This window comes from Loxodonta africana, chromosome 10, assembly GCF_030014295.1.
Source record: "Loxodonta africana isolate mLoxAfr1 chromosome 10, mLoxAfr1.hap2, whole genome shotgun sequence".
NCBI lineage: Eukaryota > Metazoa > Chordata > Mammalia > Proboscidea > Elephantidae > Loxodonta > Loxodonta africana.
In genome coordinates this window covers 10,464,711-10,608,889 of record NC_087351.1, presented here as the reverse complement: position 1 = coordinate 10,608,889, position 144,179 = coordinate 10,464,711, and the positions used below count along the sequence as shown (strand labels likewise).

Genomic DNA, 144,179 nt, shown 5'->3' with positions numbered 1-144,179 from the left:
CACAGTGGTTAAAAGTGTTTGGCTGCTAATCAAAAGGTCAGCAGATCAAGTCCACCAGCCACTCCTTGGAAACACTAAGGGGCGGTTCTATTCTGTCCTGTCGGGTCCTTATGACTTGGAATCAACTGATGACAATGTGTTTTTAGTATACGTCATGTACTAGGAATACTTGACCTAATTCTTACTTTTAGAACACTGTACCCAATCGTAGAATACATGTTCTTTTCAAGTGTACACAGGACATTCTTCAAGATGCGTTATTTTCTGGGCTATGAGTCTCACTAAATATAAAAGGATTGAAATAGTGCAAAATATGCTATCTGTCCACAAAAAAAGTTAAGCAAGGAATCAATATCAGAAATATATCTGGACTTCAAAGGTCAGTGGAGCAAGGGTGGGGGTTTGGGGACTATGGCTTAAGAGGACTTCTAAGTCAATTGGCAAAATAATTGTATTATGAAAACATTCTGCTTCCCACTTTGAAATGTGGCATCTGGGGTCTTAAATGCTAATAAGCAGCCATCTAAGATGCATCAATTGGTCTCAACCCACCTGGATCAAAGGAGAATGAAGATCACCAAGGTCACACGATAACTATGAGCCCAAGAGACAGAAAAGGCCACATGAACCAGAGACTTACATCATCCTAAGACCAAAAGAACTAGATGGTGCCCAGCCACAACCGATGACTGCCCTGACAGGGAGCACAACAGAGAACCCCCGAGGGAGCAGGACAATAGTGGGATGCAGACCCCAAATTCTCATAAAAAGACCAGACTTAATGGTCTGACTGAGACTAGAGGAATCCCGGTGGTCATGGTCCCCAAACCTTCTGTTGACCCAGGACAGGAACCATTCCCGAAGACAACTCATCAGACATGGAAGGGACTGGACAATGGGTTGGAGAGAGATGCTGATGAAGAATGAGCTACTTGTATCAGGTGGGCACTTGAGACTGTGTTGGCATCTCCTGTGTGGAGGGGAGATAGGAGGGTAGAGAGGGTTAGAAACTGGCAAAATTGTCACGAAAGGAGAGACTGGAAGGGCTGACTCCTTAGGGGGAGAGTAAGTGGGAGTATGGAGTAAGGTGTATATAAGCTTATATGTGACAGACTGACTTGATTTGTAAACGTTCACTTAAAGCTCAATAAAAATTATTTAAAAAAAAAGAAATATATCTGGAAAAAATACCAAATATTTAAAAATTAAACATCACACTTCAAAATAACCCATAGCTGAAAGAAAAAGATCGTAAGGACCATTAAAAAATATTTTCAGTTGAATTAAAATGACAATACAACATATTAAAATCTGTGGTATAAGATAAAGCAGTGTTTAGAGGGATACTTGTAGTATTAAATTACATAGTTATATAATTTAATACTCATTCTAAAAGACAAAAAGTCTCAAAAAGACACTCTTGGGAAATAAAAATATGCAAGCAGAAATTTAAATTTCAGTAGAAATAGAAGATAAAGTTAAAAAAAATAAAAAAGTCCAGAAAGCAGGACGAAAAGCCAAGGAGATGGAAAATAAGAGCAAAGGTGAATAAATTAGAAGACTTATACAGGAAATATAATATCTACACAATGGAGTTCCTAAAAGAGAGAACAGAAAACTCTGGAGAGAAAATTGTTAGGAAATAATTTAAAAATATTTCACGGAGCTGAAGGACATGAATTTTCCAATTTGAAAGAACCCACTGAGAACTCAGCACAATGGATCAAATAAAGTTTCACATCAAAGCACATCATTATGAAATTTCAGAATACTGGAGACAAAGAACCTAAGAGTTCCAGAAAGGAAAATGAAATCACCACAGAGGGTAGAAAATCAGAACAGTATCTTACTTTTCAATAGCAATACTTGTAGTACAGCAACATTTTCAAAACTCTGAGGGAAAATTATTTTCAACCTAAAATGCATTTAAAAAATTACATTTTATATGGATTGAAACGAGCTGCACAAAATAACAGCAATACTTTCTGTATTATGCCCAAACCACAAAACACTTACTTTTGTAAGTTTTCCAGGTTTTTGCTTATAAATCAAGACAAAGATGTAGATATAGTCATGGAAAAAAGAAGAAAATAGACAATATCCATAACTTCTGATTCTGTCTTGATCATGAAACAGAAGTGGTCGACATATACCTGATAAGAAGCTTATGACACAGGAAGATAAGGGCTCAACAATCAGACTTGGAACAGCAATTCGTCTGTTAAGTCTTTATAACTTATTCCTTTATGTTCATGCGATGAAGACAAAACCAGTGCTAACTCCCTTGTTTGGTGAGCTTACAGTAATGCTCTTGACTGTTCGTTACAAATTTTAATAATGTATTTAGAACTCCTACTAGTCAGAGATCAATTATGAGATTTGTTGTAACATTTTATAAAAGGTATCCCTTCCTCCTATAAAATTTATTTCCCCAAACTTAGTCCTTCAAAGAATTGATCACTCAATACAATTGGATCCATGCTGGTACTTAAATGCTATGTTTAAAATGACTTAACTAAAACAATTACAGAGTGCCAGTACCAAAGATCATGCAGAAATGAAACATGGCACTTTCGATGCTATCTTTTGGAAGACAGATCTTCATAACATGAGCTTCAGAGAGTTGCTGTTTAAAAAAAATGCAATATCAAAATAGTTGCCATTGAGTCAATTCCAACTTGTGGTGACCCCATGTGTGTTAGAGTAGAACTGTGCTCCATAGGGTTTTCAGTGGCTGATTTTTTTGGAAGTAGATCACCAAGCCTGTCTCCTGAGGTGCCTCTGGGTAGATTTGAACCTCCAACCTTTCGGTTAGCACCACCCAGGGACTTGAGTTGCTGTTTAAGTAGGTAGATGATCAATGACTAATGTATTCAATGGAAACCCTGGTAGTGTAGTGGTTAAGGGCTACGGCTGCTAACCAAAAGGTCGGCAGTTAAAATCCACCAGGCACTCCTTGGAAAATCTGCGGGGCAGTTCTACTCTGTCCTGTAGGGTTGCTATGAGTTGGAATTGACTCAATGGCAATGGGTTTGTTTTGTTTTGTTTTTAATGTATTTAACGAGAGGCCCACAGGCAGATATATTTAGTGATTAAGGCCTGGATGCAACTTACAGCTTTACCTCAAATATCAACTACAGGAAAAAAACTTAAAAAAACTTCTCTTAGGTATTTTCAATGGTTTTGAATTACTGGTAGGAAGCTCTGACTTAGTTGTACATAGTTTGGTTTTTGTGTCTACCATTAAATCCAGATCATGTTTGATATCAAAATTTATGTTAAGCAAAACCAAGTTACTTGATCTTTGGTTTGTCAAAATGTTCTTCGGGTATGCTTTGAGATACATTTGTCCATTTTCACAATGCTCATTCTCAACCGTCGTCACAGGAAGAATACACAGGACCTTCAGCAATGCATAAACATTGGGGAAAAGCTTGAAGTCAGATGGAGGAATTCATAAATGGTGAATGGAAGCTCTATCTCTTTCTCTCTGTTTCCACCTGATTCTCCAACAATGAAGCTTGACTAGAGCATGTCAGGATTGGCTAAGTCCCTTCTGTAGTCAGCTTGGTGTTCCTGTGACGGCTTAAATTGAGCCATCCCGCGACAGAGGGCACTAGAGATAAGCATTTATGAGCTTTGAGGCACTGTTCAGAGACTATACCTTTCAGTTCCTGAAAAACGTGCTGTGCTGTTTGGAATACTTAGGGTTTCTTCTTAGTAACTCTCAGAGGTTAGTTGAGATTCTAGGTTACCTTGCTGAGCCCTGCAGAATTTTCCAGGAAGTTTCACTTGAATATCAAGTTTAGTTACCAAACTTGTGGCTTCCTTGAACCAAAATTCATGATAAACTTCAAATTTTTCCTTCACATTTAGCGACTGTAGCACTGCAGTCAAGCTGATGGCTGCAAAGAAAACGCTAGAGATTTGCCCCTGGGGATTTTCCAAAGGCTCCTGTAGAAGATAAGACTTTTTAAAGAACAACAGTGGAAACAATGAACTCATAATCCGTTAATGCAGTACGGAGTACACATACTTGGCTGGCTGTATAGTTATTCTCGTAAATATTTATGTCACTATTTATACAATCTAAACATAGCACAAGTGCTTGCAGGAGACCCACTGAAATTTCAGAATCATCCTGCTTGCCTCACCACTGAGAAAGACAGATTTCCTTTAGTTCATTACCCTTTTCTTCATTATACTGAAAAAGGACCGAAACCACACTATCAAGTTCTAAAAGCAGTTGTGGTGATTTGTGAATAAAAGAGCAAACACCATCGATTATTCCCACGGGAACAGATGCTCCCATGACAGGCACTGATTTTGCCAATCACATATTTAAGGTGCAGGAAGTTCGGCAGGGTATGTAGATAGCTTGGGGATGTTTCTCTAAAAGTCTTGAAGTAGCAACTTTCATTTTGGAAAAATGGACACAACATAAGCCAGGCCACTGCAGGACAGTACTCCACATTTAATCCCCACTTCTCAGTTATCCTAACATGAAATTACACAGCCAAAATTTCTTCATCAGCTTTCTTGTGTATAAAACAGGGAGCCCACAATTCTTCTTTCAGGTCATGAGACTCATTGACAAACCCCACCCACAGGCAGATGCTCTTCACCTGAGTGTTGATGGTGTCCTTGTCACTGAAAATGAAAAAGCGAGTCTTCCACTTCCCTGAGGGTTTCTTCCAGAATGCAGCTCTTGCATACCTCTAGCATCTGTTTCCTAACAAAACAATGTGTTAACTGCTGTTGTCTCAAAGGCTCTCTCAGGACTGCTTCATCAGAACTTACCCCGCACTCCAGCAGTGCCTGAAAGTTATCCAGAGTAAAGAGACCGTTGGGAATTTTATCAGTTCATCCAGAGACATTATTTCAAAGAAATATCCTATAAGGACTTGTTCAATAGATCCTAGAGATCTCAGTGTTTGGCACATATAACCAGTAATGTTTATTTACCTCATCAGATGTTTTATCTTCTAAGTCTGCTGTTCTACAATTCTCCACCCACTTCTGGCATCTGACCAGGTCCCTCAGGAACCTGAAGAAGGCCAGCGGCAACTGCATGCTTGTCCGTGCACAGTTTGGGGGCCTGCACAGAGGTGAGGTATCCTCACCCACAGATCCAGTCTTCCCACCCCTAGTCTTCTCAAGGCAGCCCACCTGCAGATAGGACTGGGAAGGAGAGCCAGCCCAGTGCCTTCAACCTGGAATTCTTTGCCCAAACTATCAATTAAATATGAAAAATAGAAAGAAGACCTTTTTAGACATGAAAGCATTAAAAAATTTAACCTCCCTTGCACCATGGAGCAGACAGGCTTCTTAGGTGGCTCCCGATGATCCCACCTCCAAATGCACGTTGACTTTAGTGATTTGCTTCTAATGAATAAAAAAAAAAAGAATAGAGTGTGGCAAATGTGACAAGATATCACTTCCAAGGTTAGGTTACAGAAGACCGACTCTGTCAGTCTTGTACTCTCTTTCCCTTCTTGCTTGTTCCTTCTGATGAAGTCACCTACTGTGTGCTACTCTATGAAAAGGCAAGAACAGAGGGAGGCCTCCAGCCATTTGGTTCTGAGGAAATAAGGATCTATTGCAACAACCCACGAGGAACTGAATCCTGCCAACAATCACTTGAGTGAGTTTGGACGTGGATCCAAGTTATTAAGATGACTGACACTTTGGTCAGCAATTTGATTGCAGCCTTGTAAGAGACCCAGGGCCAGAAGCTACATCTAAGTCATGCCCAGATTCCTGACCCACAGGAACTGTGAGATAATAAATGTTGTTACAAGTCATTTGTTATGTAATAATAGGTATTTGTTTTCTCAAAAAGTTACTGGAGGACAGACTGCAGCGGCATAAACCAAGAAGAAGAATTGGCATCCAGAAACAAGAGGATCCAATAATGGTGAAAGGCCTGCGGACTGTGGAGAAGAGAGGTCTCAGTATCACAGGGGTACAGCAGGCCTACAAAGCAGTCCAGACTGAAACAGAGGACATAGGACTCCAAGAGGAATGTCCAAAAAACAGAAACAAAAATTGAAAAAATAAGTTACAAACATATTGAGAGAGTTTAGGGATAAATTCACAATAGGTTTTAAATAACCAAGGCAACAAAAATGAAGCAATCACTAATCCCAGGGTTAACAAAAACTAGTATAAGACAGGAAATGTAATCATGGTACAAATGTGTGGCTTCGCCGTGAACAGTATTTACATAGCCTTAATACTATATACACAGCATTAATTTAACCAAAAATTCTGATATACCTATTTTGGGAGGATGGGGAAAGGGAACTGTGTGTGTGTGTTGGGGTGGTAGTGTCAGAGAACTAAATCTGCTCCTGTAATTGGAATTCAATAGGTGATGTCTAAAATAGAAAACAAACAAGAAACAGCGATATAATCATGTTACTAGACATGTGGTGGGTGCACATATGGGTTATTCTTATTCTTGATAGAATTAAATTTAAACATTTATTTAAAATTTAAGGGCAATTACTAGAAAAATAGAAATATGATTCCTAACTTTGAAACTACTAGAGAGAAAAAACAGGAGCTCCTTCTATTTAGCTAAGGCAGAGCGGTGGCTAAAGATCACTTTGGCGTAATGAGGAAAATGGACCTTCAGGGAGCAGTTGCTGATGAGGGAGAATGGGGGCCTGTACCGGGTTAGTAGCAGTGCCAGTGAGGAAAAGCAGGTGGATTTAGAAGAGATTCAGTAGGTAAACTCTGCAAGACTTAGATGTGGAAAGTGAAGGAAATCATGATGAGTAAGTTGAGGACAGTGACTTAGATTTCTGGCTTGGGCAGCTGCATAAGTAGTGATGCCACTAACTGAGATAGAAAATGTGGGGAAAGGAGGAAGTTTTGGTGAGGAAAATTGTTTTCATTTTGGACATGTTAAATTTTAGGTATCCGAAGGACATCCAAGTAGAGATACATAAGTAATTGTATACATGAATGTGGAAACCCTGGTGACCTAGTGGTTAGGTACTACAGCTGCTAACCAACAGGCCGGCAGTTCAAATCTGCCAGGCGCTCCTTGGAAACTCTATGAGGCAGTTCTACTCTGTCCTACAGGGTTGCTGTGAGTCGGAATCCACTCGATGGCAGTAGGTTTGGTTTGGGTTTGGGTTATATATGAGTGTAAACCCCAGGAAAAATATCTGGGCTGGAGATGCAGGATTGATAGTCATCAGTGTTTAAGTGATAGTTAAAAACTTAAGGATAAAACAAAACAAACAAACAACAACAACAACAAACCCTTAAAAACTCTGGAGAAAGAGAAGCACACAAAAGGCAGAGAAGTGAACGGTCAGAGTTGAGAAGGCACAGAGGAGGTGGTATACAGGAACCTAAGGATCTGAGTTTGAAAAGGGAGCGGTCAACGTGTCCCCAGCAGCATTTCCAATAAGTTGCACACATTTACGAAATCAAAATATCTTTGTTTCTACCTCTATTAACTTCAGGTGGTTGATGATAATCAGGGCAAATAAGCCTTATAAAGACTGATGACGCCAGTGAATATTTGTCATTCTCAGATTCCTTCCTCTATATTTTTTTCCCTGAAATATGGCAATCTTCCCTCCCTCTCAGGAACTTGGAACCCTTGTATCAAACAGTTTATCATAAAAACATTTATACTTACTCATAGAACTACACACACACACAAGACATACACACACACACACACAAATTAGTGTACGTAAAAAAAAAAAATACAAATCATTGCCATCAAGTTGATTCTGACTCACAGCGACACTAAAGGACAGAGCAGAGCTGCTCCACAGGGTTTCCAAGGCTGAAGGCTGCCACATCTTTCTCCCACTGAGTGTATGACCGGTGAAATCTGAGTAAGGGCAGAGGATTGTACCAGGTGTGAATTTCTTGGTTGTGATAGTGTACTATGGTTATGCAAGATGTTACCATTGGAAGAAACTGGTGAAGGGTTTAAGGGATCTCCATTATTTCTTAAAATTGCATGGGAATCTACAATTGTCTCAAAGTAAAAAGTTAAAAAAATGTATACATGACTGATACTCTAGTGATGCTCCTGTATCAGGAGAGGTATGGTGAATACCTTTTCACCTAGAGTGCATCCCTATGCCTCAAGATTCTACTTCTGAGAACCAAGTTTCCCACAACAACCAAAAAATCTACCTAATCTAATTTGTATATTTTCTTAAAATTGTTCCTCTCTTCTCTCACTGAAGGGGTAGACATTGGAGTATCGTGAGTAGTCTTCATATGGCACATTTTGATTCCAAAATGTTTCAGTGTCTATATATGACATTTAACGAGCGAGCAAGAGTGGCATTTTTCAGATATGGTGTTGAGTCTAATCAGTGCTCCCAGACTATGAAGCAATTCTGGCTCACGTTTTCTAACTTTCAGTCAACTTAGGGATCATTGTGGGGAGCAAAAGTCCAGATCAGGTGGGTTTATTGAAACCTGACTTTGGAATTGGGCTTGATAGGTGCCGTTGAGTCAATTCGACTCATGGTGATTCATTCCGTATGAGGGTAGAACTGCTCCATACAGTTTTTAAGGCTGTGATCTTGCAGAAGCAGATCACCAGGCCTGTCTTCTGAGGCACTTCTGGGTGGGTTCAAACTGCCAACCTTTTGGATATAGTTGAGTGCTTATTTGCACCACCCAGAGATTCCTGGAATTGAGCTAACCCCTACTATTTCCAGATCTCTGATGACCTTTCAGGAATGTGTGTCACTTTCAGGTCAGTGCACTGAAAGAGTGCTTTGGAGACCCCAACAGAGCCAGAATCTTCTGAGATCTCCCCTTGGATGTGTCTGTGGAAACCTGGAACAAAACCCATCCACTTGATGACAGCTGACCTTGGAGCTGGCTCCTCAGAGTAGTTGTGGACATGTATTTCAGGGTCCAGTGGGATGCATACTCTAATACTGGGCCAGGATGCAGGGGGTGTCCAAGTCAGTAATCAGGCCCATAACAGGAAACATTTTAAGTGTTTTATGAACAAGAATAGCCACTACGCCCTGAGGAGCAGCTTCCTAATACGTCTTCTAAGAGAGGAAGACGTAAACATCACATTAATAATTCCATTTCTAGCCTAGAGGTTCTCAATTGGAGGTGATTTTGCCCCCAAGGGACATTTGGCAGTGTCTGGAGACATTTTTGATTGTCATGACTGGGGATGGGGTGGGGCTGTACCAACATCCAGTGAATAGAGGCCAGGGATGCTACCAGACATCCTACAGTGCAGCCTCCCACAACAAAGAATTGTCTTATCGCAAATGTCAATAGTGCCAAAGTTGTGAGAAACCTGATGAAGCCTGTAGTATTTGTCATCCTCAGACAAATGAGTTTATCTAACCTATTAGTCTGATACTCTAACTTGTGGTTGATATCCCAGCTACGTGGAATTTGCCTATCTACTTTTGCTTGGTAAGGCTGATAATGATGTAGAATATTGCTAGATAACAACTAGTTGCAAGAATTTAGCTACAGGAAGCTAATAAGGGAACTGGGCATGCCACCTGTCAGCTACGGCAGTGAGTGCAAGTGCAATTTCAGGAAGCAGTGTCTTTCTAATGGCTTCCTTCCCGAGATAAAGTCCCTGCAGTTATGCTCCTGTAACTCCTGAAATAGCTCCAAAATTTTTTAGCCTCTCTTCCCAATGCTTGTTCTATGTTAATGGCTTAAGATTGAACTTTGTCTCATGCCTGGTTTCTGTCTCTTCTGTGCCCAATCTTTATTTATTTGTACCTCTGAATGAGACTTTTAAATTTTCTTCAGCCCAAACTCTGTATCTCTTAGGCCAATCCTGACACAGTCCCAGATTCAGTGCAGCCTCCCAGAACCCCAGTGCAGGTAGACAGTCCTGGCGGGAAGTTTAGGCACGACCTCATCCACTGTCTTGGTTATCTAGTGCTGCTCTAACAGAAATACCACAAGTGGATGGAGGTTTATTCCCTCACAGTCTACGAGGCTAGAAGTCCAGAGTCAGGGTGCCAGCTTCAGGGGAAGTCTTTCTCTCTCTGCTGGCTCTGCGGGAAGGTCCTTGTCATCAATCTTCCCGGGTCTAGGAGCTTCTCCGTGCAGGCACCCTGGGTCCAAAAGAGGTGCTCTGCTCCCGGCACTGCTTTCTTGGTGGTATGAAGTCCCCTGTCTCTCTGCTTGCTTCTCTCTTTTATATCTCAGGAGAGATTGGCTTAAAACAAAACATAATCTTGTTATAGATTGAATCCTACTTTGTTAACGTAACTGCCACTAATCCCATTTCATTAACATCACAGAGACAGAATTTACGATACATAGGAAAATCACATCAGATGACAAAATGATAGGAATCACACAATACTGGGAATCATGGCCTCTCCAAATTGATACACATATTTTTGGGGGACACAATTCCATCTATGACATCCATATATTCCTCAAGTTCACGATTAGTGAATCTTTATTAGATTAAATTTTATAATAATTTAAATGTAACTAATAGCATAGACCGTACTACTTAAAGTTAGAAAGCTTTTGGGCTAGCTTTGTAAATTTTATTTTAGTATTGCTTACAGAATATCTGAAACCATAGCATAGTCGAACAGGCAACATTCTACACACACACAGAAACTGGTTTGGCCAGTTGGCATAAATTAGTTGATCAATAATTGTTTACTATTTTCAATGAAATAAATATTTAATGCCTACATTTTTTTTTTTTTTAGTTGATAACTAGTCCCAAATTTGTCATATGAAAACATCCATGAAGCCATTGTCATAGAACAATCCCAAATTGATTAGTAAGTAATGTTTTATGTATTACACTGGAGTTTTTCTGTTATGAATATAAATGAGATATTATAAGTTCCTAAATTTATGACTTATGAGAAAAGCATAAATTATTTTATTGCATAAATATTTTTTAACTGAGTTCTTTAACTGTGAATTTCTTTTCTGAAATTTTTAGTCTTCCACATATGCTCTTAGTTGTTTTTTTTTTTTAAATTAGCCCCTGTTCTAGTTATCTATTGGTGCATAACACATGACTACAAAACCTAATGACATAAAAACAACAACAATTTTATAATCTTCATAGATTCCGTCAGTACAGAACTCAGATAGGGCACAGTGGGCATGTTGTCTTTCTGCTCCATGATGTCCAGGGCCCCAGCTGGAGAGACTTAAGTGCTGAGGGGTAACTCAAAAGGCTGGAACCTGGAATCATTTGGAGGTGTCACTCACATGTCTGACACCTGAGCTGGGATGACATGAAGGCCAGGCTCAGCTAGGGCTGTTGACCAGAGCACCTACATGTGGCCTCTGTATGGCGTGGACTTCTGAAGGGTAGTTAAATTCCAACTTGGAGCTCCTGAGAGCTCTCAGAAGTCACATAGCAGTAATTCTTCCGTATTCTATTGCAAGGAAGAACAAACTGTAGCTCGAGAGCCAAATTCAGCCTGCCACCTGTTTTTGCAAAAAAATTTTGCGGGGGTAAAAACAGCCACATCCATTCATTTATGTATTGCCTAGGGCCATTTTCATGCTCCAACAGCAGAGCTGAGTAGTTGAAAGAGAGGCCAAATGGTCTGCAAAACCTAAGGTATTTACCGTCTGGCTCTTTACAGAACCGTTTCTCTACTGATTAAAGCAAGTGCAAGCCTGCCCAGAGTCAGGGGGAGGGAACGGGCCCCACCTCTTTGTGGAAGGCTTCTCAGGTAACCTGCAGGCATTTAACAAAGCCACCACAGCACCCTGTTTGCCTCCTAGATGGTGATCTTTGTTTGGGCCTTAATTCTGTAAGCCACTTAAAACAGCTCTTCTGTTTGAATGTATGCTAATGTTTCCTCTGTTCAAGAAAGTTAAAAAGTGGAAGTCAACTACGTTATTTCAAGTTATATTCTTTCGAAACTTGCCAGTGTCATTTCCTTTGGATTAATATTTGGCTTATAATTCCCAGAAGGATAGGTTAGAAAGGCTAACTCATGTTCACAGAGTTAGTATCAAGGACAAAGAAGACCTTTGGTTCCTAGGAAAAAGGTAAAACGGTAAACTTTTGTCTAAACAGTTAAGCCTTACTTGATCAATAAGTTGCAGATTTTAGAAATTATTATTTATGAACATCTTGAACTAGATGGAAACCCTGGAGGCATAGTGGTTAAGAGCTACGGCTGCTACCAAAAGGTCAGCAGTTCAAATCCACCATGTGTTCCTTCGAAACCCTATGGGGCAGTTCCACTCTGTCCTGTTAGTCAGAAGTGAGTCAACGGCAATGTTTTTTTTTTAACTCATATGTATTATATTGGTACCTTTATAAGTAAACCCCGAATTTCCTCAACTTTAGAATGAAGAGGTTGACGGTCAGTGGTTCTGAACGCTGGCCACATATTCAAATCCTGGGTAGCCGGACCCCATCTCAGATAATGAAGTGAGTCTCTCTGGAGGTGGTGCACCCAAAGGTTTGAAAAGCCAGGTTAGAGAAATATGTGGTGAGGTGATTGCGAGGCTCCTAGGAGTTCATAAAATTCTGCAGTTCTGTGATTGTAAAAGGAATGTGAAAATAGGAATCTTTTTCGGTGTTTTCCACTGTGCTATGGAGAAAGTGGAAACCCTGGCGGCATAGTGGTTAAGTGCTACGGCTGCTAACCAAAGGGTCGGCATTTCAAATCCGCCAGGCGCTCCTTGGAAACTCTATGGGGCAGTTCTAGTCTGTCTTACAGGGTCGCTAAGTGTGGGAATAGACTCGATGGCAGTGGGTTTCGTTTTTTGGTTTTTTATGGAGAAAGTTATTTGGAATGAAAGTTTGTACGTCTTTATATAATGGCCACCATGACTTTAATATCTCATGCTCATTTGAACAGCTGATTTAGCAAGAAGCTAAGTCAAATGTTTTGATTTTCATAGACGTTTTGATCTAATTCCTTCTCTCTGTCAGCCCACACTATATACATTTCCTCTGAAGCAGACGCTGTGTTTTTTGTTGTTGTTAATGAGCACGCTACTATGACACCCTTTTTCAGAACGATGTTGACACACACTCCTGCAAATATGTCTTAACATAATGTTTCTCACACTTTAATGCCTACACGAATCATTCAGGGGATGTTGTTGAAATGCAGATTCTGATTCAGTAGGTCCGGGTGCTACCTAAGATTCTGCATTTCTGGCAAGCTCCCGGATGATGTCCACGTTATCCTTGAGGAGAGAGGTATTAACATACCCATCAGACTGACTAGTTTAAGCCAGAACTGCCAGCTCAGTCTTGGTACTAATTGAGAAAAAGAATGGGGTCATAGGAAAAAGAAGAGGGGTGCTGGACTGATTTAAAAATATATTCTGCTGTACATAATGGCTTCTTTTGTTCTGTTGCTTTTTTTTTTTTTTTCCTCTTTAAGAACTAACTCACTGAGAAAACTGTAGAACTTTGTTGCTGGTTCTCCCACCTTTTACCAATAATTATTTTCTTCGACTGTGTAGTGTGTCCTCTACAGCATAGGCTTCATGCAGTAGCCAATCCGGAAGGTAGGTTTAGCAGTTGAGTGTATCTCATTAGAGACAGTGTGGTATAGTAGGAAGATGCACTGGACTGGATGCAGGACGTTAGAAGACCTGGATCTTGTCTTTAGCACCTTTGGACTGTGTGACCTTAAGCCACTACCACCACCCACTCCGTTGAGTTGATTCTGACTCATAGCGACCCCATACAGTTTCCAAGGCTATAGATCTCTACGGAAACAGACTGCCACATCTTTCTCGCACAGAGCTGCTGGTGGTTTCGAACAGCCGACCTTTCACTTAGCAGTCGGTCGCTTTAACCATTGTGTCACCGGGGCTCCTTGTGGCCTGGAGCAGGTCACTTAATCTCGTCGAGCTTGTCTCATCTTTATATCTGGACCAATACTCCTTGTCTACCACACACGGTATTAAGAAGAGCAAATAAGATAGCTATGAACATGCTTTGTAAATTGCAAAGTGATTTATATGTGTAAGTTATTATTGTCCATAGAGTATTTTTAACTGTAGGCCCACCCACATCCAAGAACACATTAGTTTTTGATGCTGTTACCCTGTAACTATTTTCACTAGTAGAAAGAGCACTAAAACCCACCAACCCTAACAAGAATTAAATTGGTGAATAGTCTCCCTGGAGTCTTTCTCTGTCTCAGAAGCGCTGGATTCAAAGGATAAAAAGACGGAGCCTTACGAAAGCCAGGAAAGCAAATCTGAGGAAAGAATCCTGGGGGGAAATGGTGGTGAATTCAGACTCTAGCATTCATCATCTTAGATACTTGACTGCTGTCCCCTTCTCAATTCCTTGTCTGGCACTGGGAACCATAGCAGCATACAAAGTCATATCCAAACCAACCTGTGTTCGGAGTAAATATGAAAGAGAATTCTATAATCCTTTTTAGCGTATTGGGCTTAGCATAGAGACAAACACTGAGCTGCTGCTTATAAAAGAAGACACATCTCATGGTTTCCTTCTGCCCTGATATTTCTGAAGGCCGTGTTGTGAAAAATTAGCTTTCTTAGTTAGTGTCTTTATTACTATTGTTACCACTCTCTCATTAAAGTTGCTTGTTTTTAAAAAGTCCTATTATTCCACAAAAAATATGAGACTATTTTATAACAAATATAGAAGTTACAGTAAATCTATAAAACTACCTGGTCTATCCTAACTATAAATTGTAAGTAAGTACAAATAAAAAAGGATTTGTGGGAATCAAGAAGATGGAATATCACAGATGACAAACCAGTTATTTGACTTCATGGACAAGACTGATCAAGACTGATAGTGGATTTGTACTATAGGCAATAACTTTATTCCTCCATGTTAAATATTTTAGCAAAGCTGCTATAAAGAGAAAAATCAACTAGTTTGAATTTTAATCCTTTTCCTTGGTTCGGCCTCTGCTGGAGGTGCTAACGAGCACTAAAATTTCTGTAAGTCAAGAGAAGGAGAAAGAAAAATAAAGACATAGCTACAGACTTGATATCCAGCCCTTTAGAACTGATAATATATTCCTTCCTTATATAATCCCCTCCCCCCAGAATTCGGGGTTTTATTGGCTCCAAAAAAGTCACATAATATTTTTCAAATCCGTAGTGTAAAGAAGGCTAGTTTCCCTAGTCTGCCACTAAAGCATAGAGTAGTTATTCTTACCTCTGTGCTTTCCTTAAGATTTGTTTTTTGCACATAATTAGGATGATGTGAAGACCTCTGGCGGGAGGAACGTAACTTTTCACGTGTAAAATAAAAAAAAAAATTTTTTTTTTTTTTTTTTTTTAGGTAAGAGCAGAAGCCATCACAACATTCGCCTTTTGTGGGTTTTCCAATCTGGGTTCCACTGGACCGTGTTAGAAGGCCTACCTGAAAGAGTGTAGTAGAAAACCCCCACTTCACTTTTCTCCTGTTAAACCTCTGTAGGATTACAGATGATTTTAGAAACTGGTTTACTTAAAAAAAAAAAAAGTGAAGACCTTGGGAGGAAGTTTATTCCGATAGAATGAAAAGCATAAATACTAAATTTATAATCATCAGCAGGAACCAGGGGCATAGAAATGGAAACAATAATAATTCCCCACATGTCTGATAAATAGACGAATTCATGTTCAGACTGGTAATGGCAGGTAGAACAAAAGGAAGTTTCTTAAGAATATGTGTTTTTCCTCACTGAAATTTTTTAAGTTGTAGAAGATGGATAATCAGAAGGAGAAAACAAGTTATTCAGAAAGAGTAGGCACTAGACGTTCATTAAAAAAATATATCAAAAAAACAAGTTTGGACTTTTGCTATCTTATGATAGGTTTCGTCTCAAGTTTGCAAAGCTAGCATTCCAAAAGCTGCTTTTTTCCGCCTAACTATTGACTAAGCTACCGTAACTGCCTTCTCACAGCCAATGCCTGAGTCCAAGACTGGTAAGCTTTTGGTTCATTTTTAGTAGCGCTTTGCCAAAGGAGCTAAACATAAATCACTCCCAGAATTATCACAAAGTTTAAAGAGTTATACACAATCAGTAGAGGTTTCAAAGAATAAACACTTAGGTATAATTAATTATAGCCATACTCATTTTGTGATATTATCAGTCATTGCTAATTCCAGTGTTATCTTTCTTACTTCATTTTATCCAATCCTTGAGAAGAACAAATTTTTCAAATTCACCCTCAACCCTTCTTGAATTCCGGGACCTTCAGCCACTTTATCAAGTATCAAAACCTACTTTTTTCCCTTGAGGCTTTTATGGTGGTAGTGAAAGACTCTCTCCAAGTCTGGTGTCTGCTAGTCTGGAATGAGCTCTGGGTGGCCTTTCCCGGTGTACCCGGTCATGCCTCGGAGAACTCTGAGTGCTGTTCCTTCCTCAGCCAAAGAAGAAACAGAGGATGAACTCTCCTTTTTGGCTCTTTTTCCAATAAGAAAGTTATTCCTCTATCTTCAAGCTCTCCTACTTCTAGAATTTTCTTTGAAGCTAAAATTTGAGCTCCTAATTTGCATCAAATATTTGCATCGATTTGTAAACATTTCTTCACAAGTTCATGAGTTTCCTTAGTAATAACTCTAACATGTTTCTATTGCACGGCTTCTGACTTTTTTTTTTGGAAGGACCTTATTGTTTTATCTTTTTTAGAAAAGGATATTTCAGAGTTACAGTCAATAGAAAGTAGTGTTAAAACATAAATACAAAGTGATTTCTCCATGTTTCTTTGTCACAATACTTTTCAGGTCAAGTTTCTAAAACAAATGTTAAGTCCTGAAGGAAACCTATTAGAAAATGCCTATTTCCTTTTGTTAGAACATAGTTAACTATGTTTGAGAGATTACGGTAAGGGAAGAAGAGAATATTTGAATGAATTTAAGGTATAAAAACTGCAAAGACTGATAGTAAGACTGACGACAGAGTGAAAATATCAATTTGCAAAGAAGGTAGAGATGTTAGTAGTGTTAAATGAAGAATCCTTTCAGGACTTCTCCTTATAAATTGGTAGCATATAGAACATACGGATGTCTTAAGTTCCTTTCTCCTAACCCTCTGTCCTCCTCTCCCCTATCCCCCACTGATGAGCAACATTTTTTGAGTACCCATTGTATGCAAAGCACCTTACTCAGGCTCACTGGAAAAAAAAGTAGAAAACACGCCTCAGATCTTCAAAGAACCTATAGAGGTGCTGGTTTATAAAAAGGAGAAGGCACACTGCACCAAGGCACTTCAGCAGTGATGGTCTTGGCACTCTCTAGAGAAACAGAACCGGTGATATGTATGTGTACAGAGAGGTTTACTTTAAGGGACTGGCTCGCATGTGGTGGGGGCTGGCAAGTCCAAGGCCACGGGTCAGAGGATCAGACAGCAGGCTGGAGACTCCTTCAGGCTCCTGGGATTGTGGGGGCTGGCAAGTCCAAGGCCACGGGTCAGAGGATCAGACAGCAGGCTGGAGACTCCTTCAGGCTCCTGGGATTGTGGGGGCTGGCAAGTCCAAGGCCACGGGTCAGAGGATCAGACAGCAGGCTGGAGACTCCTTCAGGCTCCTGGGATTGTGGGGGCTGGCAAGTCCAAGGCCACGGGTCAGAGGATCAGACAGCAGGCTGGAGACTCCTTCAGGCTCCTGGGATTGTGGGGGCTGGCAAGTCCAAGGCCACGGGTCAGAGGATCAGACAGCAGGCTGGAGACTCCTTCAGGCTCCTGGGATTGTGGGGGCTGGCAAGTCCAAAATCTGTCGGTCAGGCCAGTGGTGTCACTAGAGTTGGTGTCACCACCCCCATGGACCTCCTCCTGTACCAACCCTACAGAATCTTTTGTAAAATTTTTTGTTCTAATGTTACTGATAAATCGTAATTCCCGTATATCACTTCTTCTTTTCCTTTAATTACTGCTTTATTCTCAAAAAAGGTATTGATACAGGTTCACAAATACTAATCACCACAATACCGTAGCTAAAACACCGGAAAATTTGACAAAATCAGAGACTACAGAAACACCGCAGCAACAAAAACAACCGCGAGTGCTTGCAGCGCCTGCGGCTGAAACCAGGGATTCGAACCGTCGCTGTGATTGGGTAGTAACGACAGCTCGGCCCGAGTGCGTCAGGAGGTCCAAAACGTAAGGTAGCAGAGGTTTAGCCTTGTAGGTATGTTGATACGTGTTGGCCTGGCTTACAAAAAATGTTTTTGTTGTTATAGCTAACTACAGGGGTATTTTTACAGACAGTCATTTTGGTGTCACCCCCTTTGACAGTATCAGCTGGTACAGTTTGCACCTGCTGCACCTGCCAAGTGACACCACTGGGTCAGGCAGGAGGCTACAGACTTCTGCAGGCTTATGTCCCAAGAACCCAAGGTCAGGCAACGAGAAGAGGGCAGAGGAGAGAGAGAATGCTAGCTACCAAAATATCTATTTATACAGTCTGTGGGCAGGCCGCACCCTAAGGAAACTCCCCTTTCAACTGACTGATTAATTAGATTACATTATGGAATGTGATTATATTACATTATGGAACTAGGTTAGAGTTTGGCCAAACCCCGGGGAATCATAGCCTAGCCAAGTTGACACATAAAGTAACCATCACAGGAACTAAACTCTAAATTCCACCTGTGGCACAGTTTTTCCCATTATAACAATTTCTCAGGACTCCTCTACACTCCCAGAGGAGTTGAAGCCAACTATGTTTCTTTCTTCAGTACAAGCATCACCAACAGCAACTGTGAGAACTATGTGTGCTGCAAGACCTTCTCCAGAGATAAGTGTTCCTTCTTAGCACTTTATGGGGGAAGTTAAATGTTGGTGAGTAGAGAGAATAAAGAATAAAGGAAACTTTTGTGAAAGTATTTGGAAGTGTAGAAGTGTCATATGTGAAGTGGCTGTGTTTTTCCTTATTTGTGCTTACTAGAACCAGTTTGAGCATTTGTCACCCAGTTAGTAAGAGCAGCTGTAGGTATGAATAGATACTTCCTTGTCTATCAGAATGGTGATAGTAACTAGCGGTTGGGAGTTGTGTTTTCAGAGAAGAAAAGATGGCAGCAGCCCTTTGCAACTTTTTTTTTTCATTAACTTTTATTGAGCTTCAAGTGAACGTTTACAAATCAAGTCAGACTGTCACATATAAGTTTATATACACCTTACTCCATACTCCCACCTGCTCTCCCCCAATGAGTCAGCCCTTCTAGTCTCTCCTTTCGTGACAATTTTGCCAGCTTCCAACTCTCTCTATCCTCCCATCCCCCCTCCAGACAGGAGATGCCAACACAGTCTCAAGTGTCCACCTGATATAATTAGCTCACTCTTCATCAGCATCTCTCTCCTACCCACTGTCCAGTCCCTGTCATGTCTGATGAGTTGTCTTCGGGAATGGTTCCCCTCCTGGGCCAACAGGTTTGGGGACCGTGACCGCCGGGATTCCTCTAGTCTCAGTCAAACCATTAAGTATGGTCTTTTTGTGAGAATTTGGGGTCTGCATCCCACTGATCTCCTGCTCCCTCAGGGGTTCTCTGTTGTGCTACCTGTCAGGGCAGTCATCGATTGTGGCCGGGCACCAACTAGTTCTTCTGGTCTCAGGATGATGTAGGTCTCTGGTTCATGTGGCCCTTTCTGTCTCCTGGGCTCTTAGTTATCGTGTGACCTTGGTGTTCTTCATTTTCCTTTGATCCAGGTGGGTTGAGACCAATTGATGCATCTTAGATGGCCACTTGTTAGCATTTAAGACCCCAGACGCCACATATCAAAGTGGGATGCAGAATGTTTTCATAATAGAATTATTTCCTTTGCAACTTTTAAACAGTGGTGAAAATTCTGGACCTTTGTTTCTAAGCATTGTAATTCTGGCCCTTTGTTTTCTAAGCATTGTATTAAGTGGACTCTGACTTTGTTTTCTCACTTATTTATATATTCAATCACTATTTATTGAATATGTGTTATATGCCAGTGACTAGGTTCTGGGGACATAGCAATGAACAAAACTGACAAAAAATCCCTGCCTTCATGTATTCACATTCTAGCGGAAGAAGGCTGAGAGTAAGCAAAATAAGTAATAACTGGTGATAAATGCGGTGGAGATATATCATGGAAGATGGATCAGGAGTGTTAGGTGGTGGGTGGAACTTGCAATTTTAAATAGCAGGGTTAGGGAAGGACTCACAGTTAAGCAAAGAACTGAAGGAATTGAGGGCACAAGCTGTGTTGATACCTGGGGATAAGCCTTCCAGAAGAAGAAAAGCAAGAGAAAAAGTCCTATGATGAGAATATGTCTGGGGTGTTCTGGGAATAGCAAAGGGGCCAACAGGGCTGGAGTGAAGTGAGGAAGGGGTAAGGGGGAGATGACGCTAGGAGGTAATGAGTCAGGGCGGGGAAACTTCTGTAGAAACATTGACTTCTGCTTTGAGTGAGTTGGGAGTTAGAGGCATGGCACAATTTTCATTTTAATAGGATTATTCTAGTTGCTGAGTTGAGAGTAACCTGAAAGGGGCATGGGCAGAAGCAGGGAGGCTAGTTAGGAGACTTTTTCAATTACCCACTTGAGGGATGATGATTGTTGTTTGGACCAGGACGGTAGCCAGAAGGGAGTGAGAAGTGGTTGGACGCTGGATGTATTTCAAAGGTAGAATAGTTTGCTGGTGGATTAGATGTGAAGTGTAAGAGAGGGGAGTGAAGGATGAGGAACAATTAGAAGAATGGAATTACCTTGACCAAATGGGGGAAGACTCAGGGAGAAGCAGGTTTTGGGGGAAAGATCAGGAATTCAGTTTGGGGCATGTGAAGACTGAGGTGACTACTGGACATCCGCTAGAGGTGCTGAGTGGGCAGCTGAATACAAGTGTGGACAAGGCTGGAAACACGCACGGCGATGGAGACAGGAGACTGGGTGACACACAACGGGGAGCACACACACGGCGATGGAGACAGGAGACTGGGTGCTGAGATCCCCAAGGGAAACACGAAACGGGGAGCACACACACGGCGATGGAGACAGGAGACTGGGTGCTGAGATCCCCAAGGGAAACACGAAACGGGGAACACACACACGGCGATGGAGACAGGAGACTGGGTGCTGAGATCCCCAAGGGAAACACGAAACGGGGAACACACACACGGCGATGGAGACAGGAGACTGGGTGAGATCCCCAAGGGAGAGAAGGTGCACAGAGGAGATTAGAGCCCAAAGCTGAGCCCCGGAGCTCCCTGGGTTTAAATCAGAGAGACAGGAGGAAAAGCAAAGAAAAGCAAGTAGCTGCTACCAAGGAAAGAAGAAAGCCAGAGGAAGAAACCGTTTTCAAGGAAAAGAAGGGATCAACTGTCAAACGCCACTTACGGTCAAGGGAGGATAAGGAATGAGATATGACTTGGATTTTGCAACGTGGGGGACATTGGTAACTTTAAAAAGGGCAGTTTGTGGAGAGGTGCAGGGAAGCCTGAGTGAGGGGGTACAGGAGTGAATGGGAGGAGAGGAATTGGACACTGGGAAAATAGATGATGATTATTATTTTTTTATTGTGCTTCAAGTGAAAGTTTACAATTCAAGTCAGTTTTTCATACAAAATCTTATACACGTACTGTTATGTGACCCTAGTTGCTCTGCTTACAATGTGACAGCACACTCCTTCTCTCCACTCTGTATTTCCTGTGTTCATTTATCCAGCTCCTGTCCCCCTCTGCGTTCTCATCTTGCCTCCAGACAGGAGCTGCCCACATAGTCCCACGTGTCTACTTGAGCCAAGAAGCACACGCCTCACCAGTATCATTCTATATTTTATAGTCCAGTCTAATCTTTGTCTGAAGAGTTGGCTTTGGGAATGGCTTTAGTTTTGGGCTAACAGAGAGTCCTGGGGCCACGTCCTCTGGGGTCCCACCAGTCTTGGTCAGACCATTAAGTCTGGTCTTTTTACTAGAATTTGAGTTCTGCATCCCACTTTTCTCCTGCTCCATTAGGGATTCTCTGTTGTGTTCCCTGTCAGGACAGTCATTGGTGGTAGCCAGATACCACCTAGTTCTTCTGGTGTCAGGCTGATGGAGTCTCTGCTTTATGTGGCCCTTTCCATTTCTTGGGCTCATGTTTTCCTTGTGTCTTTAGTGTTCTTTCATAGGTGATTATTTTGAGTTTTTCTGCAGAAGGGCCAGAAATGTAGCAGGGGGCAGAGAAGTGGGGTTGAGGCTTCTTTTTTCTTTTTTTTTTAAATGGGAGAAACAAACCCATATTTGTATGCTAATAGAAATGTCTAGTAGAGAGAAGAAATATGTTGATGTATCAGAGATAAGGGAAAATCACTGGAATAATTTTCTGCTTAGAATATCTCACAGACCTGAAGACATTCTCACTTTGTGCAAAAGTTTCTTCTCATCCTATGCACACTGAAATGCTAGCAGCCTGGCTATGAAAAGATTTCCTGTAGGGACACAAGTGGAAAGAATCTGTCAGGTCATAATCTCTGTATTCTGGAGCCCAAGGACAGGCTGTGTGGATGAAAATGTTGACCTCAGTGTCTCAACTTTCACCGGGGGATCAATTTTCCTAATATCCACAAAAATACCACACAACCTTTCTGTACAATGTAGACCTCACTAAAACAGATTTTACATTTGTGATAATTTTAAGGGATTGTCTTAGTTTTCTAGTGCTGCTATAACAGAAATACCACAAATTCGTGGTATTTTATTTTCTCACAGTTCTGGAGGCTAGAAATCTAAATTCAGGGTGCTGGCTCTAGGAGAAGGCTTTCCCTCTTTGTTGGCTCAGGAGGAAGGTCTTTGTCTCTTTTGAAATTCTGCTCCTGGACAATCTTCATGTGACTTGGCATCTCTCTTCTCCCATCTCTGCTTGCTTCTCTATGCCTAATCTGTTTTGTTTTGTTTTGTTTAATATCTCAAAAGTGATTGGTTTAAAACACACTCTACACTGATGTGACCTCTTAGTATAACAAAGAAAACCCATTCCCAAATGAGATTACAATCACAGGTATAAAACACTTTGCTGTGGAATCTATTCCGACTCATAGTGAGCCTATAAGATAGAGCATAGGCACCCCTAGGGTGTCCAAGGAGCAGCTGGTGGATTGGAACTGCTGACTTTTTTGTTAGCAGCCGAACACTTAACCACTGTGCCACTGGGGGTGTTGGATTTACAAGACATATTTTTTGGGGAACACAATTCAATCCGTAATAGAGACCAAACCAAAGTTTCCTCTTCTACCTCAGAGATAACTGTTTTTGTAGAAAATTAAGGCTGTTTACAAAATTATGTGGAAAATTTTACTTAGTTCTTAAAAAAGTTTCAGGCAGTATCTTCAGTGTATATGCAAATAATAATTCTAGTATAAGTAGAGACCCAGGGCAAACTCATTGGTATTATTTATTGATATCAGCGAGATTATTTGCACCTTGTCTCAATGAGTCCCCCAGAGGGATCTGCTAGTTGCACAGCAAGACTATTCCTACATGATCAAGAGCTTAGAAAAACCCTGATTGAAATTCCATTTTGGGCTTCTTGGTTTTGAGGTGCTCTACGCATGTATCAGTGGTTCCTACTCTGAGAAAATATGCCTATATGGTTTTCACAGAAGGAGAGCAAGTGGAGCTAATACCTAGTTGCTTGGGACTCCTTACTGTGAGGCAGTCTTAGGTGGTATTGTGTATCCTTCCTGTATTGCTGTTGCTATACTATGTCCTTTTTCTTCAACACACTGTGGATTAGTAAGCATTCTCCTTTTGGATCTTATGAGTCCTCTTTAACAATTAAAACCTGTTTAACTGTCACTGTTAGCTGGTGATGGGAATCCGGATGTTTTTTATATTATTCTAATTTTTCAAAAATGATCCTATGGGTGCAAAAAGTTGACCAAAAGAACTGAGGTAATATATTTCCACATTCTCCTGAACTATGGGGTAGGATTTCTATGTGACTACAAGATGACACACTATAGTGGTCAGGTCTATGAGCTTTACTTTAAAAAGGCTGTTGTTGAGCACCTTGATTATTACTAGGAATTAGACCTGCCCTACAACAGCAATATTAGATATTTTTATTTGAAATTAAATGCTTTTTTACTGAAAATAGGTTATGTCTTAATATACATAGCTGCTTCCTGTAGATAGTGAGTTACAAACAGGCTTGGTGTACCCTAAACCCAAGAAAACCTGTTGCTGTCGAGTCAGTTCCGACTCATAGTGTACCCTAGGAAGAGTGATAATCCCAAATTTTTGGTGTGTGATTGGGAAACCTGACATTGGTAGTGGCAGACGGTGGCCCATCTGCCTGCTAAAGATCACAGAGAAGACACTGGGCTGCAGGAGCAGCGGATGATGAATAGAAAGGGAAACCTGATAGCAATTGTGTCATGGAAGCTAGGCTGCTTCTGTTTTCTTCCACAGCCCTAAACCATACCCAAAAAGCAGTGGTCATAGGATTTAAAGATAGAAATTTTACTAAATCATCCCATTGAGCTACCTTTGTTGAAATAGTTATTTAATAACTAAGTAAAAGCCCAATGGAAGGAACAAGATGAGGAAGAGGGAAGAATCCTGAATAGCTTGGCTGATTGAATTGTGATAATTGTGTTGAGTCTGTGATGCCTTCGTACTTCCAGATAATGCCCACAGTCAGTTGGAAACAGGACCTGGAGCTCAGAATAGAGGTCTACACTGGAAAGGTCTGCGTATGGGGCCTCCTTTCCCACATACCCACTGGAAGCTATTAGCAGGTGTGTGGGAAGGGAAGACCAGTGCGTAGAGGAGATTATCCAGAGTATCTAGAAGAGGAGAAAAGACCCAAGGACAGAATCCTGGGAATGTCCAACTCTTAAGGGCAAGAAGAAGACAATGCAGTGAAGGATCTTGAAAATTAAAAAGAAGAGAAGGGAGAAAGTGGTATCATAGAAACCCAAAAGAAGAGAGACATTCAAAGGACTCAAAGGATACTGACCTTCTCCATGTAGTAGTGTCATACACAGAAAATAGATTAAATAAGGCCTGAAGATTTCTGGATATAACACTTAAAAGGTGAGGATATCATTAGTACATTTCAGTGAGTGGTAAGGTAGAAATCAGATAGGAGATTGAGGAGTAAATAAAAAGTGAGAAAGTGGAAATAGTAAAAGTATTCTTTCTGGAAGCTTAGCTAAGGGAAAAGAAACCACACATACATACAGAGGCTAAAGTTACAAGAAAGATGATAATCGATGTAGGAATTCCTTGGAAGAGAAGAGAAAGTTTAGACTCAAAGGACAAATGTGTGGATTAGACTTGGTCAGAAGATTCACCTCGTTTTCTGAAGCAGTGAGAGAAGTATCCTTTTATAGTGGGTTGAAAGTAAATGCAATTGATGAGGTGAAGGCATGACTTTTTTCTCTAGATGCTTAGCTATTTAAGGGAAAGAGAGAGGGACCCTTAACCAGAGGATGCAAATGGAGATAAATCTACAGTGATTGGAGCAGAAAAGCTGAGGGAGTTAACACCTGATGACCTTTGTTTTCTCTGTGATTTGCTCAGAGAACATAGTAAAAAGGTTTGGAATAGCGACTGAGAATGGGAGAAGCCTGTGTAATAGAATTGCAGAGTGGTATTTAGGGTTGCTATGAGTTGGAATTGACTTGACAGCAGTGGTTTTAGTGGGATTTAGGTCTGGGAGTGTCTTAGTTATCTAGTGCTGCTATAACAGAAATACCACAAGTGGGTGGCTTTAACAAAGAGAAATTTATTCTCTCACAATCTAGTAGGCTAGAAGTCCAAATTCAGGGCGCCAGCTCCAGGGAAGACTTTCTCTGTCAGCTCTAGAGGAAGGTCCTGGTTATCAATCTTCCCCTGGTCTAGGAGCTTCTCTACACAGAGACTCCGGGTTCAAAGGATGTGCTCTTCTCCTGGCACTACGTTCTTGGTGATATAAGGTCTCCCCATCTTTCTGCTAGATTCTCTCTTTTATATCTCAAAAGAGATTAGCTTAAAATGCAACCTAATCTTGTAGATTGAGTCCTGCCCCATTAACATAACTGCTGCTAATCCCACCTCATTAACATCATAAAAGTAGGATTTACAACACACAGGAAAATCTCATCAGATGACAAAATGATGGACAGTCACACAATACTGGGAATCATGGCCTAGCCAAGTTGACAGGTATTTTTGGGAGACAAAATTAAATCCACAACAGGGAGTATATTTATAGTGTGCACCAATCCACACAACTGTATAAATTTCTTAAATAGGATTCAGTCCAAGTGTAGGATTGACAGTTGTTTCCCTGGTGGGTGAAAAAGGACACAAAGTAGTTAAGTGTATTAGCAAGGGAGTGGTTGAAATCTATAACCCATTTCAAAGTACACATTCTACCCAGATTTTCCAGGAGTCAAAACATTCAGCAATTTGAGAACAGTGATTATCTTTTTCCTTCTGGGGCCTAGGGATAGTCCCTCATACTCAGAAGATATTAAAATATTTTTGAATGAATGAATTAATAAACTAAAATGTCACTGCTAAATATTTCTGAATACAAGTATTAGGTTTGAATTTTTATCTCCTAGGGATGAAGATGTTATCTCAGAGTATTAGCATTTTGTCCCAAGAAATACATACCTAAAATGTGCTTACACTTAAAATAATTAGACTGATGACAAGCACTAATAAAATCCAGTGCAGAACACAAAAGTGTTTATTAGGATAAAAATACACATATAATTTTTTTTTTTTATTAAAATTACTTCACATCACATGTAGGTTTTCTCTTCATTAGTTTTTTTTAATGCATTTTATAGTCTATGCTTTAAATAATTTGCACATCTGTAAACAAATCTTAGATTACCAAAGACACAATGTACTTATGAGATATTGTCATGGATTGAATTGTGTCCCCCAAAATTATGTGTATCAGTTTGGCTAGGTCATGATTCCCAGTATCGTGTGATTGACCACCATTATGTCATCTGTTGTGATTTTCCTATACGTTGTAAATCCTACCTCTATGATGTTAATGAGGTGGGATAGGTGACAGTTATGTTAATGAGGTAGGACTCAATCTACAAGATCGGATTGTGTCTTGAGCCAATCTCTTTTGAGATATAAAAGAGAGAAGCAAGCGGAGAGACAGGAGAACCTCATACCTCAAGAAAGCAACGCTGGGAGCAGAGTGCGTTCTTTGGACCAGAGGTCCCTGTACTGAGAAGTTACCAGACCAAGGGAAGATTGATGACAACAACCTTCCTCCAGAACCAACAGAGAGAGAAAGCCTTCCCTGGAGCTGGTGCCCTAAATTTGGACTTGTAGCCTATTAGACTGTGAGAAAATAAATTTCTCTTTGTTAAAGCCACCCACTTGTGGTATTTCTGTTACAGCAGCACTAGGTGACTAAGTCAGATATTGAACATCAAAATTTAGAAATGGGAACTGTGATGGTTAAGGTTGTGTGTCAGCTTGTCTGGGCCATGATTCTCAGTGGTTTGGCAGTTATGTAAATATGTAGTTTGGTAGTTACGTAATGATGAAGTTATGCTCCATTTTGTGATATAATGTAATTACCTCCATGATGTGATCCGATGTGATCATCCAATCAGTTGTAAGTTGTGTTTCCTCAGGGGTGTGGCCTGCATCCAATATGTATGGATGTTCTGGCAAAGCTTGCTGGATTTTGCTCACTCTGGATCCTGCACCCAGCTCATCATCATCTGACCTCTGGTTCTTAGAACTTGAGCCAGCAGCCTGCCATATTGCCTGCTGATCTTGGGATTCATTGGCTTCCTCAGTTTGTGAGCCAGCAGCTTGCCATTTTACCTGCCAGTCTTGGGTTCCTCAGTCCCTGCAACTATGTGAATCAGAAGAAACCTCCAGCCTGATGCCTGACCCAAGGACTTGGGACTTGCCAGCGTCTACAACCTTGAGATAAATCTCTCTCTCTATATATATATATACATATACAGGAGCCTTGGTGGGGCAGCGGTTAAGAGTTTGTCCGCTAACCAAAAGGTGGCAGTTCAAATCCGCCAGCTACTCCTTGGAAACCCTATGGAGCAGTTCTGTTGTGTCCTATAGGGTCCCTATGAGTCAGAATTGACTTGACGGCAATGGGTTTTATATATATGTATATATGTATATATATTTCCCCCCACTGGTTTTGCTTTCTAGAGAACTCACCATAAGACATTTGGTACTGAGAGTGATTCTAGAGAAACAAAATTGTAAGGATAAGTGTTCTAAGTTGGTTCTGAGGTCTAATTAGTCTTAAAGATGTTGTTGACTCTGTTTCCAGTAGTAAAGAGGGCACTACTAATACATGGTGTGAGGTGACAATAGAAATACACAAAATATCACCACCAATATATCAAGTATAGGTGAGAGACGAGGCTCTCAGTGAATGTCTGATACTTTTCTACAATTTTGTCAGAATGAGAAGTATAAGGAAGCTAGTTGGTTGGTCCTACTTTTGATAGACAGTGGTGAAAGAAAGAAATAAACTCAGGGTTTCAGAGTCACAGCTCAAGTGCTGCATAAATGACCCCAAAGTTTCCACTTGTGTCCTGAAAGAAAGCTTTATTTCTTGTAGTAACAAAGCTGATATTGCCAAAATAATAAGAGTGCCTGAATTACAACACCAGTTGAATTCCCAACCTTGAATGATGTCTGAAGTTAAAGTGAGGGCGCTGATTGGGAAGAAATGGGATCCTGAAATTTGAGATTGGGTCATATGGGCAGATAATCAGGAAGCTGGGAATAATGAGCCCATAAATTCCATTGAATCACTCCTGCCAGGAAAACCAGCCCTCTCACTCCCATCTGAAGAGATTTCTCCATCTTTGTCTGCTACAGCAGACGTCCCCAGCTACAGCAGACGTCCCCAGTAAAACCATTAGCCCCTCCACTCCCATCTGATGAGATTAACTCAGGTGTGTCTGAACAGCCTTTGTCTGAGATATCACCTGGGGTAGCATCTGAGTCATTGCCTGCCAACACACCTTTTACCACAATGGTAAGGAACAAATTTGTGAAGGGACCTCCAGCATCTTTGAAGACTGTTGTAACTGTTATCTTATGTAAGTCAGATTTGACAGTGGAAACTTCCCTAACTGAATTAAGTCACCTAAATGCAATGGGGCTGTGTCTTAGTCAGCCAGTGCTGCTATAACAAAAATACTACAAGTGGATGGCTTTAACAAAGAGAAATTTGTTTTCTCACAGTCTAGTAGAAGTCCAAAACCAGGGCATCAGCTCCAGGGGAAAGCTTTCTCTGTTGGCTCTGGAGGAAGGTCCTCATCATCAATCTTCCCCTGGACTAGGAGCTTCTCTGCACAGGAACACTGGGTCCAAAGGACACACCCTACTTCCGGCACTCTTTTCTTGGTGGTATGAAGTCTCAACACTGCTTGCTTCCCTTTCCTTTTATCTCTTGTGGGTAAGATAAAAGGTGGTGCAGGCTACACCCCAGGGAAGCTTCCTTTACATTGGATCAGGGATGTGACCTAAGCTAGGGTGTTACATCCCACTCTAATCCTCTTTAGCCACACACAGAGATTATGATTTATAACACATAGGAAAATCACAAAATGGAGGAGAAACACACAATACTGGGAATCATGGCCTAACCAAGTTTACACATATTTTTGGGGGACACAACTAAATCCATGACAGGCTGATCCGACCCCATAGTGGTAGAGGCCAAGTGTTGGCACTCCGTGGACAAAGACAAGGTGGGTGTGGTTACTGTAATGAACAGCAGAGTCAAAGCAGTAATCAGAATAGTCTGACTTTTATGGCATTGTATGGTGTTGGCTACTAGTCCTCGTGGCCCTAGGAGTGAAATAGATGGGAAATCTACTAGTGACTTGATCTTTACAAGCAGCAGAATTCTAGGTCAGGTGAATGGCGTTCTAATTCGAATCACCAGAATGGAGAGTCACGGCCCCTCAATCGATTCCCAGACGTGAGCAAGTTTAAAGACCCGTAACCCTTTGAATGACAGAGAGGCCAAGTCCTCTCCAGGAAGGACACCCTACACTGCCAAAAATTTATACCGTTAATCTTTCTCCCAGCCTTCCCCAAAAAGACCTACAGCCTTTTATGAGAGTGAATGTTCATTGGGGAAAATGAAATAATCACACTTTGGGGGGATTACTAGACACTGCCTCTGAGCTGACACTAATTCCAGGAAACCCAAAACATCACCATGGCCCACCAGAGTGGAGGCATATGGAGGTCTGGTCATTAATGGAGTCTTAGCTCAAGTTCATCCCACAGTGGGTCTATAGTGGGTCCCCAGACATCCTGTAGTGATTTCCCTAGTTCCAGAATGCATAATTGGAATAGATATACTCAGCAACTGGCAGAATCCCCACAGTTGATCCCTGACAAGTGCAGTAAGGGCATTATGGCAGGAAAGGCCAACTGGAAGCCATTAGAATAGCCCCTACCTAGGAAAATAGCCAAAAGCAATACTGCATTTCTGAAGGGATTGCAGAGATTACTGCCTGATGGGGAACAGGCTTTGCGAGGCCAAACATGGGCATGCTTATGTGGTCTGCTAGTTCACTACAGTTTGCTAACTCATCCTTATGTAAGTCCCTAGCATGTAGCCACTATTGTCTGCTGCCACTATAAAACCTCTGCCCTCCCACTGTGGGGTACGGAGACCTGCTTTGGTCCTGTAGCCGACCAGGACTGGCTTTGTATATGTCTCCCTAATAAACTCCTCTGCCAACATGCTAGAGTTGACCACCTCTTTCTTTGGTCTCTTGGCATTCTCCATTTTTGGAGACAAATTTCACGTTACTGGTCCATGTCTGGACAGTTGGTGAGCCAGCCAGGAGACTGAGGAAATGGTGATTGGGAATGAGGTCTCTGTGGGGGAAATCCTGGGTTAGCCAGTAACCTCCATGTGGAGAAGTCTGGCCGTATGCTTTTCTGTGGGTGAAATCTCGGGTTGGCCAGCGACCTCCATGTGGGGAGGTCTGACCCGTATGATTTTCTGCTTGTGGACTGCCACAAGAGTACAGGGATGCCCCAAAACACCAAGCGACCTAGCCCTGTTGTGGGCAGACACGTGTCTTCATAAGTGTGGAAAAGAAGCTAGGAGAGCAGTAGCAGTCATGGGACGGCCGCTGCTCTGGGCTGTTTGGCTGACCACGGAAGCCCAGCTAGCTGCTGAAGAGGGCATACGAGCTTTGCAGGAAGAGTTACAGTTGGAAAGGGATGTGTGGCAGTTATATGTGGCCACAACTGACCTACTGAGCAGCTGCATCGTGAACAGGATGAGCAACCAGCAACGCTGGCCTGCAGGTTTATAAAGACGACGGACTCAAGGGCAAGGGGAACAACCTCCTGGCCATTGCTCAAAGGCCTCCAACAATGGGACCAGAGATAGTTGGAGGGGCTCAGCAGGTCTCTGGTGCTGAATACACCCTGAAACACCAAGAGCAAAGCAAGAGTTAAAACATCAGAAACAAAGGCGTAAAAAGCCCTTTGAGATAGCTCGTGTTGTGTGACCTTGAAGAGACCTTAGAGGCCCTCTCTGGAATTCTCTGATAACTGGCCCTGCCAAAATAATCGGGCAGCAACATAGTCACAGCTGCAAGAGTAACGGGAAAACTAAAATAGGAGGAACTGCCTCCATGTTACCAGGCAGCTGGGCTGAACCTATGCTTGCTCTTGTGTGGTGGAGGTGTGGTCTACAAATGACAGAGGGCTCTGCCAGCTTTGCCCAGATCTTCTGACTTTCAGAAATAATTAGGACTGAGAATTAAGCCTGGGTCCCTCTGTCACCAGTGGGGACCAAAGGCCTTGTTAAAGTTCAATGAGGAAATGAAAAGAATTGTATGTCTTGGGTTTTTAGACACCTGGCATCAAAATGAGGAAAACTTTTAGGTCTGAGATCACCTTCGTTGAGGCTGTTGCCCAAGCCTGACTATGGATAAGCCCCTTTGGGGCTCCTACAAATCCCTATTGTATGTATTGATGATATTGATGGATTAATGTACACCACTGTAAACTTTGGCTCCAAGCCCTGACGGGAATTGCTGCCATTAGGGCCATTTTTAGTAGGGCACACAGAAACTGTGTCTTGGGCTATAGCTAGTAGTGTGGCCATTCAATCTGGCCACTGTCAACCCTCAGACGGAGATGTAAAGCAAGCCACTATGGGGATGAGACAATTGGACCAAAAACAAACAAAAAAACCAATTCTGCTCCTGATAAGCTTTTGTCACTCGTTACCGGAAAGACCTCTACGCTGAGAAGGGAAAACAACCAAAGAGCAGACCACTTTCGCCAACTGACTACAGAGGCTGAAGCATCAGAGCAAAGAGATGAGCAACTGACCACCTTCTGGATTTAAGAGAGGATGGCCCATGGAGATTCACATGCCATCCTGGACTGGGCTTACAGACATGGACTGTCACTGTCATCAGAAAACGGACAGCATAGAGAAGCTGACCTGCCCACGAGACCTTGTCCAAGGCTAAAACTTGCCCAAGGACAGATTCCTGGGCCTATAGGTAAATCTTCTTGGCAGGCGAAACATATCGGGGCCTCCACTGGAGGCCTCCACTGGACCTTGAATGAACTCTTCATATGCTATATCACCCCCAGGTCGTAGGGGCAATTGAGCACTTCGATGGACAGGCTTAAATGGCTGATGGGAGGAGATAAGACAACCCTAGCCTGAACTGTACATCTCAGGCAAGCAATCTGGGGTCTCAATGCAGCAGTTGCCTGCAAGGACATTTCTCATTTGTGCCATGTTTGATCAAACTGTCTGTTCTATAAAATGTGTTTCTTTTGTATACAACTGTTCTTCACAAAAGATCTGGGTTCCCACAGAAGTCACTGCCTCAAGACTAGGACAGACAGCCTGGGTGACTATACCCAGGCAACCCTTACCTCAAGTCCCATGGGAGATAGAGAAGGGGAGAGGGGAATTGTCTATTTTTCTTCTGAGATTATCTCACAATGATGGACAGGCCTCTCATCCATGGGCCCCAGTGATAGAGGCTTTTGATAGACCTACCAATCAGACCAACTGTTGGCTCTGTCAACATTTGAACCAAGATGATGAGTCATCTCCCTACATGGTTCCAGCTGATCTGTCAACAAGGAGGGCACTTTGTGTACCAACTGAATGTGTAACTTGTACTGAGATCATGTGGTAAATGAACACAGTCAACTCCACTACTCGTGTAAAACGTCTTTTGAAATATGACAGTTGCTGTGGGGAGCGCTCCAACTTTAGAAGGAAATTTCTCTCTGCGTGTTAAAATGTAAATGGCACGGGACTAGATGGTTTGACTCTGAGAACGGTACTTTTAAGACTGAGTTTTGCATTACTCTGGACACGGAGAACTTCCAGAATATGACCAGGTGATCTGATGTACATTGACTGACTAACCAAGTCTGAATTAGTCTTGTCTGGCAATGGTAATACCTTGTCCAATTGTGCTGAGAAAGGGAGCTTTTGTGTTACTTGTACTGTTCATATAATGTACCATGTTAAGAGAAATATGCTGTTTTTACATAAATGAATCAGGACATGTTACATATACGTCTAAGATTGGACAAATGCAGCCCTTCCATCTATTCAGTTGGCTTAGATGCCCTGCTGGGGACAGTCCTACTTGTAACCCTCATTAAATGCTGCCTCAAGTGATGCACAGATATAATATCCACCAGAGTTAGGCACCAAAGCATGGACATGCAGCTCAATAGCCAAAATAGGTGATGGACATACCAGGGCTCGGTACTGCTTTGCTTCTTTTTCTGGCAACCTGATGGGAGTCAGAGGGTGGACTATTGGGGGCAATGGTCTCCCTCTATTTCTCCCTTTCAGGCTGCCTAAGTAAAGGCCTTAGCCCAGAGCATCTCTGACAAGGATTGAGTTGCTTAGAACTGAGTTGCCTTCTCTCTTCCAGCTCCTTTTCCTTGTCACAGAAGTCTTCTGTTCTGGGCACACAGTAGCTTTGTCTCTTGCACATGCACAGGCACCACATGGCACCCGGCCAACCCCACTTCTATAGCTGTTCCTGGCGGGGAGGAAAGAGGGTCTATCATACTATGGCACAACAGGGGAAACATGCTAGATTGTAAGAGCCATTCTCAGAGGGTAGTCTGAAGGGGAAACAGGCTTTGTGAGGCTGAACATGAATGCCCTCATGTGGTCTGCTAGTTCAGTACAGTTTACTAAGTCATCCTTATATAAATCCCTGGCACGTAGCCACTACTGTCCACTACCACTATAAAACTTCTGCCCTCCCATTGAAGGACATGGAGATCTGTTTTGGTTCTGTGGCCACCCAAGACTGGCCTTGTATGTAAGTCTTCCTAATAACTCCTTCACTGCCCCCCTGGAGTTGCCCGCTTCTTTTTTCAGTCTCTCGGCACCCTCCATTTTTGGAGGCAAGTTTCATATTGCTGGTCCATACCTGGACACTGTCACCATCAAGGTTTTGAGCATGCAGGGGTGGTGACTCCCACCACATCCTCTTTCAACTCACTTATTTGGCCTGTGCAGAAAAAAACAGATGAATCTTAGAGAATGAAAGTGGATTATTTTAAACTTGACAAGATGGTGACTCCAACTGCAGCTACTGTTCCAAATACGGTTTCTTTGCTTGAGCACATTAATCCATCTCCTGGTACCTGGCATGCAGCTATTGATCTGGCCAATGCCTTTTTCTCCAGTCTGGTTTTAAAGGAACACCAGAAGCAGTTTGTCTTCATCTGGCAAGGCCAGAAATACACTTCCATTGCCCTACCTCAGGGCTACATCAACTCTCCAGCCCTATGTCATAATATAGTCCGCAGGGACCTTAATCACCTTTCCCTTCCACAAGATGTCACACTGGTCCATTACATTGAGGACATTATGCTGATTGGACCTTGGATGGAAGAGGTGTCAATGACTCTGGACTTACTGGTAAAACACATGCTAGAAGGTGGAAAATTAACAAAAATTCAGGTGCCTATCACCTCAGTGAAATTTCTAGGGGTCCAGTGGTGTGATGCTTGTTGAGAAATTCCTTCTAAACTGATGGATAAAAGTCATTACATCTGGCCCCTCCCACAAACAAAAAGAAGGCACATTGCCTGGTGGGCCTCTTTGGATTTTGGGGGCAACATATCCCTCATTTGGGTGTGGTACTCTGGCCTATTTATCCAGTGACTTGAAAGCTGCTAGTTTTGAGTGGGGCCCAGAATGAGAAGGCTCTGCAACAGGTTCAGGCTGTGGTGCAAGCTGCTCCATCACTTGGGCCGTATGATCCCCCAATCCAGCTGTGCGTGACGTGTCAGTGGCAGATAGAGACATTGTTTAGTCTTTGGCAGGCCTCTACTGGTGAGTCACATTGCAGATCCTTAGGATTTTGGAGCAAAGCCCTGCCATCCTCTGCAGATAATTATTCTCCTTTTGAGAAACAGCTTCTGGCTTGTTACTGGGCCTTGGTAGGGACTGAATGTTTAACCATGGGCCACCAAGTCACCACGTGGCCTGAGCTGCCCATTATGAACTGAATGTTGTCTGACTCACAAAACCATAAAGTTGGACCTGCCCAGCAGCACTCCATCATTAAATACAAGTGGTATATACGAGATGTGGCCGGGCCCAAGCAGGACCTGATGACACAAGTAAGTTGTATGAGGAAGTGGCCCAAATGCCCATGGTCTCCACTCCTATCACATTACCTTTTGTCTCCCAGTCTGCACCTATGGCCTCATGAGTTCCTTATGATCAGTTGACTGGGAAAGAGAAAACTTGTGCTTGGTTTACAAATGGTTCTGCATGACTTGCAGGAACCACTCAAGTGGACAGTGGCAGCACTGCAGCCCCTTTCTGGGAACTCCCTGAAGGACAGTAGTGAAGGGAAATTTTCCCAACGGGCAGAACTTTGAGCAGGAGAAATGGCCAAAAATGTGACTGTATTCATGGGCTGTGGCCAATGGTTTGGCTGGATAGTTAAGGACTTGGAAGGAACACAACTGGAAAATTAGCGACAAGGAGGTATGGGAAAGAGGTATGTGCATAGCTCTCTCTGAATAGGCCAAAGAAGTGAAGACACTTGTGTCTCATGTGAACGCTCACCAAAGGGTGACCTCAGCAGAGGAGAATTTTAACAATCAAGTGGATAGGATGACAAGTCTGTGGAAACTAGTCGTCATCTTTCACCAGTCCTGTCATTGCCCACTGGGCTTATAAGCGAAGTAGCCACGGTAGCACAGATGGAGGTTATGCATAAGCTAAGTAACATGGACTTCCACTCACCAAGGCCAACTTGGCTACGGCCACTGCGGAGTGCCCCATCGGCCAGCAGCAGAGACCAACGCCGAGTCCCCAGTGTGGCACGGTTCCTCACGGTGACCAGCCAGCAACCTGCTGGCCGGTTATTCCACTGGACCACTTCTATCATGGAAAGGGCAGCGTTTTGTTCTTACTGTAATAGACATTACCCTGGATACAATTTGCCTTCCCTGCACACAACATGTGGAGCCCTGGTGATGCAGTGGTTAAAGCGCTCAGCTAACTGAAATGTTGGTGGTTTGAAACCATCAGTGGCTCCATGGGAGAAAGATGTAGTAGTCTGCTTCTATAAAAATTCAGACTTAGAAACCCTACAAGGCAGTTATACTGTGTCCTGTAGGGTGGCTATGAGTTAGAATCAACTCACGACAGTGGTTTTTGTGGTATACAACGCTTCTGCCACAAGTATCACCCATGGACTTACAGAACGCCTTATCCACTGTCATGGTATCCCACACACCATCACCTCAGATCAAGGGACACACTTCACAGCAAATGAAGTGTAGCAGTGGCCCATGCTCACAGAATTCACTGGTCTTACCGTATTCCCCGTTATCCTGAAGCAGCTGGCTTGATAAACAGAAAGGCCTTCTAAAGACACAATTATGGTGATAGCTAGGTGGCAGTAATTTGCAGAGCTGGGGTAATGTTCTCCAGGAGGCAGTGTATGCTCTAGACCAGTGTACACTATATGGTGCTGTTTCTCATAGCCAAGATTCATGGGCCCAGGAATCAAGGGGCGGAAACCGGACTGGCACCACTCACTATTACCCCTTGTGACCCACTCACAAAATTTCTGCTTCCTGTCCTGGCAGCCCTATGCTCTGCAGATCTGGAGATCTTAGTTCCAAAGGGAAGAATGCTCCCACAAGGATTTCACTGAACTGGAAAGTTAAGAATGCCATCCAACCACTTGGGCTCCTCGTGTTTCTGGATCAACAGGCAAAGAAGGGAGTTACCATATTGGCTGATACCACTGACTACCAAGGGGAAACTGGACTGATGTTGCATAACAGAGGTAAAAAAGAGTATGTCTGGAATACAGGAGATCGCCTGGTGCATCTCTTAGTACTACCACGTTCTATGGTTAAAGTCAATGGAAAACTAGAGCAACCCAATTCTGATATGACTACTAATGGCCCAGACCCTTCAGGAATGAAGGTTTGGGTCACTGCACAAGGCAAAGGGTCACGGCCTGCTGAGGTGGTTTGTTGAGAGCAAAGGGAATATGGAATGGGTGGGGGAAGAAGGTAGTTCTAAATACCTTTTATGACCAGGTGACCAGTTCCAGAAACAAAGACTGTAATTATTATGAGTATTCCCTCCTTAAATGTGTACATCAAATATTTTTGTTTTCTTCACTTATATAAGATATAAGCAGGGCTAATGCATTTCTGTTGTGCACACATTAGCTGTACCATGTTAGGCACAAGTATGAGTTTGTAATTGTCTTTATTTAGAGATTATGTATGCTTTAAGGATACGTGTCCAGGAGCCAGGTTGGCAAGGGTTAGACTGTAATGGTTTAGGTTGTATGTCAACTTGGCTGGGCCATGATTCTCAGTAATTTGGCAGTTATGTTTTTAATGATGTAGTCTGGCAGTTATGTAAAGATGTAGTTATACTCCATTTTGTAATATAATCACCTCCACGATGTGATCTTATGTGACCAGCCAATCAGCTGTAAGGGGAGTTTCCTTGGGGATGTGGTCTGCATCAAATAATATATGGACATTCTGGCAAAGCTCACTGGCTTTTGCTCTGGATCCTGCACCTGGTTCGTCATCATCTGACCTCCAGTTCTTGGAACTTGAGCCAGCGGCCTGCCATACTGCCTGCTGGTCTTGGGATGCATTGGTCTCCACAGCCTGTGAGCCAGCAGCCTGCCATCTTACCTGCCAATCTTGGATTTGTCAGCCTCCGCAGCCCATGAGCCAGCAGCCTGCCTCTGACCTGCCAATCTTGGGTTCGTCGGCCCCTGCAGCTATGTGAGTCAGGAGAAGCCTCCAGCCTGACCCACAGACTTGGGACGTGCCAGCCTCTACAACCATGTGAGCCATTTCCTTAAATTTCCATTTTATGATTTCCTAAATTTCTCTCTCTCTCTATACACATATACATACTTCACTTATTACTTATTTTGCTTATCTGGAGAACCCAGCCCAAGACAGGAACTGACATTTATATCCTATTGCACTAAACATTTCTATAGAATTTTGTAAAGAGAAAAAAATAGGTTAAAATAATTCACGTGAAATGAGTTAAGTTGTATGAAAATGTTTTTAGTAGCAAATATCACCAACGCTGAGATGAGCATATTAAAAACATTCATGGAAAATTCACTTAAACGTTTGCATCGTCTACGTTATTTTTTTGTTTTAAAAACAAAAAACTAAAAATTACCAAAATTTCTTATTAGAAAAGGAGACAATTACCTGATTCCACTTAAGATCTGTGTACGTTCTAAGTCTTTGTCTCATTTAGAAAAAAGAAGCGCTACAGAACATTCACAATCTACCAAACAGGAAGAAGAAAATTAAGATTAGGACCAACATTTCAAGCTGCCTCTGGAAAAAAAATTAAAAACAGAGGTAGATGGTTAAATATTAGTGGCCAAGTTACTCAGGTGACTAATTTTTGCTTTGGTACACATCCATCAAAGTTTTACACTTGAAGCCAAGTAGTAAGTGACTTTAGAAGTAGAGAGTAAGACCTAACACAAGTTATTTTCCTTATATCAAAGAAAAGTTAACAAAAATAAACCAGGCTTAAGACCCCTGTTATGGATATGATTGTATAAAGCACTAAAGTTAATGCACTTTTTAAAGCAGGAGAGTCAACCTTGCCCCTAAGCTTCCTGGTTTGAGACCAAGCCATAAGCTCCCTCTGGCCTGTCAGTCAAAGTAGGACTGCAGGGTGCCTCGGCGGCGGACATCGCAGGTCCAGCAGTGGAAGCCTCCTCCCAGGGAGTTGGCGTGACGAATGTTAACCTTAATGGTGCTGATACCTGCATTGAAGGAGAAGACGTGGTGACTTAGACGGGCTGACATGCAATTTCTCCTATACAGTAAGCCTAAAGAATTCTACCATTCCAGTCCTGAAGTCTGCCCCAACCCTGGACAGCCTTTTCTCATTCAATTTTATTTTCACCAATTATATTTCATCTCATCTATTCCACTGCTAATATAAAATCTTCACCAAGAATTCAACAGATTCCGATGTGTTCTACTGACTATTCAAAAGTCAGTAAGATGATGAGCAGATATACCTACCAAATGTTCAAAAATGATACAGTATTAAAGTTTCAAGCCTTTTAGAGTTATGCTTTAAGTCTACAGACTTTCTAATTTTACTGTTAATCTAGCTGGGAAAGTATAATTGAGCCAGCCTCGAAAGGTGACTTTATGTACTCATATATAAGCAGAGTTTTCTGACAGAGATTAACTTTACCAGGCCACTGTAAGGGAACAACAGAGCAGACCTAGCATCTTAATGGCATGTTGCGATCTGCATGGCCCAGTCAACCAATGGTATTTAGGAAGAATTGCTTGTGTCAGGAATGAAAAAAACAAAAAATCTGGCCATCGAGTCCATATGTGTCAACGCAGCACAGCGCTCCACAGGGTCTTCAATGGCTGTCATCTTACAGGAGGAGACCTTCAGGCCTTCCTCCTTGGGTGCCACTGAGTGGATTCAAATCACCCATCTTTTGGTTGGTAGCCAAATGTAAACTGTTTGCACCACCAGGGACCTGTGTCAGACATGCTGTTGTTGTGTGTCACTGAGTTGATTCTGACCTAAAGAACAGGCCAGAACTAGCCCATAGGGTTTCCTAGGCTGTAATCTTTATGGAAGCAGATCACCAGATCTTTTCTCCCACAGAGCAGCTGGTTGGTTTGAACCACCAACCTTTTGGTTAGCAGCCAAGTACTCAACCATTGCCAAGCTAGGCATAATGAGTTTAAAAAAGGAAAGCCCACTCCCCTCCCTCAGCCAGTCCTGGCTGCCATGGAATCAACTCTAGTTCATGACAACCCCATGTGTACCAGGGTAGAATTGTGCGCCATAGGGTTTCCGATGACCGATTTTTCTGAAGTAGATAACCAGGCCTTTCTTCCAAAGTACTTCTAATCTTTTGGTTAGCAGCCGTGCTCATTAACTGTTTGCACAACCCAGGGACTCCTCCTTCTCACAAGGAATTCGTTATTTTTAGGGGGAAGATACACCACAGAGGAAATAAAGGGTCCATGGTTTATAGTCGGGGGAGGGAGAGAAGGGATGAGTCACTGGTGAAAGACTTTTCTGAGAACGTAAGACTGAACAGGGCTCTGAAGGGTGAGAGCAGGGCTTGGATGGGGGCAAGGAGGGGGACTGGGATAATGAGTGGACTTTTAAACACAAGCGTGTGTTTCCTGATAGGGAGACTGCCATCTTACGCAGATGACTAGCGCCGTATTAATCCTGAATTGGAGGGAATTCAGTATGCTTTATCAAGTTCTCTGTGCCAAAAGACTTTAATTATTTAAGATAAAATTATAAACTATACTTGGCATCTTACAATATTTTAAGTTGAGAAACAACACAGTCTTAACAGATAAAGAAATTGAACCCTAGTATTTGGGTTATTTAATGAAAGCCAGAAAAAACGTGACACAGCATTAGGGGTCAAATCATTAGACTGAGCACGATCTAAAATTGAAAGGCCAGTAAGAGGGGATGTGTCCAAGTGGCAAAAAAATTGTCTTGAGTATTACACCTGAAATATAAGTCATAAATTTAAAAAAATACTTAAATTTCAATAAGTATACTGATTGGTTTTATTTAACTGACACGCAGGATATGTCAAATACATTAAGAGTGATCAATATACGTATATGTACTCTATATAATAGATCATATGAAATCCTTTTCCTTCAACATTTTTTTCAATAATATTAGAGTCGTTGCTCTGAATTTTTGAGTATCAGGATAAGCAAACTCCCACCAAGTAAAAACCAGCTCTGCTCTTCAGTTCAGACATGGACTGTCAAAATGGAGTGATCTGCTAACACCCTCTACTGCGTCTGATTCCTTCATCCATCGTGCTTACCACGCGTGTACGTCACTTCTGTACTGGTACCCTTGCTGCAGCTACTACGGCTGAGTCGGCCCTGCCTCACGGTGACCCCAGGTACAGAGGAACAAAATGCTACCTGGTCCTACGCCATCCCCGGATGGGTTGCGGACTGGACTGTTGTGATCAACAGGGTTTTTACTGGCTGATTTTTGGAATCGGCAGCCAGGCCTTTCTTCCTAGTCTGTCCGAGTCCAGAAGCTCTGCTGAAATCTGTTCAGCATCATAGCAACACACAAAGCCTCCACTGACAGAGGGGTGGTGGCTGTGTACAAGGCGTCCTTATAAGCCCTTTAAAATGTGTGGTGACAATTAAATTGCTTTTAGAGGACTCTCAACAACTTCTCCTTTGAGGATGCGCTGAACAAGCTAAATTCTCAGCTCTGCACACATGGGCAGCAGGAGGGTGGGGAAGTCACAGAAGACTGAGAAGCTGGCTCCGTGCCTCTCAAGTGAATAGAAAACCGACTTAGATAAACTATACATCAGACCTAGCACGTCACTTATTTATTTCTTCTACTTTAGTATTTTCACATGTGACAAAGTGTTTCATTTATTGTCCTTACCCAGCTTTTCGAACATCTTTTGCGTTGGGACTTCGTTGGCGTCCACCATAACACGCTTTTCATCCAGCATTAAGACATTCATGGACAGCCATTTGGATGACATCCAGAGTGGGTGGTCTGAAAATAACAACTCTCGTATCACAATTGTTTATGGCATTTTGTTTAAAGCAAGAATTCGCAAGTGAAGAATATTAAGGTGACAGGCCAGTTCTTTCAGTAGTTTACTTTCCTTGTGAGCCCTTGTTTTAATCTTAAGACAAACTTATCTATAAACATCATGAATCAATCCATACTCATTACATGTTAGATTTTACCCTGTTTTTTTTTTTTTTTATTTATTTTGAAGTCATTTCTTGCTTTAAGTAGCGGCGTTTTACACTGATTCCCCCATCGTCTCGCTTTCAGTTTCTACAGAAGGAGAGGCCGTGGACAGGAGTCCTGGCTCCTGGCCCAAACACCACTTCTGACCGGGAAAATGTTTTCTCTAAACTGCTGAAATTTGGGCTGCTCCCTATAATCCTTGATTATCAATCATTTTAGTCTATAAATATAAAAAAGTAAACATACCATCTGGGATGACTGGTATTGGAGGAGTAACTATGGTCCATCCTGCTTTCTTGAAAAGATCAATCTGTAAGACACACACACACACAAACCCAAAGATGTTTTTATCTATACACCGTTCTTATTATTCTTGGTCTCTGATAGCTATTATCATTTGTAATTTTTTTTGAGAAGCTGTTTTCTCAACTGCTAAAAACAAATTAAAATTTAAAAACATTTAGATGATTTTGTCTGAACCCTAATTAAAAATGTACATAAAACCCCCAAATTAAAGTTAAAAAGGAATAGAAATGTTAAGGCTTTTAAGGATATTTGCATGCTTTTCTCAGGTTTCCGAGATTTTAAAACACCACAGATACTTTGCTAGAGAACCTCTCATTAAAGAAAATGAGAAGATTTTCTCTTTAGTCACAAGAAAATTAAATAGTCTGATTAGGTCAAGCCTACAGTCCACCCACTTCAGCTGGCTCACTTCATACTCTATCAGTTTGTGTCTGTGACCGTGGTATAACGACAGTGCAGGGACGCTCTCCAAAGAACCACACTTGTCCTTAATGACCAGTGACAACTTGGTCTTCCGTATGTTCACATTTCCACTTAGTATATCAATAAATTATATTAAAATGAAAAGAATGAGTAACCTCGATCACTGGGTCTAAAAATATGCAATAGAAATGAAGCAACTTGGTATAATAGTGTACACCTGTTAAAAAGAGACGTAGCCTCGCAAACAACACGAAATAAGTCCCTGCCCGAATGGAAGGTAGTGGGCAGCAGGTGGAAGCAGGAGGCTGCAGGTGGTGGGCAGACACCAGCTGCACTGCAGCCGCCCACTCCTCCCTGCTGGTGGAGCTGCGAGGGGGGCCAGACCACTGGACAGCATAGAAGACACCTGTTGCCCAGTGGCATTGCCCCGGGCTGGCAGGGATCACCTTTGCAACCCAGCTGCTGTGGAAGCACTGCTGCATGTCATGATAAAATACCATTCTGTCTGATAAAAGACACAGACTTGAGACCGACGACAGCAGGCAGCCGAAGTCCAAGTCCAAGGGCATGATAGTAATTACCGTGGCCACAATGAGTATTTCCGAGTGCTGGACATCTCGCCGTAAACACGGAATAAGCCGCCCACTGTCTGAGCACAATGATGTTGAGTACTGCTGAACGGTCATTTAGAGGCCACAGGAACCACGGCAGGGCTTAAAGTAAGAGTGGCAACGGCTTCAGCTGCCTGGCTTCGGGAACCCTCTTACCTGGTGACATGGTCTGTCGGGGTTGGACAGCACGAGGCCAGGCCCGATGATGTTGAAGGTGGCATCAATGTGCATCGGGTTGGGGTCCTTAAAGGAGATGACGTGTACTCTGTAGTCCGGGGCCAGATGCCGACGCAGCCACTCAATGCCCAGCTGGTTTGTAACCTGAAAATAAAAGGAAGACACACTGTGTAAACATCTGGCTCTATGTCTGGGTAACTAAAAATATTAAGGATGGAAATATTTTAATTCAAAAATAAACAATACAGTAATATAATGTGAGATTTCAGAGGCAGCCTTTATCAACCTGGCTTCTCTGTGCAAAGATATCTCTTCCAGCTCGAATGAAGTCAGCAGCATCAAAGCATGGCTCGAATTCGGTCGTCACAAATTTTCCCTGAGCAGCCAATTTGTGTCTGTCTGCCACGGAATCGATGGGGTAATTCTAATTGGAGCAACGATAAACATACAGTGTATTGGTGCAGAAGAAAATTATTTATAATGTTCATTACCAAGAAAACTAGTTCGAGGTCATCATTTCCTACAATATTACTTCTTGGTTCTAGAGTAAAACACGCATATGAAAGATCAGGTCCATGGTAACCAAAACAAGCAAACCCAACAACAAAAATAAAAAACTAGGCACTCCAGCAATTTCATAATATTCAGAAGCAAGTGGTATAAGGGCAAAGGGAAGTGCTTGATTTTAAAAATATTCCATGACCCGTCCATTGATTTATGTAGCTATCTACAACATTGAAAGTCAACAGGATGACGTCATTCTGTTCTTTTAGAAAAGGAGTTTGGCCCTGAGCCTAACGCACCATAAAATGAGATGCCAAATTTGACTGGGTGTGGTAGAATTCATTCATTACTTGTTTCTGTCTTCAACGTCTAAAAGAAATTTTGATTTTTTGATTCTTTCTACAGGTGATCAAAAAGTAAGTAATGTAATAAGGGCCACACACGTCACCTTATTGTGACTTTTTCCTGGAGACCAAGTTCTTTTTCTAAAGGAAGAGAATGGACTTCAGCGTAGTGACTTTCCTGGGTCCACCGGTGAAGCGCTGTGTGACCTTAGGGAAGCTTTCTTCCCGGGAATGGAAGGACACAACCCCACACAGGGTTGTTGGGAGAAACAGAGAGAGTTGAGGATATAAATAAACCTCTTCATCTAAGACCTTGTGTGTGCTAAGAACCAAGTACGAATTAGCTGCTATCATTATTGTTGCTGTTACTATTTTAATCACAATATCATTTACTTTTATTTTCATCACAAAACAATCATTTTCAAAAAAATAGGTGATGCTCTCAGTTTCTGAAATATACATACAAGGTATCAGAGAATTTCTATCTTACCCTTTGTGGATTATCTAGAAAACTTATCATAAAACAATCTATCATTAGGGACTTACTTGGTCATAAAGCTCATCAGCCATCGTGGGCTTAGGAGCTGTTGTCCACTTGGCGCCACGCTGGAAGTAGTCTTTGATGATTGACCGATAGGCACGGTACTCAAAGAAGCGTGCGCGCCATGCCATGGGCGCCTCGATAATCTCGTTTCCCACAACTATCAGGATGTCTCGAGGCATCGCACCATATAAACCTGTCAGGGCAAAAAGTTCCAAGCCACCCTCACTAATGCTAATTGCCAAGACAGGCAAGTCTATATAATATGATCGCGCTTGTTTGGTAAAAAAAGTTACATATGTAATCATATGAAAGTGGAGAAACATGAAATGACACATACTAGCTCCTTAACATGAGTTCTGTGTGGAGGTATAAAGCCAAGCCATAAAAGGGAAAAGAAAAAGCTGAAGCGCTAAGGTCCTTGTTCAGAGATCCGGAACCACTGGGTTTTCACCATTTTTAAGCTTCTTTTTTGATACACAGAAACGAGGTCTTCATGGAGTCGCAGTATCACGAGACAAAATTTGGACCGAAGATCATTTCTAGAACTATAAATCAGACGCAAGAACAGTCTTGCAACAATGTCAGTTAAAAATAAAATGGGAATGTTTCTGTCCCCCCTTAATTTCCGTTCTTGAGGAAAATGAAGTGGAACTCGCCATTCCGACATTAAGGAATGATTATGAAGCTTAGGAGAGACTGCTTCTCTCAGGGAAGTCCAGATTTATGATGGCGTTTATAATGTGCATGCCTTAATCATATCAAAAAGACCAATCTCTTATGTTTCTCAGAGTTATAAACTGTTCCTAAATAATTCTGACAGTTTTGAAGGATTATTTTTTTCTCCTGACACGTTAGGTAAGAAATAAAAACGAAGACACTAGCAGTTTAGTTACCAGATACCACTTACCCGTAGACTCAAAATCAGGAGTTTTATACGTCAGCGACCAGTCAACAGGGTCAGGCCTCCTTACTGTCACTCCTTCCCTTTTTAAAATATTGCACATTTCTTCAATTTCAGCAACGGCCTTTTTCAAATGTTCTTTGGGAAAATAATTGCCTCCATGCTTCTGGTAAAATGGCCAGTACTTTTCATATGTGTTGGCCTAGAAGCAGAAGAAAGTAAACGAAATACAGGGGAAACACACGATTCACAACAGGTTCGAGGGCAGTGAACGACAGTCCGTACAGCACAACAGAACTGAGACTAAGACCGTGTCTTGTTGATCCCCAGAACCAGCATGCTGCCTCTCTGGGCAGACACTCAATGTTTTGAATGAAGAGCCCTAAATTCTCTCGATATTTTGAGGCCTCGCACTGCTTCTGCCTGTGGTCTTGCCCTGCCTTACAGTGTGTCTGCCCTCAGGCAGGCTTGGGATCCTCTTGGCTGGTTTTTACTCTGCTTTACAGACAAAACAGGACACAGGCGCTCGGTTCTAGGGGCTCAAGGAAATCTAACAAGAGAACAAAATGCCATAAGAGAATACAAGCACATATACAGTGGTTAAGTGCTACGGCTGCTAACCAAAAGGTTGGCAGTTTGAATCCACCAGCCACTCCTTGGAAACCCTATGGGGCAGTTCTACTCTGTCCTACAGTGTCACTATGAGTTGAAATTGACTCGACGGCCACGGGTTTGGTTTGTGTTTTTTTAATACTAAGCCAGGAATCCTGGTAGCACAGTAGTTAAGAGCTCCACTGCTAACCAAAAGGTCAGCAGCCGCTCCTTGGAAACCCTACAGGAATTTCTACTCTGTTCTATAGGGTCACTATGAGTCAGAATCAACTTGACAACAATGGGTTTTATACTAAGCCAAAACCATTAGCATACCAGGATTCTGTCTGGAAAACAGCACTTTGCCATCATTTGTGGGAAAACAGGATACCACCCCTTTAGGTCAGGGAGATACTCTCAAATATGCTTTGTTCCTCTTAGGAGCCCACTACTCATTTTCCCATTCAACAGAACAGCACTTGGAAAACCGTGCAGCAGTGCACGCCTGCCTTTGGCACCTCCTACCACCTCCTTTCAGTGTCCCTTCCCAACCATTCTCCCAACCATGGGAGTCCTCACAGGGCCACAGGGCCTTCTGTCTAGAAGAAAGTGATCTGACAGACAAATGCGCCAACCTTTAACAGCTGAAACCAGGCATAACATTTAGAAAGTTTCCAGAAGATATATGCAATTCAAGAGACAACTGAATTAACAACAGCTGAGTGCTTTAAAAAGCTTCAATCAATGTGCTAAAAATTACTGCTGAATTAGAATAGGTATAACAACTTTAAAATAAAAATATGGGACTCTTCATTCTGCATCTAAGTTCTAGTCAATTTAAAGAAATAGATTAGGAAATGCAGATGATGTGTTATCAGGAGAGATGAAGCAGGACTCCAATCGGAGGACCCAAACTCTACGGAAAAGCCCTGGCCCTCCAACAAAAGATTGTCAAAGCCATGTACGTTTATATATTTTAAGTATTAAAAATGTGTGAAGCAGGTATTTTCAAAAAATGCTTCCTTCTAGTACTAATTAACTGGTCAGCCACCAGTCTGGATGTCAGGTGGAAGGCTTCCAGCATGAAGCAGACGGCTTCAGACGGTGGTGAGTGATACGGGGACTGGGACTGCGCAGTGGCCAGAGTGCAGGCCTGTGGGTGCCTTAGCGGGATATCCTCTCATCCGCTGCTCCCAGCTACTCTGAGACGGTTTCTACTAGGCCGCAGGCCTCGGCTGTATTACACTGGTTTGAGAGTTGTTAGCTCAGCATGTAAAAACTTCTAAAGCCGGAATTCCTTAACATAGTTCTTACCGTTCCCAGTGATTCTGCTCCTCTCGACTGTACTAAACGTCTAGCTCTTTAATGTCAAAGACAGTGTCTTGTCTAGATTTTGTCTGTACTTCCATTTTCACCTAAGTCTGATACATATCAAACACACGGAAGCAGACCTGCCTTTTGTTAGTTCCGTATCTACGTTCCCATCAGTTAGCCTGCAGACAAGCCTGGTGCGTAAGAAATAAAAAGCTGAGGAACAGGTCTTCAGCAGACACAAAGGATGCCAACGAAGCTATTAAAACAAGGGTTGGCAAACTGAGGTCCAGGGCCAAATTCGGCTGGCCGCCTGTTTTTGTAATAAAGTTTTATGGGAACACAGGCATGCCCATTCGTTTACGTACTGTCTACAGCTACTTCTTCACCATTTGGCCCTCTACAGAAAAATTTAGCTGACCCCTGCTCTTGGTCATCAGTCAGCTGCTTTACTTGGGAAGATCTACAGGCAAATAGCAGGTTCAACTTCTGGCCTGTGAAAAACATTATCAGCATTAAATATTTGAGAAGTTTTTAAGCTCAATCTACACTCAAAAAAAAAAAAAAAAAAGGCGTGTCACTGTTTTCTACTCCTAGGAAGTCCTGTGAAGCAATCAGAAAGAGAGAGTAATAATGACTCTTTATATTCCTCTCAGACGCATCCTGGTACTAGCATCCATTCACTACTTCCTCCTTCCGATGCCAGGCACGTCTCACCATCCGCTAAAGGACAAGCAGCCTTTGAAAATTTACCACTGGGGTTACAGCTGATGTGCGGCTACGGTGTACGCCTGAAACACTCCAAAGTATCCTGCCTGCTGTCTGCAGAGCAAAGCTTGACTTGATAAGGATAAAGCAAACTTTCCTGGGAAAAGAAAATTATTTAAACAAGTGTGGCTTTCTTTGTACAGTCTATAATCTGGCAAAGGTTGGACAAAGTCCAAGAGAAGTTGGAAATTGTTCACACTTCCTCTATAACCCTGTTAAATTTGAGTCATCTTTTACCAAGTGTCTGCAAGATACAGAACGCTATGTTACACGCTTATTAGCATGTTTTTTTTAATAACCTTCTGCAGAGATATGGCCTGCATGCCTAGAAACTTTACAGTCTCTTAGAGCCTAAAATCCTTCTGGGGAGTTTGCCAAAGTAATTTTAAATAGTGTTTTGGGAAGGCTAAGAAATTTCAGTAGAATCTTACTCTTTATTTATTCAGCTGTAAACTCAATATTACATCAATCTTGATTAGTCTTGTATTTTATAAAAGATTCTTTATCAAAAAAAAAAAACAAAGCACATATTTGATACCAAGTATTCACTGTTTTGCAAAATAAAAAAGCCATCTAGTTTTAAAAATTGTGCCTCCTGACAAAAGTTCCTCGTTTCATTATTTTATCTTTTATTGTTCCCAAACTGATGAATGTCTTCGTCATTTTTCTCCAGCTAGAAGGCAAGGCTGTGTCTTGTAACAGGCATTCATATTTCAGGTTTACTTTCTTCCTCCATCAATACCTTGCCTAATATATGGCACAAAACAGAAATAACCTGATAAATGTGTGAAATCAATACAGGATGGCTAATGCTACTGAAATCTACAACCACTCCATTCGCAGTGTACTTTGGCAGTGCAGATGGCCAACTGGATCCATACAATTATAATTATTGGCTACGTTCTTTAAAATACTTGACATGTAACCTTTCATCTTCATATTTAATCCTTTTAGGCATTTTACTGGGGCTCAGAAATCTGTGGAATCCTGCACAAACAAGGTGAAACAGCCAATTGATGGAGACTAGCTATCAAGCTTTTATCAAACACCCACTTCAATCCAGGTCTCCTGACTTTGGCATGGTATACTTTCCACACGACCATGAAACTATGAAGTCTAATGTCATAAATCAAGTGACAAAGAACTCAAAATAATGTCTGGGAATTTTGGTTCTGTAAGATTACATGGAATAAAAGTCAACAATTTTAAAGACAAACAAGCATAAACGAGTGTCTGAATATGAAATTTCGCTTCACCCAATTAAAATGGTTCGTTGATGGGACAACTTCTTTTGAAGAAGTTCCTTGTAAAGACCATGCCTTTTAAAAACATGTGGCTGGTACATATGAATCTGGTCAATCTGTTCACCACACTCCAAACGTCGGAACCAAAGGCAGTTTCAGAACAATCAATCTTTTTCTATTACCCTGTCTTCGAGGTTCAACTCAAGAATCCTTTCCTTCAAGACTGCCTAACTGGATCACTCACTGCCTTTTCAATTCAGCACTTTGCCAGGTGGTTGGCGTAACATATTTAGCATTAGTCTTTGTTTCTATGTAAACATCCTATCTCTTCAGATAGAAAGTTCTGTGTTAATACCTGTACCTGGTAGGTAACATTTCTGAGGATGAGGACAATGATGCTAAAGAACTTGTTCCCTCAATCCATACTGAGAACTAAAAATGCAAATATTCAAGAAGAATTTAAGTACACTGAAGATATATTTGTAACCCATTATTAATGGAAATTTAGGCTGTGTCTACAATGTGGATGGTACTACCTTAGAGATGGGACCCTCAGGCACCAGTCCACAGAGGTCCTGGCAACACGAATGTTATAGGTAAGGAACGCTAGGTGTTAATATAAGGGAGATACTACTTGTTGCCATAAATCCTGGAAGGCTTTGTGAAAGGAGCCATTGGTGCTAGGCAGTTGTAAGAGGGGTAGGTTTATACTACAGATAAGAAGGATGTGGATACAGGACGACAGGCAAGAGCAAAGGCTTGTTGGGAAGCAGTGAGGAGTCTGGTTTGGCTGTTTGCATGGTTATCTTATAAAGTCTGCTGAAAACTAGGGTGGAACATCAGAGGAGAGAAGGACTCAAACAGGAATGAGCGTCCACTAACTGCCATACTAACATCTCTAAGATGAATAAATGACTGAAATGGGGGGTCCTGGAAAGACAGCCAGATTATGAAGGACCCTGAATACCATGAGGACTTTATCCTAAGCAGTGGGGAGCTAGCAAAGAAGAGGAGTAAAGCGAGTGGGATGAGCACTATGACCAAATTTAGGTTTTTTAAAAAAAAAAAAACCTCTCTGACAGCAGCTGGAAGGTGGTTTGGGGAGAAAAACAAACGTGGAAGACAAGTTGGGAGTTAGCTGCAACAGCCCGGGCAGAAGATGAGATTCTGACCTAAGACAGTGTCAAAGGGCTGGAGGCAAGGCCATGAATATGAGATTCATCTTGACAAAAGACTTGTTAGATCTCGGGGGCTGTATGTGGATGATGTGACTGGATGTGGACGAAGAAGAAATCACATATGATTTTCTCGTGTTTTAGCTAAAAATTGAAATACAGAAAAGAAGAAGGGTCTGGTTTGGTGCACGGCTGGCAATTCAACTCTGGATGTGCCAAGTTTGAGGTCCCATGGCGATATCCAGTAAGGAGTTTAACCTGCTGATCTAGACGGAGTTTAGCAAAGACATCTGGATCAGACTGGAGGGGGGAACGGAAGCTGTGAGAATGGCTAAGGGAAGAGGGCCAAAAATAAAATTCAATCCTAACATTGCAGACAGTGGAGGGAGAAGATCTGAAGAATCGTGAAAGAACTAATATCCCCAGAAAAGATCTCTCAGAATCCAAGATAAGCGTTCCAAGACAGAAGGAATGATCGTTTGTATAAAGTGTCAGGTAAGATAACTTAAAATTAACCACTGGATTTGGGAAGTCAGGTAGAAGCAGCTATAGAAGAAAGCAGCAGACTGCAGAGGGTACGGGACGAAGCTACTTCCAGACATGCAAACACCCGTGCTTTACCTTCACCTCCACAGTGAACGGTGGGACACAGGCGTTTTCTGCTCTGCCCACTATCACTTCCTCTAAGGGGTCCCATTCGTTGTAAGAAGAGACAGGGCAGTCCTTGGGCAGAGGGTCAGTGGCCTTGTCGTCAGCTGCACAGGAGTTCTGGGAGGAAGCCGTAGCTGCCTGGGTGCTCTGGAAAGTTCGCTGCACCCATCCCGTTAAGCTTCTTCCAAGCTTTTGAAAACAAAGAAAAGATTATTGTGTAGCCCTGTACAGTGTTTGGGGAACGGGGAGAATGGAGGTGGTGTGAAAATCCAGGATAACAGACATGTAAAATCCTTTAGGAGAGCATAAACCATGATGTTAATGCTGTATACGTAGGTAGGGACAGGGTCTGGTGGCGCAGTAGTTAAGAGCTTGGCTGCTAACCAAAAGGTCAGCAGTTCAAATCCACCAGCCCGCTCCTTGGAAATGCTATGGGGCAGTTCTACTCTGTCCTACAGGGCCGCCAGGAGTCAGAACTGACTCAATGGCACCTAACAACAACAGGTAAGTAGGAGGATTACTGGCGATATTTACCTTCTTGTTTATCTATATACCATATTATCTTCCTCCCACCCCCGAGTATATGTTAATTGGTATAACTTTTTAAAACCCCTCAGAAGGTTTTGTCTCCAATGGCCATACATCCCCAGTGAAATCTCGGAATGTGTTTCTTCAATCAAGCTTTAAGCAACTCTAACCTGGTGGTGTAGTGGCTCAGAGCTTAGACTGCTAACCAAAAGGTCGGCAGTTTGAATCCACCAGGTGCTCCTTGGAAACTCTATGGGGCAGTTCTACTCTGTCCTCTAGGGTCCGAAGGGACTCCAAATGGGTTTGGTTTTTTTCCCTGCAGATGATGGGCCACCCTCTTCCCACAAAGCCACAGAAAGCTGCTCCACATCTCTCTGCCAAGTCCAGCCCCGGGAGGGAGTCTCTCTTCCCCTTCAGTATCAAAGGTTACCAACATTAGCTATTTTCTGGAAAGGAAAATATGGGAAGCATTTCCAAAGGATCTTATCTTTCAGAGCAATCAGTTTCATACTAAAAAATTTTCACTGCTGACACACTTCACATTCTCTGACACCTTAATTCTGAGAGTGACCAACTGCCATCTGCTCCCTTTTACAGGTGGTCTGCAGTGCCCTAGCCAAGATTTTTTAACCCAGGCACAAATTGAAACAACTAAAAAGGAGATCTAAGAACTTCAAAAGAGCTCTTAAAAATGTAGGGCCTATAAAACCGAGACAGGGAGAATTCTTCACCCACTGCAGCCAATCTCATCCCCCACCCCCACCGCCCAAATCTCTACCCTACTCAGTTAAATCTCAGGACCGGGGCAGGAGGGAGCCTGGGTGGAGACCAAAGCAAGCGGGAGAGTGACAGCTGGTCCCGAACCAATTGTTGGGGGAAGTCAAAGTGCCCAAGCTATTCCTGTCCCAGGAGCAAGGGAGGGTCTGCAGCCAGGCTCATTCCAGCCGAGCGGAGGGCGCTACCAGGCAGAAACTCCGGGCACAGACGAACTCGCTCCAACTCGACTCAGGACTCCATGTTACATTTGGGGAGCCTGCTTGCTTACTCGCTCTGTCCCCCATTCCCCCCTTTTCCTCTTTCCCCATTCCTCCACCCCACATGCATTTTCTGAAAGCCCCTCGACTCTATACCCACCCTGGGGACTGAACCCCAATAACGCCACGCTTTTCCTAAATAGTGTCATTCACCGCCCCCCGCCACGCCCCGGGAGGGAGGCTCCGCAGGGCGAATCGAGGCTCGGCCGCCGAGGGCTGTGCCCCCTGCACGGAGACCACCGCGGCCTGCGACGCGCAGAGAGCCACTGTACCCATGGGGCGGGGCCGCAAAGCACGCCCCCCTGCCCCGGAGGCACGGCCAAGCTCCCCGCCACCAGCAAAGGTCCTTCCGAGCTTGCGAAGGAGACGAGAAGGGGCAGTTCCATGCAATGCGAGTTTGGGACAGCGAGGAAACGCCAGGGCTCCGGGGAGGGAGCGGGGGCTCGGCTCCGCGCGCACGCACCCGGGACCCGATGTAGTGCACCGCCTCGGCGCCGCGGCTCCCGCCGCGCAGACACCGCACCCGCAGCATCGCCTGGCTCCTGCTGCGCCACGAGCAGAATGTTCCCCGCGCTCGGCCGCGTCCCTCCGAGCCTGCCGGGAGCGCGCAGAGGGAGTCCCCAGGCGCGCGCGCCCGCCGCCTTTTGTAGGCTCGCCCGGCTCCCGGCCGCCCCCCGCCGCCCCCCATTGGCTGCCGGGAACAGGTGGTGAGGCCCCGCGGAGCCCAGGGTGGTTGGCGCAGGGCCGCCCCGAATTAGGAACGGCTGTGGGGCCGGCGGTCAAGGCCCGGTGCTTTCCCTTTTTCAGCTTCTGCTGCGCTCGGCAAAGCCCGGCCCGGGTCCGCGGAAGGAGGCCCACTAGTGTTTCAGGGAAAGAGACGAGGGTGCGACTTCTGATGAAGTCATTTAATATTATATACATATATTGTTTTAAATTTACATCTGTGAAATTAAATATGTAAAGCGTGAATATAACCCCATGTGCACTGACTCAGTCTCATTTTACAGTTAACCAAACCACCTAAAGTTTAGGTGGCTTCCTCGGGCACCGCCGGGTTTGAGACTGGAGGGGACTAGTCTGGAACTCAGGTCATCTGCCCCCCAAGGTGCTGCGCTTTCCACCCCACTAGCTGGCTGGGTGTTCTTTAGAATACTTGCCATTTCAGTTATCCTTTGGCCGTGTGCCCTTGGCTTGAGAAACTCAATCACGAGAATAGAGACAAAAGTGGGCCAGAAGTAAGGAAGGGCTAAGAGCAGTTTATTTCCTTCCATTTCATGTTTTTTTTTTTTTTTTTTTTTTTATGTAGTTAAGCTTTCGTTTCCACTTGATTAGGATACTTTCGTTAGTAAAACAGTTGCCTAACAGTGCAGTCGTAATTAATGCTGTTTTGTGCAGAACTAGAAAATTCAGTTTATAATATTCACGTAGTTTTTTAGCGGCTGAGGGGGCGGGAAGGTTTGGGTATTTAGTTTTCGTACTTACAAAATATGCAGCTATCCATTTTTAATGGGTTGTGTTTTGAATCCTGGTGTCTCACACTTATTTTCCGAAGTACATTGATGGAAGGCACCAGACAGAAGGGTGGGAGAGGTCATGGGGAGAAGCCGGTTCTGGTCTTGGCTGTGTGTCTTCTTCAGTTGCAATCTTCTTATGCACGAAGAGGGAGAAATGGCGTTTTCTGTCCCTAGCACACAAGGTTGTTGAGGGGCCAAACGAGAGAGTGTAGATGCAGACCTTGGTGTGGCACTAAGAGCTTTATGAACATGAGGTGATATTTTATCGGCCCTATATAACCCTTTTTTTTATATAACCCTGGGTGGTGCAGTTAATGCACTGCTAATGGAAAAGGTGGGAGGTTAGAGGCCACCCAGAGCCTCCTCAAAAGAAAGGCCTGACAATCAACTTCTGAAAAATCAGCCATTGAAAACTCTATGATACAAAGTATTTTCTTTGACCACAACCAGTGAAGCTAAAAATGAATAACAGAAAAAATCCTGGAACTACAGGTACACATGGGAAATTAACACACTGTTAAACTACCAATGGGTCAGGGAGGAATCAAAAGAGAAAATACAAATTTCTTACAGTCAAATGACAATGAAAACACAACATACCAGAACTTATGCGAAAACTTACAGTAATAAATGCCTTCATGAAAAAAAAAAAAGATCTCAAATTAACAACCTAACTCGACAACTCTAGAACTAGAAAAAGAGCAGCAAACTAAACCCAAAGCTACCAGAAGAAAGGAAATAACAAAGATCAGAGCAGAAAAAAAAAAAAAAAAAACAGAATCAATAAAACCAGAAGTTGATTCCTTGAAAAGATCAATAAAATTGACAAATCTTTAGCTAGACTGACAAAGAAAAGAAGAGAAAAGGTATAAATAACCAAAATAAAAAATGACAGAGTGGACATTAAACCTGACCCAAGAGACATAAAAACAATTACGACAAAATTATGAACAACAGTGTGGCAACAAACTGGATAACCTACGTGAAATGGACAGATTCCTAGAAGCACACAGCCTACCCACGCTGACTTGAAAGGAAATAGAAAGTCTAACGGACCTATAAGAAGTGAAAAAATTGAATAAGTAATCAAAAACCTCCAACAACAACAACAAAAGTCTGAACCACGTGGCTTCACTGGGGAATTCTACCAAACATTTAGAGAAAAATTGACACCAACACTGTTTAAACTCTTCCAAAAGATAGAAAGGAAAGAATACTCCCTAATTCATTCTAAGAAACAAACATAGCACTGACACCAAAACCAAATAAAGATATTGTAAGGAGAAAAAAAAAAACTACACGTCGATATCTCTTATGAATATATGCAAAAATCCTCAACAAAATACTAGTGAACAGAATCCAGCAGCATATTGAAAGAGTTGTACACCAGGACCGAGTGGGATTTATCCCAGGAATGCAGGAATGGTTCAACACTAGAAAACCAATCAACGTTAATATACCACATCAATATTGCAAAGGAAAACAACCACATGATGATCTCTACAGATGCAGAAAAAGCATTTGATAAAATCCAATTCCCTTTCTTGATGAAAACCCTAAAGGAGATTGGAATAGAAAGTAAATTTCCCAAATATCATTCTGGGCATATATGAAAAGCCAACAGCCATCATACTTAATGGAGAAAGACTGAGAGCTTCCCCCTTGAAATTGGGAACAAGACAAGGGTGCCTACTCTCAGCTCTTGTATTCAGTACTGTATTAGAAGCCCTAGCCAGAGCAATAAGACAAGAAAAAAAACATAAAAGATATCCAGACTGGAAAAGAAGTGAAATTATCTCTATTTGCAAACAATATGATCTTATATGTAGAAAATCCCAAAGAGTCCGCAAGAAATCTTCTACAGCTAGTAGACGAATTTAGCAAAGTTGCAGGGTACAGGGTCAACAAACAAAAATCAGTTGGGTTTTATACACCAAAAATGAGAAATGTGAAAGGGAAATCAGGGAAACAATCCCATTTATGATAGCATCTAAGAGGATGAGAAGGATTTATACAATGAAAACTATAAAACGTTGCTGAAAGAGATTATAGAAGACTTAAATAAATGAAAAGATGTTTCACGTTCATGGATTGGAAGACTTAAAGATGTCAGTACTACCCAAAGCAGTCTATACGCTCAACACAATCCCAATCTAAATTCCAAAAGCTTTTTTTTACAAAAATAGAAAAACAAATCCTCAACTTTATGTGGAATGGCAAGAGGCCCGGAATAGCTAAGACAATGTTGAAAGAGAAGAACAAAGTAGGAGGACTCACACTTTCTGATTTTAAAACATACTGTACAGCTACAGTAATCAAAACAGCCTGGTACTGGTATAACAATAGACACAGAGACCAATGGAATAGAATTGAGAGTTCAGAAATAAAACCACACATCTGTGGTCAACTGATTTTTGACAAGGGTACTAAGTCTATCTGATGGGGGAAGAAGAGTCTCTTCAATAAATGGTGCTGGGAAAATTGCATTTTCACATGCAGAAAAATAAAACAGGATCCATGCGTCACACCATACACAAAAACAAAAATGGATTAAGAGCCTAAATATGTGTCATGGATTGAATTATGTTGCCCCCCGCCCCAGATGTGTGTATCAGTTTGGCTGGGCCATGATTTGCAGCATTGTGTGGTTGTCCTCCATTTTGTGATTGTAATTTTATGTTAAAAAGGATTAGGGTGGGATTGTAACACCACCCTTACTCAGGTCACATCCCTGATCCAATGTAAAGAGAGTTTCCCTGGGCTGTGGCCTGCACCACCTTTTCTCTCTCAAAAGATAAAAAGGAAAGAGAATCAAGCAGAGAGTCGGGGACCTCATACCACCAAGACTGAAGCACAGGGAGCAGAGCACGTCCTTTAGACCTGGGGTTCCTGTATAGAGGAGCTCCTAGTCCAGAGGACGATTGATGAGAAAGACCTTTCTCCAGAGCCAACAGAAAGAGAAAGCCTTCCGCTGGAGCTGATGCCCTGAATTTGGACTTCTAGCCTACTAGACTGTGAGAAAATAAATTTCTCTTTGTTAAAGCCATCCACTTGTGGTATTTCTGTTATAGCAGCACTAGTTGACCAAGACAATATGCAGACTAAAACCATAAAATTCTTAGAAGAACACTGTGAGGGCTAGCTTTCAACAATGGATTATCTAATATAATAACAAAAGCACAAGCAGTAAAAGACAAAATAAATAAATGAGATCTCATAAAAAGTAAAAAACTTGTTCATCAAAAGACTTGATCAAGAAAATGAAGACAAGCTGCCAACTGGGAAAATACCTTTAGAAACAATATATCTGAAAAGAATCTAGTAACCAAAAAATATATAAAACTTTGACAACTTAACAACAAAAACAAATAACCCAATCCCCAAATGGGCAAGGGACTTGTATAGACATTTCACCAAAGAGGACATTCGAATGGCCACCAAACACATGAAAAGATGCTCAGTGTCATTAGCCATCAGAGAGATGCAAATCAAAACCACCGCAAAATACCATTTTGATCCCACTACAATGGCTAGGAGCCCTGGAGTTGAAGTGGTTAAGAGCTCATGCTGCTAATCAAAAGGGTTGGCAGTTTGAATCCACCAGTCCCTGCTTGGAAACCCTATGGGGTAGTTTTACGCTGTCCTATAGAGTCACTATGAGCTGGACTCAATGGCACCTAACAACAACAACAACAACGGGATGGCTAAGATAAAAACAAACAAGAAACCAAAAACTAGAAAATAAAAAATGTTGATGAGAATGTGGGGAAATTGGAACCCCTATGCATTGCTAGTGGGAATGTAAAACGGTGCAGCCACTGTGGAAAACAGTGTGCTGGTTCCTCAAAAAACTAAAAGCAGAACTATCATATGACTCAACAATTCCACTCCAGGGTATGTACCAAAAAGACTTGAAAGCAGAGACTCAAAAAGAGACTTGTACACCAGTGTTCACTGCAGCACTATTCACAGTAGCCAAAAGGTAGGAACAACCTAAATGTGATGGTTAAGTTGTGTGTCAACTTGGCTAGACCACGATTCTCGGAGGTTTGGCAGTTATGATGTAGTTTGGCAGTCCTATAATGATGCAGTCACCTCCATGATGAGACCTGATGTGGGATCACCTTCATGATGGAATCTGCTGTGAGTAGCCAATCAGTTGAAAGGGAGTTTACTTGGGGGTGTGGCCTGCATCCAATATAGGTGGACTTTCTGGGAAGGCTCGCAGGCTTTTCCTCACTCTGGATCCTGCAGCTGTTCATCTGACCTATGGTGCTTGGGACTTGAGCTAGCAGCTGACCTGCTGACCTTGGGATTCACCAGCCTCTGAAGTCTGGATCTTGAGTTCACCAGCCCCTGCAGCTACCTGAGTCAGGAGAAGCCTCCAGCATGATCCACAGATTTCAGACTTTCCAGCTGCTAGAACTTCATGAGCCATTTCCTTGATCTATATATTTCTCTGTATATATCTCTATATACATATATAGATATATGGATAAATATAGATATATATAGATACAGGTGCTTCACTGATTTTGGTTCTCTAGAGAACCCAGCCTAAGACATCTAAATGCCCATCAACAGAAGAGTGGATAAACAAAATGTGGTACATATATACAACGAAATACTACTCAGCCAGTAGGAGAAATGAAGTATGGATGGAGCTTGGAGACATTATGCTGAGTGAAATAAGCCAATCACAAAAGGGCAAACGTTGTATGGCTTCACTTACATAGAAAGACAAGAAAAGGCAAATGTATAGAGACCAGTGTTTAGTAGTGGTTACCAGGGCCAGGAGGGAGGGGGAAAAGGAAGGGAGGGATGGAAAACTCACATTGATTAAAGGTAGGTTGCAGAGCCAGTTATTGTAATTGCTGTCAATAAGTTGTACACCTGTAAAAAGTTGAATTGGCAAAAGTTGTGTGATAGATAGATACACTTACAACAATGACCCAAAAAAAAATAGAGTAGCTGCTGAGGTTGCTTATGTACAACCAAACACCTCATGGCATTTGGCTCCTCGGTTTGGAGGTTTATGGTCATGGTTTCATGGGACATCCCAGTTAACTGACTTAAATCATGTATTTAGTACCTCTGTTTACTCCCGAGTTTGTTGCACAGAGCCTGGGGTCTTAAAGGCTTACAAGCAGCCATCCAAGATGCGACAACTGCTCTCTATTCACCTGAGGAAAAGGACAGTCAGGAACAGGAGGAGGAAATGGTATGTGTGGCTAATTGCCACCTTTGCCATGAATGAGACCAGCAGAACTGGATGGTGCCCAGCTACCATTACTGAACATTTTGATCAAAGATTCCATAGAAGAATTCTGATCAAAAGGGGGAAAGTGCAGAATGGAATTTAAAGTTCTCATAGACTCCAGACTTCCTGGAGCCATGGAGGCTAGACGAACCCCTGAAACTACTGCCCTGAGATAATCTTTAAAAGTTAAGCCAAAAACATCTCCTGAAGTCTTCTTAAAACCAAACAATAGTTTAGCTTAACTAGTAAAGAATGTCTGCCTTGAGCATTATGCTTTTTTTTTTTTAGAACTATCTATATGGGATCAAACTGACAACAGCAACTTGAAAGATTAGACAGGAACCTTAGGGCGCAGTGAGTTTATGTTAATGGGGAAGAACAACTCAGAAAAGGAGGGTGAGAATGGCTGCACAACTTGAAGAATGTAACCGGTGTCTCTAAATTATGCATGCAGAAAGTAGAAATTGTTGGGGAGAAAAAAAAGTTAATGCACAACTACGGATTGGTTGTACTCTCAAAAAGAATAAGTTTTTAAGACCAGAAAATGGTTGGGCTTGGAATAAATAAATAATGCCCATTTAAAAAAAAAAAGAAAGAAAGAAAATCCTGGGGGAGCACAGCTCTACTCTGACGCACATGAAGTCGTCATGACTGGGAATCAACTCCACAGAGACTGGTTGCTTGTTTTTAAACAATAGGGAAGCCCCCAAATGTCATAATGTGGCAAACGGAGTCTGTGACTCTAGGTTCATATCTTAGCTCTCTACTAACTTGCTATGCGACTGGAACGGAATCCTTTCCTCTCTCTAGTGAAGGCTTTGGGGATCTCTAATGCTTCTCACATTTCTTCCAGCAATAAAATGCAGCCTCCTCTGGGCACTTGGGGTAGCCAGAGATGTGCTTCTCCTCAATAACGGAGTTTAAGAGTGCAGTAGTTACACACAGCATTGATATTGCCCTGTATCCTGTCTATGGAGGTCTGAGGACATTGTGCTGCCACTTATTAAAGGTGCGTTTTTAATTTTGCAGGTGCAGGACTTGGTGTCGCCTGGTAGTAGTCAGGCCAGGGCATCATTAAGTTTTACATAAAGAAAAATTCTTATAGCCATGGAGCACACTCTTTCTCCCTCCTGGAATCCAGTGAGAGAGTGTGCATAGAGCCACCCAAAGCCATCCTCCTGCTCTAAAAGCAAACCAAAGCATCCTTCCCCCTCTTTTTCCTTTTCATTAGCCTAGGAGACCTTGGGAAAGTCATTCCCCCTCACTCAGCCTGGGATTCCTCATCTGGAAATAAGGGCACCAACACTAGATAATCTCTAAGGTCCCTCTGGCTGTAAAAATGTTATGCTTCTATGACTCCATACTGGTACTTCGTCAGCATCTCAAACTCAGCCTGCCTACAGCGGAGCTCACACCACCCCTCCTAACTCCTGTCCACAGTTCCATCCTTTTCTAGTCGTTTAGGCTTGATACTCTCTCGGCATCTTTGCCTTCTCCCTTAATCTAGTCCCCTATATTCGATGAGTTGCAAAACCTTATGAAGACACCCTCTGCACTGTCTCCTTCCAACCCTCCGTAGGCTTTTTATTGATTGCGAACACTGTGTTCTTACTGCCCAGGCTCCCCCAAGGAGGTAGATTCTTTCAGCAGAAGACAACAGTGAATCAGTACTCTAGCTAAATGAAACCCCAGCTCCCTCTAAATACTTAAAATAAGCTCAGCTTAAGTCAGCACTCAAATTGATCTGACTTTAGCAAAAATGAGGAAGAAACATCTGAGTCTGCTCTAAGAAATCTTATTTCTTTTATTTTCAGTCTTTAGACTCCCCTCTGGGATTTAGAACTCGTTAATCCGAGTTTCCTCTATTAGGTTATAACTAAACTTAAACTAAAAGGCAAAGGTCAGCCAGTCTGATAATGTCTTGATATCAGCATACAGGACAGGCAATACTTACTAATGGAAAAACAACTGCATGTGTTCCAGTTTTACCTTAGTGTTTTGTTTTTTTTTTAATAAAAGCTCTATTGACTGTATAATTCACACGGCATAAAATTCACCCTTTTATTGGAGAGAGATGCTGATGAGGAGTGAGCTACTTGCATCAGGTGGACACTTGAGACTATATTGGCATCTCCGGTCTGGAGGGGAGATGGGAGGGGAGAGGGGGTTAGAAACTGGCAAAATGGTCACAAAAGGAGTGACTGGAAGTGGGGAGCGGGCTGACTCATTAGGGGAAGATAAGTGGGAGTATGTAGCAAGGTGTATATAAGTTTATATGTGAGAGACTGACTTGATTTGTAATCTTTCACTTAAAGCACAATAAAAATTATTTTTTAAAAATTCCCCCTTTTAAAGAGTACAATTTAGTGGTTTCTAGTATACTCACAAGGCTGTGCAGTCATCACCGCTAATTCCAGGACATTTTCATCACCCCTAAAAGGAACTTCATACCCATTAGCAGACACCCCTCCTTCCTCCCCACAACCAGGCCCCTGGAAACCACTAATCTGCTTTCTGTCTCTACGGATTTCCCTGTTCTGGGCATTTCATATAAATGAGGTCACACAGTATGTGGCTTTTTGAGCCTGTCTTCTTTCACCTGGCATAAGGTTTTCAAAGTTCATTCGTATTGTAGCATGTATCAGTAGTTCATTCCTTTTTACATTTGAATAATATTACATTATAGGGGTATATGGAAACCTCGTGTAGTGGCTAAGAGCTAGGGCTGTTAACCAAATGTTGGCAGTTCAAATCCACCAGGTGCTCCTGGAAACCACATGGGGCGGTTCTACTCTGTGCTATAGGGTCGCTATGAGTTGGAACCGACTCGGTGGCAATGGGTTTTGTACGGGTATAGGGATATACCACATTTTATTGATCATTCATCAGCTCATGGATATTTGGATTGTTTCTATTTTTTGGATCTTATGCATAATGCTGTTATGAACATGCATGTACAAGTTTTGCGTGGGCGTATGTTTTCTCTTGGGTATATATCTAGGAGTGGAATTGCTGAGTCATAGAAAACTGTATGTTGAACTTTTTGAAGAACTGTAAAAGTGTTTTCCAAATTTTCTATTTCCACCAGCAATGCGTGAAGTTTACAATTTCTCCACGTTCTCAGCAACGGTTGTTACCGTCTGTCTTTTTTATTGTAGCCGTCCTAGTGGATGTGAAGTGGTATGTCATTGTGGTTTTGGTTTGCGTTTCCCTAGTGACTAATGATGTTGAGCATCTTCTCATGTGCTTAATGGCCATTTGTTGTTGTTGTGTGCCGTCACTCAATTCTGACTCATAGCACCCCTATAGGGTAGTATAGAACCACCTCATAGGGTTCCCACGGAGCAGCTGGTGGATTCGAACTGCCAACCCTTTTAATTAGCAGCCTAAGCTCTTAACCACTTTGCCACCAGGGCTCCACCTCAGTCTTAGGACAGGTAAAAATTGAGACACGTTTAAGATTTAGGGAGGAATTGATGCCCGTTTACAGACACTAACATTCTTCTTTAAACTAAGGCAAAATTAATATTTCTTAAATATATGAACAGGGAATACCTCTTTAAATGCATTGCATAGGACACTGGTGTTAAAAACCTCATTTTATCTTTTAAACAGTATGACAGGTAACCTCAGAATTAAATGATTATAGGGAAATGTGTTTTTTAGAGTAAATGACAAGCAAATACAGTTCACACTTAATTGAACAAGGACTTGTAAGAGATATTATTACCCACACTTCTGTCTATTGGAAGTGCCTCTGAGACTTGTTGAGAAGCCAATAGACAACACAGCAAATCAAATCCAACTCTTAGGAAAAGGTGAAGTTATCTTAATATAAGTGAACCCATATAGAGAAACTCACATTTACATAAAAGATAAAGAGTCTATGTGGTCTTATCACACTGCCCTGCCCATAATACTGCCAATAAATATTTGTTGACTTTAGTTGATTTTAAAAATCACTTCCACTCCAATTAGTAATAAGTTACCACTTACTGAGTCTTTGCTCTGTGCCAGACAAGAGCTTCACATGTGTTATCTTATTTACTCCTCTGTGAGGAGGTATTATAATAATCTTGTTCAGATGAAAACACTGAGCCTTACTGAGGTTAAGTGAGTTGTCCAGAGTCAAACAGCTGCCAAGAGGCTGACAGAATCAAAATTCAAACCAAGGCCTCTAAGACTCCACAGCTTGTGCCCTTAACCTCTATGTTATTTGATTTTCTCACAGATTCTCAGGGAAATACCTACTGCATAAAGCAAGGTATACATATAGTCCAACTACTCCCAATAACACATAATCTCCTACAAACTTCATTTATGTCCCATGCCCCCAGTCATCTTTCAGGATATCTGAGTGTTTATCAGATAATTGCCTTTCTTAAGATAAAACTATACTCATAAAGGCTGCATGGTAATGAATCTTTGACAAACTGAACATTTGGAAACCAACGATAGCCGAATACTGAGGATAAAGACCGGAGCATACTACAAATCCTCTAAACAAGCACAGGAATAAAGGTTTAGACCTTTATTGACAACTCTACAAGGGCACAAGAAGGTACAGTAGTCCTCCTTAACCACAGGGGATACATTCCAAGACCCCCATGGATGCCTGAAACCATAGATAGGACCAAACCCAATACATACTATGTTTTGACCTATACGAATATACATATGATAAAGTTTACTTTGTAACTTAGGCACGATAAGAGATTAACAACAATAACTAATAATAAAATAGAACAATTCTAACAATATACTGTAATAAAAGTTATGTGAATGTGGTCCCCAGGTGGGACAGAGAAGGAAGGGAAGAGATTTCATCACATCACTCATTTAACATTTTCATAGCGCAATTGACTGGGGAGAATAACTGAAACCACGGAAAGCGAAACGGCAGATAAGGGGTGGCTATAGCACTTTTCTCAGATTATTTGCTCAGCATACAGATTGAAGAGGTGTAGTGAAAGGATACAACCCTGACGCACACCTTTCCTGACTTTAAACCATGCAGTATCTCCTTGTTCTGTTTGAACAACTGCCTCTTGATCCATGTAGAGATTCTTCACGAGCACAGTTAAGTGTTCCAGAATTCCCATTCTCAACAATGTAATCCATAATTTGTTATGGTCCACACAGTCAAATGCCTCAACACAGTCAATAAAACACAGGTAAACATCTTTCTGGCACTCTCTGCTTTCAGCCAGGATCCATCTGATATTAGCAATGATATCCCTGGTTCCATGTCCTCTTCTGAATCTGGCTTGAATTTCTGGCAGTTCCCTGTCTATATAAGTGGCTGCAGCCGCTTTTGAATGATCTTCAGCAAAATTTTGCTTGCATGTGATATTAATGATATTGTTTGATAATTTCTGCATTGAATTTGATCACCATTCTTGGGAATCAGTATAAATATAGATCTCTTCCAGTTGGTTGGCCAGGTAGTTGTCTTCCAGATTTCTTGGCATAGATGGGTGAGCTCTTTCAGCACTGCATACGTTTGCTGAAACATCTCAATTGGTATTTCGTCTATTCTCGGAGCCTTGTTTTTCACCAACACCTTCAGTGCAGCTTGGACTTCTTCCTTCCGTATCATCGGTTCCTGATCATATGTTACTTCCTGAAATGGCGGAACATGAATCAATTCTTTTTGGTATAGTGACTCTGTGTATTCCTTCCATCTTCTTTTGATGCTTCCTATGACATTTAATATTTTCCCAGTGGAATCCTTCACTATTGCAACTCCAGGCTTCAATTTTTTCTTCAGTTCTTTCAGCTTAAGAAATGCAAGTGTGTTCTTCCCTTTTGGTTTTCTATCTCCAGGTCTTTGCACATGTCATCATAATACTTTACTTTGTCTCTTTGAGCTGCCCTTTGAAATCTTCTGTTCAGTTGTTTTACATTATCATTTTTGGCTTTTGCTTTAGCTACTTGATGTACAAGAGCAAGTTTCAGAGTCTCTTCTGACATCCATTTTGGTCTTTTCTTTCCTTCATGTCTTTTTAATGACCTCTTGCATTCTTCATGTATGATGTCCTTGATGTCATTCTACAATTCGTTTGGTCTTCGGTCACTAGTGTTCGATGCATCAAATCTATTCTTGAGATGGTCTCTAAATTCAGGTGGGATATAATCAAGGTCATACTTTGGCTCTTGTGGACTTGTTCTAATTTTCTTTAGTTTCAACTTGAACTTGCATGTGAGTAATTGATGGTCTGATCCACAGTCAGCCCCTGGCCTTGTTCTGACTGATGATACTAAGTTTTTCCATCATCTCTTTCCACACATGTAGTCAATTTGATTCTGGTGTATTCCATCTGGCGAGGTCCATGTATATAGTCGACATTTATGTTGGTGAAAAAAAAGGTGTTTGCAGCGAAGAAGTCGTTGGTCTTGTAAAGTCTATCATGTGCATCTCCAGCATCATTTCTATCACCAAGGCCATATTTTCCAACTACTGATCCTTCTTTGTTTCCAACTTTTGCATTCCAGTCATCAGTAATTATCAGTACATCCTGCTTGCATGTTTGATCAATTTCAGACTGCAGAAGTTGGTAAAAATCTTATAGGGAGAAGAACGAGGCATCAGGATTGGAGGGAAACTTATTAACAACCTGTGTTATGCAGATGACACAATCTTGCTTGCTGAAAGTGAAGAAGACTTGAAGCACATACTGATGAAGATCAAAGACCATAGCCTTCAGTATGGATTACACTTCAACATAAAGAAAAAAATACAACTGGACAAATAAGCAACATCATAATGAACAGAGAAAAGATGGAGGTTGTCAAGCATTTCATTTTGCTTGGATCCACAATCAACACCCATGGAAGCAGCAGTCAAGAAATGAAGAGATGCATTGCATTGGGCAAATAGACTGCAAAAGACCTCTTTAAAATGTTGAAAAGCAAAGGTGTCACCTTGAGGACTAAGGTGCGCCTGACCCAAGTTATGGTGTTTTCAATTGCCCCATATGCATGCGAAAGCTGGACAATGAACAAGGGAGATCAAAGAAGAACAGGTGCCTTTGAATTGTGGTGATGGTGAAGGATATTGACTATAACACGAACTGCCAAAAGAACGAAAAAATCTGTCTTGGAAGAAGTACAACTAGAATGCTCCTCGGAAGCAAGGATGGCAAGACTATGTCTCACATACTTTGGACATATTATCAGGAGGGATCAGGCACTGGAGAAGGACATCACACTTGGTAAAGTAGAGGGTCAGCAAAAAAGAGGAAGACCCTCAACAAGATGGATTGACACAGTGGCTGCAACAATGGCACAAGCATGTGAGGATGGCACGGGACCAGGCAGTGTTTTGTTCTGTTGTGCATAGGGTCACTATGAGTCAGAATCGACTCCATGGCACCTAACAACAACAACTGTACTTTAGCATAAGGGTAGCTGCAGTCAAGGGAGGGAGCACATCAGGAAGGGGAAGGACACTCCAGAAGAATCTGTCCCATTGAGTTGCTTCTGGAAATATACTACATGCTTACCCACACTTGAGTCCAACTCTAGGACTTTTAGCAAAAGCTAAAATAGCTCTACCCAACCTGCTGAAAAAGCTGTGCCTCATGTTTCTCCCTAGGTTAGCACTTCCGTTTCCTAACCCAGGGTGGGCCAGGTCTAGTCAGCACCCAAGAGTGCATCCAGGAATGATGCAGAAGTTAGTGAAACACCATCATTGTTATAGAAGTCCGTGCCACAGAGATGTCTCTGCTCACGCAAGCACTTTCTGGTTTTGCAGGAAACATCCTTTGAATGCTGTATTAGTTTCCCACGGCTGCTGTAACAAAGCACCACTAATGGGAGGAGCACTTAAAATACTAGAAATCTATTGCCTCACAGTTCTGGAGGCTAGAATTCCAAAATCAATACGTCTGCAGAGTTGGTTCCTTCTGGAAGCTTTGAGGGAGAATCTGTTCCAAGTCTCTCCTACCTTCGGGTGGCTCCCGGCAAGCCTTGGTATTCTTTGACTTGCAGCTGCATCACTCCTATTTCTGCCTCTGTCATCACATGAGCTTCTTTCCTCTGTGTCTCTGTGTCTCTTCTCCTCTCCTATAAAGACGTCACTCAGACTGCACTAGGATCCATCCTACTCCAGTATGACCTCATGTCAACTTGACTGATAACATCTTCAAAGACCCTGTTTCCAAACATGGTCATGTTCACAGCACAACAGACCAACCACTGGAGAATGGTTAAAGGAATAAATTTTCTTAACAAGGATTTCTAAAATAAATGAAAAAATTTAGGGCTTAGAAAAAATAAATTTCACCATAGAGTGAAATATCATGCAGCTCCTAAAAATACTTACAGAGGTTTAATAACCTAGGACAATTTTTATGCCATGCTATTAAGATACAACGGAATATGATATTGCACATAGTGTTCTCTCGACCATATTGAATACATACATATTATATATGTATATATATAAAATCCTGAACAAAATACTCCAAAATTTTTTTCCCTTCCACTTTTTCTAATTTGTGTTTTATTGTGTTTTAAATGAAAGTTTACAAATCAAGTCAGTCTCTCATACAAAAAGTTATATACACCTTGTTTATGTTCTCCTAGCTGCTCTCCTCCTAATAAGACAGCACACTCCTCCCCTCCACCCTATATTCCCTGTGTCCATTCAACCAGCTCCTGTCCCCCTCTGGCTTCTCATCTCACCTCCAGACAGGAGCTGCCAACATAGTCTCATGTGTCTACTTAAGCCAAGAAGCTCACTCCTCACCAGTATCATTTTCTATCCCATAGTCCACTCCAATTCCTGTCTGAAGAGTTGCCTTCGGGAATGGTTCCAGTCTTGGGCTAACAGAGGGTCCAGGAACCATGACCCCTGGGGTCCCTCTAGTCTCATTCAGACCATTAAGTCTGGTCTTTTTACGAGATTTTGAGATCTGCATCCCACTGTTGTCCTTCTCCATAAGGGATTCGCTGTTGTGTTCCCTTTCAGGGCAGTCATTGGTGGTAGCCGGGCACCATCTAGTTCTTCTGGTCTCAGTCTGATGTAGTCTCTAGTTTATGTGGCCTATTCTGTCTCTTGGGGTGATCTTTACCTTATGTCTTTGGTGTTCTTCATTCTCCTTCACTCCAGGTGAGTTGAGACGAATTGATGCATCTTATATGGACATTTGCTAGCATTTAAGGCCCCAGACACCACTCACCAAAGTGGAATGCAGAACGTTTCCTTAATGCATTCTTTTATGCCAACTGACCTAGATGTCCCCTGAAACCATGGTCCCCAGACCCCTTCCCTGCTACTCTGGCCTTCAAAGCATTCAACTGTATTCAGGAAACTTCTTTGCTTTTGATTTAGTCCAGTTGTTCTGACCTCTCCTGTATCGTGTGTTGTCTTTCCCTTCACCTAAAATAGATCTTGTCTACTCTCTAATTAGTGAATACCCCTCTCCCTCCCTCCCTACCCTTGTATGCATCAAAGAGTATTTTCTTTTGTGTTTAAGCTTTTTCTTGGGTTCTTATAATAGTGGTCTCATAGAATATTTTGTCTTTTTGCTACTGACTAATTTCACTCAGCATAATGCCTTCCAGACTCCTCCATGTTATGAGATGTTTCACGGATTCATTGTTGTTCTTAATTGTTGCATAGTATTCCATTACGTGAATATACCATAATTTATTTATCTATTCATTGATCGATTGGCACCTTTGTGGCTTCCATCTTTTTGTAAACAGTGCTGTAAATAGTGCTGCAATGAACATGGGTGTGCATATATCTGTTCGTGTGAAGGCTCTTATTTCTCTAGGATATATTGCAAGGAGTGGGATTGCTGGATCATATGGTAGTTCTATTTCTACCTTTTTAAGGAAGGGCTAAATTGATTTCCAAAGTGGTTGTACCATTTTACATTCCCACTAGCAGTGTATAAGTGTTCCAGTCTCTCCACAACCTCTCCAAATTTTATTATTTTGTGTTTTTTGGATCAATGCCAGCCTTGTTGGAGTGAAATGGTATCTCACTGTAGTACACCAAAATTTTAACAGTGACTATTTTTTTTATTCTTGGATAGAGATATAACGGGTGATCTCTCTGTTCTTTCTACTTTTATGCCATTTGTGCACTTTCCTCTGTGAACCTGTTTTACACTTGTAATCAGAAAAAAAAAAAGTAAATGCATTTTTTTTAAAAAAAGAAGCAAATAGTGCTGTGTGTGCTTAAAAAGGACTCTCTTGCTGTCCCGGACATTTCTCTTTGCAGCTATACCCAGAGAAAACCATAGACAGTGCTCTGGGAAAAAACCGCCCACAGCCACCTGCTCCTCTCAAGTCCACACACGTGGCGATCCAGCAGGAGGGGGAGATAAGTGTGGGAAGGCACTTGTTTGTCTCTGTGTCGTGCACTTTGCCCGGCTCTCTCGGGTCTGTGTTTGCTATTTCACTCCTGTCTCTTCCACTTGTTTGCTGGTGAGGAATTTTCCAGAATTATCCCTCCCAGTAAAAGGTACTTCTCTAGTTGGACTCTAGTAAGTGGAGAAGTAGCATTCTCCAGTTTTCTGCACCCCCCTCTGGTATTCCTACTTATTTTGGGTGACATCCCAGAGAAAGCACTGGTCCCTCCACCCACAGTCATCTGCTTCCAATAAAGAAAGGTCCTCCCAAATGAATCACTCCAAGTTTGCAACCTTAGGGTCAAAGTAGGAGCCAATTTTGAACGTTTACTTGAGAACCCTAATGTCTGTTTCAGCTACGCTATTCAGAATTTGAATTTATATACCAAGACTGAAGATCGCAAAGCCTGAGGCAGAAACACTCAGCTGGAAGATGGAAATGGAATGATCTGAGAGGCATTTCTTATGAAGGCCAGATTTAGAAATGACAGAATATGAGAGCCAACACATTGCCTTTTCTAGAAAGTTATCCTGTTCATATGACAGCAGTTAAGTCACTTCAGGGGACAGATTTCATCCATGAATCTGCAACATGAGACAGTTGTGCTTTTCTGGGCCAGCTTGGCAGCAACCGGATTCCTGACTTAGCACCAGTTTATCTCTGGAAAAACCCAATTGCCCCCAAATTTTCATATATAGCCAATTAAAATAAATGCTTACTACTGCAGTTGGCCCTTCCCTTCTGCATCTCAGAGTCAAGCAACTGCAGATGGAAAATACTGGGGGAGGCAGGGGATGCTATGTTTTTGCTGACTTGTGCTATGTAGTAAGGCCTACCATGGTTGCATCTGTAGCGAACATGTACAGACTTTCTTTTCTTGTCATTATTCCCTAAACAGTACAGTCTAACAACTGTTCATACAGCTTTTACATCGTATTAGGCATTATAAGTAATCTGGAGATGATTGGAAGCACACAGGAGGATGTGTGACAGCTGTATGCCAGTGCTGCGCCATTTTATATGTGGGATTTGAGCATCAGAGATTTGGGTACCCGCAGGGGTCCTGGAACCAACACCCTTGATAAGACTGACTCCTCACTGGTTTTGTTAGATCAAGCAGTAACTTCTCCTCGTAATCTTACTTCCTCATGCCCAAAGCCTTCTAGAGTCTCTGCAGGCCAGGGAAGCCATGCCTGCCTGCCCCCAGGCACCTTGTTAACACCTTTTTTTACAACCCTAAAAATACAGGGCTGTAAGAGCTTGTTTACACATCTGTCTCTTTTTACCAGACTGAGAGGCTCTGGAGGGCAAAGGTTAGCGCTCCTGTGCGCAGCACAACGATTGTCACTTAATAAATGTTTGTGGGATGAATTGCCTAATCAAAATGTCAATATTTGCTTTAGAATTGATACCACACTTTACGAAAATATTTGTGAGGGGTATATTTGTAGAATTTTAGAACTGGAAGGGACCTCATTTTTGTAGATGTGATAACCATGGCCCATACAGGTCAAATGACCCATCCACATCCATCAAACCACAGCACTGCTGAGGTAGGTCTTCAGTGCAACCCCCTCCTCAGGCGTCAAGTGATCTTCGAGAAAATAAACTTTGATTCTGCGTTCTGGGAATTCAAACATGTAAACCTTTAACTTCCAGTTTAGCAGAATGTTGTTGCTATTGGCCTCAAGTAGTGTTTTAAGTGAGGATATAATAGGTAGTCATTTGGTACGAGTTTGCCTCCTAAATTAATGGAAGCATATCTATCAAGAGAATTCTTACTTTAATACATTAAAAGTATTTTTATGAGTTTGTGAGAAATCATATTTTTATTTTCCACTGAAGTTATTGGATTTTTAGAAAAGTTGCAAAAACAGTACAGAGAGTTCCCTTTTAGCCATCACATTTTCCTGATGTTATCATTATGTATTACCACCGCACATTAAACTTAAGGAGCCAACACACTACTAGTATATTCCTGTTAACTAAACTCCAGACTTTATTCAGATATCACCATTTTCCCACTAATATCCTTTTAATGTTCCGCAATCCAATCCAGGATACGTTGCACGGGTAGTCATGTCACCTCTGGTCTGTAAGGGTTTCTCAGTTTTTGTTTTTCATGACCTTGACGGTTTTGAGGAGTACTAGACAAGTATTTTGTAGAAAGTCCCTCAAATGGGGTTTGTCTTCTGTTTTCCTCTTGATTAGACTGGGGTTATAGGTTTGTGGAAAGAACGCCACAGATGTGACATGACTTTCTCATCAATCATATCAGGGTGATGTTAACCTTCAGCATTTGATTAGTGTTTGCCAGGTGTCTCCACTGTAAAGTTAGCATCTTTTCCTTTCCATATTCTACTCTTTGGAGTGAGTCAGTAAGACTAGCCTGGAAACAGGGGAGGTTATCTACATTTATTATTTGGAATTCTTCCATTAAGGCAGGTTTGCCTTCTCTTATTTCTGGGAATTTTAGTTTGATAGATGAAAGCAACTTCTGGAATTTGTGAGAAGTTAAACTAAAACTATAATTGTGTAAGCCAGTAGCTTTTGGCAGATACGTAATACTCACATGGAGTTGGAATATGAGTTTAAGAGATAAACACTTACTTTGGGTGGCACCATCATGGCTGAGACATTTCATATCAATACGCTTTCCAGGTAACTGAAGCTATTTTTTCCTTTAATCACTGTAAGTTTTTTTTTAATAGATAAATTTCTCCCATTCTTATGTTTGCCTTTCTAAGACATATCAAATGCTTTTGCATTCTTGAGCGGAATATCCTGAACACAATTTCACCTTTTTTTTATGAGAATTCATCATTATACTGCAATTCATAGAAGTGATGATGGTTAATTAGATGACCTCTAAGGTTTCTTCCAGTCCAAGTTTCTATGGCTTAATAATTACCAGACGAAATTAATGAAGCTATGCCCCTCAAACAATCAAAGACTTTGGGTTTTCAGCCTGAAGTTTTTACTTCGGGTGGGAGTCAGTGGTCTCAGCCCTATTCTAGGGCAGAGAAGCAATAGGTGCTCACACAAAAGGATGCAGGGCAGCATGCATGAGTCACCTGGGGAGCTTGTCAAAAGGCAGGTGCTGATTGGGGCCTGGGATTCTGCATTCCTAACAACCTCCCAGGAGATGCTGATGCTGCTGGTCCACAAATCACACTTTGAGTAGCAAGGACCAGGTAACCCTATCTGCCAAACTGTCTAGTTTGGCTATTGACAAGACTCTCCAAGGCCAGTGAGATCCTAGAGCAGTGGCGAACTTTTCTCTCTCATGCTGGAAAGTTTATAGCTCAAGTTAGTTTCTCATACGAAACTTTATACACACATTATTATGTGACCCTAGCTGCTATCCCTATAATGTGACAGCACACTCCTCCTTTCCACCTCGGGTTTCCTGTGTCCATTCAACCAGCTACTGTCCCTTTGTGCCTTCTCATCTCACCTCTGGACAGAAGCTGCCCATTCAGTCTCATGTGTCTACTTGAACTAAGAAGCACAATCTTCACAAGTATCATTTTATGTCTTATAGTCCAGTCTATCCTTTGTCTGAAGAGTTGGCTTTGGGAATGATTTCAGTTCTGGGTTAACAGAGTTCGGGGGCCATGTCTTCTGGGGTTCCTCCAGTCTCAGTCAGATCATTAAGTCTGGCCTTTTTACTTGAATTTGAGCTCTGCACCCTACTTTTCTCCTGCTCTGTCAGGGACTCTCTGTTGTGTTCCCTGTAAGGGAGGTCATTGGTGGTAGCCGGGCACCATCTAGTTCTTTTGGTCTCAGGCTGATGGAGTCTCTGATTTATGTGGCCCCTTTTGAGAGAACTACTCCTGAGGCAAAAATTTCCTCAACGGTGAAAAGAAGTACCCAGACCACATCTAAAAGACAATAAACTAGTTTTATGTAATGATCAGTTTTGTGCAAAGAAGGTCCTCTTTTAGAACTTGAGGCTTCTTATCCTAAAATTGCACTTGAGGATTTTAGGACACCACTGATGTATATCTTATAAGATTGCTTCTACTGCTATTTTCTTACAAATAGAAGGTGGCTTTGCCTGTCCTCCAGAATCTAAGTCACAATGGCCAAACCCTTCCATTGCTGTCAAGTCAATTCTGACTCATAGCAGCCCTATAGGACAGAGTAGAATTGCACCATAGGGTTTCCAAGGCTGTAATCTTTACGGAAACAGACTGCCAATCTTTCTCCCCTGGAGCGAGCGGATGGTGGGTTCAAACCGACAACCTTTTGGTTAGCAGCCAAGCACTTAACCACTGTGCCATCAGCTCCTTAGCCAAAGCCTTAGGTGATTTTAAATTAAGCTAATATGACATATGGAATCTACCTAGTCAAATATAAAATGTAGTCTGAGTTCTGAGTGAAATGTAGTACTCTTATCAGGGTGGCGTGCTGAGGGAGGTGCACTGAATTCCAACCCTGGTGCGAGCATTAATCCCTTGGGTAACCTTGACAGGTCACTCAACCTCTCCAGGCCTAAGTGTAAAATCTGCGTGATCTCAAGGTTTCTTTCTGGTCCTGGTTTTTCACCAGTTTGTTCTGATACCTCAGAAAGGTGTTTTGTATACATTTCAAAACCACACTCATCCCTTTTTACATTAATAAAGCTGATTCTGCCAACTGTGTGTCTAACCCTCAAGCAAGTAGCAGCTTGAATACGATTTTACACTAGGTAATCATCACAGGAAAAACAGCTGATTTAATCTCATTTCTTGAGATAGATATGTTTGTGGTTGTAAGCAGCTAGTGGTTTAGCTACTACTGCATAGAATTCCCCCACTTGTTGGTCAGTTTGTTGGACTTTGGGGGCTTGTGTGTTGCTGTGATGCTGGAAGCTATGCCACTGGTATTCAATCTACAATCAACAGCCATGGAAGCAGCAGTCAAGAAATCAAAAGATGCATTGTACTGGGCAAATCTGCTGCAAAAGACCTCTTTAAAGTGTTGAAAAGCAAAGATGTCAGCTTGAGGACTAAGGTGTGCCTGACCCAAGCCGTGGTGTTTTCAATCACCTCATATGCATGCGAAATCTGGACAATGAATAAGGGAGACCAAAGAAGAATTGACACCTTTGAATTGTGGTGTTGGCGAAGAATGCTGAATATACCGTGGCCTGCCAAAAGAACGAACAAGCCTGTCTTGGGAGAAGTACAGCCAGAATGCTCCTCAGAGGCAAGGATGGCGAGATTACATCTCATATGCTTTGGACATGTTACCAGGAGGGACCAGTCCCTGGGGAAGGACATCATGCTTGGTAAAGCAGAGGGTCAGCGAAAAAGAGGAAGACTCTCAAGGAGATGGACTGACACAGTGTCTGCAACAATGGGCTCAAGCACAGCAACAATTGTAAGGATGGCACAGGACCGGGCAGTGTTTTGTTCTGTTGCGCACAGGGTTGCTATGAGTCAGAATCAACTCGAGGGCACCTAACATCTAACAACGTAGAGAATTACTGTTCAATTCTCATTTTCCCCAGATAATTACTTTAATAAAAGTTTTTAGCATAAATTGTTACCAGTTGGTAAGAGTCTGCGTTTATCATAACTGGGTAACAAATATTATATCTGATTTTAATCTAAAAATTACTCGTTTCATTGAATGGTTTATAAAAGTTAAAGAGGAAAACTTTGGCTGCTACCTGAAAAACTTTAACTCAGCAAATGTGTACGTAAGACAGTGGTGGGCACTACTGCAGGGTGAGCTGCAGTACTTAATTCAGAGTAATAAAGAGTGTGGCTCGGGGGCTATATTCCTAGGTCCGAGGCCCAGCTCTACAGCTTTTTAGCTGTGTGGCACTGTGTAAGCTATTTCACCTCTCTGTACCTCAGCTTTCTTGAACGTAAATAAGAATAATAATACGTAACTCACAGAGTTGTGGTGATTAAATGAATGATACATACAAAGCGCTCTAAACAGCACTCACTACGTGTTAGCTATTGGTATTCTTAGGAACTGAAATGGTGAGAATGGGAACTAGTCAGGGTCACATATGAAGGAAAAAGATGCTGACAGGATGTTCAGAAAGGGGGAAGAAAGTCCTCTCCACATCTCTTCCCCCACTGAGCATTCTCTGTGTGCGACTGCAACATACTCCTGTATAAAACTCATCACTGTTCGTGTGTCATAGTATTTCAAAGTGATTTCATGTATATCATCTCATTTGATCATCAGCAGTCAAGGGAGGCAGAGTCTCTTATGTAACCGAGCAAATTCTTTTGACTCACAGGATGCGGGGTAAGGCAAGCGCAGCAGAGCACGGCAGGCCATCCATTCCTAAATGGATCCTGGGAAATGTGGTTGCTGAGCTCTCTTGTCACTGGAGTTGTCATGTGGGGCCACCTGAATTCCCCAGATGACCTTACTATACGTTTGTGGGGACTGTTAGATCTGATCAGTCACCAATGTATTTCACGTTCCTTGATCGTAAGCATATTTTGCAAGCCTTACCCAGCCTTTGCTATGTAGCACTTCAAAGTAGCCACGAAAGCACTTTCTCTATCCCTGGAAGGTATTTGTATTTTGTTTGTTTGTCTTGTTTTGTTTTTGCTAAGCTAGCAAGGCAATATCCTATGGCTCAGTGGCATGTGTTTTAAATACAGTTAGAGGACCAGTAGGAAACGGCTATATGGTGATGACATACAACATAATCTCTTGCCAAAAAACGGGAAACATGTCCCAGACAGGTTGTTGGCTTATTACTATTAATTAAAATAATAATTAATATTGACCACTTACTATGTGCCTGACAGTATGCCAAGTGCTTCACATGAATTGTTTTATTTAATTATCACAATATTGTAGTCTGTCCAGCACATAGCAAGCAGTAGAAGCTCAATAAATACCTGTCGAATAAATGAACCTGTAAGATAGGTATTACCTTTTTTTAAATAATATTTTAATATTTTTGGTGAATGGTTACACAGAAAACTAGGTCCTCATCTAACAATTTCTATGCATATTGTTCAGTGACATTGGTTAGATTTTTCACAGTCTGTCAACATTCTCATTATTTCCATTCTAGTTGTTCCATTTCTATTAATCTAGCTTCCCTGTCCCCCTTACCTTCTCAACTTTGCTTTAAGGTAAGTGTTGACCATTTGGTCTAGTACAGCTGAATTTTTTTTATTATTTTTAAAGAGCACAGTACTCACACGTGATATTGTTTATTTTATGAGCTAATCTGTTATTTAACTAAAAGGTGACCTCTGGGAATGGTTTCAGTTCCAAGTTTAAAAGGTTCTCAGAGCGACAGTCTTGGGGGTTCCTCTGATCTTTACCTGTCCAGCAAGTCTGGCCTTTTTTTTAAGAATTTTAGCCTTTGTTCTACGTTCTTCTCCCATTCTATTCTGGCCCATCTATGGTGTCCCAGGCCAGAGCGGTTGGTAATGGTAGCTGAGCACTATCTAGCTCTTCTGGTTTCAGGATAGATGAAGCTGTTATTTGTGTGGGCTACTAGTCCTATAGTTTCTTTGAATCTTTGGTTTCTTTCTTTCTTTCTCTTCCATTCCAGATGGGTTGATACCAATAGTTGTATCTTAGATGGCTGCATGCAAGCTTTTAAAATTCTACACGCTACTCACTAGACTAGGATGTAGCACAGGTAATACTTTTATCTCCATTTTACAAATAAGGAACACTAGGTTTTGAGTTTTTAAGTGTTGCCTACTGAAGTAACTAGTGAAGCTGGCTTGCACACCCAAATTTGGTTATAGCATGGTGTAGTGTGCTAGTTCAGAATAGGAACTTTGTAGCCAGGCAAACTACCTGGTTCTGAATCCTAGTTCTCCACTTACTAGCTGTGTGACATTGAAGAAATTATTTAACATTTCTGTGTCTCAGTTTCCTCATCTGTAAAACAGAACTAATAGTTCTAATCTCCCAAGATTATTGTGAGGATTAAACGAGACCATACCTGTCAAGAACTTACAGCTGTGCTTGGCACTCTATCGGGACAGCTACTGCTGTTTGGTAGAGCCTTATATCATGTGTCAATAGTACTTTCTGGCTTTTCAAAAGAAATTCTCATAAATTATTTCATTTGATTCTCATAACATCCTTATAAGCTGTTGTTGGTCGTTGTTGAGTTGATGCCGATTCATGGTGATTTCATGTGTTACAGAGTAGAACTGCTCCATAGGGTTTTCTTAGCTATAAAGTTAAGGGAAACAGTTTGCCAGGCCTTTTCTTCCATGGTACCACTGGGTGGGTTTGAACTGCCAACCTTTAGGTTAGTAGTTGAGTGCAAACTGTTTGCGCTACCTGCAGGACTTCCTTATAAGGTAAAAAAAAAGGTTTGAACTGCCAACCTTTAGGTTAGTAGTTGAGTGTGAACTGTTTGCGCTACCTGCAGGACTTCCTTATAAGGTAGGTAATAATAATTATAAAGTGTCTCTTAACCCTCACAGGAAACCATTTTATAGATGACAAGAATAAGGCTCAGAAAGGTTAAATGAATTGCTCAAGATCACACAGCTAAGAAATTAAGGGAATTTGTAAAAACTAGACCAATCTTACAAAAAATATTATTTCGTACAGAGAACCAGCAATATCAGAAAACATCCTGAGATGTAGACACATGACAGCATCATTCAGATACCAATCTGGATAAAGAATTCTCAAAAGCAAAATAAAGCTGCAAAACTGAAAACTGGGAACAAGAGATGTCAATCTGTCAACTACGACAACGTCAAAACAAAAGGGGTGAATAAATGTAGTTATAGAACTTTAATATGGAGAGGAAGTCAAGGCAATATCGAGATATAACAGACTGTTTAGTGAGAAAAAGGTAAATTTCAGAGTAAACACAAAGGAAATTAACAAATCTACTCACCAAAATAAAGAAGAAGAAAATCAGAAAGACTCAGCAAACATAAAATCAACAACAATAATGGAAACGAAAAGAATATCCATAAATGAAAGGAAAATCCATAAACAAAAAGAACTCAGCACAGGAAATTAAGTGGAAAAAAGAAACTGTTAACACCTGTGATGGTTAAGATTGTGTGTCAACTTGGCTGGGCCATGATTCTCAGTGTTTTGGCACCGTGTGATGTTGTGGTCACGTCCCTGTTGAGATTTGATATGTCATCACCCCCATGATGGTATCTGCTGTGAGTGGCCAATCAGTTGAAGGGGAGTTTCCTTGGGCATGTGGCCTGCGTCGAGTGTGGGTGGATGTTCTGGCAGGGCTCAAGGGCTTTTGCTCATTCTAGACCCTGCCGCTGGCTCCTGTTCATCTGGCCTCCGGTTCTTGGGACTTGAGCTAGCAGCTTACCTGCGGTCTTGCATGCCGATCTTGGGGTTTGTCGATCTTTATAGCCTGTGAGCAAGAGCTCTGCTCTCTGACCTGCTGATTTTGGGTTTACCAGCCCCTGTGGTTACGTGAATCAGGAGAAGCCTCTTTCCTGAGCCACGGACTTCGGATGTTACAGCCTCTACAACCATGTGAGCCATTTCCTTGGTATAAATCTCTCTCGCTGTATATATATTTATATGCTTTACTGATTTTGCTTCTCTAGAGAAACCAGCCTAAGACACACCACAATAAAAAGCATAACAAAATGGCAGCAGTAAATTCATACCTATCGACAATCACACTAAATGTAAACGGTTTAAATGTACCCGTCAAGAGACAGAGAGTGGCAGAATGGATTATAAAACATGACCCATCAATATGTCACCTACAAGAGACACACCTTAGACACAAAGACACAAATAGGTTAAAAATTAAAGGATGGAAAAAAATATATCACTGAAACAGTAACCAAAAGACAGCAGGAATGGCAATGATAATCATTGATAAATTAGACTTTAAATCTGAACGCATTATTAGAGATAAGGAAGGGCATTATACGATGATTAAAGGATCAATCCAGCAAGAGGACATAACCATAATAAATATTTATCACCCCCGCCAAATGACAGAGTTCCAAAATACATAAAACAAATTCTGTCCATCATTGAAAGTGGTATGTTAAAGTCTCCTACTATTATTATAGAACTGGTGGGTTTTTTGGTTTGTCTATTTCTCTAGCAAACATTCAGAGGAGAGCTCACACCAGTACTATTCAAACTATTTGAGAGCATAGAAAAGGAAGGAATACTCCTGAATTCATTCTATGAAGCCAGCATAACCCTGATACCAAAGCTAGGCAAAGTCACCACTAAAAAAGAAAATTACAGACCAATATCCCTCATGAATATAGACACAAAAATTCTCAACAAAATTCTAGCCAACAGAATTCAACAGCATATCAAAAAAATGATACATCATGATCAAGTGGGATTTATACCAGCTATGCAAGGATGGTTCTACATTAGAAAATCAATCAATGTAATTCACTGCATGAATACAACAAAGGAAAAGAACCACAGGTTCATCTCAATTGATGCAGAAAAGGCATTTGATAAAATCCAACACCATTTTCTGGTAAAAACTCTCAGAGAAATAGGTATAGAAGGGTAATTCTTCACTATAATTAAAGGCATATATGGAAAACCAAGAGCCAACATTATTCTCAATGGAGAAAGATGGAGAGCATTCCCCTTGAGAACGGGAATGAGACAAGGATGCCCTTTATTGCCACTCTTATTCAATATTGTACTGGAAGTTCTAGCTAGAGCAATAAAGCAAGAAAGGAAAATAAAGCATATCCAAATAGAAAAGGAAGAAGCAAAACTATCTTTATTCGCAGATGACATGATTGTATACATAGAAAATCCCAGAGATTCCACAAGAAAGTTACTGGAACTAATAGAAGGATTCAGCAAAGTGGCAGGGTACGAGATCAACACACAAAAATCAGTTGGGTTCCTCTACACTAAAGAGCAGGACTCCGAAAGGGAAATCAAGAAAACAGCCCCAAAAAGGATAAAATACCTAGGAATAATCCTAACCAGGGACGTAAAAGACTTATTTGAGGAAAACTATAAAACACTCTTGCAAGAAACTAAAAGAGATCTACATAAATGGAAAAACATTCCATGCTCATGCCTGGGAAGACTTAATGTGAAAATGTCAATACTACCAAAAGTGATCTATAGATATAATGCAATCCCAGTCCAAATCCCACAACATTCTTTAATAAAATGGAAAAACTAATCTCTAACTTTACACAGAAAGGGAGGAGCCCCGAATAGCTAAAGCAATATTGAAGAAGAAGAACAGAGTGGAAGGCCTCTCACTTTCTGATCTCAAAACTTACTATACAGCCACGGTAATCAAAACAGACTGGTACTGGTTCAGTGACAGTCACATAGACCAATGGAATAGAATTGAGAACTCAGAAGTAAATCTATCCATCTACGGGCAGCTGATTTTCGACAAAGGGTCAAAGTCCATTCAATGGGGAAGAAACAGTCTCTTTAACAAATGGTACTTGCAATATTGGATATCCATACGCAAAAAAATGAATCAGGAGCCATATGTCACACTATGCACAAAAACTAACTCAAAGTGGATCAAAGACCTAAATGTTAAAGCTAAAACTATAAAGCGTTTGAAAGATAACATAGGGTCAAAACTAGGGAACATAATTTTCGGCATAAATGGTCTATCAAACAAAACTAAAAATGTAAAAATGACAGAAGATAAATTAGACAACGAGGACCTCCTAAATACTTATGCTCATCAAAAGACTTTACCAAGAGACTAAAAAGAGAACCTACAGACTGGGAAAAAATCTTTGGCAATGACACATCTGATGGGGGTCTAATCTCTAAAATATACAAAAAATGTCAACATCTCAACAACAAAAAGACAAACAAGCCAGTCAAAAAATGGGCAAAGGACATGAATAGACACTTTACCAAAGAGGACATTCAGGCGGCCTATAGATGGATGAAAACCCATTACTGTTGAGTCGATTCCGACTCATAGCGACCTTACAGAACAGAGTAGAACTGCTCCATAGTGTTTCCAAGGAGTGGCTGATGGATTAGAACTTCTGACCTTTTGGTTAGCAGCTGAGCTCTTAACCACTGCATCCCAGGGCCTCCATTAGCCATTAAAAAAAAGCCATTAGAGAAATGCAAATCAAAGCTACAGTGAGATACAACCTCACCCCTGCAAAAATGGCAACCATTAAAAAAACAGAAAACTAATTCTCGTAAGGTTGTGGGGGGATTAGAATAATTATACATTACTGGCGTGATTGTAAAATGATACAGCCACTATAGAAAACAGTATGGCAATTCCTCAAAAAGCTACAAATAGAAATACCATATAATCCAGCAATCCCACTCTTAGGTGTATATCCTGGAGCTATAAGAGCAGTGACACGTATAGACATATGTACACCTGTGTTCATTGCAGCATTATTCACAATAGCAAAAAGATGGAAACAACCTAAGTGCCCATCAACAGATGAATGAATAAACAAATTCTGGTACATACGCACAATGGAATACTACATAACTATAAAAAATAATGAGGTATTTGCTAAGTACCTTATAACACGGATGAACCTGGAGGACTTTATGCTGAGTGAAATAAGTCAATCAGAAAAGGGCAAATATTGTATGGTCTTACTTTTATAAAAAGTCAAGAATAGGAATACACACAGAAAGCAATCTTGACGGTTACCAGGGATGGGAGGGGGAATCACTTTTTAGATAGTAGACACTTGTTATTTTTGGTGATGAGAAAGGTAATATCCAATATGGGTGAAGTCTACACAACTTGTCCAAGGTAAAAGAAGACACTAAGAAGTATTCAAGAATCAGGGACAATTTTGGTAAATACTTAACATGCAATTTTGCAACAAAAATAGTAACAATCAAAAAATATGTGTGTGGTTACATAAGTAGATGTGTATGCATACACGTGTACAGGAAGGCACATATGAGTATATGGGCATGCATGTACAGGTGCATCTGTAGGCATGTGTATATATGTGTTTATATGCGCTGCTTATATATTCACATACATAATAAATCACATGGAGCCACAGTTATGGATACTTTCTAGATATAACCAGACACCTCTTGGGATTGGATTACTGGGTTTGAAGGGCTGGGACCGCAGTCTTGTGGGACAACTCGGTCAACTGGCATAACATAGTTCATAAAGATAATGTTCTACATCCTAGTTTAGTGAGTAGCATATGGGGTCTTAAAAGCTTGCAAGTGATCATCTAAGATACAACTATTGGTCTCTACTCATCTGGAACAAAAGAATGAAGGAACCCAAAAACTCAAAGAAGAAACTAGTCCATAGAACTAATAGGCCATATAAACCATGGCCTCATCTAGCCTGAGACCAGAAGAACTAGATGGTGCCCAGCTACTACTACTGACTTTTCTGACCAGGGGTACACTAGAAGGTCCCAGGCAGAAAGGGAGAAAAATGTAGAGAAAAACTCAAATTCCTAAAAAAGGCCAGACTTACTGGACCGATGGAGACTAGAGGAACCCCCGAGACTATCCCCCTAAGACACCTTTTGAACCTGGAACTGAAGCCACTCCTGATGGTCACCTGTGATCCAATCAACACATTGGCTTTTAAAATTCATATCACTCATGAATACTGTGCACCTTTAAATAATCAAGTAAAAAACAAAGCAGGACTCAAACTAAAGAATTAGGTTGTATCTTGAATCAATCTCTTGTGAGATGTAAAAGAGAGAATCAAGTAGAGAGGAGAGTTACCTCATTACCACTAAGCAAGAAGAGCCAGGAGCAGAGAGTATCCTTTGGACCTGGGGTCTGTATGCTGAGAAACTACTAGACCAGGGGAAATTGATGACAAGGACCTTCTCCCAGAGCCAACAGAGAGAAAGCCTTCTTCTGGAGCTGGCACCCTGAATTCAGACTTCTAGCCTCCTAAACTGTGAGGGAATAAACTTGTGTTTGTTAAAGCCACTCACTTGTGGTATTTCTATTACAGCAGCAATAGGTAAATAAGACATCACCTAAATACCCAAATATTGGTGATTGGTTAATTTAACTATGGTATATGTCTTTTTTTTTTTTATGTCTTAGTCATCTAGTGCTGCTATAACAGAAATACCACAAGTGGATGGCTTTAACAAACAGAAATTTATTCTCTCACAGTAGAGTAGGCTAGAAGTCTGAATTCAGAGTGCCAGCTCCAAGGGAAGGGTTTCTCTCTCTGTCGGCTCTGGGGAAGGTCCTTGTCATCAATCTTCCCAGTAGAGGAGCTTCTCAGTGCAGGGACCCCAGGTCCAAAGGACACACTATTCTCCTGGCTCTTGTTTCTTGGTGGTATGAGATTCCCATGTCTCTCTGCTCGCTCCTTTCTTCTATATCTCAAAAGAGACTGGCTTACAACACAACCTAATCTTGTAGGTTGAATCCTGCCTCATTAACTTAACTGCCACTAGAGGTAGGATTTATAACACATAGAAAAATCACATCAGATGACAAAATGGTGGACAATTGCACCATACTGAGAATCATGGCCTAGCCAAGTCGATACACATTTTTGGGGGTCACAATTCAATCCATAACAGCATATATACACAAAGGGATTATGCAGCTTGAAAAATGAATGAGAAAGTCCAGAATAAATTCATACATTTATGGTCAACTGATTTGTGACAAGGGTACTAAGTTCATTCAATAGGAAAGGAAGAGTCTCTTCAATAAGTGGTGCTAGGAGAATCAGATTTCCACGAGCAGAGGAATGAATCAGCATCCACGCCTCCCATCATACTCAAAAACCAATTCAAACTGGATCAAGGACCTAAAAGTGAAAACTAAAACCATAAAATTCTTAGCAGAAAATACGGTGACCTGACTGTGGGGTCTAGCTTTTACAATGAATTATCAGATAGGACAACAAAAGCATGAGCAGCAAAAGACAAAATAGATAAATGGGGTGCCATGGATTGAATTGTGTCCCCAAAAAATACCTGTCAACTTGGCCAGGTCATGATTCCCGGTATTGACGATTGTCTACTATTTTGTCATCTGATGTGATTTCCCTGTGTATTGTAAATCCTATCACTATGATGTTAATGAGATGGATTAGTGGCTGTTTTTTTTCTATATTGATGAAGTCTACAAGATTAGATAGTGTCTATAAAAGAGATAAGCAAGCAGAGAGACAGGGGCCCTCATACCACCCAGAAAGCCACACTGGTTCAAACCCCTTTGGACCTGGGGAAGATTGATGACAAGGACCTTCCTTCAGAGGCGGCAAAGAAAGAGAAAGCCTTCGCCTGGAGCTGATGCCCTGAATTTGGACTCGTAGCCTACCAGACTGCGAGAGAATAAATTTCTGTTTGTTAAAGCCATCTACTTGTGATATTTCTGTTATAGCAGCGCTAGATGACTAAGACCCGGGACCTCATCAAAACTACATACTTCTGTTCATCAAACAACTTTATCAGAAAAGCAAATGACAACTACAGATTGGGAGAAATTTTCAGGAACCATATATCTAATAAAGGTCCAATATATGTGTATGTGTGTGTGTATGTATATATGTATAACTTCTATAACTTAGCAACAAAAAGACAAGCAACCCAATTGAAAAATAGGAAACGGACTTGAACAGACATTTGACCAAAGAGTATATTCAAGTAGTCAACAAGCACATGAAAAATGCCTAATGTCATTAGTCATTACCCAAAACTGGTTGCCATTGAGTCGATTCTGACCCATAGTGACCTTACAGGACACAGTTGAACTGTCCCCTAGGGTTTTCAAAGCTGTAATCTTTTCAGAAGCAGACTGCCACACCTTTCTCTCAAAGATCGGCTGGTGGGTTTGAACCACTGACCTTTCAATTAGCAGCCCAGTACTTGACCACTGTGCCACCAGTGCTCCTTTCATTAGTCATTAAAAAAAAAAAGGAAAAGATCACACATCTAGTCAGTAGCAATCAGGGTTTGGAACCATCCATTCTGATTCAAACCCCTGCTGAGAATTTGCATTTCCACCCCAGATATACTGAATTAGAACCTACAGTTTACAGGATCCCCAGGAGATTCCTACATATAATAAATTTTGAGAACCACTGCTCCACTAGTGGTTCTCAGAACTGTTGCTTAACCAGCAACATTACCGTCGCCTGGCAACTCGTTAGGTTTGTAAACTGGTTTGAACCCTTGTTGGGAGAAGGCAGAGTGAAAGATGGCTAAGACACACTGCCAACCCTTAAAATCAGGAGGCAGTAGAGGGAGGAAAGGAAAATGACTAACTCATTCAATGCAGAAAGAAGCCAAGTGCTTAAAAGGGGTACATGTTACATGCTGAGGAAAACCGGAAGAAGAATGGACTAACTCTGGCTGGGTGAGTATATTTGTCAAGACCTTAACTCTATGGCACCAAAGCAAGTTACAGTCTGTTTCATGGTTCAGGAACAAATTGAGTTTACTTGAAGTCAGAAGAGTATAAAGGTCTGGGAGTAGCAGAGCAACATAGACTTAGCCCAGAGAAAATTCTGAAACATGCCTAGGAATTCATAGCCACTCCCACACATTTTTATGTGCGTGTGTGTGGGAAGCAGTGACCTTCATTTCAACGGACAAATAAAGCATTCAGTACCAAAGACAATGTGATTATTCTGAAGAAAGTTCCCTATCTGCTCAATTTGAGAGGATTCGGAAGGTGTATCTTCCTTGATATCTCTTCCGTTTTCCTACTTTGGAACCCAGTGGATCAATTTCTTCTGAGTCATTTTGAGGCCAAAATATCATGAGATCGCTCTCTCTCCTCTCTTGATGTGTTGCCATTGAGTTGATTCTGACTCATGGCAACCTTGCTCCACAGGGTTTTCTTGGCTGTAATCGTAACAGAAGCAGATCACTAGATTTCCTCTGTGATACCCTGGGTGAGTTCAAACAGCCAACCTTTAGGTTAATACATGAGGGCAAACCATTTGCCTCACCCAGGAATGTCTGTCGTCTCTCAGGAATTCAATTTTTCCAGCAAGATCTTGCCAATCAGAGAAATATAATGGAGCAGCAAAGAGATATGTCTGCCTGATCTGGGTGCCTTAAAAAAAAAAAAAAAATTAGAAAGTAAGAATTAAAGATTCCATTCCATTCTTGGACATAGTGTAGCAAAGCACTAGAGGAAATTTTTGATGAAGTAGGTACCTCTGAAGTCACTATGAATAAACCCTAAACCTACAGGCTGGCCTTGTTTCTGGCTCTGTCCCCAAGACCAGATCTTATGTAATATTGGGTCAAAACTCCTGGACGAATTTGAGTGTTTGAAAGCTCTAGAATTCATTATGATAGACTAGAATTTTCAGATCCCTCAGATACAATACCCAATCCTGTTAGTTTTCTGATTGACAATTAATGTGGTGGCAATTAAGGAGAGTTTTGGAAAGATAGAATTTAGTTAGGAGGCTGTTGCAATAATCCAATAAAAGTGATACTGATTCTTATTGATGGTATGAAAAGTGTGTGTGTTGGGGGGTGCATGTATATAATCCAGCAGCACATGGGTTTCCAGTGGTATGCTACATCCAACCTTAAGATACAGTATTTGAACATTAGCAGTGATTACAGAGGTAATCCTGAATTGTTAGAGGCTCATATGATTCATTTAACCAAAATTTAAAAAGCATGCAAAAGAGGAATGAATAGTAGATGAAGCAAGAGGAGTTGCTTTCAGTCAGGAGTAGGGACATTCTCCTTGAATATCACTCTTGAGGTCTACCCATTCTTCCTTGAATAGTATCCAGTGTGTGAGGATAGAACAAGAGCTAACCCACACAGATGGGTACCAGACTCTATTCCCTAAATTCAATCCAACAAGTATATATTTAGCACCACTCTTTCATTCCGGAGCCCTGGTGGTACAGTGGCTAAGAGTTATGGTAAGCTACAGCTGCTAACCAAAAGGTCATTGAATCCACCAGCCGCTCCTTGTAAACCCTAAGGGGCAGTTCTACTCTCTACTCTGTCCTACAGGATCGTTATGAGTTACAATTGACTCGACAGTTTTTTTTTTTTTTAATATGGTATACTTTACCGGTATGTAATAGCCGAGCCATATATAAAGGATACCATAAAAAAAAAAAAAAAAAAAAAAAAATTGCCATTGAGTCAATTCTGACTCAGAGCAACCCTACAGGACAGAGTAGAACTGCCCCATAAGATTTCCAAGGAGAGGCTGGTGGACTCAAACTGCTGACATTTTGGTTAGCAGCCAATCTCTTAACCGCTTCACCAATATATATAAAAACACAGCAAGCATGTTCCAGCTTCAGGGCTTTGCCATAGGCTTTTCCATCTGCTAAGCACACTTACCCTTCCCTTCTCAACCTACTCATCCTTCAGGTTGCAGCTTAAGTGCTACTTCTTCAGAGAGGCCTTCCCTGATTTCCCTGTCAAAAGCAGTCCTTTTCTGTTTATTTTCTTCATAGCAATTTTTGTCATCTTTAATTACCTGATTTATTCACTTTAATGTCTTTAATTTATGACTTTAATGTCTGACTTCCCCCACTAGACCTTAAGCTCCATGGAGGCAAGAATCTCATGTTATTTTTACTATTGTAAACTCAGCCCCTGGTACATTAATTAGAATGAAGCATATGTTTAATCCTCCACACGTCTGTCAGCTTGTCTTACTGTGGGGGCTCAAAATGAGAAGAAAGGGCCATGAACAGTAGAATGTACGAAGTACGGATCTAGCAAAATTGACAACAGTCAAAGATCAAATGGAACACACAAACATTGATATCCTAGACACTTCTGAGATGAAATGGACTGGTATCGGCCATTTAGAATTGGACAATCATATGGTCTACCATGCTGAGAATGACAACCTAAAGAGAAATGGTGTTGCATTCATCGTCAAATAGAACATTTCAAGATCTATCCTGAAGTACAACACTGCCAGTGATAGGATAATATCCATACGCCTACAAGGAAGTCCAGTTAATATGACTATTATTCAAACTTATACACCAACCACTAAAGCCAAAGACGAAGAAACTGAAGATTTTTACCAACTTCTGCAGTCTGAAATTGACTGAACATGCAATCAGGAAGCATCGATAATTACTGGTGAATGGAATTTGAAAGTTGGAAATAAAGAAGAAGGATTGGTAGAAAACATGGTCTTGGTGACAGAAACAATGTCAAAGATTAAATGATAGAGTTTTGCAAGACCAACAACTTTCTAATGCAAATACTTTTTTTCAACAACATAAATGGTGACTATAAAAAAATTTTTTTTTTTTTATACATGTGGAGGAAACCCTGGTGGCATAGTGGTTAAGTGTTGTGGCTGCTAACCAAAAGGTTAGCAGTTTGAATCTACCAGGCACTCCTTGGAAACTCTACAGGGCAGTTCTACTCTGTCCTATAGGGTCACTATGAGTCAGAATCAACTCAACGGCAGGGGGTTTGGTTTTGGGTTATACATGTGGACCTCCCAAGATGGAATACACAGGAATCAAATTGCCTACATATGTGGGAAGAGACCATGGAAAAACTCAATATGATCAGTCAGAACAAGGCCAGGGGCCCACTGTGGGACAGACCATCAATTGCTCATCTGCAAGTTCAAGTTGAAGCTGAAGAAAATTAGTACAAATCCACGAGAGCCAAAGTACAACCTTGAGAATATCCCACCTGAATTTAGAGAGCATCTCAGAATAGATTTGACGTGTTGAACACTAACGACTGAAGACCAGACGAGTTGTGGAATGACATCAAGGACATCATACACGAAGAAAGGAAGAGGTGATCAAAGACCTAAATATAAAATCTAAAATGATAAAGGTTATGGAAGAAAAAATAGGGATGCTAGGAGCCCTAATACATGGCATAAACAGTGTATAAAACATTACTAACAATGCACAAACACCACAAGAGAAACTAGATAACTGGGAGCTTCTAAAAATCAAACACCTATGCTCATCCAAAGATTTCACCAAAAGAGTAAAAAGATTACCTATAGGCTGGGAAAAAGTTTTTAGCTATGACATTTCTGATCAGCACCTGATCTCTGAAATCTATGTGATACTGCAAAAACTCAACAACAAAAAGACAAACAACCCAATTAAAAAATGGGCAAAGGATATGAACAGGCACTTCACCAAAGAAGACATTCAGGCAGCTAACAGACACATAAGGAAATGCTCATGATCATTAGCCATTAGAGAAATGCAACTCAAAACTACAATGAGATTTCATCTCACTCCAACAAGGCTGGTATTAATAAAAACAAAAACAAAAAAAACACAAAATAATAAATGTTGGAGAGGTTGTGGAGAGACTGGAACACTTATACACTACTGGTGGAAATGTAAAATGGTACAATCACTTTGGAACTTAAAAAGCTAGAAATAGAACTACCATACGATCCAGCAATCCCACTCCTTGGAATGTATCCTGCAGAAATAAGAGCCTTTACACGAACAGATATTGCAGCACTGTTTACAACAGCAAAAAGATGGAAGCAACCAAGGTGTCCATGAATGAATGAATGGATAAATAAATTACGATATATTCACACAATGGAATACTACGCAACGATAAAGAACAACGATGAATCCGTGAAATATCTCATAAAATGGAGGAATCTGGAAGGGATTATGCTGAATGAAATTAGTCAGTTGCAAAAGGACAAATACTATATGAGACCACTATTATAAGAACTGAAGAAATAGTTTAAACACAGAAGAAAATATTCTTTGATGGTTACAGGGAGAGGGATATTCACCAGTTAGGTAGTAGACAAGAACTATTTTAGGTGAAGGGAATAACAACACACAATACAGAAGAAGCCAGCACAACTGGACTAAATCAAAAGCAAAGAAGTTTCCTGAATGCAACTGAATGTTTCGAAGGCCAGAGTAGCTGGGGCGGGGGTCTGGGGACCATGGTTTCAGGGGACATCTAGGTCAATTGGTGTAACAAAATGTATTAAGAAAACATCCTGCATCCCACTTTGGTGAGTGGCGTCTTGGGTCTTAAGCGCTAGCAAGCAGCCATCTAAGATACATCAACTGGTCTCAACCCACCTGGGGCAAAGGAGAATGACAAACAACAAAGACAGAAGTATAAGCCCGAGTCAGAATGGGCCACATAAATCAAAGACTACATGGGCCCGAGACCAGAAGAACTAGATGGTGCCAAGCTACAACTGATGAGTGCCATGACGGGGAGCACAACAGAGAATCCCTGAAGGAGCAGGAGAGCAGTGGGATGCAGACCCCAAATTCTAGTAAAAAGACCAGACTTAACGGTCGGACTCAGGCTAGAAGGACCCAGAGGTCATGGTCCCCAGACCTCTGTTAACCGAAGACTGGAACTATTCCCAAAGCCAACTCTTCAGACAGGGTTTGGACTGGACTATAAGACAAAAAATGATACTGGTGAGCAGTGAGCTTCTTGGCTCAAGTAGACACATGAGACTATGTGGGCAGCTCCTGTCTGGAGGGGAGACGAGAAGGCAGAGGAGGACAGAAGCTGGCTGAATAGACACAGAGAATACAGTGTGGAGAGGAGGAATGTGCTGTCTCATTAGGGGGAGAGAAACTAGGAGTACATAGCAAGATGTATATAAATTTTTGTATGACAGACTGACTTGATTTGTAAACTTTCACTTAAAGCACAGTTAAAAAAAAAAAAAAAAAGCAAGAGGTCATTAAAAAGACAGGAAAGAAAGAAAAGGCCAAAATGGATGCTAGAAGAGACTCTGAAACTTGCTCTTGAATGTCAAGTATCTAAAGTGAAAGGAAGAAATGAAGTAAAAAAAAACTGAACAGAAGATTTCAAAAGGTGGCTTGAAAAGACAAAGTATTATAACAACATGCGTAAAAACCTGGAGTTAGAAAACCAAAATGGAAGACCACACTTGGCATTTCCCAAACTGAAAGAACTGAAGAAAAAATTCAAGCCTCGAGTTGCAATAATGAAGGGTTCTATGGGAAAAATATTAAATGACACGGGAAGCATCAAAAGAAGATGGAAGAAATACAGAGTCACTATACCAAAAAGAATGGCTGATTTTCAACCATTGGAGAAGGCAGCATATGATCAGGAACTGAGGGTACAGAAGGAAAAGGTCCAAGCCACACTGAACGCATTGGTGAAAATCAAGGGTCCAGGAATAGACAGAATATCAACTGAGATGTTTCAACAAATGGATACAGCATTAGAAGTGCTCACTCGTCTATGCAAGAAATTTGGAAGACAGCTACCTGGCCAACCAACTGGAAGAGATTCCAAAGATCGGTGATCCAACCAAATTCAGAAACTATGGAACAATACCATTAATATAACACGCAAGTAAAATTTTGCTGAAGATCTTTTAAAAGTGGCTGCAGCAGTACATGGACAGGGAACTGCCAGAAATTCAAGCCAGATTCAGAAGAGGACATGGAACCAGAGATATCACTGCTGATGTCAGATGGATCCTGGCTGAAAGCAGAGAATACCAGAAAGGTGTTTACCTGTGTTTTACTGACTACACAAAGGCCTTCGACTGTGTGGATCATAACAAATCACAGATAGCATTGCAAAGAATGGGAATTCCAGAACACTTAATTGTGGCATCTGTACATAGATAAAGACACAGTTGTTTGAACATAACAAGGGGATACTGCATGGTTTCAAGTCAGGAAAGGCGTGTGTCAGGGTTATATCCTTTCACCATATCTATTTAATCTATATGCCTAACAAATAATCTGAAAAGCTGGACTATATGAAGAAAAATAGGACATCAGGCTTGGAGGAAGACTCATTAACAACCTGCACTACGCAGATAACACAACCTTGCTTGCTGAAAGTGAAGAGGACTTGAAGCGCTTGCTGATGAAGATCAAAGACCACAGCCTTCAGTATGGATTACACCTCAACGTAAAGAAAACAAAAATTCTCACAACTGGACCAATGAGCAACATCATGATAAACGGTGAAAAGACTGAAGTTGTCAAGGATTTCATTTTACGTGGATCCACAATCAATGCCCGTGGAAGCAGCAGTCAAGAAATGAAATGACACAATGCATTGGGCAAATTACTGCAAAAGACTTCTTTAAAGTGTTAAAAAGGAAAGATCACCATGAAGAAAAAGGTGCACCTGACTCAAGCCATGGTGTTTTCAATTGCCTCATACGCATAGGAAATTGGACAGTGAATAAGGAAGACCGAAAAAGAATTGATGCCTTTGAATTATGATGTTGGGGAAGAATACTTAATATATCATGGACTGCCAAAAGAATGAACAAATCTGTCTTAGAAAAAATATAAGCAGAATGCTCCTTAGAAACAAGGATGGTAAGACTTGGTCTCACATACTTTGGACATGTTATCAGGAGGGACCAGTCCCTAGAGAAGGACACCAGGCTTGGTAAAGTAGAGGGTCACTGAGAAAGAGGAAGATCCTCGAAGAGACTGACACAGTGGCTGCAACAATGGGCTCAAGCATAAGATGACTCTGAGAATAGTGTAGGGCCAGGCAGTGTTTTGTTCTGTTGTACATAGCGTGGCTATGAGTCAGAGCTAACTTGATGGCACCTGTCTTAGTCATCTAGTGCTGCTACAACAGAAATACCATAAGTGGACGGCTTTAACAAAGAGAAACTTATTTTCTCATGGTCTAGTAGGTAGAAGTTTGAACTCAGGGCGCCACTCCAGGGGAAGGCTTTCTTTCTCTGTCAGCTCTGGAGGTCCTTGTAATGCATAGATCTTCCCTTGGTCTGGGAGCATCTCAGAATCGGAACCTCAGGTCCAAAGGCTCTGCTCCCTGCACTGCTTTCTTGGTGGTATGAGGTCCCCACTTTCTGCTTGCTTCCCTTTCATCCCTTGTAAGATAAAAGGTGGTGCAAGCCACACCCCAGGGAAACTCCCTTTACATTGATCAGGGATGTGACCTTAGTAAGGGTGTTACAATCCCACCCTAATCCTCTCTAACATAAAATTACATCACAAAATGGAGGACAACCACACAATATTGGGAATCATGGCCCAGCCAAATCACTACGCACATCTTAGGGGGACATAATTCAATCCATGACATCACCTAACAACAACATATGTGTAATAAATACTTGTTAAATAAATGCCTATCTTATTTTATTAGTTGAACAGTTTGAACTCACATCATAGAGGATAAGTCCCTTGGAGGCTTAACTTCCAAAAAACGATGAAACAAACAATTATTCATGAAAATCTGCAAGAACCGAGTTTCAGAATGGTGTTATGTGAACTACAGCCTACAGGTCATTTGTAGTCCAGCAAAGATATCTGATGGCCCTAATCACCCTCCCTGACTCCGTATCTTCTAGAGAATAATTCTAGCCTGGGTACATGAGAAAGTCTAAAGATGGAAATGTTTAAAGAACAATTTTAACAATGTCCTATTTCGGGGAGTTTTCATTACACATTTTAAGAAAATCTGGCATATTAAGTATCTGTGAAATGGAGTCACTTGATACATCTTCATGAACATGTTGAGTATTTGTAAACCATGCTTTTTCAAGTGTGGTTAAATGAGTCTCTATACTTACCTGTTAGAAATCATCATCATTGCTAATATTCAAATATATTAGGGTTGAAAATAACATGAGCCTGGAAACACAGGAAGGATGGCCATTGATCTACGGATGGCTCATGCGACTGGCTTAACTGAACCTTTTCTTTACGGTTTTCATCATTATGGTGTATCTCATATCTTGAAATATAATATTTAGTATATATTATTGATGCTGAAGACACCAAAATATTATATAATAGTTATTCTAAAACAAGTAGAGGTTCCAATTCTTTTGAATTCCATATTGCTAAGAATTTTTATAGTTGATACAAGGCAGATTGTAATCCTGAATGTAGCAACCTAAATTAAGAAAAAACTATTTGTTAAATATATCACTTCAGGAGAATCTCACAAAAGTAGGGCTATCGGAAGCAGCTCAAAGCTGGAATGGTTTCTAGGCTATCACAAAATAAACTCAGTTCATTTGCATTTTGAACCACTACTAAATTTTGGACTTGGGGAGCCTTATTTTGATATTTAATGTGGCAACAAAATTTTAACTAGGAAACTGAGTTCTATATGGCCTATGTATGTAGAAATTATGTTAAAATAATTAAGGTACTATATAGAGACAACATGACTGCTTCATACATCCGGGTGTTAATGCTGGGAAAATCTAGTGGAAGCCTCGTGTGGAACACTTCAAACCCCTAACACTGCAGTAGTCTTCAGGTTTTTCGGTCCTGGACTCCCTCTAGTGTTCAACCTTTTGGTGCTTTGATTGGTACTCTTCAGTTCATAGAATTACCCAATTTTGGGTCATACTAGAAACAAAACACATAAAGCACAAAAGGGAGCAGACTACGTCATTGAATGGTATGTTAAATGAGGAGGTTAAAATGGTTGAAATAGTAGTGTTGGAAATAGTCTGATTTAAAGGGACAAAGTGGATTCTACTGGCTGACTGGAAAGGCCAGTCATAGTAATAGTTCCGCCACGAGTAAGTAGAGAAGGATAAAGGCCCAGGAACAGGATTCCTGGTTGCTTTTGTTTGTATCGTAAGGGGAAGACTGGACCTTTCAGGGAGAGTATGAAGTGACTATTTCCTGGACTCATGGGTTTTACGAGGTCAGAGAATTCTAGGTTGACTTTGTGTGGTAGGTTGAATCATGTCATCAAAAAAGATGTATTTAGATTCACCTGGAACCTCAGAACGTGGCCTTATTTGGAAGCAGGGTCTTTGCAGATGTACCTAGTTTATATGAGGTTGCACTGGATTAGTGTGGCCCTTAAGTCTAATGACTGGTTGTCATGGATTGAATTGTATCCCCCCAAAATATCTGCCAACTTGGCTAGGTCATGATTCCCTTGTATGATTGTCTACCATTTTACCATCTGATGTGATTTCCCTATGTTGTAAATCCTATCACTATGCTGTAATAAAATGGATTAGTGGCAGTTATACTAATGAGATCTACAAGATTAGATGGTGTCTTAAAGCAATCTCTTGAGACACAAAAAAGAGAAATGACCAGAGAGACAGGGGGACCTTATACCACCAAGAAAGCGGTGCTGGGAGCAGAGCATGTCCTTTGGGCCTGACATTCCTGTGCTGAGATGCTCCCAGACCAAGGGAGGACCAATGACAAGGACCTTCCTCCAGAGCCGACAAAGAGAAAAAGCCTTCTCCTGGGGCCAGCGCCCTGAATTTGGACTTGTAACCTGCTAGACTGTGAGAGAATAAATTTCTCTTTGTTAAGGCTGCCCACTGTGGTATTTATGTTACAGCAGCACTAGATGACTAAGACACTGCTGTCCTATAAGCAGGCCATGAGAGGATACACAGGAAAGAAGTGATGATAGAGACAGATATTGGAGTGGTGCAGCTACAGCCACGGAAAGCCAAGGATTTCTGGCAGCCACCAGGAACTAGGAGAGAGGCGTGGAACAGATTCTTCCCCAGAAGAAAGCATGGCCCTGACACCTTGATTTTGGACTTCTAGCCTCCAGAATTGTGAGAGAATAAATCTATGTTGATTTAAGCCACCTAGTTTGAAGCTAATTTTGATGACAGCTCTAGGAAATTAATACACCTTGCATAAAGGCAACCTCTCAGACAAACCCAAAGCAACATGTAGTTTCTTCCATATCCTATCCATAAAATTTCAGCCTCCACCTTACTTGCTTGAAACCAATGCAGAAAACTCTAAGCTTGATTTAATTTAATCTGCTTCCCTATGTTTCATACCAGTTGGCTTTGGTTTTGCCTCTTGGCTCTACCTTCCACATGACCATACTAAAATGCGGAGGAAGCCTCTTAAATCTGCGCCATTAAACTTTTACCTCCAGGTCAGTTCTGCACTGTAGCTACACAGCAATCTACCAGCTCTTTTCCATGACAGACCTTTACATATTTAAGACAATTAGCATGTTCTTATTAAGTCTTCTTTTTTCTAGATCTTCAAAGCTTCTTGGAACCTGGAATAAAAGTGATCTTCATAAGTGGAAGTACAGGTATCATGACAAAATAATTTTTTTTATTAACTTTTATTGAGCTTCAAGTGAGCGTTTACAAATCAAGTCAGACTGTCACATATAAGTTTATATACATCTTACTCCGTACTCCCACTTGCTCTCCCCCTAATGAGTCAGCCCTTCCAGTCTCTCCTTTCGTGACAATTTTGCCCGCTTCCAACTCTCTCTATCCTCCCATCCCTGCTCCAGACAGGAGATGCCAACACATCTCAAGTGACCACTTGCTATAATTAGCTCACTCTTCATCAGCATCTCTCACTTACCCACTGTCCAGTCCCTTTCATGTCTGATGAGTTCATGACAAAATAATTTGATGGGCATTTCATTCACAACTTCAGGAGTCAGTAAAAATGATGTTTATGTATTTCTTCAGAAAATGCAAAACTGTTATTGAAAAGTCTTAAAACCCAAGAGAACAGAAGCCAGTGTGATTAAGAGAAAGAATAAGAACTAATGGGTGACCTACCCATTCAGGACCTCCTGCTGCTGCTGCTACTTTCTGATTCAAGTTGTGCCAGCTTGGGAGCTGGAAAGGTACAGTGGAGACCAGGTAAGTCACCATGGAATCCGGAAGTCTGTCAGTATCTGCTCTGAAGTTCCGACAGAATGAGACCAGGAACTGCCATTGATCTTAAGGCCCTCGATCAAACGGTACTTTCCATTGAGAGGACACTGCTATGCTGTCTGCAAACCACTACTTGCATAGATAGAAGAAAAACAAGTCACAGTGACTTACTCTATCTGCAACTTCAATTTTTGTCGCGTCATAGTTTTCATGGAGATGTGAGTTGCAGTAAAGATGGGGAAAATGTGAATATGATAAAAACAAAGCTTATTTTCTTGACTTTGAGTATCTGCATTTCTTTTTGATGAGCAAAGTTAAAGAGAATAGGAAATGTAGTCCAGCTGATAACGGGGAAAGAGTAATTCCCTGTGGAGATGAAAGGCGGAAAAATAGCAGGAGGCAGTCTTGATACTGTAGGCAAGTGTCGCCTCTAAAGCAGGGCTTGGTGCGGCTGTGCCCCCAGGAGACAGCAGTTGTCGCTCGAACCGAGACGCTGCCATTAAAAAATTAGGTATCCTTAAGTTGTTGTCAAAGAACATTCAAAGGACTGAATCGGGGGTCAGAAAAAAATGTCGTAGTACACCACAAAGGCAACAGAGGACCTGTTTTTCCTTCCCCTTTCCAAGGTATTTTAAACGTCACTGTACTTCTCTCCTGCAAGGCTGGTGCTCTTCTCTATTAAGGCGGTGCACGGACCTTCCCTACAGGTTGGGGCCCCGGCTACTGAAGGCGCCACCGCTGTTGTCTCCGCTGTCCCAGCCACCTGGCCCGAGCACCCGGCCGGTAACACCGCACACGCGAAGGCACTCAGAGTTCTTCTCGACAGCCACGTCCCCAGGCCGGCGCGCAGCTCCAGCCGGAGCGCAGCGCCGGTGACGCCCTGCGACGCCTGGGCGCCTGCTGGACGACCGTGCCGTTCGGCCGCGCTGCCTGCCAGCACCTGCACCGAAGGCCAACTCCGGGAGGCTCTGGGCTGGGCGGCTGGGTCTCGTCCAGGCGGACAGCGCCACAGCAGACCGGGGCCCGGCGGGAGCTGGACCCCCTCGCTCTCCAGCGACCTCAGCGCCTCGCAAGCCCGAGCCTGCCCTAACGCATGCGCGTAGTCCGCTTCCGGCGGAGGCGCGCGGTGCTCAGGCCGTTTGGGTCCGGGCGGAACGCCGGCCCCGCTTCTCTCGACCTCGGGTGCTCCGTGCGCCATGGCTCGGGACTCGGGCCCGTTCCCTGCGGAGCCGCTCTTACAGCTGCTACCCCTAGACTCCAGAGACCGGGGCACCCAGCGCTGCCGCCTGGGCCCGGCCGCGCTCCGCGCCTTGGGCGCGCGCTTGGGCTCGGCCGTGAAGATCTCGCTGCCCGACGGCGGCTCGTGCCTCTGCACCGCCTGGCCGCGGCGGGACGGAGCCGACGGCTTTGTGCAGCTGGACCCGCAGTGCGCGAGCCCCGGGGCGGCGGCGGGGGCGCCGGGCTCCAGCGCGAGCCTCGGCCTGAGCCGCCTGCGCCTGGTGCCTTGCCCGCCCCTGCGGCGCCTCGCCGTGTGGCCGGTGTTGCGGGAGCGAGCGGGCGCGCCCGGGGACCCGAGTCCCGCCGCCGTGCTGGAGGCGGCGCAGGAGCTGCTGCGGAACCGGCCGGTGTCTCGGGGCCACGTGGTTGCCGCTCCGCCGGGTGCCCCCGGCCCGCTGGCCGCCCTGCACGTAGTCGGCGGGACGCCGAGTCCCGATGCGGCCGGGCTGGTCACCGCTCGCACCCGCATCGTCCTCAGCGGGACGCCCCCGTCGGAAGCCGAGCCGCAGCCCGAGGCGCCCCTGGGCGGCCTGTCGGAGGCGGCCGATTCGCTGCGGGAGCTCCTCTGCCTGCCGCTCCGCTACCCCCGCGCCCTGGCCGCGCTGGGACTCGCCGTGCCCCGCGGGGTGCTGCTGGCGGGCCCCCCTGGAGTGGGCAAGACCCAGCTGGTGCGCGCCGTGGCCCGGGAGGCGGGCGCCGCGCTGCTGGCCGTGAGCGCCCCGGCGCTGCAGGGCGCGCGGCCCGGGGAGACCGAGGAGAACGTGCGGCGGGTCTTCCAGCGCGCCCAGGAGCTGGCCAGGCGCGGGCCCAGCCTCCTCTTCCTGGACGAGGTGGACGCCCTGTGCCCCCGGCGGGGCGGCCCGCACCGCGCCCCCGAGAGCCGCGTGGTGGCCCAGGTGTTGACGCTGCTGGACGGCGCCAGCGGGGACCGCCAGGTGCTGGTCGTGGGAGCCACCAATCGGCCGGACGCGCTAGACCCGGCGCTGCGGAGACCCGGGAGATTCGACAGAGAGGTGAGCGGGCGTGGCCGGTTGGCCCGTAGCCCCTGGGACCGTGGTTGGCTGCCCCTAGGCATTGCCACTGAGGTTTGGAAGTTGGTGAGGGCGGAGTGCAGAGAACGCGTGCTCTGACCTAATAGTACCTGGGAGCCGGGATCAGTTTTTCCCCAAATCTCCAATTGTCTCCTAGGGTTTACTTTCCCGTACATGTCCTGAAGACGAGTACGCCCTATAATCAGTAGAGTTAGTTCTTCAGGGAACTAGGTCGGCCACAGGCATGTTGAACTCGTATGGAGTTGGAATGGAAGTTTAAAGTAGAAGGATAGCCTCAAGAAATAAGTGTGTGGAAATAAAAGGCGGAGAGCGGTGAAGTTAAAGCAGGCATTAGCTCTCCCTTGTGAGAATGCCAGCATCCTGTCCCGAAACTGAAAAAAAAAAAAAAAAACCCACAATTGCGTCCTGAGTTGCCAGGGAGGGTAAATATCAAAGCAGCCCCCCCCCTTTTTTTTAATGAGCGTTGGTCTTAAATTGATTCTTGATTTCTATTAAATAGTTTGAAACTTAGTGGTTAATTGAAATGATGTTCGGGCTTTGTGGTAGGGTTCTAAACAAAGGATAATTGCATACTTTTAGCTTAATCCCTCAAGGACTTGAGTGACTTTCTTGCACTATCTGGTACTTGTCTGCTGAATCAGCTCCCTGTGAGCAGGGATCTAGACTGATTCACTGTTCTATCCCTCTCTGCCTCTGGCCAGCTTTTTGGTTAGCAGCTGTAGCTCTTGACTACTACTACACCACCAGGGTTTCCAAGAAGTGGTAGGTTCTCGAAAATAAATAAAAACTTCAGTGCACTATACAATTTTTGTTGTTCTGCTCCCTGGCCAGTATTCATTAAAAAAAAAAAAATTCATTAGTCCCCTGGAAAATTAGGGTGTAGATCCCTAACTTTCTGTGTGTTCTGAGATGTGCGTCAGAGTGCACTGTACTAGTTCCATAAGGGTTCATTAATTATTGCACAGATTTGTGAGGATAAAAATACGTACATTGTCAAACTATATAAGCTTTAATTTCTCCTTATTTTTTTGCTTTACAAATAGGTTGTCATTGGCACTCCCACCCTTAGACAAAGAAGGGCAATTCTGCAAGTGCTAACCTCGAAGATGCCGGTCTCCAGTCTCGTCAACTTGGGCCTCCTTGCAGAAATGACAGTTGGCTGTGTTGGCGCAGACTTGACGGCTCTCTGCAGGGAGGCGGCCCTGCATGCTATGCTTCATGGTGACAAGGTAAGAGGGCTGGCTTCTCATCGTCTGCCCATGTTGATCATCGTCAGTGGGAATTGACTTGTCGGCAACTGGTTTGGTTTTTTGGTTTACCCGAGTTAATGTTTTCATTAACGTATCAAATTAATTTTGGGATTAAAAAGTGATAAATAACATTCTCTTACAACTATCGATAGCCTTCATGGCTGTTTCTTATATATATTTTTACATCTCAAATCCGTATAAATAATATATGAACGAAGGTGGGAAGAAGGGGCTGAGCCCTCCAAGTCTACCGGGTGGCTATTTACCCACTCTCTTAGTAACATCCAGAAACCCTGGTGGCATAGTGGTTAAGTGCTACGGCTGCTAACCAAAAGGTCGGCAGTTCTTCTGTGTCCTATAGGGTCACTATGAGTCGGAATCGACTCGATGGCAATGGATTGTTTGTTTGTTTTTGGCTTAGTAACATCCTAATGTTGAAACCACCGGTCCCCAGAGCAGCCAGGAAAAAGGCGGTCGCCTCAAAAGAATCAATTCTTTTTTTTTTTTAATTTCAAAAGAATTTCAGACTTAGAGAAAAGTTGCAAAAATAGGACAAAGAATTTCTGTACATTCTTCATCTGGATTCTCCAGATGTTAACATTTTGCTGCATTTGTCTTGTTATTCTCTCTGTGTATATGTATATATTTCTGAAACATGCACGAGTATGCTACAGCCATGATGCCGCTTTCCCCTTGAAAATGTAAGTTTTTATTTCCAAAAAACTAGGACCTTCTGCTACACAACCACAGTACAACGATAAAAATGAGAACCCAGCCTAAGACAGGGACCTTGTGCTGCACCACAGTACTCAACCCACCCACTGCTGTCGAGTCGATTCCGACTCATAGCGACCCTATAGGACAGAGTAGAACTGCCCCATAGAGTTTCCAAGGAGTGCCTGGCAGATTCGAACTGCCGACCTCTCAGTTAACAGCCATAGCACTTAACCACTACGCCACCAGGGTTTCCGCACAACCACAGTGCAATGATAAAAATGAGAACCCAGCCTAAGACAGGGACCTTCTGCTGTACAACCACAGTGCAATGATAAAAATGAGGGGATCAACACTGATACACTTCATCTACGTAGACCTTACCGAGATTTCACCGTTTGTCCCACTAACTTCCTTTATAGCAAAATTTTAAAAGAGAAAAAGATAATTGTTTCTCTTGTTCAGGATTACATATTGCATTTAATTGTCATGATTTCTTAGTCTTTAGTCTGGAACCATTTTTCAGCCTTTTCTTTCATGACCTTAACTTTGTAAGAGTACAGGTCAGTTATTACGTAGAATATTCTTCAGTTTGGGTTTGACTGATGTTTCCTGGTGATTTGACTCAGGGTTTGCATTTTTTGCAAGTTTGTCACAGAAGGGTTCCTGTGTTCTTCTCACTGCATCTCTCAGGCAGCAGATGGTATCTGTTTGTCCTTTCCTGGTGAAATTAACTTCAGTCACTTGGATAAGGTGATGTCTGTAAGATTTCTCTGTTGTCAAGATACTGTTTTTCTCTTTGTCATTTATAAGTATCTTGTGGGGGGAAAAAAACCCAAAACTTTTCTAACTGTGGGAAAGATCATGTATCTGGAATTTTATTTAAAATTCTTTGACATTCATGTCTCTAATTCATTTGTACCTTCATTAAAAATATTTAGGATATTAGCTTTTTTTTAATATATCCCAAAAATATTAGGATATTTATAGTATTCAACTATTTTAAATAGTACTTTGGAGCTCTGGTGGTGCAGTGGTTAAGAGCTATGGTGAGCTATGCCTGCTAACCATAAAGGTGGGCAGTTCGAATCCACCAGCGGCTCCATGGAAACTCTGTGAGGCAGTTCTACTCTGTCCTTTAAAGTTGCTATGAGTCAGAATCAATTTGACTTGATGGCAAGAGGAAAAATTCCAACTACTATTATTGTTTTCAACTATTATAAATTCTGGAGTCCTGGTGGCACAGTGGTTAAGAGCTTGATTGCTAACCAAAGGTCCGCAGTTTGAATTCACCAGGTGCTCCTTGGAAACCCTATGGGGCTGTTCTACTTTTGTCTGTAGGGTTGCTATGAGTCCCAATGGACTTCATGGCAATGGGTTTGGTTTATTATAAATTCCAATCTATTGACGGGGAAATCAGGTCATTTCATATGTAACTAGTAATCCTAAATCCTTAAACCCCTTTGGGAAAAAAAATAATAATTTCAGCAGGCTGAGGAATCTGGGGCAAAGTTTTTTATCTCAATTGTAATATTAAAATTGCCCTCTGATCTTGTAATTTAAAAAACCCAATCTTGACTTTATTTAAACTAGAAAAGGATAATTTATCATCCTAATTTTTAAAAACCAAAACCAAAAACCTTTTTACCTGGGTGTTTCACATCCTTCCTGACTGCCTTGTTCTTTATTTTTGCTCTTACACCGAAGGTGAGGAGGAGTTACGTGAACTCCTAACTCCTCATCTTCTGGGTTCAGGACCAAAACTGCTGTAAGTTTTTATGGCACATCCCATGTTAAAGGGGTGAGAAGACAATATATGCTTTTTGTGGGGAGGAAGAGAGTATCAGGAGTTGAGAAAGGAGATTGACATTTAGGATTCCCTCTGCTTTGAAGTTCCAGGTTTGACCCTTAAGCACTTCTGCCTTAGGGAGAGGAGGACCAATCAGCTGCTGCCGTCCTCCAGCAGGTGGAGCCCACTGCCACCTCAGGAGGGGCCTGCCCAGGGGTAGTTCCCACAGGTGATGGCTGAGCTCAGAAACAACCAGGGGAAGTGGAAGGAAGAAAGACAAACAGGAAGAAGGGCCAGAGGCATCTGGGAAGGTACTGGCTCCTCTTTTTCTTCTTTCCCACACCAAGCAGCTGAGGGGCTGCTGCTGCCTCTTTCTGTGCCAGGGCAGACAAAGGAGACAGTAGAGTGTGTGCCGTTTTCGTGGAGTGTTCCTACTAAAGGATTACAAACATAGTTTAACACACACCCACGTTTATTCACAGAGAGGAAAGAATTCTACCTGCCTGAAAGGGTTGTTATGGGAATCAGATGAAGCCATGTATACACAAGGGATCTTGAACTATAAAAGAAATTTTCAAATGTTAGTTGGTGTTACCCAAAAATTCATTAATATTCAGGTGCCCAAGATCTAATATTGTCAGCCAATTAAAAAAAAAAAAGCTGTTTTCTTATACTAGTGTTTGTGTGTGTGTGAGAGAGAGAGAGAGAGAGAAATTAAACAAGACAGAATAGTATAAAGTAAAAATTGTGGGAATTTCGTCTTCTGGAGATTACAGTTGTTAACATTTTTTGGAATGCTAGTCAGAATAGCTCTATACGTGTATGTTCACTTATATAATCCTACATAAATGGGATAAAATGTTTCTTATTGAAAATGGGAATTTACAGAAAACTGAATGTTCTGAATTTTTTGTCAGCAAATCCTTCAATAAATGTAATACAGCTGTTACAAATAGAAATGTAAGGCGTTTTTAACCGTAACCAAAATTTTGCTTCACTGGAGTAGCCAAGGAAATTTCAGGAAGCACTCTTTAAAATATAATCTTACAGTGAAGGAAGGCTTTCCAAGCATAGCATAAAAGGAAAAACCCAAAAAAGGAAATGATTTGCTAATTGGACCATTTTGGGATAGCAGAACAATACCGTATGCAAAGCCAAGACATGAGATGAATTCAGAAAAATACTTGTAGCCTGTGACAAAAGTCCACTTTCCTTGACATAGAAAGAACTCTTACAAACCAAAAGAGAAAGACCAACAACCCAATACAAAATTTCTAAGTGGAAAGAGAACAGAACAGATTGATACGCACAGTATGGTCCCATTTGTGTATGTGTCTGAAGGAATATGCTTATGCTTATGTCACAGAATGTACTAGAAGAAGACACAGGAAACTGTTGGCGTCCTGGGGATGAAGACTGGTGGGATCAGGGAAGGAGACAGTTTTTTGTACCATGCGTATCTATTTCTTTTATAACGGCAGTGGATTTGCAAATTCAGAAGAGGATTAAAAAAAACAGTAATTGTGCTTGTGTAACACAAAAAGGGCCTATCTATTGTTTGGTTTGATTTTGCCTTTTGGTTTACATTGTTTTAGAATCAGGACAACTCTGTGATTGATGAGACAGACTTCCTTGAAGCTTTTAAAAAGATTCAACCTTCATCATTTCGAAGTGTCATTGGACTGATGGACATCAAGCCTGTTGGCTGGGAGCAGATTGGTGGCCTTGATGATGTAAAACTGAAGTTAAAACAGGTAAGATAAGAATTCATTTAGCCAGTAGAGTATTACAGCTTAGGTGTAGTGCATTTGTAATGAGAACATATTCCACTGAAACGGCTTTTGCCACAATCACTGATAAGATCTGAATATCTAAATCAAACCATTACTCTTCAATCCTTATTTAACTTGACTCCTAAACCAAAAAACCTGTTGCTGTTGAGTCAATTCCAACTCATAGCGACCCTGTAGGACAGAATAGAACTGCCCCATGGGATTTCCAAGGAGTGGCTGGTAGATTTGAACTGCTGACCTTTTGGTTAGCAGTCACAGCCCTTTAACCACTGCACCACCAGGGCTCCAACTTGACTTCTGTAGCCCTCAAATACTGTTTTCATACTTACCACCTCATCCTTTTTTTGTTTTTTGCTTTAAAGAGTTTATAATCTAGGATAGGGGACAGCAAACTTTTTCTGTAATGGCCTATCTTAGTCATCTAGTGCTGCTGTAACAGAAATACCACAAGGTGATGACTTTAACAAAGAGAAATTTATTCTCTCACAGTCTAGTAGGCCAGGAGTCCAAACTCAGGGCATCAGCTCCAGGGGAAGGCTTTCTCTCTCTGTTGGCTCTGGATGAAGGTCCTTAGCATCAGTCTGCCCTTGGCCTGGGCACATCTCAGCACAGGAACCTCAGGCCCAAAGGGTGCATTCTGCTCCCAGCACTGCTTTCTTGGTGATATAAGGTCCCCATATCTCTCTACTCCTATCTCTCTTTTGTACCTCAGAAGAGATTGGCTTAAGACACTGTCTAATCTTCTAGATCTCATCAATGTAACTGCTGTTAATCCATCTCATTACATCATAGAGGTAGGATTTACAACACACAGGGAAATCACATCAGATGACAAAATGGTAGACAATCATACAGTACTGGGGATTATGACCTAGCCAAGTTGACAGATATTTTGGGGGGGACACAATTCAGTCCATGACATGGCACAAATAGTAAATACTATTCTAGGCTTTGCAGCCTCCCTGGTCTCTGTCACAGCTACTCAGCTGTGGTGTTGTAGCATAAAAGCAGCTGTAGACAATACAAGTGAGCAAGTATGGCTGGGTTTCAATAACTATTTATTTATGGATGCTGAAATTTGAGTTTCATATAATTTTCATATGTCTCAAGATATTATTGTTTTGTTTTTTTCCCAGTCATTAAAAAATGTAAAAACCATTCTTTTTGGGTGGTACAGATACAGGTGGTGGCCCTAAGTTTGTCCTGACCTCTGATCTAAAAGAAGACAGACACAGTAAAGATCGGAAGAAGCGTAAAATTATAATGAGGAGCCACCGCAGCCTGCATGGCTACCTGGTTTTGGTTCTGACGGTGGATGTTGAGGGACACCACTCCACAAATCCTCTTATCAACATTGCAACTCCAGAAATTGATTTTGCCAGTTCACCGAGGGGGAATCCTACCCTAAGGAAATAGGTTTCTGTAACGGCACACACAGAAGACTGATTTATAAGTGTCAGTTATAATTTATTCATCTTAACCAGGAGCTGTATCTACAGCTAACACTGGGATACTTGTGTCTATGGATAAGAGCATTTGTAATATAATTTCTTTATGTGCATTGCCTCATGTAATCCTCACAAAATACGAAGGAGAAATTAACCACACTTCTTCTTGGAGACACCCTGTTTCCTGTCATTTGGAGCCCTGTTCTCCCCTCTCTTAAATGTTAGTGCTCCAAGCTCGCAGGAGTCTTTTCACAGTCTGTGAGTGAGTTTATGATCTTCCTGGCATCCAGGCTTTCAACTAGCCCTGAAATTGTTGACTCAAAAAGCAGCTACTTCTGCTCAGCAGAACCACTAGTTGGCCACCTGCCTGCTAGGTAATGCCCAGTGATCTCAAACCCAGCATCAGAGCTCAGCTGATCAACTCCATCCCACACCTAAATTCTTTACCTTGGTGAATACAGCCAGCCACCTCATCCCCTAAGCCAGAAGCCTATTTCTAAATTCATGGGGTCATATACATGCACATAACTTCCACTCTAAAGTTAGAACTTAGCCCTACATAAAATGCAACCCTGTTTATCTTTCAAATGTGTCCCCTCCACACCATCTCATCTTGAAGAAAATTAGAACAAGTCCACGAGAGCCAAAATACAGCCTTGAGTATATCCCACCTAAATTTAGAGGCCGTCTCAAGAACAGGTTTGATCCATTGGACACTAATGACCGAAGACCAGGCGAGTTGTGGAATGACATCAAGGACCTCGGAAAGCAAGAGATCATTAAAGAGACAGGAAAGAAAAGATCAAAATGGATGTCAGAAGAGACTCTGAAACTTGTTCTTGAATGTGGAGTAGCTAAAGCAAAATGAAGAAATGAGGTAAAAAAAAACTGAACAGAAGATTTCAAAGGGCGGCTTGAGAAGACAGTAAAGTATTATAATAACATGTGCAAAGAGCTGGAGATAGAAAACCAAAAGGGAAGAGCATGCTTAGCATTTCTCAAGCTGAAAGAACTGAAGAAAAAATTCAAGTCTTGAGTTGTAGTAGTGAAGGATTCTATGGGGAAAATATTAAATGATGCAGGAAGTATCAAAAGAAGATGGAAGAAATACACAGAGTCACTACATCAAAAAGAATTGGTTGATGTTTAACCATTTCAGGAGGTAGTATATGATCAGGAACCGAAGGTACTGAGGGAAAAAGTCCAAGCTGCACTGAAGGCATTGGTGAAAAACAAGGTTCTAGGAATTGACGGAATATCAATTGAGATGTTTCAACAAGTGGATGCAGCCCTGGAAGTGCTCTGTCTTCTATGCCAAGAAATTTGGAAGACAGCTACCTGGCCAACCGACTGGAAGAAATCCATATTTATGCCTATTCCAAGGAAAGGTGATCCAATCAGATGCAGAAATTATCGAAGAATATTATTAATGTCCCACGCAAGTAAAATTTTGCTGAAGATCATTCAAAAGTGGCTGCAGCAGTACATCAACAAGGAACTGCCGGAAGCTCAAGCTGAATTCGGGAGTGTGTGGAACCCGGATATGGTTGCTGATGTCAGGTGGCTCCTGGCTGACAGCTATGCAAAGGCATTTGACTGTGTGATCATGGATAACATTGCAAAGAATGGGGATTCCGGGACACTTAATTATGCTCGTGAGGAACCTATACATAGATCAGAAGCAGTCGTTGAAACACAAGGAGATACTACATGGTTTAAGTCAGGAAAGGTGGGCGTCAGGGTTGTATCCTTTCACTGTACTTATTCAGTCTGTATGCTGAAAAAATAATCTGAGAAGCTGGACTGTATGAAAAAGGACATGGCTAAAAGCCTATCTCCCCAACTAAAATATGAGTTTTAGGGTTCTTGTCGGTCCCTGTATTAGGGAGCCAGTATAGCAGTACTTAAGAGCTGTGCCCTTGATTACACTGAGTGGGGTCCGTCTCAGTCCTGCTGCTTACTGGCAATAACCAGTCCAGTTGCTGTTGAGTAGATTCCAGCTCATGCTGACCCACGTGTGTCAGAGGAGAACTGTGCTCCATAGGGTTTTCAGTGACTGATTTTTCAGAACCAGATCGCTGGGCCTTTCTTCTTCCAAGGTACTTTTTGGTGGTTTCGAACCTCTAACCTTTCGATTAGCAGCTGAGTGTGTTAACCATTTGCATCACCCAGGGACCATTAGCAATAAGTCCTGTGTAAGTAACTTACAATAAAACCCTAGAGTTAGTGAGGACTCAGTCACTATTCAGTTAACATTTATTGAGTGCCGCCTTCGTGAGGGTGTCATTCTAGGTGCTGGGGATTTAGAGGTGAACTTTGCATACATTCTAGCAGGAGCAGAATGAGAAACCCAACACAGAAAAATAATAATTTCAGATAGCAAATAATACATTCTTTAAAGGGAAAAGATGAGCAATAGCATAGAGAATGACCAGGAGGAGAGGGCTCTGTTTTTTTAACTGGGGTCGTTAGGGAAGACTCCTCCAAGGAAATGACGTTAAAACTGAAGCCTGGATGTTCAAGAAGTAGCCACACAAAGAACTTGTAGGGGGAATGTTCCAGACAGAGAGAAGAACAATTGTAAAGACCCTGAGATGGGAAAAAATACTGGGGTGTTCGTAAGGTATAAAGGCCAGCACGTGTGAGCCTGTTGGACAGGTTGGCTTATACAAGGCCTTGTGGGCCATGTTAAGTAAGGAGTTTGGATTCGGGTTTTATTCTAATTCTTATGGGAAGTCATTGAAGGAATTTAAGCAGGACATGCTGTGATCTGACTTAGGTCATAAGATTACTGACTGCTGCGTGAAGAATGGACTGTGTTTCCAGTTCGTAACAGGTACCTGACAGTTGTTGAATGAGTGAATTTTCTGGTAACATTTAAAATACTTGAATTATTTTGACATTTTATTATTATACTGAAACAACTGTTCCATCTCTATGTGTCCTCACAGAGTGTTGAATGGCCTCTGAAATTCCCCCGGGAATTTGTCAGGATGGGCCTGACACAGCCAAAGGGCGTTCTCCTGTATGGCCCTCCTGGATGTGCTAAAACCACCCTGGTGAGGGCGCTGGCCACAAGCTGCCGTTGCTCCTTTGTGTCGGTGAACGGAGCTGATCTCTTTTCACCATTTGTTGGAGATTCAGAGAAAGCCTTGTCTCAGGTTTGTTTGTTTTTCCCATGTAGTTAAGTTTACTTTTGAGTTTTTATTTCATGTGTTATGGAGAAGTCTTATTTTTTAAAAATAGTGCTTAGTTTTTCTTTCTGATTATAAAAGTTAAACTGTGTGTTTGTAGAAAAAACTTAGAAAAGTGTAAATAAGAAACCCTCCATAATCCCTCTGCCACTGTTTGGGTCACATTTTGGTGAATTTCCTTTGTCCTTTTTATTGAATTATTTTTCTTTTTAAGCAAAATCAAAGGCAAATTATATATAGCTTCATTCTACTTTTTTAACATCATTTAAAAAATTCCATAATGTTAAATATTCTTTGAATAAATGATTTTTAACTCTTACATAATGTTCCATTGTTCCCTGTTTTATTGATTTATCTCCAATTAAAATCTATTTAAATTTTTTAAATTACAGGCATACCAAGGAGATATTGTCGGTTCAGTTTCAGACCACCACAATAAAGCAAATACCACAATAATGCAAGTCACATGAATTTTTGGTTTCCCAGTGCATATAAAAGTTATGTTTGCACTGTATTATATGGAGCCCTGGTGGTACAGTGGTTAAGAGCTCAGCTGCTAACCAAAAGGTCAGCAGTTCAAATCCACCAGCTGCTCCTTGGAAACCCTATGGGGCAGTTCTACTCTGTCCTAGGGTTGCTATGAGTGGTAATCAACTCAATGACAGTGAGTTTTTTTTTAACGTAGTCTATTAAATGTGCAATAGCATTATGTCTGAAAAAGCAATGTACGTACCTTAATTTAAAATACTTTCTTCTGGAGAAATCTCAAGAGTATGGCCCCTGGACACCCTTTTAGCTCAGCAATGAAGTCACTCTTGAAGTTCACTCTTCAGCCAAAGATTAAACAGGCCTGTAAAACAAAACAAGACCAAAGGGCACACCAGCCCAGGGGCAAGGACTAGAAGGCAGGAGGGGACAGGGAAGCTGGTAATAGGGAACCAAGGTCAAGAAGGGAGAGTGTTGACATGTTGTGGGGCTGTTAACCAATGTCATAAAACAATATGTGTAGTAACTGTTTAATGAGAAGCTAATTTGTTCTGTAAACCTTCCTCTAAAGTACAATGAAAAAAAATTTTTTTTATTGCTAAAAAATGCTCACCATCATCTGAGCCTTCAGCAATTCGTAATCTTCTTGCTGGTGGAGGGCCTTGGCTTGGTGCTGATGGCTGCTGACTGATCAGGGTGGCGGTTGCTGACGGTTAGGTGGCTGTTGCAGTTTCTTAAAAGAGATCATTGAAGTTGGCCACGTCAATTCACTTTTCCTTTCACGAAAGATTTCTCTGTAGCGTGAGATGCTGTTTGATAGCATTTGACCCACAGTAGAACTTATTTCAAAATTGGAGTCAGTCCTCTCAAACCCTGCTTTATTAACTTCATCAACTACATTTATGTAATGTTCTAGATCCTTTGTTGTCATTTCAACAACGTTCACCGCATCAACAACCAGGAGTAGATTCCATCTCAAACCACTTGCCTTGCTCATCCGTAAGAAGCAACTCCTCAGCTGTTAAGGTTTTATCATGAGATTGCAGCAGTTCACTCACATCTTCAGGCTCCACTTGTAGTTCTCTATTTCCACCACATCTTCAGTTACTTCCTCCACTGAGGTCTTGAACCCCTCAAAGTCATCCATGAGGGTTGGCGTCAGCTTCTGCCAAACTCCTGTTAGTGTTGGTATTTGGATCTCCTCCCATGGACCAAGAATGTTCTCAGTGGCATCTAGAATGGTGAATCCTTTCCAAAAGATTTTCAATTTACTTTGCTCAGATTCATCAGAGGAAACACTATCTATGGCAGCTGTATAGCCTTATGAAATGTATTTCTTAAATAATAAGACTTGAAAGTCGAAATTACTCCTTGATCCATGGGCTACAGAATGGTGTTGTGTTAACAGGCATGAAAACATTAATCTCCTTGTACATCTCCATCAGAGCTCTTGGGTGACCAGGCGCATTGTCTGTTAGCAGTAATTTTGATAGGAATCTTTTTTTCTGAGCAGTAGGTGTCAACAGTGGGGTTAAAATATTCAGTAAACCACGTTGTAAACAGATGTGCTGTCATCCAGGCTTTGTTCCATTTATAGAGCACAGGCAGAGCAGATTTAGCATAATTTTTAAGGGCTCTAGGATTTTCAGAGTGGTAAATGAGCATTGGCTTCAACTGAAAGTCACCAGCTGCATTAACCCCAGCAAGAAGTTCAGCCTGTCCTTTGAAGCTTTGAAGCCAGGCATTGACTTCTCCTCTCTAGCTATGAAAGTCCTAGATGTCATCTTCTTCCGATACAAGGCTGTTTCATCTACACTGCAAATCTGTGGTTTAGTGGGCCCCTTCATCAGTTATCTTAGCTGGATCTTCTGGGTCACTCGCTGCAGGTCCCACATCAGCAGTTGCTGCATCACTTTGCACTTTTATGTCATGGAGATAGCTCCTTTCCTTAAACCTCACGGCCAACTTCTGCTACTTCATACTTTTCTTCTACAGCTTCCTCACTTCTGGTCTTCATAGAATTGAAGAGAGCTGGGTGGGGTCTTGTTCTGGATTAGGCCTTGGCTTAAGGGAATGTCGTGGCTGGTTTTTTCTTCTATCCAGACTGCTAAAACTTTCTCCATATCAGCAATAAGGCTGTTCCGCTTTCATATCATTCATGTGGTCACTGGAGTGTTGTTGTTAGGTGCCACCCGGTCAGTTCTGACTCACAGCGACCCTATGTACCATGGAAGGAAATACTGCCTCGTCCTGTGCCATGCTCACAGTCATTGTTACGCATGAGCCCATTGTTGCCGCCGGTGTGTCAGTCCATCTTGTTGAGGGTCTCCCTCTTTTCCACTGATCCTCTACTTTACCAAGCATGATGTTCTTCTCCGGGGACTGATCCCTCCTGACAACACGTCCAAAGTATGTAAGACGCAGTCTCACCATCCTTGCCTCTAAGGAGCATTCTGGTTGTACTTATTCCAAGACAGATTTGTTCGTTCTTTTGGCAGTCCGTGGTATATTCAATATTCTTCACCAACACTATGATTCTAAGACCTCAGTTCTTCTTCAGTCTTCCTTATTCATTGTCCAGCTTTTGCATGCATGAGGCCATTGAAAATACCGTAGCTTGGGTCAGGCACACTGTAGTCTTCAAGGCGACATCTTTGCTTTTCAGAACTTTAAAGAAGTCCTTTGCAGCAGATTTGCCCAGTGCAGTGTGTCTTTTGATTTCTTGACTGTTGCTTCCATAGGTTTTGATTATGAATCTAAGTAAAATAAATCCTTGACAACTTCAATCTTTTTTCCGTTTATTATAATGTTGCTTATTGGTCCAGCTGTGAGGATTTTTGTTTTCTTTATGTTGAGGTGTGTAATCCGTACTGAAGGCTGTGGTCTTTGATCTTCCATCAGTAAATGCTTCCTCTTCACTTTCAGCGAGCAAGGGTGTGTCATCTGCATAACGCAGATTGTTTCTGAGTCTTCTACCAATCCTGATGCTGCATTCTTCTTCATATAGTCCAGCTTCTCGGATTATTTGCTCAGCATACAGATTGAATAAGTATTGTGAAAGGATATAACCCCGACACACACTTTTCCTGACTTTAAACCAACCAGTATCCCCTTTTTCTGTCCACGAACAACTGCCTCTTTATCTATGTACAGGTTCCTCATGAGCACAATTAAGTGTTCTACAATTCCCATTCTTCGCAATGTCATCCATAATTTGTTATGGTCCACGCAGTCAGTGCCTTTGCATAGTCAAGAAAACACAGGTAAACATCCTTCTGGCATTCTCTACTTTCAGCCAGGATCCATCTGACATCAGCAATGATATCCCTGGTTCCACGTCCTCTTCTGAAACCGACCTGAATTTCTGGCAGTTCACTGACTGTATATTGCTGCAGCCGTTTTTAAATGATCTTCAGCAAAATTTTGCTTGCATATGATATTAATGATATAATTGATAATTTCCACATTCAGTTGGATTGCCTTTCTTGAGAATAGGCATAAATACGGATCTCTTCCAGTCGGTTGGCTGGGTTGCTGTCTTCCAAATTTCTTGGCATAGACGAGTGAGCACCTCCAGCACTGCATCTGTTTGTTGAAACATGTCAATTGATATTCCGTCGGTTCCTGGAGCCTTGTTTTTTGCCAATGCCTTCAGTGCAGCTTGGACTTCTTCCTTCAGTACCATCGGTTCCTGATCATATGCCACCTCCTGAAATGGTTGAACGTCGACTGATTCATTCTGGTGTAGTGACTCTGTGTATTCCTTCCATCTTCTTTTGATGCTTCCTGAGTTGTTTAATATTTTCCCCATAGAATCCTTCACTTTTGCAACTTGAGGCTTGAATTTTTTCTTCAGTTCTTTCAGCTTGAGAAACGCCGAGCGTGTTCTTCCCTTTTGGTTTTCCATCTCCAGCTCTTTACGCATGTCATTATAATACTTTACTTTGTCTTCTCAAGCTGTCCTTTGAAATCTTCTCTTCAGTTTTTTTACTTCATCAATTCTTCCTTTTGCTTTAGCTGCTAGATGTTCGAGAGCAAGTTTCAGAGTCTACTCTGATACCCATCTTGGTCTTTTCTTTCTTTCCTGTCTTTGCAATGACGTCTTGCTTTCTTCATGTATGATGTCCTTGATGTCATTCCACAACTCACCTGGTCTTCGATCATTAGTGTTCAATGCATCAAATCTATTCTTGAGATGGTCTCTAAATTCAGGTGGGGAATACTCAAGGTCATACTTTGGTTCTCATGAACTTGTTCTAATTTTCTTCGGTTTCAGCTTGAACTTGGATATGAGCAGTTGATGACCTGTTCCACAGTTGGCCCCTGACCTTGTTCTGATTGATAATATTGATCTTTTCCATCGTCTCTTTCCACACTGGAGTAGCACTTTTAATTTCCTTCAAGAACTTTTCCTTTGCATTCACAACTTGGCTAACTGGTGAAGAGGCCTAGCTTTCAGTGTATCTCAGCTTTCAACATGCCTTCCTCACTAATCATTTCTAGCTTTTGATTTAAAGTGCGATACATGTGACTCTTCCTTTCACCTGAACACTTAGAGGCCATTGTAGGGTTATTAACTGACCTAATTGCAGTGTTGTTGTGACTCAGGGAACAGGGATGCCCGAGGAGGGGGAGCGCGATGGGAAGGGTCTGTCGGTGGAACAGTCAGAACACAAATTTATCGATTAAGTGGCACCCCAGAACAATTACAGTAGTAACATCAAAGATCACCATAACAGATGCAATAATAAAGGAAAGGTTGAAGTATTGCAAGAGTTACCAAAATGTGACACAGAGACACAAAGTGAGCACACACTGTTGGGAAAATGCTGCAGATAGACTTGCTCAGTACAGAGTTGCCACAGACCTTCAATTTGTAAAAACACAGTGTCTGCAAAGCACAATAGAATGAGGTATGCCTGTAGAAGGAGTAACACAGAGAACATACGTTAGCTGAATAACGCATAACACACAGCTTTTTAATGTACTTGTTTTCCTAATAAAAGGTATTTCGACAAGCAAGAGCAAATACTCCAGCAATCATATTTTTGGATGAAATTGATTCAATCTTGGGATCTCGATCAGTCAGCAGAACAGGATGTAACGTTCAAGAGCGAGTCCTTTCTGTCCTCCTGAATGAATTGGATGGTGTTGGGCTTAAGACAATAGAGAGAAGAGGAAATAAATCAGATTGGCAGGGTGAATGCAAGGAGATGAAAAAAAATGAAGAGGTACTTATTCTCAAAAATTTATTAGTCGTGATACATGAAAAATCTGAATGCGTGTGCACCGTAGCTTTCCTGTACTAGGTTCATCTCGTGGAGGAAATTATGTAATTTCAATTCTACTCTGTCAGGATTTTTACAGAACTAGTCAAAACTGATGCCGTTAGCAAAGGTGAGTTAAATTTTTTTTTTTATTCTTAAGGACTACATGCATCCGAGATTTGTCTCTATGTGGTCCATTTATTTTAATTTGGGACTGTCAACGGGAAAAAGAATTAAACTTGTGACTAGCATTTTAAGTTCTAATGTTGCAGCCTGATAGCCACTAGCTACACTATGTATATTTTTTGTACTTGTCAGATCAAAGGCACAACTCCTAAAACTCAGCTGTGCTTTGATTAATTACGTCATACAATGAATTTGCAAATTTCAGTTCTGTGTGATTTATGTCATTTTTAGCTTCAATCAGGTTTTTTTTTTTTTTTTAGAGGTCTGGTATTATTATTATTTTTTTTAATTTTTATTAAGCTTCAAGTGAACGTTTACAAATCCAATCAGTCTGTCACATATAAGTTTACATACATCTTACTCCGTACTCCCACTTGCTCTCCCCGTATTGAGTCAGCCCTTTCAGTCTCTCCTTTCGTGACAATTTTGCCAGCTTCCCTCTCTCTCTATCCTCCCATCCCCCTTCCAGACAAGAGTTGCCAACACAGTCTCAAGTGTCCACCTGATATAATTAGCTCACTCTTCATCAGCATCTCTCTCCCACCCACTGACCAGTCCCTTTCATGTCTGATGAGTTGTCTTCGGGGATGGTTCCTGTCTTGTGTCAACTGAAGGTCTGGGGAGCATGGCCACCGGGATTCCTCCAGTCTCAGTCAGACCATTAAGTTTGGTCTTTTTATGAGAATTTGGGGTCTGCATCCCACTGATCTCCTGCTCCCTCAGGAGTTCTCTGCTGTGCTCCCTGTCGGGGCAGTCACTGATTGTGGCCGGGCACCAACTAGTTCTTCTGGTCTCAGGATGATGTAGGTCTCTGGTTCATGTGGCCCCTTCTGTCTTTCGAGCTCTTAGTTGTCGTGTGACCTTGGTGTTCTTCATTTTCCTTTGCTCCAGGTGGGTTGAGACCAATTGATGCATCTTAGATAGCCGCTTGTTAGCATTTAAGACCCCAGACGCCATATTTCAAAGTGGGATGCAGAATGTTTTCATAATAGAATTATTTTGCCAATTGACTTAGAAGTCCCCTCAAACCATGGTCCCCAGACCTCCGCCCTTGCTCCGCTGACCTTTGTAGCATTCATTTTATCCCGGAGACTTCTTTGCTTTTGGTCCAGTCCAATTGGGCTGACCTTCCATGTATTGAGTGTTGTCTTTCCCTTCAAAAGGTGAGTTAAATTTTATAATAAATTATTTTAGACATATACGAATGTGAATTTTAAAAAAAATTTTCAAAGATTTAGAAACACAATTTTACTTATCACTAATGGAGAAAGGAATTTATTCCTATTTCTCAATCCTAAAGAACCAGCGTTTACCCCTGTTTAAAAATTTCTGTGTAAGACAAAACAGATGATTGTTGCCAATAATCCCAGTAACTGAAAATCTTCCAGTTTTCTTGAGGAATGGTTTTCCTTGGTTATAATGAAGTTGAAATGACCTCTGGAAGTTTTTCCTCTCTTTCTGAGTCTCTTCTCCAAGTGTAGTATCCTTAAATTATCACTGACATGATTTTTCTTCTCTTTTATTCTTGCTTTGTCCTTGTTTTAAAAGCTGTTCCACAGAAGGATTGTCTTACAGCTTCTTAGTAACAGAGCTCAGCACAGTTGGAAGGAACCCACAAGGCTGTCTTAATCAAACCTTCCTTGTAACAGAGAAGGTCTTCCACAGCGTCTAGCCGGGTCATCCTGCCTCTGCTAATATACCCGCAGATATAGGAAACTCGTTATTGTGAGAGATCACGACATCTGAGAAGGACTCTCGTTATTCTGGTCAACAAACATTGTTTTGAGTGTTTAACATGTAGCCCTGGTGGCGCAGAGGCTAAGAGCTACAGCTGCTAATCAGAAGGTGGGCAGTTAGAATCTACCAGCTGCTCCTTAGAAACACTGGCATAGTTCTACTCTGTCCTATAGAGTTGCCATGAGTTGGAATTGACTCAACGGTTTGGTTTTTTTGGTTTTAGTGTTCATAAGGTCTTGCTCTGGCTGCTTTTTGACATTTCTTGTCTTCAGCCAGAATTTTCAAACCTGCAATTTATGTTAATTGTCATATTTCTGCCACCTGGAAAGAAAAAGTAAAGTAAGCCTTCCTCTTCAAGAACATGATAGTCTAGGCTTTTCATAGCCATACATTTCTACATGCTAGTCATATGCTGCTATTTAGGACCTTTTCAGGTAGACCGTTTCAGTCGTAATCATTAACTGGGGCTCAGGCACATTCAGGTGTTCTCTGCGGTAATGTGAGGCTTTTTGTTGTTTCTCACAGGGCCTGGAGGAATGTTCCTTGGGGTTAGCCACTCCCTTTGCCCCACAAACAAAGTGCCTCTTTGATTACTAGTTTGTTTCTGGGGTATCTTGATATCAGGAAGGTGGTCTGGATGGGGGTGCTCCCAAGAAAAGGTTATCCTCCTTTAAAAACAAATGGACCTTCTGATTTATACTTTTAAAAAGCCATATAATAATTAACAACTTAATGTTTTAATTATGTTGTTTACTTTGCGTTTTCCCTCAGGTAGAGTTTGAAGAAGTTCTTAATGGAAATGTCATGGTCGTTGCAGCGACAAATAGACCTGATGTGTTAGATGATGCCCTCTTGCGGCCGGGAAGACTAGACAAGATTCTTTATATCCCGCCCCCAGATCCAAAGGTAAGGCTGCACGCACTAACGCTGCACACGCAGCCCCCCCCCCCCCACCGTGTATGCATTCTTGACGGCACACACCTGAGCTCCAGGAGCTCGGCAGACCCGGATTCCAAACCAGATACAGGTCTTCACGGTGTCTGACTCACACCGGCTCCTGCATCCTTCCTCGCCTGCTGGCCCTCCATGAAATCCCAGTTTTTTTCTGAATACTCTGTCCTGGCCCTGTTTTCAGAACAAATAAAGCCTAAAAGTAAGGAACTTCTCTTATTTCAGTATTGTGGCAGATTCAAAATACTGAGTCTTTTGAGTCTATTCAGTAGTATTTTGCAACTAGAACGGAGGAACCCTAAAGTGTTAAAAGGGCTTAAAAGGGTTTGGGAGATTATCTGGGTCAGTGTCTGTATTTTACAGTGGAGAAAAATTGTGTCTGATATTCATGTACTTGCTAAACTAGGTCTCGTGGTCCTTTTGTACCCAAAAGAGAGCTTCAGAGAGAGCTTCGTCGTGTCTTTTAAAGGGATATACCTATGGTTGGCAATTTAAAAAATTAATTATGAAAGTATTAAAAGCCTTTCATGATTTAGGTAGTTATTTTTTTAATCATCGTCATAAGGGCCACTGTTGAGTTAACCTTTTTTATCCCTTCAGAAACAGGAAGTGATTTTTTTTTGTTTGTTTGATACTCTTTCCATGTATGTTTCCTGTAATATGATAGAAAACTCTAACTTGAAATGTTTTAATATTGTATTGTGTCAGATGGGTGTTACAAGATTATAAACATCTTGTTTCTTATTTCGCTCCAGGGCAGGCTTTCTATTTTGGAAGTCTGTACAAAAAACATGCCAATGGGGCCCGATGTTTCTTTAGAAAACCTAGCAGCAGAAACCTGTTTATTCTCCGGAGCTGATCTGAGGAACCTCTGCAGAGAAGTGAGTTAATGAAGAAACATCCTTCATTCATTTCCTTGGATCTTTGTTCACTTGGCAGTGTTTATCAAGAGACAGGCACCTTTCCCTCACAGAGCTCACAGATTCGGGCTGTGGGGGGAGACGACAGAGACTGAATAAATGTAGGCAGAGCCACAGACTGCATACACGTAGACAGAGGCACAGACTGAGCACACGTAGGCAGAGGCGCAGACTGAGCACACGTAGGCGGAGGCGCAGACTGAGGACACGTAGGCGGAGGCGCAGACTGAGCACACGTAGGCGGATGCGCAGACTGAGCACACGTAGGCGGAGGGGCAGACTGAGCACACGTAGGCGGAGGCGCAGACTGAGCACACGTAGGCGGAGGCGCAGACTGAGCGCGTGTAGGCGGAGGGGCAGACCGAGGACACGTAGGCGGAGGGGCAGACCGAGGACACGTAGGCGGAGGGGCAGACCGAGCACGCGTAGGCGGAGGCGCAGACCGAGGACAGGTAGGCGGAGGCGCAGACTGAGCACACGTAGGCGGAGGCGCAGACTGAGCGCGTGTAGGCGGAGGGGCAGACCGAGGACACGTAGGCGGAGGCGCAGACCGAGGACAGGTAGGCGGAGGCGCAGACTGAGCACACGTAGGCGGAGGCGCAGACTGAGGACACGTAGGCGGAGGCGCAGACTGAGCACACGTAGGCGGATGCGCAGACTGAGCACACGTAGGCGGAGGGGCAGACTGAGCGCGTGTAGGCGGAGGGGCAGACCGAGGACACGTAGGCGGAGGGGCAGACCGAGGACACGTAGGCGGAGGGGCAGACCGAGCACGCGTAGGCGGAGGCGCAGACCGAGGACAGGTAGGCGGAGGCGCAGACTGAGCACACGTAGGCGGAGGGGCAGACTGAGCGCGTGTAGGCGGAGGGGCAGACTGAGGACACGTAGGCGGAGGGGCAGACTGAGCACACGTAGGCGGAGGGGCAGACTGAGCGCGTGTAGGCGGAGGGGCAGACTGAGGAAACGTAGGCGGAGGGGCAGACTGAGCGCATGTAGGCGGAGGGGCAGACTGAGGACACGTAGGCGGAGGGGCAGACTGAGGACACGTAGGCGGAGGGGCAGACTGAGCGCGTGTAGGCGGAGGCGCAGACTGAGGACACGTAGGCGGAGGGGCAGACTGAGGACACGTAGGCGGAGGGGCAGACTGAGGACACGTAGGCGGAGGGGCAGACTGAGGACACGTAGGCGGAGGGGCAGACTGAGGACACGTAGGCGGAGGGGCAGACTGAGCGCGTGTAGGCGGAGGCGCAGACTGAGCACACGTAGGCGGAGGGGCAGACTGAGGACACGTAGGCGGAGGGGCAGACTGAGGACACGTAGGCGGAGGGGCAGACTGAGCACACGTAGGCGGAGGCGCAGACTGAGGACACGTAGGCGGAGGGGCAGACTGAGGACACGTAGGCGGAGGGGCAGACTGAGGACACGTAGGCGGAGGGGCAGACTGAGCGCGTGTAGGCGGAGGGGCAGACTGAGGAAACGTAGGCGGAGGGGCAGACTGAGCGCATGTAGGCGGAGGGGCAGACTGAGGACACGTAGGCGGAGGGGCAGACTGAGGACACGTAGGCGGAGGGGCAGACTGAGCGCGTGTAGGCGGAGGCGCAGACTGAGGACACGTAGGCGGAGGGGCAGACTGAGGACACGTAGGCGGAGGGGCAGACTGAGGACACGTAGGCGGAGGGGCAGACTGAGGACACGTAGGCGGAGGGGCAGACTGAGCGCATGTAGGCGGAGGGGCAGACTGAGGACACGTAGGCGGAGGGGCAGACTGAGGACACGTAGGCGGAGGGGCAGACTGAGGACACGTAGGCGGAGGGGCAGACTGAGCACACGTAGGCGGAGGCGCAGACTGAGGACACGTAGGCGGAGGGGCAGACTGAGGACACGTAGGCGGAGGGGCAGACTGAGCGCATGTAGGCGGAGGGGCAGACTGAGGACACGTAGGCGGAGGGGCAGACTGAGCGCATGTAGGCGGAGGGGCAGACTGAGGACACGTAGGCGGAGGGGCAGACTGAGGACACGTAGGCGGAGGGGCAGACTGAGGACACGTAGGCGGAGGGGCAGACTGAGCGCGGGTAGGCGGAGGCGCAGACTGAGCACACGTAGGCGGAGGCGCAGACTGAGCGCGTCGTGTAGGCGGAGGGGCAGACTGAGGACACGTAGGCGGAGGCGCAGACTGAGCACACGTAGACTGCATACACGTAGACAGAGGCGCGGACCGAGCGCGCGGAGACAGAGGCGCAGTGTCAGCATGATGAGAGCTGTGGGAGCCTGTAGGAGGCCACCAGCCCAGGCCTGGGGATGTCAGGGAAGACTCAGAGAGAATGTGTAAACTGAAAGCTGAAGGATGATTAGGGCGTCGGCCATGCTATGGGAGGGGAATAAAATGTGCAGAAGGCTGAGGGGAAGAGATGACATGCCATCAGTGAATTAGAAAGTGGAGAATGGCAAAAATACAGCTGAAGAAGTGAGCAACAGCCCCTGTAAGCCACTTTAAGGTGTTTAGACTTTGAGAGCAAAATGAGCCATTGTGAGTTTTTCTTTTTCCATAAACGTTTATTAAATGTAACATGGAAAATGCATAGGTCATAAGGCTGTAGCTCATTGAACTGACATAAAATGGACACGTTTAATAATCACCACTTGGGGCTGGAAATAGAGCATTATCAACACCCCAGAAGCTTCCCTTGGGCCCCCTCCCAATGGCAATCATATCTCCTCCCAAAAGGGAACCTCGCTCCTGACTTCGAACACCAGGGATTGGTTTTGCCTGCTCTTGAACTTTATGTAAATGGATCTATACAGTGTATATTGTTTTTGCTTTAAGATTATGTTTGTGAAATTCACCCATGGCTTTGTACGCAGTTAATTCACTTTCATCGCTTTATATTTTAAATCAAAGAAACCAAACCCATTGCCGTTGAGTCAATTCAGACTTATAGCAGCCCTATAGGACAGAGAAGAACTGCCACATAGTGTTTCCAAGAAGTGCCTGGTGGATTCGAACTGCTGACTTTTTGATTAGCAGCCAAATGCTTAACCACTGCACCACCAGGGCCCTGCTTTATATGTTAGTATATGAATAACTACAGTTTTTCATTATTTTATTTTGGACATTTGGGTTTCCACTTTTTTGCTATTATGAGGTAATGATTCTATGAATAATCTTGTACGTGTCTATTGTGTACATGCGTATATCTTTCTGCAGAAGAAACATGTATCACTATTGCTGGGCTGTAGAGTATTAGGTCCATTTTAGTAAATAACTGCCAAACCCTTTTCAAACTACCAATTTATACTCTCAGCAGCAGTGCATGAGGGTCCCAGTGCTTTACAGCTTACCGACACTTGGTATTATCATGCTCTTAAATTTTAGCCATTCTCCTGGGCGTATAGTGTTATCTTATTGATTTGTAGGAGTTGTTTATATATCCTGTACAAGTGTTTTACTATTATATGTACTGCAAACATCTCCTCCCGTCTGGGTCTTGCGATGTCTCTTGATTTTAATGGAGTCCCATATTGATCTTTTCCTTTATGAACAGTACTATGTCTTATTTAAGAAATCTTTCCTATCCTGAGGTCAGGAAGATACTCTCTCATTTGTAAAAATATATGTGAGCTTGTAATGTATATTGTCCTGCAGCTTCCTTTCTTTTCCCACGAAAAGTCTAGAGTTTAATAGAGAAATGATGGCCTAATAAGTGAATTCTCAATCATCTTATCTATCTTTTAGCTCAGTGTTTTTAGTACCATGATTACTGAAATCCCATGAAATGAAATTGAGATCTTGAATTCAGATTTAAAAATATTACTATATATTGTAAACAAATAATGAAGCAAATTAATGATTTTCTATTGCTTGTCTGTTTATAGGCTGCCTTGCTGGCTCTTCAAGAAAATGGACTAGAAGCAACCACAGTGAAACAGGAGCACTTTCTAAAATCACTTAAGACTGTAAAACCGTCCTTAAGTCACAAGGACTTGACTTTATACGAAAACTTATTTCAGAAACAAGAACTGTTCTAATTTAAGAAGATATTTAAAAATTAGTTTACACCCTTATTAAAGAATTAATTGAAATGTGAACTTGCCCTATGGTTTGCAGCTTCACATTTTTAGAGTATTTGTATTTATATTATTTCATGTAAATAAATAATTTGTGTCTGATAAGCAAGGATTTCTCTTATCTCTAAAAGGTATATTAAAATGCCATGATTTAAGAGATAGTATGTGTGTGTATATTTTAATTTTGTTGTGGTAGTTTTTGTTTTAGTTGATTGCTTTTTTAACTTTATTTTGAAATAATTTCAAACTTACAGAAATGTTGGGAGAATAGTGTCTTAGTTATCTATAGTGTCGCTATAACAGAAATACCACAAGTGGATGGCTTTAACAAAAAAAATTTATTCTCTCATAGTCTAGTAGGATAGAAGTCCAAATTCAGGACATCATCTCCAAGAGAAGGCTTACTCTCTCTGTCGGCTCTGGAGGAAGATCCTTGTCATCAGTCTTCCCCTGGTCTAGGAGCTTCTCTATGCAGGAACCTCAGGTCCAAAGGACACACTCTGCTCCCGGCGCTGCTTTCTTGGTGGTGTGAGGTCCCCATATCTCTCTGATTGCTTCTTTCTTTTATATCTCAAAAGAAACTGATTTAAAACCTACTCTTGTAGATTGAGTTCTTCTTCACTGACATAACTGCCTCTGATTCTGCCTCATTAACATCATAGAGGCAGGATTTACAACACATGGGAAAATCACATCAGATGACAAAATGGTGGACAAACACGATACTGGAAATCGTAGCCTAGCCAAGTTGACAGATATTTTGGGGGAACACAATTCAATCCATGACAAACAGTATAAAGAACTCTTGTATACTTTTAAGTTCACCAGTTTCTAACATTTTGCCACATTTGCTTTATCTGTAAGAGTCTGTATCTATATCTACCTGTCTACACACATATACACAATAGTTTTCTGAACCATTTGAGAATGGGTTGTGTACACTGTGCTACTTTACCCTTTAATACTTCAGTGTACATTTCTTACAAATGAAGATCTTTATACCACCACAGTACAATTATTAAATCAGGAAACTTGACGTTGGTTTAATATTTTAATACATTTTCCAAAGTCCAGTTTCATGAGTTGATCCAATCAGTTGTTGCTCTCATCTCCTCTTGGTCTTCTCTTTTTTCTCTCTCTCCTCTCGTCTCCTTCCTGCTGGCCTCCTTTACTCTTTCCCTTTCTCAGATTATCCTTCCAGGTTTTCTTAATAAATTCATATCTGGTAAAAGGATTTTGTTATACCAGGTTTTGCATCCTGACCAAATCTGACTGGCTTTTGTTTTGTTCTGCAAAGTCAGGGTTTTGTTCTCAACGTCTCTCCCGATCACGTCCAGTCACTGTTTCGGTTTGGCGCCGTCAATATCAAATGCACAAACGGTTCTTGCTGACCAACACCAGGTGTATCTTATATTCAGATGAGTTCCAATAAAAATAACTTTTTTTCTCAAAAAAAGAAGAAAAACAGGTAGTATATAATAAATTCCTATCTAAAACTTTTTCCCCGTTACAGTATCCAGTCTAGCATCACACACTGCATTTAGTTGTCATGCCTCTTTCAATGGCCATCAGGTCAGCTCCAACCCATGGCGACCCCTACGTGTCAGAGCAGAGCTGTGCTCCATGGGGTTTTCAATGGCTGGTTTTTCAGTAGATCACCAGGCCTTTCTTCCAAGACTCCTTTAAATCTGAGAGTTCCTCAGCCTGTAACATTTTTGAAGAGTTTAGACCAATTATTTTATAGAATAACTTTATATTTTATGTAATTGTAATTATATACGGGCAGACTATTTTATGGAATAATTGGTTCCTTGGTTTGTGTGTGATGCCTCATCGTGACAGACGCAGGTATGTATCACCCAGTGGGACACAACATACGTGGTGGCGTGCCCTCAGCATCACACCGAGAGGTACGTGATGTCTACATTGTTGGTGATGGTAATTTTGATCACTTTATAATATTGCCTGGTTTTTCCATTCTATAGCTGCTATTTTGCCTTTTTAAATTATAATTATCTAGGAGAAAGATTATGTGTACATTTTTTTCCCCTTTATTACAAAAGGAATGCTAGAAAATAAAACAAAGAAAAAAATGTTTTAGTATTTAACTTCTGGTCCTTTATGTACATACAATTTTTTAAAACCAAAAAGGAATGACACTGCACAACTCTTAAATGTTTTTCTCAGCTCACCATATCTGGTAAACATCTTAAAGCGCCATTCTTCTCTCACGAGGTGCTGGGCGAACAGTGAACAAGACAGACGTGGCACCGGCAGGCCACCGGGAGAAGACACCAGGGAAGTTACACAATGAACTAATCTATGCTGAGCAAATCCAAGAAGCCAGACTATATGAAGAACGTATTGTGGCATCAGGATTGGAGGAAGACTCATTCAGAACCTGCAATACGCAGATAACACAACCTTGCTTGCTGAAAGTGAAGAAGACTTGAAGCACTTGCTGATGAAGATCAAAGACCACAGCCTTCAGTATGGATTACACCTCAACATAAAGATAAAAATCCTCACAACTGGACCAATGAGCAACATCATGATAAACTAAGATTGAAGTTGTCAAGGATTTCCTTTTACTTGGATCCACAATCAATGCCCATGGAAGCAGCAGTCAAGAAATCAAATGACATATTGCACTGGGTAAATCTGCTGCAAATGACCTCTTTAAAGTGTTAAAAAGTAAAGATGTCACTTTGAGGACTAAGGTGCACCTGACCCAAGCCATGGTATTTTCAATCCCATCATATGCATGTGAAAGCTCACAATGAATAAGGAAGACCAAAGAAGAATTGATGCCTTTGAATTATCGTGCTGGTAAAGAATGTTGAATATACCATGAACTACCAGAAGAATGAACAATTCTGTCTTGGAAGAAGTACAGTCAGAATGCTCCTTAGAAGCGAGGATGGCGAATCTTCATTTCACATATGTTGGACATGTTATCAGGGGAGACCAGTCCCTGGAGAAGGACATCATGCTTGGTAAAGCAGAGGGTCAGCGAAAAAGAGGAAGACCATTGACAAGATGAATTGACACAGTGGCTGCAACAATGGGCTCCAACATAGCAATGACTGTGAGGGTGTCACAGGACGAGGCAGTGTTTCATTCTGTTGTACAGGGGGTCGCTGTGAGTCAGAACTGACTCCAAGGCACCTAACAACAACAATGACAATGGTGAGGAGTGCTTCAGAAAAAGGGCTGGGTGCTCTGAGAGCATATATGATGCGTGAAGTACATGAAGCCATACATTTTAAACAGCTGTTGGGAAGTTTCCTATTTTTGAAAGGACCCGAGACTATTGGTTTGGCAATACCTTACTATTCGGAAATAATTATGGGAAAGACATTTATTGGTCCCATCCCATCAGGAGCAAAGGAGAATGAAGAAAACCTGAGACGCAAAGAAGATATCAGTCCAAAGGACTAATGGACCACATGAACAACAGCCTCCACCAGCCTGAGCCCAGAACAACTGGATGGTGCCCAGTTACCACCACTGACAGCTCTAACAGGGATCACAATAGAAGTCCCAGACAGAGTGGGAGAAAAATGTAGAACAAGATTCAGATTCACAAAAAAAGACCAGACTTACAGATCTGACAGAGACTGGAGGAACCCCATGGCCCCTGGGACACCCTGCTAACTCAGAACTGAAGCTACTCCTGAAGTCCGCCTTTCAGCCAAAAAGAGTAGGCCCTGTTACCCCATTTCTGTTGGTTTGATTTTGGCTCTTAGCAACACTATGGTGGTGCAGTGGTTAAAAGCTTGGCTGCTAACCAAAAGGTCAGCGGCTCAAATCCACCAGCCACCCTTTGGAAACCTTATGGGGCAGTTCTACTCGGTCTATATAGGGTCGCTATGCGCCACTATGGAAACCCTGGTGGCATAGTGGTTAAGTGCTACGGCTGCACACCCAAGGGTCAGCAGTTTGAATCCACCAGGTGCTCCTTGGAAACTCTATGGGGCAGTTCTTCTCTGTCCTATAGGGTCGCTATGAGTCGCAATCGGCTCAATGACACTGGGTTTGGTTTTGGTTTGGTTATGAGCCACTATGAGAAGAAAGTAGACAAGGGCTATAAAACAAACAATAAGAGATATGAGGAACGTGCTTCTTAGATCCATCGAGAATACGAGACCAAAGAGGAGACACCTGCCCAAAAGCAAAGACAAGGAGGCAGGAAGGGCCAGGAAAACCAGATGAATGAAAACAGGGAACCCGAGGTGGAAAGTGGGAGAGTACTGACACATTGCAGGGATTGCAAGCGATGTCACAAAACAATTTCTAGATAAATTTTTGAATGAGAAACGAATTGTGCTGTAAACTTTCACCTGAAGCACAATTAAAAAAAAAAAATTATTCAAAGTGATAAGAGTAGCCAGTAGAAAAACTAAAATTTGAAACATAAATTAGTAAAAATGGAAGGAGAAAGGGGGGAGGTGTGGTTAATTAAATCACAGCAGAGATGCAATTAAAAAAAAAAAACAAAACAGAGCAACACTGCAGTCAGGTCAGTTCCGACTCATAGCGACCCTGCAGGACACAGTAGGACTGCCCCATGGAGTTTCCAAGGAGTGACTGGCGGATTCAAACTGCCATCCTTTTGGTTAGCAGCCCAGCTCTTAACCACTGCACCACCAAGGCTCCAGGGACTCAATAGATCCTGTTAAAGTTAATAGATTAAGTAAGAGAGGTATATTACTTTTAAAAAAATGAAGGAAAAACCCTGTTTGATTTATAAGTATAAAATATAATTCAATTAAAATTATTGTAAGAAACTAACCACTTGCTTTCAAGAAATAGAGAAGCTACTTAAAAAACTAACTGAAATGCTATCTCCACTCCAGTTCTCTTGACTTTTCAGGATAAGGCAGCCATTGAGTCTTTGCCATCAGTAGACCTGATGTGCACTGGCCTCGACCCCTTAACCCAGACATCTATAGATCTGGGTCCCCGTACTGCCCTCAAAAAAGTTCCTAGTGAGCAGGCTGGAAATTCATTACTCACACTTTTGAGTTTTTATTTGAAAATATCTGTTTAAATTGTATTTATAACTTCTCAACAGAACTTGGAAAGTTCACGCGGACAAAGACCACGTGTTTCTTCTCACTGAAATAATAAATGATGAAGTCAGAGCGAGGACTTCTGTGACTAGGTTTTAATGTGCTCTGAGGGTGGCTCTGGGTAACTTCCGAAAGCTGTAATCTTAATCTGCAAGAAAATTAAAGCACTTCAACTTTTAAGCACCTTCTTTCTGGTATACTGGGAAGTGTGAACAGCTTTCCCAACACACTGAGCTCAGACTCCTTTCCGGGTCACATAACTGTCAGCCTTAAACCGTATAGTACAACTCCACCTGTCCCTCAAATTTAGGAAAGCCAAATATTATACACGTGATAAGAAGGCAGCCACTGAAGGATGATGAGGTGTCAGGGATAGTCAGAAATAATTTCAACAAAAAATATTTAATAAAAGAATTTTTTCTTATAAAGCACGAACTGGGCTGATTAAAATCAAAGGTTCAATTTGTAGGGTGGGGACCAAGCAGCCTTGGTTCAATGTACTTGCAGGCCTGGGTGGCAGCAGCTTAGAGAAGGCTATAGAAGCTTCTGGCAATTGAGGTGGGTGTGGAAGCTCCCCCAAGGGGTTATGGATCTCAGAGCAGCCCCTGGGAGTGATGGTGGTGAGTGGCTGGAGGGGATTCCCTTGAGGAACTGCAAGGGGTGGAGGGGTGGGAGCTGTGCCTGCTGCTATCCTGGTCATCCAGGCAGCACTGGCCTAACAGTACCTTCTGGGTGCCCCTGTCAGTGCAGGGCTGGGGTGCAAGGAGGACCCTGATTTCATCCTGCCCTCAGGTTGCCGGTGGTAAGGCTTTGAATTCTATTTTGGGGTGGAAAGTGTTATTATTGTTAAAAAAACTGGGTGACATGCTCAGATAAGTTCTTTTCTGGGTTGCTCTGCCCATAGCAACCTCAGACAAAAGGGCAAAAATACGAAAGCTCTTTTAGTCTTATACTGACTTTTGCAACGGTATTTTTATTGAGTAAATAATTTAAAAAAATTCGATTGCTGCATTTGCCTTAATATATGTATGTTTGCCTGACTGTAAAATATAATTTTGCCGCCCAAAGCAGTGTTGTAATTCTTTGAATCTAGGGAAAAACCAAGCTACATATTGACCTTGCATTTCTCAGAAGCTCGATAAACTTGGACATTAACCAAAAGAAGGGGGATGGGGCTTTCTGGGTTTGTCATTGCTGCACATAGAAATAAGCAGATAGGCACATTATATCTAACTACATATAATTTGTGAATTTTTAAAACTTTTTATTCTGATCATTTTCAAACATGCATAAAAAACAGAGTAGTATAGCAAACCCCCACATACCTCTCACCTAGGCTGAACAATTGTTAATATTGCTAAGTTTGTTTCATTTATTTTTTAGCTGAAGTATTTAAAGTAAGCCCCAGACCGTATTTCTCCCTTCAGTGTCTCTACATAAAGCCAAACCCAAAGCCGCCGAGGCGATTCCGACTCATAGAGACCCTATAGGACAGGGAACTGCCCCCATAGAGTTTCCAAGGACCGCCTGGTGGGTTTGAACTGCTGACCCTTTGATTAGCAGTCATAGCTCTTAACCACTACACCACCAGGGTTCCCATCTCTACATACAATCTCTAAATAATGACATCTTCTTACATAGCCATAGTACCATTATCACACCTAACAAAATTACCAATACTTCTTTATTGTATCTCCTATCTGGTTTATAGTTAGATTTAATTGCCCCCAAAATGTCTTTTTACAGTTGTGTGTCTATTGTATGTTCAGATGAATACTTCCCAACTTTGGTAAGCTTCCTCAGACCTCCTTAGTAGGAATTAATCACCTGTGTTTGGGTTAGAGTTATTTATAGGCACTAAATTGTAAACACCTTGCAAGTAGCTAAGGGCAGGGGGGAGAAAGCCTGTGGCATTTGGCGCCAGGCAGACCCCGGTTCTGACCACATCCCTGCCACCTAGGAGCTGTTTGTGACCGGAGCCTCTCTGAGCCTCAATAACATATCCCCGTTGCAAAATTATTGTGAGGAATCTGGCGCAGCGCCTGGCACACAGCCTCTGGTTTGGTGGGATTGCTGTTGGTATTTCTGTGGGTTAGCAGCCTCTGTCCATAGGGTCGCCATCGGTCCAGATCGACTCGACCGCCACATGTTTTTTGTTTGTTTGTTTGTTTTTTGGCAGTCTCTGTTCGAAATGAGGCTGCTGTTTAGGGGCGAATTAGAAGGGGCCTCAGGAGAAGCCAGCCTGAGAGGTCCTCTGCAGAGACAGACCTCCTCTTGAAGCCTTCGCAGCCCATTCATATTGTCTCTCCCCTCTCCCTTCCCCAGTTTTCTTAACGGAAAAAATTAGGATACCACGGGAGTTGTTCCGAACTGGCCTTTACAATTTTAACTGTTTCCACAAGCGCGTTGCATCCCATTTGGGCGTCTTTCACGTGATTAGATTCATTCCCATTTACCTACTTAGACCTAGGACGCCCCCTTGGGACTCGCTCCCCCTCCCCCTCAAGACCCCCTCCACCCCCGAGCCCTCCAGGCCCCAGGGGCGCGGGGAACGTCGGGGTCGGGGGACTCCGAGGGCCGGAGACGGCACGCGCCGGTAGCGGGTAGGACCGCGGCGAGTGCCCCGGCCGGCGGGCGCGGCGTCCTCTAGGGGGCGCCGAAGGCCGGGCGTCGCTCGCGCGAGGACGGCTGTCGGGCCCGCGCGCTCCCGGCCTCCCGGCCCGCGTGACCCGGCGGCCCGGCCCTGCGGCACTGCGGCGCGTATATAAGGTGGAGGGCGCGGCTGCGCTCAGCCCTGAACGTTGGCACCGTCCGCGCGCCGCCCGCCCGCCGCCAGGTGAGGCCACCGTTCCGGGAAGGCGGTGATGTGCGGCCTCCGGGAGGCTTTCGGAGCTTGGTGGACGTTTGGGCGCCCATCACATTGGGTCCTAGCGGCGGTTTGACCAATGTTTTGGATGTTTTTATTCTAGATTTGACATTCTACACTCAAGTCATCATGGCCTTTTTCCAGCTCCTGATGAAAAACAAGGAAGTAAGTTTTTAAAGCAATCTTATTAAAGATCATGACTAAAATGTGAATTTTTAAAGATGAAAAGGTAGCGCAGATTCTGAAGGACGTATAAAATGATATAGAGTTATTTTGCCGTATGTAGGATGTTTGAGATGGAAACATGTCAGCGTTCACCCTCAGCCTTTTATCCGTTAGCTCATTCCTTTGGTGGTGTTGGTGACGGCCGCAGCCAGCGGAGCCTCCTGGTTTGCTCTCTATTCCCTTCGGAAAAGCGATGTGATGTAAGTGGGCGCTGCTTACAAGGGCGGTGGTAGGTGTTGGGTTGACCTTCAGCGTATGACATACGGGGTAGCAGTTTCCTAGTTTTCTCCCGGGATAAGAATGTCAAATCATGAACTTGGGGCCAGGGCCAGAAAGCACCCTGATAGCAGAACACTTACAACTTTTAAGTGATGATATTAATAAATTAGTTGGTTTCCTTGTGTGTAAATAGCCTTTCATCCATTAGCCCTCCTCCATCTCCTCGGCAGTGAAGTAAAGTTTGATTTGATTTTTAAATTTGATTTTTTTTTTTAAGTTTTGAAATGTAAAGTTCTTAAAACATTGTTTTGGGGTATAAATCATCAAACCTAAATAATCATTTTAATTAAAAAGTAAAATGTTAACATATTGGAAAGATATTTCCTAATGTGGTAGAGTTGATAGATTCAGTTGTCTACAGTGAACCCAATAGCTTTGGCCATAAGGAGATAAAACACTACATGTCCTGGAATGTAAGAAAGATAAACTTGACATTGACCTTGGCCCAGTGCAGGGCTGGAGAGGGCAGTGCCTCTGAGCCAGGGGCAAAGAATCTCAGTGCGAGCTCATCACCTACAGAGCTCAACGAGCCCAGCACCTCCGCTGGCAGTAGAGACCCAGGGCAAGAACATTTTTGTTTGCTCTTAAGCCATTGTTATTTGGCTTGTCTACCCGATAATGGGAATACGGACCTCCCACCCTGCTTAGAGGAGTTGATCTTGATTTTTGAGCCCAACGGTGAAACTCCCTTAAGGATTCTGGGATTGATTTCCATTACTACTGAAGATTCCTGATGATTAACTAACAGATGAATGCTTAAGTATGCAGACTGGCTCATGTTTGTAGACCTAATAAGTGTTCGTTTAAAATTCACTTTAATGTTTTAATTAGCTTTCTTTGATTTTTAGCACTGATCGAAAAAGAAATCCAGAACCTTGGGAAACTGTGGATCCTACCGTACCTCAAAAGGTATTGCTGAATTAAAAGCAAGTGATTTATATTTAGCGCAAACCTTAGCAAGCCTGTTGGCAAATAAATTTAATACCTTACCATTTTAGGGTACCATTTCGTGTGGTGTTAAAGAGTGTTACGAAGTTTAGACATCTAGTTCAAGTCCTTGCTCCGTTATTAACAAGTGACTTCAGCCAGTTTAGGAGCCCTGTTAGTGGTTAAAGCATTTGGCTGCTAGCCAGAAGGTCAGAGGTTTGAACCAATCAGCCACTCTGAGGGACAAAGATATGGCAGTCTGCTTCCGTTAAGATGACAGCCTTCGAAACCCTATGGTGCAGTTCTACTCTGTTCTGTAGGGTTGCTATGAGTTGTAAATAATTTGAAGGCAATGGGTTAGACAATTTGGCTTCTCTCAGGCCCTGAGAATCTCTAAAATGGGCGTAATGATAATAGAGCTCTACCTCAGGGTTGTCAAAGAAGGGAGGATACACAGGCCATTACCATTAGTGCATGTTTTAGAGATGGGAAGAAGTGGTTCTTTGACTACAAACACTGGTGATGCTTTTTCTGAAAGGGAGCATGGACAGATCTCAAAAGGGGGACCTGAGGAGAAAGGTCAGATCCTCAACAAAACATTTTGTTTGTTTGTTTGAAGCTTCTCACAATCAACCAACAGTGGAAACCCATTGAAGAGTTACAGATGGTCCGAAAGGCATCCAAATGACCAAACGTCGCCTCTTCTTCTAAAGAGCACTCTATGAATCTAGTGGAAACACTTCTGCACAAACTAGATTGTGGACACAGTGTGCGGAAATGCTTCTGCTACATTTTTAGGGTTTACCTACATTTTGGACTTCGAATAAGGAATTAAAGGCAGTGCAGGAATAACCACATAGTCCAAAATTAACTTTCTGTGTTTATTGTTGTAAATTTCAGTTTTGCATGTTGAAATTTTTATGTTTATGATGTCTGAATGTTTTCCTTGAAAAGTGTAAAGATATGTAAATTAGATTATTGTCTTAATAAAGTACCGCTTGTGTAAGATTTCTTAAAAGATGCATATTTAAATGGAGGAGAAAATCTTTTTATGGGGAAAAAACACATTTCGAAGCACAAAACTTCAGCTTTTAAATAATAACCAGTGTAAACTTTTCTTCCAAATTCATTCATTCACCAGAAGTGTATTGAGCAGCAACTGTGGCCTAGGCACTGCTCTTATGCAGTCAAGACAAAGCAACGAACAAAACCAAAATGGGGAGGGATATAAATAAAAGATTGTTGAGGAAAATGAAGTGGAGGCGGGGCTGTGAGACCTGCATGAGGATTGGTCTTGGAGGGAGTGCTGAGACTCTGGTAGTGAACAGCAATGAGGGGTATGCTGAGATTGGCCCTAAAATGCCAAGGGCCATGACGGTGATGCTCCTGTGAGGGCTTTTGCCAGTCCCCTGGGGCCACTCTTCACTCTGGAAGGGGTGGCGTGAAGGCTGCGGAAGTCGCAGTCGTTCCCAACATGCTCCTGGGATCCCCCTTGGACAATCCTTCAAAATGGGACGAAGTAGAAAGTTGCTTTTCATTTTTTTTAAATTGAGACATAATTCAGATACCATAGTTTTCATCCTTTTAAAGTGTACAAGTTTTTAGTATATTCACAAAATTGTGCAACTAACTCCACTATCTAGAACATTTTCATCCTCCCATGAAGAAACCCCATACCCGTTAGCAGTCACTCCCATTTCTCTCTTCTCCCAGCTTCTGGAAAATACTAATAAACTTTACGTCTCTATGGATTTGCCTTTTTGACATTTCATGTAATACAACATGTGGTTTTTGTGTCTGTCTCCTTTTACTTAGCACAGTGTTCTCAAGGCTCATCTGTGCTCTAGCAGGTATCAGCATTTCATTCCTTTTTATGGTTGAGTAATATTCACTCTTCTCTTAAATTTCCACGTTTTTTAATTCATCAACTGATAGACATCTGGCTTGTTTCTACTTTTTGACTCTTATCAATAATGCAGTTATGAAAAGTCATAGGCAAGTTTTTTTGGTAGGTAATGTTTTCAATTTTCTTGAGTATGTACCTAGGTTCATCAACTTTTAAATAAAAATGATAGATAATTTTCTCTTAATTTTCATATGAATATAATGGAAATTTAAGAGAAGAGTGAAATTCTTATCATGTACACAGTAATAAAAAATAACTAGCCCTTGCCAGAGACTCAGAATTTCTGAAAGGACTAAGAAAAGCAAGACTACTTCCTCCAGCATTTGCTGCTTCCTTTCACCTCAGGTTCTCCCAGATGAAAAATCCCAGTGGTTGATCTCAGCAAATTGTATGTGCCAGTTGGGAAGCACATTTTTATTTGCTTAAGCTTCTAAAGTGGAATATGAGACCATTTAAACAAAACAAACGAAAAAATAAGCACTCCAGTGGTGGTTGGCCAGCTTGGAAAGCCAACTGTAGAAGTGTTTTTTGAGGGATGACTGTGCCTTTCAACACATGCCTGATTGAAATGCAGTGGCTTTATGGGGGTGAACGTGGCAATGGAAGAACCACGCAGCAGGTTTTTTAGGAAGAAACGTCAAGAGCCATGTTGACACTTCAATTCAAAAGATTAACTGATTATTTGGGTTGTGTTCTTGGCATTTTCCCACACATTTTATTTTGAAAATGTTCAACTAGGCAGAGAGGTTGCAAAATTAGTACACAGAATACTCACACTTTTTATAGAATTTTTTATCAGTTTCCCACATTTGCTGTATCTATCTATCTGTCTATCTGTATATATATATGCTTTTTAAAACGGAACCCTGTGAAAGTTAAGTTGCAGGCATCATCCAATTTTCCCCTAAAATCTTGAGCGTCATTGCCTAAGAGGAGGGACATTCTAGCTGACTACAATATCATTATCATCCCTAAGGAAATTAATGTTAATTAAAATACCATCTAACATATGATTTTTCATTTTCTCTAATTGTCTCAACAATGTCCTGTATAGCTTGTATGGCACAGTGGTTAAGTGCTCAGCTGCTAACTGAAAGGTCCGTGGTTGAAACCCACCAGCTGCTCTGCAGGAGAAAGATAATGGCAGTCTGCTTCTGTAAAGATTACAGCTTTGGAAACCCTATGGGGCAATTCTACTCTGTCCTGTAGGGTTGCTATGAGTTGGAATGGACTTAACGGGAATGGGTAGGCATTGTGTTGGCCTCAAGGATCTAACTGTCTAGGAAGGGGAGCCACACCTATGAACAAATCAAAGCAATACAGTAACGATAAAGCCAGAATAGAAAAGAGCACATGTCACAAAGGAAATCTTCCCAAAGAAGATGGATCCTGAAAGACTAATCATTAAAAAAAAAAATCATTAGACTTGAAAAATCAATAATTGGAAGGCAGGAAGGCAATCAAAGTAGAAGTGTGTATATGCCAAATCAGTGAAGCCTAAAATAGCATGGTGTCTTCTAGAAACTTGAAATAGTTTAATACAGGGAATTTAATATTGAAGTGTAAGTGGGAGAAGTGGCTGGGGAAAAAAAGCAAGTGGAGTGTGCAGGGCCTTTTATGCTATTATCCTGTAGGTACAAAGGAACTAGAAAAAGGTTTTAAGTTGGGGAGGGAGACAATAGTTTACTTATTGGAGAGGCAGCTGTAGAGCTGGAGGTTGGGGGTACACACTGAAAGGCACTTTGGTTGGAGGCCAGAGACCAGTTGCTGCCAGTGGTCCAGTAGACAGGTGGTAAGGGCCATGACTAACCAAGGCAATGGCTGAGGGAATAGAAATAAAGATGCATTTGAGAGCGACTGAGAAAAAATGAGAGGACCTCGAGGCTTATTGGATGTAGCTGGGAAGTGTCCAAAGTGATCACCAAATTTCTCACCTGAGTGGCTGCATGGGTGGTGGTGCCAAGATGGGGAATACAGGAGAAAAATAGGCAGCGCACGGGTGGATAAAGAAGATGAGCTAGGTTTTGGAATTGTTGCATTTGGAAAGCCCACGGAGCTATCTAGGCAGATGTGTCTGGAGCACAGGGAAGAGGTGTGAGCTGGAGGCAGGTTGAGTGGTCATGTAGGATGTGAACAGAGAAGGAAGATCCTCTGAAAGGTGTTGAGGAGAAATGGTTAGGGAAGTGAGAGGAGAACCGAAAGAGAAGTCATGGAGCCCAGAGAACAGAGAATGATCTTCCTCTCAGGAGATTCTGGTTTGCAATAAAACCAAAGGCCAAAGTCCATTGAATTTTATGGCCTTAAGCAAACATCCATAATTCTTGCACACAAAATGTGAAGCAAGCCTTCTTAATAAAAACATTAAAGCCACATTTTATATCACTAAAAACTGGGGTGAGATCTAATTAAATGCTCATTAATCATCATTTTTATTTTTTTTTTGGAGAAATCCTCTCCCGTTTCACTTGAGCCTTTGTAGTGAGAAAGTGAAAATACAGCAATCAGACCACTGTGCCACCTACTCATTGTGTTGCTTTAGATAAGCCTCGTTTTACTCATCCATAAACTTGGGATGATTTGGACCTACTTAGGGTAGTTGTGAAGATTATGTGAGGTAACCGCTATAAAGTGCCTAACATGACGCTTAACACAGAGGGTTCGGTAAGTATTAACTCCCTTCCCCCTTTTTTATGATTATCGCTATAAAGCAAAAAGCTCTTTTTTGTTTTTTTTATTGTACTTAAGATGAAGGTCTACACAGCAAACTAGTTTCTCATTAAACAATACACATACTGTTTTGTGACATTGGTTGCCAGCCCCATGACACGTCAACACTCTCACCTTCTTGACCTTGGGTTCCCCATTACCAGCTTTCCTGTCCCCTCCTGCCTTCTCATCCTTGCTGCTGGACTGTTGTGCCCCTTTAGTCTTATTTTGTTTTATGGGCCTGTCTAATCTTTGGCTGAACGATAAACCTCAGGAGTGACTTCATTACTGAGCTAAAGGGTGTCTGGGAGCCAGACTTTCAGGGTTTCTCCAGTCTTCGTCAGACCAGCAAGCCTGGTCTTTTTTTGGTGCATTAGAATTTTGTTCTACATTTTTCTCCAGCTCTTTCCAGGACCCTCTATTGTGATCCCTGTCAGAGCAGTTGGTGGTGGTAAAAAGCTTTTAATGTGTATAAAATTATATTCTTTTGTGAGTGGGAGCACGGCTGTTTGAAATTCATGCGTAACCTCCTCAGGGACTCCAGGTCCACCTTTGGTTCACAATGCCCAAGTATAAACCTATAAAAGAGTGTGTACACACCCATAGATGAATGCTTCTCATATCCACCCTCACCTACATAGATACCTGGCTACAGATAAGAAACCCTGGGCATATGCATACATAGATGACCTAGATCCCACATCTAGAGAAGGATACACACACATACACACACCTAGAAACAAATGTCTGTATTCTAGAAATCATTATATTCACACGAATACATTATATGTATTCTCACATTCAAAAGTAATGGCATGCAGGGTTTGGCTAAGTAGCTAGACAGACGAGAGCAAATGAGGGCTGATAGAAGAGGGTAAAATTGAGTGCATGTATCCAAGACAGCAATAGGAATGGAATTAGTTTTTCTGAATGTTGTCCCTTGTAATGTTTTCTTTTCCAAGCTTAAAAAGTGACCTCAGGTGTCTTAGGCTGGGTTCTCTAGAGAAGCAAAACCAGTAAAGCATGTAAATATATATATAGAGAGAGATTTATATCAGGGAAATATCTCATGAAGTTGTAGAGGCTGGAATGTCCTGAGTCCATGGGCCAGAATGGAGATCAGCAGGTCAGACAGCAGAACTCTTGCTCACAGGCTTCGAAGATCAATGAATCTCAAGATCAGCAGACAAAACAACAGGTAAGCAGCTAGCTCAAGTACCAAGAACTGGAGGTCAGATGAATAGGACCCAGCTGCAGAATCCAGAGCAAGCAAAAGCCCACAAGCCTTGCCAGAAAGTCCACTTATATTTAATGCAGGCCACACCCCCAAGGAAACTCCCTTTCAACTGATTGGCTATTCCCAGTGGATCCCTTCATGAAGTTGATCACATTATATTAAATCTCATCATGGAAGTGATCACATAATCATATGACTGCCAAACTGCATCATAACTGCCAAACCACTGAGAAACAGGACCCAACTAAGTTAACACACAGCTTTAACGATCACAGTCCACCCCTTGTCAACTTGGTACCTGTATACATCTCCTTAAAACATTTATAATCTCTGAATAAAGACTATTATAAAGTCGTACTGGTGCCTAACATGATACAACTAACAAAAATACAACTGAAAACACACTAGACCGGTTTACTTATATTTTATAAGTGAAGAAAACAAAAATATATGATGCACACATACAAGGCAGAAATAAAAATTACAGTCCTTTTTTTCTCAGTTGGTCAGGTGGTCGTAACTAGTATTTACAACTACTTTCTTCCAACACTCCTTCTGCATTCCCTTTGCCCTGAGCAAGCACCTCAGCTGGTCGTAGTTCATTGCCTTGTAGGATGACCCAAATCTTCATTCCTGAAGGATCTGGGCCATTAGTAGTTGTGTAAGAATTGGGTTGCTGTAGTTTTCCATTGACTTTAATCACAGGGCATGGTAGTACTAAGAGACACCATAAGGGATCACTGGCATCGCAGACATACTCTTCTTTGCCTCCATTATGTAATATCAATCTGATTTCCTCCAGGTAATCAGGATCGATCACAGCAGACAATATGGTAACTTTTCCTGTTGATCCAGAGGCATAAGGAGCCCAAAGTGCTGAGGTAGTATTCTTAACTTCCAGTTCAATGGTCTCATGGATGGAATTGTGTCCCCCCAAAATATGTGTCAACTTGGTTAGGCCATGATTCCCAGCATTGTGTAGTTATCCTCTATTTTGTGATTGATATAATTTTCCTATGTGTTGTAAATCCTAATCTCTGTCTGTGGTTAATGAGGCAAGATTGGATTATGTTAAAGAGGATTAGGGTACGATGTAACACCCTTACTCAGGTCACACCCCTGATCCAATGTAAAGGGAGTTTCCCTGGAGTGTGATCTACATCACCTTCTATCTTACAAGAGATGAAACGGAAACAAGCAGAGAGTTGGGGACCTCATACCACCAAGAAAGCAGCACCAGGAGCAGAGTGTGTCCTTCAGACCTGGGGTCCCTGTGTCTGAGAAGCTCCTCAACCAGGGAAAGATTGAAGACAAGGATATTCCTCCAGAGCCGATAGAGAAAGCCTTCCCCTGGAGCTGATGCCCTGAATTTGGACTTATAGCCTACTAGACTGTGAGAGAATAAATTCCTGTTTGTTAAAGCCATTCACTTGTGATATTTCTGTTATAGCAGCACTAGATGGCTAAGAATCAGTGATGTGCCTCCAGGTGGGAGCATTCCTCCCTTTGGAACTAAGACCTCTAGACCTGCAGAGCATGGCATAGGGTTGTAGGAACAGGATGCAAAAATTTTGCAAGTGAGTCACTAGAAGTAATAACAAATAGTGCCACTCCCATTTCCACCACTTGATTCTCAGACCTATGAATCCTGGCTATGGGAAAAACAGCACCATATATTGGACACGGATTTAGAGCATATACAGCCTCTTGGAAGACATTGTCCCAACCCTGCAAGGTATTGCCACTTAGCTGGTGCCATAATTGTGTCTTTAGAAGGGCATTCTATTCTGTCAAGTCAGCTGCTTCAGGATAATGGGGAACATGGTAAGACCAGTGAATTCCATGAGCATAAGCCCATTCCTGTACTTCGTTTGCTGTGAAGTGAGTCCCTTGATCTGAGATGATGCTGTATGGGATACCATGGTGGTGGATAGGCATCCCGTGAGTCCACAGATAGTAGTTTTGGCAGAAGCATTGCATACAGAAAAGGCAAATCCATATCCAGAGTGTCTATACCACTAAGAACAAAATGTTGCCCTTTCCGTGATGGAAGGGGTCCAGTGTAATCAACCTGCCACGAGGTTGCTGGCTGATCACCTTGAGGAATGGTGCCATTTTGGGGACTCAGTCTTGGTCTCTGCTGCTGGCAGACTGGACACTCAACAGTAGCCTTGGCGCATGGAAGTCCATGTTGCAGAGCCCATGCATAATCTTTATCTCTGCCACCATGGCCACTTTGTTCACGAGCCCATTGGGCAGTGTCAGGAGTGGATGGGGAAAGAGAATGACTGGTTTCCACAGAACATGTCATCCTATCCACTTGATTATTAAAATCCTTCTTTGCCAAGGTCACCTTTTAGTGAGCATGCACATGAGACACTAATATCTTCACTTCTTTGGCCCATTCAGAGAAGTCTATCCATGTACCTCTTCCCCATACCTCCTTGTCTTCAATTTTCTAGTCATGTTCCTTCCAAGTCCTTACCCAACCAGCCAAACCATTGGCTACAGTCCATGAATCAGTATGCAGCCACACATCTGGCCACTTCTCCTTCCAAGCAAAGCGGACAACCAGGTGCACTGCTTGAAATTTTGCTCATTGGGAGAACTTCCCTTCACCTCTGTCCTTCAGGGAAGCCCCAGAAAGGGGCTGTAGTGCTGCTGCTCTCCACTTTCAAGTGGTGCCTCCATATCTCACAGAACCATCTGTAAAACAGGCACAAGTTTTCTCTTCCTCAGTCAACCGATCATAAGGAACTCCCCATGAGACCATAGGTGCAGACTGGGAAGTGCAAGGTAATGTGACAGGAGTGGAGACCATGGGCATTTGGGCCACTTCCTCATGCAACTTGCTTGTTCCTTCAGGTTCCGTTCAGGCCTGATCTCGAATATGCCATTTCCATTTAATGATGGAGTGCTGCTGTGCACATCCAACTTTATGGCTTTGTGGGTCAAAGACAACATCCAGTTCATGACAGGCAGGCAGCTCAGGCTGCATGGTGACTTGGTGTCCCATGATTAAGAACTCAGCCTCAAAAGCTATTTCTCAAAAGGAGAGTAGTTATCTGCAGGAGATGGCAGGACTTTGCTCCAAAATCCTAAGGGTCTGTGCTGTGATTCACCAATACGGGTCTGCCATAGACTCCAAACAGCATCTCTAACAGCCACTGACACTTCCAGCACCATTGGATCAGCTGGATCATATGACCCAAGTGGCAGAGCCACTTGTACTGCAGCCTGAACTTTTGCAGAGTCTTCTCTCGGTCTGGGCCCCACTCAAAACCAGCAGCTTTTTGAGTCACTTGATAAGTAGGCCAGAGTAGCACATCCAAATGAGGGATATGCTGCTTCCAAAATCCAAAGTGGCCCACTAGGCATTTACCTCCTTTTCAGTTGCGGGAAGAGCCAGATGCAATGACTTATCCTTCACTTCAGTAGGAATATCTTTACATGCCTCACACCACTGAATTCCTAGAAATTTCACTGAGGTAGAAGGAGCCTGAATTTTTTCAGATTAATTTCTCACCCTCTAGCACACAAATCTTTTACCAATTAGTCCAGAATCATTGACAATTCTTTCTTACTAGGTCCAATCAGCATAATGTCGTCAATATAATAGACCAATGTGACATCTTGTGGAAGGGAAAGGCGATCAAGGTCCCTGCAGACTAAATTATGACATACGACTGGAGAGTTGATATACCTCTGAGACAGGACACTGAGGGTGTATTGTTGGCCTTGCCAGCTGAAGGTAAACTGCTTCTGGTGGTCCTTTGAAACAGGTATGGAGAAAAAGGCATTAGATCTTCATCTTTACACCAAGTACCAGGAGTTGTATTAATTTTCTCAAGCAATGAAACTACATCTGGGACAGCAGCTGCTACTGGAGTCATCACCTATTTCAGTTTTCAATAATCCACTGTCATTCTCCAAGATCCATCTTTTTTGCACAGGCCAAATGGGTGAGTTGAGTGGGGATGTGGTGGAAACCACCACCTCTGCATCCTTCAAGTCCTTGATGGTGGCAGTAATCTCTGCAGTCCCACCAGGAATACACTATTGCTTTTGGTTTACTTTTTTCCTAGGTAGGGGCAGTTCTAATGGCTTCTACTTGGCTCTTCCCACCCTAATAGCCCTTACTGCATTTGTCAGGGATCCAATGTGGAGTTTCTGCCAGTTGCTGAGTATATCCATTCCAATTATGGATTCTGGAGCTGCGGAAATCACTACAGGGTGGGTTTAGGGACCCACTGGACCTACTATGGGACAGACATGAGCTGAGACGATTCTGGGGGCAGAACTATTTAGATCTGAGGATTGAACGTGAAGTGGAAGAGAGAAAAGAATTGAGGGCTATCCAACTCTATTCTTCGATTGACTAGAGAAGGTAGTGAGACCATCACAGTGAGACCATCACTGAGAGGATGACCCCAGGTGGAGAAGAAGGCATGGGGAGATGTTTATAAAACCGTTCCTTGTCTCCCAGAAGAAAGTACGACCTTTCTTCCTGGTCTGAGATTGCAAGTTTTCTTTCTCACAAACACTTCCCTTTACTGACTTCCCCATTTCTATAAGCAACAGCCTCTTTCTCTTCCTTACTCTTCTTCACAACCTGTGAGTGGTTTCTGCCTCATCAGTGCCTCCTTCTTCCGCAGGAAGAACTCCTCATCTTATACTATGGGTTCTTTCTTCAGGAACTGGGCAAGAGCACTGAATGGAGGCAAATTCAGAGATTTTAATTGAAGATGCAGCTGTCACATTTACTGACTGTCAATCTTGAGCAAGTGACTCCCCTTTTTCTGAGTCTCATTTTCTTCCTTA

At 42.3% G+C, this 144,179-nt stretch overlaps 3 protein-coding genes and 1 pseudogene across 6 annotated transcripts; 2 read left to right on the top strand and 2 right to left on the bottom strand.

The window, feature by feature from the left end:
* Positions 1–3,973: 3,973 nt before the first annotated feature.
* LOC100676833 (52 kDa repressor of the inhibitor of the protein kinase-like) lies at positions 3,974–4,854 on the bottom strand (annotated as a pseudogene).
* Positions 4,855–38,188: 33,334 nt separating this feature from the next.
* On the bottom strand, positions 38,189–99,088 carry GATM (glycine amidinotransferase). 2 transcript variants are annotated; one of them, XM_003420156.4, is made up of 9 exons: positions 53,798–53,874; positions 51,743–51,961; positions 46,039–46,234; positions 45,134–45,324; positions 44,026–44,163; positions 43,719–43,883; positions 42,469–42,532; positions 41,902–42,018; positions 38,189–39,229 (listed from the first exon to the last, which is right to left on the bottom strand). In XM_003420156.4, the coding sequence occupies exons 1-9, from the start codon at positions 53,864–53,866 to the stop codon at positions 39,117–39,119; spliced, it is 1,272 nt and encodes a 423-aa protein (XP_003420204.3). In that variant the 5' UTR covers positions 53,867–53,874; the 3' UTR covers positions 38,189–39,116. The 2 variants fall into 2 exon arrangements, with proteins under 2 accessions (XP_003420204.3, XP_023394846.1); XM_023539078.2 differs by lacking the exon at positions 53,798–53,874 and adding an exon at positions 97,909–99,088 and having other exon boundaries at positions 38,193–39,229.
* Positions 99,089–99,134: 46 nt separating this feature from the next.
* AFG2B (AFG2 AAA ATPase homolog B) lies at positions 99,135–131,719 on the top strand. Of its 3 annotated transcripts, none has more exons than XM_003420127.4 (8): positions 99,137–100,298; positions 101,381–101,566; positions 105,686–105,844; positions 110,283–110,492; positions 116,018–116,210; positions 118,977–119,107; positions 119,908–120,033; positions 123,946–131,719. In XM_003420127.4, exons 1-8 carry the CDS (start codon positions 99,204–99,206, stop codon positions 124,096–124,098), a joined length of 2,253 nt encoding a protein of 750 aa, XP_003420175.2. In that variant the 5' UTR covers positions 99,137–99,203; the 3' UTR covers positions 124,099–131,719. The 3 variants fall into 3 exon arrangements, with proteins under 3 accessions (XP_023394845.2, XP_003420175.2, XP_010597981.2); XM_010599679.3 differs by having other exon boundaries at positions 99,140–100,298; positions 116,018–116,242; positions 118,973–119,107; XM_023539077.2 differs by lacking the exon at positions 116,018–116,210 and having other exon boundaries at positions 99,135–100,298; positions 118,973–119,107.
* A 263-nt stretch (positions 131,720–131,982) lies between these two features.
* On the top strand, positions 131,983–134,527 carry C10H15orf48 (chromosome 10 C15orf48 homolog). Its single transcript, XM_003420126.4, has 5 exons — positions 131,983–132,048; positions 132,182–132,243; positions 132,418–132,503; positions 133,431–133,491; positions 134,129–134,527. Exons 2-5 carry the CDS (start codon positions 132,208–132,210, stop codon positions 134,195–134,197), a joined length of 252 nt encoding a protein of 83 aa, XP_003420174.1. The 5' UTR covers positions 131,983–132,048; positions 132,182–132,207; the 3' UTR covers positions 134,198–134,527.
* The last annotated feature ends 9,652 nt before the right edge of the window (positions 134,528–144,179 follow it).

Coding starts and splice junctions, on each gene's coding strand:
- AFG2B (XM_010599679.3), top strand. CDS start 99,204: ATGGCTCGGGACTCGGGCCCGTTCCCTGCGGAGCCGCTCTTACAGCTG. Junction 101,567..105,685: donor CTATGCTTCATGGTGACAAG/GTAAGAGGGCTG, acceptor ACATTGTTTTAG/AATCAGGACAACTCTGTGAT. Junction 119,108..119,907: donor TCCCGCCCCCAGATCCAAAG/GTAAGGCTGCAC, acceptor ATTTCGCTCCAG/GGCAGGCTTTCTATTTTGGA.
- GATM (XM_023539078.2), bottom strand. CDS start 98,004: ATGGTGACTTACCTGGTCTCCACTGTACCTTTCCAGCTCCCAAGCTGG. Junction 44,164..45,133: donor CTGATGAGCTTTATGACCAA/GTAAGTCCCTAA, acceptor TGCTCCAATTAG/AATTACCCCATCGATTCCGT. Junction 42,019..42,468: donor AATACCAGTCATCCCAGATG/GTATGTTTACTT, acceptor TGTTATTTTCAG/ACCACCCACTCTGGATGTCA.
- C10H15orf48 (XM_003420126.4), top strand. CDS start 132,208: ATGGCCTTTTTCCAGCTCCTGATGAAAAACAAGGAA. Junction 132,504..133,430: donor CTTCGGAAAAGCGATGTGAT/GTAAGTGGGCGC, acceptor TTTGATTTTTAG/CACTGATCGAAAAAGAAATC. Junction 133,492..134,128: donor ATCCTACCGTACCTCAAAAG/GTATTGCTGAAT, acceptor GTTTGTTTGAAG/CTTCTCACAATCAACCAACA.